At 44.2% G+C, this 144,179-nt stretch overlaps 1 protein-coding gene across 4 annotated transcripts; it reads left to right on the top strand.

Annotated features, from left to right (window-relative positions):
* Positions 1–39,397: 39,397 nt before the first annotated feature.
* Positions 39,398–133,285, top strand: ca8 (carbonic anhydrase VIII). Of its 4 annotated transcripts, none has more exons than XM_068030892.1 (10): positions 39,398–39,520; positions 40,778–40,997; positions 41,532–41,723; positions 49,179–49,303; positions 58,226–58,321; positions 72,008–72,070; positions 91,386–91,434; positions 91,549–91,661; positions 96,105–96,268; positions 130,370–133,284. In XM_068030892.1, exons 2-9 carry the CDS (start codon positions 40,922–40,924, stop codon positions 96,237–96,239), a joined length of 849 nt encoding a protein of 282 aa, XP_067886993.1. In that variant the 5' UTR covers positions 39,398–39,520; positions 40,778–40,921; the 3' UTR covers positions 96,240–96,268; positions 130,370–133,284. The 4 variants fall into 4 exon arrangements, with proteins under 4 accessions (XP_067886993.1, XP_067886992.1, XP_067886995.1 ...); XM_068030891.1 differs by lacking the exon at positions 39,398–39,520 and adding an exon at positions 39,908–39,970; XM_068030894.1 differs by lacking the exon at positions 39,398–39,520 and adding an exon at positions 39,908–39,970 and having other exon boundaries at positions 132,396–133,281.
* The last annotated feature ends 10,894 nt before the right edge of the window (positions 133,286–144,179 follow it).

Here is a 144,179-nt window from a genome sequence, read left to right as displayed (position 1 = left end):
GTTATATAAATATAAGTTTTTGTTGTTTTTATTGTTTATTGTACAGTGTTATTCCGGCATGAAATGCCCCACCAAAATCACTGAATTTAGAATTTAGAACATTACAGCGCAGTACAGGCCCTTCGGCCCTCGATGTTGCGCCGCCCTGTGAAACCATCTGACCTACACTATTCCATTTTCATCCATGTGTCTATCCAATGTCCACTTAAATGCCCTTAAAGTTGGCGAATCTACTACTGCTGCAGGCACGGCGTTCCACGCCCTTACTACTCTCTGAGTAAAGAAACTACCTCTCACATCTGTCCGATATCTATCACCCCTCAACTTGAAGCTATGTCCCCTCGTGTTTGCCATCACCATCCGAGGAAAAAGACGCTCACTATCCACCCTATCTAACCCTCTGATTATCTTATATGTCTCTATTAAGTCACCTCTCCTCCTCCTTCTCTCCAACGAAAACAACCTCAAGTCCCTCAGCCTTTCCTCGTAAGACCTTCCCTCCATACCAGGCAACATCCTAGTAAATCTCCTCTGCACCCTTTCCATAGCTTCCACATCCTTCCTATAATGCGGTGACCAGAACTGCACGCAATACTCCAGGTGCGGTCTCACCAGAGTTTTGTACAGCTGCAGCATGACCTCGTGGCTCCGAAACTCGACCCCCCTACTAATAAAAGCTAACACACCATATGCCTTCTTAACAGCCCTATTAACCTGGTTAGCAACCTTCAGGGATTTATGCACCTGGACACCAAGATCTCTCTGTTCATCTACAGTACCAAGAATCCTCCCATTAGCCCAGTACTCTGCATTCCTGTTACTCCTTCCAAAGTGAATCACCTCACACTTTTCCGCATTAAACTCCATTTGCCATCTCTCAGCCCAGCTCTGCAGCCTATCTATGTCTCTCTGTACCCGACAACATCCTTCGGCACTATCCACAACTCCACCGACCTTAGTGTCATCTGCAAATTTACTAACCCACCCTTCTACACCCTCTTCCAGGTCATTTATAAAAATGACAAACAGCAGTGGCCCCAAAACAGATCCTTGCGGTACACCACTAGTAACTAAACTCCAGGATGAACATTTGCCATCAACCACCACCCTCTGTCTTCTTTCAGCTAGCCAATTTCTGATCCAAAGCTCTAAATCACCTTCAACCCCATACTTGCGTATTTTCTGCAATAGCCTACCGTGGGGAACCTTATCAAACGCCTTACTGAAATCCATATACACCACATCCACTGCTTTACCCTCATCCACCTGTTTGGTCACCTTCTCGAAAAACTCAATAAGGTTTGTGAGGCACGACCTACCCGTCACAAAACCGTGCTGACTATCTCTAATGTACTTATTCTTTTCAAGATGATTATAAATCCTGTCTCTGATAACCTTTTCCAACTTTTTACCCACAACCGAAGTAAGGCTCACAGGTCTATAATTACCAGGGCTGTCTCTACTCCCCTTCTTGAACAAGGGGACAACATTTGCAATCCTCCAGTCTTCCGGCACTATTCCTGTCGACAATGACGACATAAAGATCAAGGACAAAGGCTCTGCAATCTCCTCCCTAGCTTCCCAGAGAATCCTAGGATAAATCCCATCTGGCCCAGGGGACTTATCTATTTTCACACTTTCCAAAATTGCTAACACCTCCTCCTTGTGAACCTCAATCCCATCTAGCCTCGTAGCCTGAATCTCAGTATTCTCAACAACATTTTCTTTCTCTACTGTAAATACTGACGCAAAATATTCATTTAACACTTCCCCTATCTCCTCTGATTCCACACACAACTTCCCACTACTATCCTTGATTGGCCCTAATCTAACTCTAGTCATTCTTTTATTCCTGATATACCTATAGAAAGCCTTAGGGTTTTCCCTGATCCGATCCACCAATGACTTCTCGTGTCCTCTCCTTGCTCTTCTTAGCTCTCCCTTTAGATCCTTCCTGGCTAGCTTGTAGCTCTCAAGCGCCCTAACTGAGCCTTCACGTCTCATCCTAACATAAGCCTTCTTCTTCCTCTTGACAAGCGCTTCAACTTCTTTAGTAAACCACGGCTCCCTCGCACGACAACTTCCTCCCTGCCTCACAGGTACATACTTATCAAGGACACGCAGTAGCTGCTCCTTGAATAAGCTCCACATTTCGATTGTTCCCATCCCCTGCAGTTTCCTTCCCCATCCTACGCATCCTAAATCTTGCCTAATCGCATCATAATTTCCTTTCCCCCAGTTATAATTCTTGCCCTGCGGTATATACCTGTCCCTGCCCATCGCTAAGGTAAACCTAACCGAATTGTGATCACTATCACCAAAGTGCTCACCTACATCTAAATCTAACACCTGGCCGGGTTCATTTCCCAGTACCAAATCCAATGTGGCATCGCCCCTGGTTGGCCTGTCTACATACTGTGTCAGAAAACCCTCCTGCACACACTGGACAAAAACTGACCCATCTAAAGTACTCGAACTATAGTATTTCCAGTCGATATTTGGAAAGTTAAAGTCCCCCATAACAACTACCCTGTTACTCTCGCCCCTGTCGAGAATCATCTTCGCTATCCTTTCCTCTACATCTCTGGAACTATTTGGAGGTCTATAAAAGACTCCCAACAGGGTAACCTCACCTCTCCTGTTTCTAACCTCAGCCCATACTACCTCAGTAGCCGAGTCCTCAAACGTCCTTTCTGTCGCTGTAATACTCTCCTTGATTAACAATGCCACACCCCCCCCTCTTTTACCATCTTCTCTGTTCTTACTGAAACATCTAAATCCCGGAATCTGCAACATCCATTCCTGCCCCTGCTCTACCCATGTCTCCGAAATGGCCACTACATCGAGATCCCAGGTACCAACCCATGCTGCAAGCTCACCCACCTTATTCCGGATGCTCCTGGCGTTGAAATAGACACACTTTAAACCAGGTTCTTGCTTGCCAGTGCCCTCTTGCGTCCTTGTAACCATATCCCTGACCTCACTACTCTCAACATCCTGTACACTGGCACTACAATTTAGGTTCCCATTCCCCTGCTGAATTAGTTTAAACCCCCCGAAGAGCACTAGCAAACCTCCCCCCCAGGATATTGGTACCCCTCTGGTTCAGGTGAAGACCATCCTGTTTGTAGAGGTCCCACCTACCCCAGAAAGAGCCCCAATTATCCAGGAAACCAAAACCCTCCCTCCTGCACCATCCCTGCAGCCACGTGTTCAACTCCTCTCTCTCCCTATTCCTCGCTTCGCTATCACGTGGCACGGGCAACAACCCAGAGATAACAACTCTGTTTGTTCTCGCTCTAAGCTTCCACCCTAGCTCCCTAAATTTCTGTCTTAAATCCCCATCTCTCTTCCTACCTATGTCGTTGGTGCCTATGTGGACCACGACTTGGGGCTGCTCCCCCTCCCCATTAAGGATCCCAAAAACACGATCCGAGACATCACGAACCCTGGCACCTGGGAGGCAACATACCAACCGTGAGTCTCTCTCGTTCCCACAGAACCTCCTATCTGTTCCCCTAACTATGGAGTCCCCAATGACTAATGTTCTGCTCCTCTTCCCCCTTCCCTTCTGAGCAACAGGGACAGACTCTGTGCCAGATATCTGTACCCCATAGGTGCAGAATCCACAACAGCTTTTAATAAGGAAGTAAATAAATATTTGAAAAAGGGAAATGTAAAAGGGTATGGGGAAAGTACAGAGGAATGATACATAGTGGATAGTTCTTTGAGACCCAGCATATGTGCGATAGGCTAACTATCTTCCTTCTGAGATGTAATATTCTACAATTCAATAACTATGCAAACAATTTACACAGTTAGTATCTTGTAATAGGAGCTCTATTGGAAGAGCTCTATTGGAAAAAAGAGCTGAACTCAAGAGGTGAGGTGAGAGTGACTGCCCTTGACATCAAGGCAGCATTTGATAGAGTATGACATCAAGAAGCCCTCGCAAAACTTTGTAGACCTCTATCATGTCGCCCCTCCACCTCCGTCGTTCCAGTGAAAACAATCCAATCAATCAATCAATTGTCCTGTTGCAACAGCCAATGTAATGGCTCATCGCCGACAGCTCGGTTGGGCAGGAGCTTGCCGACTTGGTTTACTATACCTATGAATCGCTGGGGCTCCGAGGGGCTGGAAACTCCTTGATTGCTCGTGTCTCTGTGGATAAACTCTGACACCAGATCCATACACAATATGTCCAAGGAACTTGACAGTAGGCTATGAGAATTCACATCTGTTGTTGAATGTAAGTCCCGCTTCCTCTTGGCATCACAGCACAGCTCGCTCTCCAGTGTCATGTTCTGTCTGAGTGGATCCATGGATCAGGACATCATCCATGTGACATTGACTCCATCCAGTCCTTCTAGGATGCTTGACATTGTCCTCTGCAAGATTTCTGGTGCTGATGTGATGCCAAAGGGTAGTCTGTTGAAGCAAAACCTCCCAAATGGAGTAATGAAGGTTGTGAACAACTTAGAATCTTCATCGAGGGGTAGTTGCCAAAAACCACTATTTGCATCTAGCTTCATGAAGATTGAACCCTTTCCCAGTTTAGCTGAGCTCTTGTCCACAGATGACATCGGATGAACTTTGCATTCAACTGGTTTGTTCAGCTGAGTAAGATCAATGCAAATTCTTGTAGATCCATTGGATTTTGGCACTGGGACCATCCCTGATCACCAGCTTGTAGACTCTGCCACAGGTGAAATAACTCCTTACTTCAAGATAGAGTCAATTTCCTTCTTTACTTTTGGCAAGAGTGGACCAAGAATTTTTCTGGTTGTAAGCAGGTACATTGGTTTCGTTTCTGGACGTAGAGTTATGTGGTATGCTGTCTTCAGCTTTCCTAGTCCTACAAACAGCCGTGGGAATTCAGCTCTAAATTTTTTAGGCTGATCTTCTTGGTATTCCAGTTCCTCTACTCTGCAAATCAGATGCAAATTGTTACAGGCCTTCCTGCTCAAAAGTGAGCGACTCTGTTTCTGAATCACATATAAAGGCCGGAATTTTACGTCACCCCAGCGATCTGGATGGTGGCAGGGGGTGGCGTAAAATTGAGCGGGAGGCTCTGGGAGGCCAGTGGGAAAGGGGGGGGGGGGGGCGGTGCGAGAAAAGGGCTACCCGCCCCAGGCCAATCAAGGCCCTTAAGTGGCCATTTAAAGGCCTTCGCCCGCCCTCACAGGGATTTTACCCATGGAAATCAGGCATCCGGGAGACGTGAAAGGTCGCCCAGTGAAAGCTGGCGGCCTCTCACCGCCCAGCGGGTGGGCCCTGACAAACGGGCACAGGGTGCCCGATGGAGGGCCACCCCCCCCTTCCCCAACCACCCCCAGGACCCAAGACACCCCCTTTCCCCCAAATGCCTACCCTTGCATCGCCGGGATGAGACCAATCTCCCTGGCGAGGCAAACCAAACTTACATGCACTTCTGGTTCCATGTCCTCGGCTCCGTTGCAGTCCCAGCAGTGGTCACTGCTCCCGATGGTGCTACTGGGACTAAGAGCTGCCGGCCCGATGATTGGTCGGCAGCTCAATAAGGCGGGACGTCTTCCCTCAAGCGGGTGAAAGTGCCGCCTCGGACCAATTAAAGCCCGGGGACCCGTAAAATGCAAGACGGATCCTTGGGCCGGGTGGAAGCGGGTTCACCACTGACTTTTACGTCGATGGCCAGCTCCTGTCTGCTTGTTGTAAAATCCAGCCAATGTTTCTGTGATTTATTTTTCTGGATTTTGGAGGCTTTCCTTCTGTTCTCCCATGACTCTGAGTTCTATCCCTCCTTGTCTGTATAGTTTTTTGCATGATGGTTGAAGAAAGCTTCTCTCTAACCACAGTTCAGCATCAGAAAGAACTGAAACTGCTGCACCAGCGTCTAGCTTATAGTGCGTCTTGTTTCCAATTACTAGCACGCCAGCAGCTTAGTTCCTGAAGATCTCCAAAGAAAGGCACCTCAATATCATGGAAATCATTTACTTCATGGATTTTTCAACCTTTCAAAGGTTTCCCTTTGTGCTTATTCTGTACAGGCTTCTTGCTGCAGCACACAGCTTGGAAGTGGCCCATCTTTCCGCATAAATGGCACAGTTTTTCCAACTGTGTTTTTCTCTGCCACACCAATTACATTTAACTTGGGCTGCTGTTGGATGCTCTTCCTGTCTCACCTGCTTTCTTCTGACAGCTTTCCCTTTTTTCTATTTGACATACTCTACTGAGTCAGTTGCTTTTGAGATGGGGCTTTCTCTGTTGCTGCGAAACACACATCGATTCTGTTTCCTGACCAGCTTGTCTACTCAGTTAGATTGTCTTTTCTAAGGTTAGATCATCCCTTGACTACAAGTGGTCAGACAAGGCATCATCCAACACTCCCATGACACTTCTGTCTCTGATCAGTTCATTTTTCAAGCTGTCATACTGCAAGTCTATTCAGGGCATTTATGAATGCATCAACACTTTCCCCTTAACATTGGGTACGTTTGTTAAATTTAGCCCGCTCAACAACGATATTCTTTTTCATATTAAAGTTTGTATCAAGTGCTTTGATTACGTCATCGTACATCTCGTCATCGATATCCTGCGTGATGAGGATATCATCCATACAGTCACCCATCGCATATAACAGCATACTGACTTGCTCACTGCTTGCCTTTGTTGAAATTTATGAAAAGGTTTTTTTTAAAAGGATTGTTGTATTCGTTTTTAGAGATGTTGTTTCTGTTGCAAGACAGTGCCATTAAGTCTGGGGTGAGACCTGGAGAAGCCAATAAGCTTAGAAAAAATGTACCAATCGTTATAAGGTTAGGAAGGGCAAGCTGCACAGAATTTATACTTTGGCACTTAGGCTCTGAAGAAAAAATACAAAAAAGCCAGGTCACGAAAAGGGACAGAGACAGAGACGCAGCAAGAACCATAGACGAAAACTCACAGAGGAAGAAGCCAGAGTAGAAGAAGACGTCAGAGAAGGACCAAAGACAACATCACCTATGTCCAGGCAACTTCAAGGAGCAAGGATTGAAAATGGCTTGTCAGCTATTGCCTATTGTTAAATATTTTGTTTAAACATTTATTCTGTTGACTTGTTGCACCAAAACCATTGTCTGTTGCCCTTTTTGTCTTATCCAAGAACTCAGTCATCCGATAAACCATCAAATGACTAAATGCACTCAGTGTTTAAGTTTTGTCTTTTGATTACAGCTGTAATTTAACATTTGTGCACTTCAACTGCTGTGTTCACTTATTTGTTGATTTCTGAACTGTGTTTAATTTGGTTTTCGCTATTTAACTGTGATTTGTATTTTTCTGCATCACAATAAAATTTGAAATGAACATTGCAGTCAAGATTGCTTTTAGCTTCACTGCATGACCACAGCACACACCACATAGGTAATTTTTACTTGCTTGTGGTATTTATATGAACAATTTTCGCTAGTTAGTACTCTGGTCTCAAATGTAACTAGTTGAGCCAGAAACCAGTCTAACTGTAAGCAATGTAATTTTCAACTGGAACACATACAAATGGTCAGTTGGAAACAGTACAACTGGTACAGTTGTCCCATTTTCCATGGTCAACTGATACTTCACCTGAAAATTGCATTTGGATTTCATTGACTGCCACACCTGCCTCCAAACTTGGACAACAGTTTGTTGATGCTCCAGGCTGACTCCACCCTACCTATGCCAATTTTATCCCACAATGGGAACTCTGACTTTAACCCTGAACTCGCTCCTATTGTCTCCTCTCTGTTCTCCATTTACTACCAAGATATATGTATCCTGATATCCTATGTAACCAGGCCTATGTAACTTGAACTTTCCCAATGTCTATTTGTCTGTGGGTTATGGCTGCTGCCCTGGTCCCAAACCCATCACTTTAATTTCCACTTTTTTTTAAACTTCTTTTCATTCTCCAGTCATCATGCCTCCTTTCATTTCTCCCCTCTGGAACACTCTGCCCTCCAAAATGCCTACTCTAACCCTTCAGTTGTTCTCGATCTTCCAACTCTCCTGCCACCATTCCATGCTTGACTCCCTCTTGTAAAATCCTACAGCTTCCCTCTGTGCCTCACTTTGCATGCTCTGAAGGGCTCATCGAGGCACTTGTCACTGCCTTCTTAAGAGGAACAATCGGGAATGCCCCATTCTACTCTCTGCCGACCTTCCTGCACAGCCAGCTCACTGGGGGCTAATCTTGCCAATCCCTCCCTGTCCAACTCACATCTCCCACTGCTGACCCTGCGGACTCTGCCAGTGGACCAGCTCTCACCATCCCTTTCCACATCTCCCTCCAGAATGTTTGTTCACTTTTGAACAAGGCTGTTGCTATCCATGGGCTCATTGTTGATGATTGCATTAACATCATGGCCTTGACAGAAATCTAGCTGAAGGTTGATAACCCTCTCATCAGAAAACAAAGCCTTGATCCCACCATCCTTGCATTTCCAATCTCTCTTTCCTTTCCAAAATGTGTTGTCACCTCCCAAATCCATGCCCATCTTTCCTGGAACTCAATGACTGAATTCCTCCAATCAGATTTCTGCCCCTGCAGCAGTCTCGAAATGGCTCTTATCAAAGTTAAAAATGACATTCTATGTGACTGTAACAAAGGTAAATTATCCCTGCTTCTTAACATGTCTGCAGTCTTTGACACCATTGAACACACCATTCTCTTCCAACGCCTCTCCACCATCTTCCAGCTGGGTGGGACTGCACTCATCTGGTTCTCTGCTTATCTATCCAGCTGTAGCCAGAGAATTCGCGGCAATGGCTTCTCTTCCCACTCCAGCACTACTAGCTCTGGTGACCCCAAGGATTTATCCTTGGTCCCTCCTATTTCTCATCTACATGCTGCCCTTGGGGACATCATCCAAAAAACAGTGTCATTTTCCACATGTATGCAATAACAATAACAAATCCCTCCATGGTCTCATCACTCCCTTTCTGTATAATTTCCTCCAATCCTACAACCCTTGGAGATATCTGCACCTCTCAATTTCTGGACCTTTGAGTATCCCCAATTTTAATGGTGCCTTCAGCTACCAAGGCCCTAAGCTCTGGAATTCCCCCCCTAAACCTCTCCACCTCTCTTCCTCTCTTTCCTTCTTTAAGATGCTCCTTAAAACCTACCTCTTTGACCAAGCATTGGTCATCTGCCCTAATATCGCCTTATGTGGCTCAGTGTCAAATTTTGTTTGCTAACACTTCTGCACCTTGGGCCATTTTACTATGTCAAAGGTACTATATAATTACAAGTTGTTATTGTTGATTTAACTTTCCATTGACTTCAATAGGCAGGCTGTAAAATTAGCAGCCAATCTGATCCTGTCAGTTTGCTGCCGGATGGGTGAGGTTAACAATAAATCTGTTTTGTCTGCCATTATATAAACTTTCCTGTGCTGTCTGATGGAAGATACAGGATAAATTGATGAAGTATTAGCTGCAAAATAGTAATAGATTAATGTTCTTTACATCAGCTGCAAAAAATTTTCACATCAGCTTAATTAAAAGTATTTTTTAAACAAATGTAAAATGGGCTGTTTCAGTCCCCTTAAAATAGGACTTGAAGCTTTTCCCTATTATGCCTGTTTCAGACATCAGAAACATAGGTCAGGAAATTTCTTGGAGCTGCTTCCACTCCCCTGTTGTTACTTTGCCAGGAATGTGGCAGAAACACTGAGGCATTTCCCAGAAAGGCCTTGGATTTCAGCACAAGCTAATGGAAATTTTATTCTGGCATGTTTGCAACAAGAAGTCGGTGGAACCACAGGCTGCCTAATTTCCCAGATCCCAGGCCAATAAGTTCCACTGGTGGTAGCTAACTCCTATTCAGAAAATCTATCCTGGTGTAGTATACACACAGTATTCTGATAATGAGTGCGCTGTCCAGAGAGGTTTGGATTATGGACAAGTTTGAAGACTGATTCCAGGGAGTGGCAATAATGTTAGGGCATTCTGCCATAGTTGCTGTCTTTATAGCATTGGTTGTGCTGCCAGAGCTTTGGGAGCTGCCCAGTGGAATGAAACATACTGATTGGTATGCAAACTATATGGGGAATGTTGTTGATGTCTCAACCAACTTGTGCAATGGGCCAAGAGATGAAACCAAATTTAACGATAAAGGGAGATGGGAACAGTGCAGGTACATGGGATTACATTTAGTGCTCACGTGAAGGATAAACACTAATACTAAGTCCATTCAGTCTGCAAACATGACCCCGAACTTCTGGTCACCTGTCATTTTAATTCTCCGCTCTATTCCCGTAGAATCATAGAATGGTTACATCACAGAAGGAGGCCATTTGGCCTGTTGAGTCTGTGCCGACTCTCTGCAAGAGCCATTTCCTCATAGCCCTGGAAATATTTTCTTTTCAGGTGCTCATCCAATTCATTTCTGAAAGCCACTGTTGAATCTGCCTTCACCACATGATTTTGAACATCTCTATCAAATTTCCTCTCAACCTTAACACAAAAGAAAAATACTGCAGTTACTGGAAGACTGAAATAAAAAAAAGAAAGTGCTGGAAATACTCAGCAGGTCTGGCAGCATCTGTGGATGCTCATCAGATCTGGTTCTGGGGAATGAGGTGACTCAAGTGGATCAAATGTCCAAAGGGGAATATTTAGGAAACAGTGATCATAGGGTTTAGATTAGCTATGGAAAAGGGCAAAGAGCAATCCAGAGTAAAAATACTTAATTGGAGGAGGGCCAATTTCAGTGGAATGAAAACAGATCTGGTCCAGGTAAACTGTAATCAAATATAAGACAAAGTGCTGGTAATACACAACAGGTCTGGCAGCATCTGTGGCGAGAGAAACAGAGTTAATTTTTCAGGTTTGTGACCTTTCATCAGAACTGAAAAAGGTTAGAAATGGAATAGGTTTTAAGCAAGTGAAAGTGGGGAGGAGGGGGCAGAAGAACAAAAGGGAAGGTCTGTGATTGAGCGGAGGGCAGGAGAGATTAAATGGCAAAGATGTCATGGAATAAAAGGCAAAGGGAGTAGTAACAGCCATAATAAAAGACAAAACATTTATCCAGAGAGAGTGTTAATGGCAGAATAATGAATAGCTCTGTCCAAAAACAAAAACGTGAAAAACAAGTTTAAAACTGGCACATGGTAAAAAACAATAAATTGGCAGTCATGGTCTGAAGTTGAACTCAATGTTGAATCCAGAGGGCTGTAGAGTGCCTAATCGGAAGATAAGGTGCTATTCCTCAGGCTTGTGTTGAGCTTCACTGGAACACTGCAGCAGGCCAAGGACAGAAATGTGGACGTGCGAGCAGGGTGGTGAATTAAAATGGCAAGCAACCAGAGTCATGCTTGGGGTCATGCTTGTGGACTGAGCGGAAGTGTTCTGCAAAATGGTCACCCAATCTGCATTTGGTCTCTCCAGTGTAGAGGAAACTGCATTTTGAGAGGTGAATACAGCATACTAAGTTGAAAGAAGTACAAGTAAATCGCTGTATCACCTGGTAGGAGTGTTTGGGACCTTGGATGGTGAGGAGAGAGGAGGTAAAAGGGCAGCTATTACACCTCCTGCAATTGCATGGGAAGGTACTGTGGGAAGGGAATGAGGTGTCGGGGGTGATGGAAAAGTGGATCAGGGTGTCGGGAATGGAAAGGCCTCTTCAGAATGCTGACAGGGGAGGGGAAGGGAAGATGTGTTTGGTAGTGGTATCATGCTGGAGGTGGCGGAATGGCGGAGGATTATCCTTTGGACGTGGAGGTTGGTGGGGTGGAAAGTGAGGACAAGGGGAACCCTGTCGCAGTTCTGGGAGGGAGGGGAAGGGGTAAGGCCAAAAGTGCAGGAAATTGGTTGGACATGGTCGAGGGCCCTGTCAAATACAGTGGAATCAAAGCTCAGCAGGCAAAACTGTAACGGAACAGTGGGCTGCCTTTAAAGAGGAGATGGTTCAGGTACAGTCGAGGTTGTTAATACAAGTGAGAACCAGGCTGAATATAGCAAGTTCAGAGGGGAAGTGAGAAAGGAAATAATAGAGACAAAGTCAGAGTATGAGGAGATACTGGCAGTTCACATAAAAGTGAATCCAAAATATTCTGTTGGTATATAAATAGTAAGGAGGGACCAAAAAGAGAATCTATGCATGGAGGAAAAGGGCATGGTTGAGGTACTAAATGAATACTTTGCATCTGTCTTTGCCAAGGAAGAAGATGCTGCCAAAGTCATATTGGAAGAGGAGGTAGTTGAGACACAGGATGGGCTAAAAATTGATAAAGAGTAGGTAAAGAAAAGGATGGCTGTACATAAAGCTGATTAATGACCAGGACTGGCTGGGTTGCCTCTGAGGATACTGAGGGAAGTAAGGGTGCAAATTGCAGAGCCACTGGCCATAATATTCCAATCCTTCTTAGATACTGGGGTAATGCCAGACACTGGAGAATTGCGAATGATTCAAAAATCTTGTTCAAAAAACAGTGTCAGGATAAACCACGCAACTACAGGCTAGTCAATTTAACCTCAGTGGTGGGAAAGCTTTTAGGAGCGATAATCTGGGGCAAAATTAACAGTAACTTGGTCAAGGGTAGATTAATTATGGAAAGACAGCACAGATTTGTTAAAGGTAAATTGCGTTTAACTAACTTGATTGAGTATTGTGGTTGATGGGGTGTACATGGACATTCAAAAGACATTTGATAAAATGCCACATAATAGGCTTGCCAGCAAAGTTGAAGCCCATGGAATAAAAGGGATAGTGGCAGCATGGATACAAAATAGGCTGAGTTCCAGGAAACAGACAGTAGTGGTAAACGATTGTTTTTCAGGCTACAGTGAGGTTCCCCAGGATCATAACTAATACCACTGCTTTTCTTGATATATATTAATGACTTAGACTTGGGTGTACAGCGCACAATTTCAAAATCTGCCGATGACACGAAACTTGGAAGTATTGTGAACTGTGAGGAGGATAGTGAGAAACTACAAGAGGATATAGACAGGCTGGTGGAATGGGCAGACCTGTGGCAGATGAAATTTAATGCAGAGAAGTGTGAAGCGATACATTTTGGTAAGAATAGCAAGGAGAGGCAATATAAAATAAAGGGTACAATTCTAAAGAGGGTGCAGAAATGCTTTCAGCAATGCCTCCTTCCTCATTGGGCCAGAAACATACTGATCAAGAAAATTCTCCTGGACACACTGCAGAAACTCGTCCCCCTTTCTGTCCTTTATGCTTTTTTTTTCTCTGGCACCCTTCTGTCTCAAAAAACAATAGTTTGCACGGTAGTGGTTAACTCTGTGTTGAACATTGGCTGATGTGCCTCAGGAGCCCCACTCATGCTAGTAGTCTGCGCTGCACTTTTAATTTTTTTTATTTAGAGATACAGCACTGAAACAGGCCCTTCGGCCCACCGAGTCTGTGCCGACCAGCAACCACCCATTTATACTAACAGTACTACAGTAATCCCATATTCCCTACCACCTACCTACACTAGGGGCAATTTACAATGGCCAATTTACCTATCACCTGCAAGTCTTTGGCTGTGGGAGGAAACCGGAGCACCCGGCGAAAACCCACGCAGTCACAGGGAGAACTTGCAAACTCCACACAGGCAGTACCCAGAATTGAACCTGGGTCCCTGGAACTGTGAGGCTGCGGTGCTAACCACTGCGCCACTGTGCCGCCCGCAGCTGATGATGGCAATCGGCTTAAAAGATACAGGATTCATTGGCCTCTGTTTTCTCTGGGCCCTCTTCTCAGCCAGCTGAGGTTTCCTTTTCTCCTCACCGCTTTTGATGATCCTTCAAACAGTCAGCCTCCAGAGGTCCCAGCTGTCGCCAGCTGTTTCCCAATTGTCTGTGTCAACGTCCATCATTTTCATATCTCGTTTGCAGGTGTTCTTGTAGTGGAGGTATGGCCATCCAGCAGATTGTAACCAGTGGCCAGTTCACTATACTAAAGGTCTTTAGGGATACGGTCATCATCCATCTGATGAACTTGGCCGAGCCATCGCAGACATCATTAGCTTAGTAATGAGTGTATGCTGATGGAATTAGCATGCTCCAAGACCTCTGAGTTGGTGTCTTATTCTGCCAAGAGATGCTGAGGATACATCTGAGACAGCAAAGGTAGAAACTGTTCAGTCTTGTCTTCTGCCTAGCCTAAGTTGTCCAGGTCTCATTACTGTAGGGGAGTGCACTGAGGATCCTGGCTTGCTAGACTCGCAGTTTGATGTTCTCCGTCAGGTTGCTGTTGTTACACATTTTCTAACTTAATTTGGGCACAACAGCTGCAGCTTTTGCAATGTGTGTGTTGATTTCAATATCAACTGACAGTTTGCTGTTGATTGTGTAGCCTAGATATGTGAAGCTATCAACAAGCTCCAGCATTTCATTATTAATGCTGATTGATGGTAGTGTGGCAACATCCTGGACTGTGACATTCATCTTTCTGATGAAGGTCAAACTGAACTCTTTACAGGCATGAGAAAGTCTGTCCATTTGCTGCTGAAGGTGTTCCTTGGTATGGAATGCTAGTGTAACATCATCAGCATATAGCAACTCTCTGATGAGGACTTGGTGCACTTTTGTCTTCGATCTCAGGCGGGAAAGACTGAACAGCTTTCCATTGGTTCTGGTGTGTAAGTCGACAGCCTCTAGATGAACTGAAGGAATATGACAGCAGCAAAGAGAAGAATATGGCGCCAGAACGCAACCCTGTTTGACCCCACTGTGGTTTCAATGTTGCCCCGTCATAGCAGACATTACCCTTCAGGTTGTCATGGAAGGAGGAGATCACATGGAGCAGCTTTGGTATGCAGAAAATTTTCTTCAGCGGCTTAAATAGATAGCCTCTGCTCACATGTTTGTAAGATTTAGGTTCGGGAGTCACAGATACTCAAAGAAAGGGGTCGAGCTCATAATGTGATTTTAAAATAGTTTATTAAGAAGCAACAGTTTAAATATAAAACAAAAAATGCTGGAAATACTCAGCAGGTCTGGCAGCATCTGTGGAGAGAGAAGCAGAGTTAACGTTTCAGGTCAGTGACCTTTCATCAGACCGCTTCTGTCAGTTCCCCCCCTACGTCTATTACGGCAGTTGCGAGCGTAATGGCCCAAGCAGTTGCAGTTAAAACAACGCACTGTGACATTCCTTATCAGCACGGGGTTTCTAGGCAGTCCAGATTCCTGGCTGGGCAAGTGGCCTTCGACAGCTGCTACCTTAGCTTTCATGGATTCTCGAGGGAGGTTACCACAGACCTGTCCCCAGACCATACCGGCATGGAGAATCAAACCATCGCAGGTCACTGTTTTAGTGTTATAAAGGTCCAACCCACTACGAACTGCCTGTTGGTAGATGGAGTCCTTTCAGGAAAAGGCTCTTAAAATTTGGGGTATCATAATATGTATCAACATCGTCCTCCTGGTCATCCGCCTCTCAAGTCTTATGTCATGGAGTCTCTCTGCAAACACACCTGGACTTTTGGAAGGAGTATGTTTGATGTTAACTGGAACTTCATGGAAATCAATGTTCTCTTCCCTTAGGGCCCCACGTGGGTCAGCCTCTTTATCCTTGAGTGAGTCTTTGGTCATAGTGTCCCAGTTCATCTTTTGTTTTAACTCAAGGGAGCATGCAGCTAAGAGGTTCTGTTTAATATTATTGCTCTCTATCTCTGGGTGTGAGGTCTTAAAAATTACCCATTTTGGCATAAGGAGGAGAGGGTCGGTGCTCATATCTACTGTAATCCCTAACTTTCCCTCAGGGCCCTAACCTCACCGGGGGAAAGGAGCCTATGTGCAGTTCTGACCTCTTCTCTGACCTTGATGGATGGTCCTTCGTTGTCCCTTTCTCCTCCCTCTGTCTTGGCCCTGGCTCAAGTAACCACACACAATGGCATTTTCCTGTCTGTCTTGTGTGGGAGAGGTGGAGCAGAGGGGGTGAGGTTCTCAACTATATTGTCCCAACATGGGCCAGGATCACCTGCTCTGGTTTTGGGGTCTGCTAATATCTTCGAGGTTGGTCATGTTTCCACAATCATGTTTATGGGTTGTGAATACACAGCCTCTGGTATCAACAGTGCAGACTACCAGTCTCCCACTACCGTCATATTGGAGAGGGGAAACTACCTCTCCGTGGGAGGCCTGCTGGAGTCACAGGGGGTCTGGAGTTATTTGCCCAGGTACCTGATGTACTGCAGCAACTGGCCAAGCTCTGTTACTAATTCGTATAGCCTCTATTGCTGCCTCCATTCTCTCTAGCCACTGATTGAAAGGGTCGGGACTCATCAATGCTGGAGGTGGAGGAGGGAAACAAGGCTCACTATTTCTGTCAGATCCCCCCCTACGTCTATTTCGTTTTTGGGGACAGTAGCCACCACTGCCTGCTGTTGGCCAATTTGTGCCTGGAGTTGACGGATTTTAGTTAAACATGGGGCATGGCATGCTTCAGGGGAGGCGACAATTTGTTGCCGAACTAACTCCCTCAGAGCCCCCCTTGCATCTTTTAACTCCTCACATAGTCTGGCATTCTCAGTTTGTAATTCAATGTTTTGTTCCAGTATTTTCTCTATATGCTTCCTGTTCTCGGCGTAACTGACTGTGAAAGACAGAGATATTTTCTTGCCAACCATTGCTTTCTTTTTGCAACTTATCTACTCATTCCCTTAACTCCTTGTACTTTCTATTTAGTTGTAAGGCACACACGTGTGCACCGTAGGCCAACTTATTCTGGACCTTCTTCAACTCCACCTTGCCTTTCTGGACTTCTTTAGAAAGCCTATCAAAGATACATTCGTAATCCCCATTGCATTCTTCTACAATCCCCCGTATATCTCTTACTCCCAGTGCCCTGTCTTCTCCATCTCTATTAGTTGCCCTCTAGCATATGCCTATGCCATTGTAACTTTCGGTTTCACTTAAGAACTTAAGAACAATTCCACGTGTGTTTAACTACAACTTAAGACTGTTGCTTCGCAATCTTCCAGCTAATGATACCTCGACCATTGTGTATCTCATTTCTGACGCTGATTTGTAAGATTTCGGTTTGGGCACAGATAGCCAAAGGAGGGGGTCAAGCTCATATTGTGATTTAAAATAGTTTATGTATATTAAGTAGCAGTTTAAATATGATACTGTATAAGCTAATTAGACAGAAAAGACATACAACCTGTAACAGATTTAACAGATTACCAATCCCAGATCATACACTGGGGCAGAAGGTGTTAGCAGTCTCCCAAACGGATGAGGCAGGTGAGGTGTTGGTGCTCTCTTCGGTCCTCGGGGTCCTCAGTCTGCTTGAGCTAACGGAAGTGTTAGGCCAGAGCCAGCATGGATCCAGCTTGAGAAGCTCTTTTCCATCCGAAGAAGATCCAACATTTTTCTCCTCAGTACCTGTTTATATACTTTATTTCTGGTGGCTGGTGAGTGTACCATGTCAATCATATTCAAGGTAATCCCTCCCATTTCCGTCCAGAGAACATGGTGTCATCACGTGGCTCATCACATGCTAGGACATTCTGTTTAATCTTTACTCTTGAGATCCCACCTTATCAGCTTTAGGACTGTCTTGTTTCAGAGGCTGTGCACGAATCATGACCTTGGCAGAGATAACAGCTCTATACTGCCCTGGCTGCCTGCCATAGGATTTGTCCTTAACAGAGTGAGAGAGAGAATAGCTTCCTTCCAGGCAATCACAATACTATGTCTATTAATTCCATTAGAATTCTATATTATTGAGAAGTATCATTTTCCATCCTCAACCAGAAGTGCCGAGTGGATGATCCAACTCGGCCTCCTCCTGAGGTCCCAGCATCACAGATGATATTCTTCACCCAATCCGATTCACTCCACATGATATCAAGAAATGGCTGAAGCCATTGGATACTGCAAAGGCTATGGGCCCTGACAACATTCCGGCAAAGGTACTGAAGACTTGTTCTCCAGAACTAGCTGCGTCCCTAGGCAAGCTGTTCCAGTACAACTACAACACTGGCATCTGCCCAGCAATGTGGAAAGTGCCCAGCTATGTCCTGTGCACAAAGAGCAGGACAAATCCGACCTGGCCAATTACCGCCCCATCAGTCTACTCCCGATCATCAGCAAAGTGATGGAAAGGGTTGTCGACAGTGCTATCAAGCGGCACTTGCTCAGCAATAACCTGCTTACTGTCGCTCAGTTTGGGTTCTGCCAGGGTCATTCAGCTCCTGATCTCATTACAGCCTTGGTCCAAACATGGACAAAAGAGCTGAACTCAAGAGGTGAGGTGAGAGTGACTGCCCTTGACATCAAGGCAGCATTTGACTGAGTATGGCATCAAGGAGCCCTGGCAAAACTGGAGTCAATGGGAATCAGGGGGATAACTCTCCGCTGGTTGGAGTCATACCTAGCACAAAGGAAGATGGTTGTGGTTGTTGGAGGTCAATCAACTCAGTCCTAGGACCTTACTGCAGTAGTTCCTCAGGGTAGTGTCCTAGGCCCAACCATCTTCAGCTGCTTCCTCACTGACCTTCCCTCCATCATGAGGTCAGAAGTGGGGATGTTCGCTGACGATTGCACAATGTTCAGCACCATTCACGACTCCTCAGATACTGAAGCAGCCCATGTCCACATGCAACAAACCTAGACAACATCCAGGCTTGGTTTGATAAGTGGCAAGTAACATTTGTGCCACACAAGTGCCAGCAATGACTATCTCAAACAAGAGAGAATCTAATCATCTTCCCTTGATGTTCAATGGTATTATCATCGCTGAATCCTCCACTATCAACAGCCTGGGGGGGTCACCATTGACCAGAAACTGAACTAGACCAGCCACAAAATTGCTGTGGCTACAAGAGCAGGTCAGAGGTTGGGAATTCTGCAGCGGGTAACTCACCTCCTGACTCCTGAATGTCAGTCCACCATCAAAAGGCACAAGTCAGGAGTGTGATGGAATACTCTCCACTTACGTGGATGGGTGCAGCTCCAACAACATTCAAGAAGGTCAACACGAATCAGGACAAAGCAGCCCGCTTGATTGGCACCTCATCCACCACCTTCAGCATTCGCTCCCTCCACCACCGACGCACGGTGGTAGCAGTGTGTACCATCTACAAGATGCACTGCAGCTACTCAAGGCTTCTTCGACAGCACCTTACAAACCCACGACCTCTACCACATAGAAGGACAAGGGCAGCAGGTGCATGGAAACGCCACCACCTGCTAGTTCCCCTCCAAGCCACACACCATCATGCTTAAAACCTATTACATTCCTATTCATTGCCAGTTCTGATGAAAGGTCACAGACCTGAAATGTTAACTCTGCTTCTCTGTCCACAGATGCTGCCGAACCTGCTGAGTATTTCTAGCACTTTCTGTTTTTATTTCCCATTTCTTACATGATTGACCGCCTTGGTGAGGTCGATGAAGGTACTATAGATTGATCTCCTTTGTTCACGACATTTCTCTTGCAGCTGCTGGACTGAGAAGATCATGTCGATTGTGGATCTTCTGGTCTTCTGGTTCTGAAATCACACTGGGATTTGAAATAGATGCATTCAGCCAAGATTTGCAGGCTGACAAGGGCAACTCAGGCAAATACATTTCCCATGATGCATAGCAGCCTCAGTAGTTGTTGCAATCGCTGTGGTCGCCCTTGTTCTTGTACAAGGTCACAATACTTGCATCGCGCATATCCTGAGGCACTGCTCCCACCCTCCAGAAGAGACAGAGACGCTCGTGCATATGCTGCAGGAGTGCCAGTTTCCCGTGCTTGTTGAATTCAGGCGGTATAGCATCATCACCTGGAGCTTTGCCAATGGCAAGCGAGTCAACAGCTTTGCTAAGCTCCTCCAATTTGGGTTTGGACTCTAACTCTTCCATAGCAGGCAGGCTCTCAATGGTGTCTCGAGCTTCCTCGGTGATTTTCCTGGAGTACAACTCAAGGTAGCGTTGCACCCATCTCTCCATCTGTTTATTGCAGTTAGTGATGACCCCCCATCACCCCCCACCTTCTTTTCAATGGAGCTGTTTTCTTTGCTGATTGACCTGTAGCCTTTTTAATCCAGTTATACATGCCCCTAGCGTTCCCTGTGTCAGAGGACATCTGGATATCCTGGCAAAGTTATAACGAGTAGTCATTGGCACTGTGCCTCGTGTTAATCTGTTAATTGTCTATCACTTGTTTGATTATATGCAGGTGGAGGGTGTTAATTGGGATCTTACTTGAGTACTTACAAGCAGACACTTACTCAGACTGGTGGAGGTTTTTGAGTGAGGAGATACTTGTTTGTAATCCTTTAAGTCTGTACAATAAATGTGAAACTGAGTAAAGATAGGCTCCAGCATCATCTTCCACAACAAGCTTTCTGCAATTTAGCACCTAGTAGTCTATTGGACTTTACTCTGAACAGCTCTTAGTGTATTCAAAGTCTTCTCGCCTGGATTTCTCTTGTAATTAATCAGCACGGATCGCACAGTGGCAGATTTCATTACAGTGATTTTAGCTTCGAACTAGCCAGCGTTTTTCCATTCTTCCTTCCCATATATTGAGACTGCAGTATTAATGGTGTTTTGAAGTATGCTCCATTTTGCTTCTGTACTCTGTGTGTGAATGACGGAGAGCACCTGCTCAATGGAGTTGAGGAACTATGGTTCTTAACTGCTAAGGTAGTATGACTGACAATGATATGAGGACGGCCTTTCTGTTTTGAATGAAAAAACTCCAAGGGTTGCATCCTGACCCTGGTGCACACCAAAGAGTGGTCTATGTCACTATGGTAATTACATGTGTTGAGGATGCTGTTGAGAGAGTCACGACTGTGGATGATCTACTAGTGTCAATGTTCTAATCTTGGGGTCCCCCCTTATCAATAATCTATTGCTTTTGAACTTCCCTGTAATTTTCCTGCAAATTTGTTGCTCTATGTCTTTCCCACTAGTAAGTGGCCGAGAGAATACACCCAGTAGTGTAATGGTGCCTCTATTGTTTCTTAACTCTAACCAAATGGATTCTGTCATTTACCGCTCTGGGTTTGTTCTGAAAAAGCTTTAGTTACACAAAGCAGAAAAAGTCAACTAGTTTTTGTCCATTTTCATTGAGCTTTCCCATGTCGTGATGTCCAAGGCAGGTGGGTCATGCCTCATGGCCCACACCCATTCTTGCGTGGAAATCCCCAGTAGGTAAAGATGTCCTGTTTTAGGGATTCTGCTGATAGCTGTGTCAAGCTCCTTGTAGAACAGGTTTTTCGTCTCTGTAGTGGAGCACAGTGTTGGAGAAGAGATACTCATGAGGTTAACTGGCCCTGTTTGAGTTGGGAGGTGGATAGAGAGAACACATTCTGAACCATTTGTGGGTGGGGTTCTATCATCGAGAGCAGCGAGTTCCTTATAGTGAAGTCTACATCCTGCTCATGCATTTCCTCTGAACACTTCTCCTGCCAAATGAATGTGTAATGTTTTTCTTCCAGTGATCACTCTCAGCTAGTCTTGTTTTTTGTAGGGAAACTATGTCAGTGTTCAACCTATCAAGTTTCATGCCAATCACAGCTGTCTTGCAGGCATTGTTGACCAGCTGCAAGTCATCTCTCACCCCCATGCACATGGTCCTGATGTTCCAGCCTGCCAATCGAAGAGCTGGTATCTTTTTTCTCTTTGCTGGTTTTGTTTGTTTTCCTGGTGTGATGGATTTGGTCCATTTGTTGAGCAAAGACTCTAAGCTCAAAACATCTATCGAAGCAGGTGGACCATGGCGGGTCAGCACCGTGCTCGTCGGGGACTGCCTGGCTTAGGGTGGGCAGTGGCTGACCAATGGGACGTGATGGTCCCTCCCATCAGAGACAGCCCATAGCGCCTGTTCTCTACGCCAATCAAGTTGGACTTACCACTTGCAACTTCTGTCTCTGAACTCTCTGCAGTGAAACTAGAGTGTCCTCTCCAGAGCGCAAGCCTGGGCAAAATTCATGGAGACCCTGGGCTGCCCAAATGTCAGGGTCTCCCTCTCGACCTGCCCAGTTGGGTCCAAAGGAATGCAGAGCACTACGCTTGGCAGTGGCATAGTTGCAGGAGTTGCCGGAAAGATGACTTATTTAGGTATCAAACCACCTTTGTGCTCCACTCCAGATTTTTTGTCGGGGTTTATTCCCTTAGCCTTCATCTCTCCCGAGGTATCCATAATGCAGTGGGGCTATTTGCCCATAGCTAGGAGTTTGGTTCATGAGCACCAGGGTATGTCCACATGCCAGTCTGCATGTCTGGGGGCTTCCTCCGAGTTCCTCTGAAGCTTTAGCCTGGGACTGTGGAGGACCCAGTTTCCATGTGTCGCCACGGGAAGGCACAGCAGAGGACTTGTCGATCCAAATGCGTAAGTTTCTTCCTGTCTGTCAGTACACTATTATCCTGGTCTATATAGGGATAAAGTCTCCCCTTATCAATACTCTAATGCTTTTGAGCCTCCCTGTAATTTTCCTGCAAATTTGCTCCTCTATGTCTTTCCCACTCGTAAATGGCCTAGAGAATACAACTAGTAGTGTAATGGTGCCTCGATTGTTTCTTGACTCTAACCAAATAGAGTCTGTCATTTATCCCTTCAGTGCATTCTCTCTCTCCAGTCACTCTGACCTGCACTGTTCCAATGAAGTTCAATGTAAGTTCAAGGAACAGCACCTCATCTTTCAATTAGTCATTTTGCACCCTTCCTGACTCGATAAGTTCAACAATTTCAGATCATAACCTCTGTCCCCATTTTTTCATACAGCAGCTATTGGTGATGATTCCGTGATTCCCATTTACACCTCCTCCGAGCCATATTTTGTTTCTTTACTCAACAGATTACCTGCTCCTTGTCTCTCACACCATCATATCTTTTGTCATTTAATGTCACCTGCCTTCTACTCTTTCCTTTTGGTCTTTCCCATTCTCCCAGTACTTATTTTAAAACTGTTACATTCCTAACTTTTTCCAGTTCTGATGAAAGGTCATTAATCTGAAATGTTGACTGGGATTTTATGAGATGTTTCTGATGGCAAACTGTGGAGAAAATTTAACCACTCTCGAGTCCACGGGATTAAAGCAAATAAAGGCTTTATTTCAAGCATATGCAAGGGAAAAGATTCTGGTTCACCCAAAGAGCTTCTTGGTGTTACAGAATTTGCAGTACACATTTAAAGGATACAATAGCCATTACTCATTTGATTACACTACCCCGACACATTCCAGGTCTACAACTTGGTTAACACACTGGATTGTATTGCCCCACAAACATCCTCCCATCATCCCCTCCCTAAACCTTGAAGCTGCCAGTTCCCAATAATTAGTGCATTCTGTCCCGTTTCCAGTCTCACCCTTATCTCAACGATTCGTGAAACAAGAACAGCATGTTTACACAGATTGTAGAAGCAATTAGATACTGAGTAGTACAAATCCCAAAATAATGGTCAAGTATCCCATCATCCTGTGGGTCCCTCACAACAACTGTGTTTCGTGTTTTCCTCTAAGGTTATTAATGCATTCTAATGCTAAATAATCTACTAATATTACTATGGTCCCACTTCATGCAGAATTTCTGTTTCTGTCCTCTTACCCCTTTAACATGCAATTTTATATGCAAATTAAAGGTGCGGCAACAGGCACAGAAGACATGTGCAATCATGCGGTGGGGACGGACTTACATTGGTGGAACACACCGTCACTCCGTGAAGCACCATGAGCCGCACGTCAATAAATCATTCTGTGTTGCAAGCCACAAGGATCAGTAGCCTTCGGAAACATATGCTGATTGCAGCCACAGAATAAGTTTACTATAATTTGGATTTGGTTTACCTTCATTTTTAATTTGCACCCAAGCACCACCTCCCCCTCATAATTTTTTTTTCTTGTGACTGTTCCCTCTGCCAGCCAGTACCCTGATTTTACCCCTAGGAGCCCGACATTGACAGCATTCATCCCTCCCGTCAGGCCCCTCACGACCATCTGTTTACTGTCATGCACACATCAACCCACCACCCCCTGCAACTGCCCACAGCCAGCTTCAGCATCAATAACAATCACTACACACCCTGAATGCTGTCCTCCTCCCTCGTCAGCTCCTCCACCCACCCTGTTCTGCTCTCCTCCCTCCCCTGCTCTTCCATGTATCCAATAATTCCACCCTGTGTCCTGTCCTGGTACCCTCCCCTGCTCCTCCATGAACCCCCCACCCTAGATGCCTTCCCTGCCTTTGCCGGAGAAGATTCACCCTTGCTGGTGCCGAGCCTGGAGCTAACCATCCATTCCAATGTTGGCATTCCTTGTGCCGATGAATTCAAGACTTGAAATGACTGACCTCAGACACAACTGCACAAAGCCGACTGCTGCACGCCTCATTTAAACGAAGGTGAACCGGGTGGCACGGGAATACCGTTCGCTGCTAACTTAATCTGGCAGGTTGGACTTAATTTGAACTAAGTGTAGTCAATGGGTATTCATGGTATAAAAATGCATGCAAAGCTGTAATCTGCCACTGTGCGGGGGAACCCCGGACTGCCACAAACACACCAACCTAATTGCGATAAAAATCCACCATCGGAAATCTGCAAAAACAACTCCCCCCTAATTAAATCACTCCACACACCACCAAAGCAGCTCTTGCAGGGCCCATAAAATCCCCCCCCCCCCACTCCCCCATTAACTCTGTTTCTCTCTCCACAGCCGCTGCCAGACCTGCTGAGTATTTCTAGCATTTTCTGTTTTTAGAACAAAATCCTTTTGATCAATAATTGTGTTGCTATTATTTGAAGGTGCTGGTTAAGGACTACTCTGTGTCAGGAGGGAATAGAATCAGATAACAAATAGAACAAGGCTATTCAATCATGCAAATCACTATTTTACATAAAACTGAAATTTTCAAGCAATACTTCAGAAGTTCGGATAGATCAGAAGGCAGACCCTTGTTCAGGGTCTCCAAGAGCATCACCATGTGTTGCATGCTCCATTACTGCAGAAGGTGTGCCAACACAAAAGGAGGACAGTAAAAATGAGGAAGGAGCTTCAGAAACATTAATGCAGCCTGTAAGACTGGTGTGTGAGGCAACAATACAAGATATATTTATCCATGTGCCTGAATTATCAACAAATAAATAAATGATGGGCACGCATTTTTTCACAGAACTGTTGCCTGCTTAACGTATACAACACAGTCATATGATATTAACCACTACAAACAGCCAGAGTGCTTTTAAAAAGTTAAGACAAAATAGTCAAAAAATTTTATTTGTCATGAGAATGGAATGCCAAAATCAAGAGTTATTTGAACATGTAAGCACAGCCTTAAGAATATCTATTTGGAGAGTTATCTCATCATAGAGTCATAGTGTCATAGAGTCATTACAGCACAGAAGGAGCAAGTCGTCCCATTGAGTCCATGCCAGCTCTCTGTAGAGCAATCCAATCATTCCTCTTCCCCTGCTCTATACCTGTAGCCCTGCAAGTTTATTTTGCTCAAGTGCCCATCCAATTTCCTTTTAAATCATGCATTGTCTCGGCTACCACCACCCTTGTAGGCAGCAAGTTCCAGGTCATTACCACTCGCTGTATAAAAAATTTCTTCTTCGCATACCAAAACCTTAAATCTGTGCCCCCAAGTCCTTATACCATCAGCTAATAGGAACAACATTTCTTTGTTTACCTTATCTAAACCCGTTATAATCTTGTACACCTCTATCAAATCTCCCCTCAACCTCCTTTGTTACAAGGAGAAAAACCCCAGCTTCTCCAACCTAACCTTGTGGCTAAAATCCCTCATCCCTGGAACCATTCTGATAAATCTCCTCTGCACCCACTCAAGAACCCTCACATCTTTCCTAAAGTGTGGTGGCCAGAACTGGATACAATACTCTAGTTTGTGGCCTAACCAGAGCTTTGTAAAGATTCAGCATAATATTTGTATCCCATGCCTCTATTTATGAAGCCCAAGATCCTATATGTTTTGCTAACTACGCTCTCAATATGTCCTGCCACCTTCAAAGATCTATGCACGTGAACCCCCAGGTCCCTCTGTCCCTGCACACTCTTTAGAACTGTGCCACTAATTATATATTGCCTCACACTGTCCCTTCTGCCAAAATGCATCACCTCACACTTCCCTGTATTAAATTCCATCTTCCACTTGTCTGTCCATTCTGCTGGCCTATATATGTCCTGTTGCAGTCGATTTTTATTCATTCAAAGGATGTGGGCGTCATTGGCTAGGCCAGCATTTATTGCCCATCCCTAATTGCCCTTGAGAAGGTGGTGGTGAGCTGCCTTTTTGAACCGCTGCAGTCCATGTGAGGTAGGTACACCCACAGTGCTGTTAGGGAGTTCCAGGATTTTCGTATCATCCTCACTGTTTGCTATACTCCAAGTTTGGTATCATTGACAAATTTTGAAATTTTATTCTGTATTCCAATATATAACTTATCTATACATATTTAAAAAGCAGTAGTCCCAGTACTGGTCCTTGAGGAACACCATTGTCTAGGATCCTCCAGTCTGAAAAAAACTATTTACCGCAACTTGCTGTTTTCTGTCCTTCAGTTATTTTTTTTATCCAAACTGACACTGACCCTCCTATTCCACGAGCTCAATTGTGTTAACCAGTCTTTTTCATGGTACTTTGATGAACGCTTTCTTAAAATCCATTTAGACAACATCCACCACATTCCCTTCATTGAGCTTCTCTGTTACTTCATCAAAAAATTCAATTAGATTACCCAAGCATGATCTGCCTTTTACAAATCTGTGCTGGCTATCCTTAATTAACTCAAACCTCTCTCAGTGCCTGTTGATTTTTTTCCTGATTGTTGTTTCTAAAATCTTACTCACCACTGATGTTAAACTGACCAGCCCGTACTTGCTATGATGTCCTTGTACCCTTTCTTGAATAAGGGTGTCACATTTGCCACTCTCCAATCCTTTGGTGTCTCCCCCATATCCAGGGAAGATTGTAAGATCATGGTAAGCCCTTCCTTTATCTCCACCTGCAGTTCCTTTAGTAACCTGGAATGGAAGCCATCTGGATCAGGTGACTTATCCACTCTAAACATAGCCAGCCTTTCCAGTACCTCTTTCCTATCAAATTTCATCCCATCCATTATCTCTACCACCTCCACTTCTACCAATATTTTGTCTGCATCCTCTTCCTTAGTAAGCACCAAAAAGTATTCTAGCTTTGCCCTAGGGCTCTAAGCATATATTACCCTCTTTGTCCCTAAAAGGACCCACCCCACCTCTTACTACCTGCTTACTATTTACATGCCAGTAGAAGATTTTTGGGTTCCCTTTATGTTAACTGCCATTTTATTCTCATATTCTCTCTTTGCCAGTCTTATCTTTGTCTTCACTTTCCCTCTCAACTTATTGCATTTGGCCTGGTTCTCACTTGAAGAATTCACCTGATGTGCATCAGCACCCTCTGTTTTTGTTTCATCATATTCTCTATCTTTCTTCATCCAAGGAGCACTGACTTCAGTTCCCCTACCTTGGAATGTCCCTAGTTTGAACCTGAAATATCTGCTCCTTAAAGATCACCCATTGTTCCATTATAGTTTTTCCTGTCAGACTTTGATTCCATTTTACCCTGGCTAAATCTTCTCTCATCCCATTGAAGTTAGCCCTCTACCAATTTAGAAGTTCTACTTTAAATTGTTCCTTTCTCTTCTCCATTACTAATCTAAACCTTATGATACAATGATCACTCTTACCCAAGTGTTCCCAACCACCCCCAAGACCCAACATGCCCCCCCCCCTTCCCACCCTTGCCTCACCAGGGCCCGACCGATTACCCCCGGCGAGGTAACCAAAACTTACCTGGACTCCCGGCTCCATGTCTTCCTCTGTGGTCGGCTGGGCTGCAGTCCCAGCAGTGGCCACTGCTCCCGGTGGCACTGCTGGGACTAAGAGCTGCCGGCCCACTGATTGGCCGGCAGCTCAATGAAGCGGGAATTCCTCCCTCAAGTGGGTGGAAGTCCCGCCTCGAAACAATTAAAGCCTGGGGACCAGTAAAATGCAGGTCGGATCCCCAGGCGAGGCAGAAACGAGTGCGCCACCGACTTTTCAGTCGGTGGCCGGTTTCCGTCCACCCAACATGAAATTCTGTCCTCTGTCTCTCTCTCCCTCTCGCTGACTCCCCGCTGCTGCTTTTACCTGTTGGTCTCCAGCACTGTTTCTCCACAGGCTCTCTCTCTCTCTCTCTCTCTCTCCTGCTGACTCTTCCAGGCTCACTGTCTCTCTCTCTCTCCCACTGACTCCCCGCTGCTGCTTTTATATGTGGATCTCTGGCACTGCTTTTCCTTAGGCTCTCTCTCTCAGTCGTCTGAGTAGAACTGAAGGCAATATTCCAGCCAACTCCTCCAGAAGGTTATAATATCTGATAACTCTCCCAAAACTACTGCAGAGTGTGTACATCAGCAACTAAGGCTGTGAGACCTAACCTTGAATTTATTAACACGATTATAAAAATAAATTGTAATTTTATACAGAGCATTCTTCAACCTATTCTGGCCTACAGTTCTGTCATAATGCTTATGATATCTTTATGGTGAAGATCATGGACATAGTATAACACATTATAAAAGGAGGGCACTAATACTGCACAATGGTGTATCTATGTTTGAGAAAGTAGGCAGAAGATCTGCCAAAATCACTCTTGAGCTGACTGCTAGGACTTTTCCAATAGCATCCCAAGGAGGATGCTTCCTATGATTTTCTAGGAAAATGCCTGACCTTCATAGCTAGAAGAAATGACAGGAACTTGGGATGAATTGAACTGGCATACTGTCCAACATTTATTTTATTTTGGAGCTGAATCTTTTTACTGACATTAACAAAAAAAATTGATTTGCTACTCATATTGACTGAATGTTAATCAGCATATTCATGTTTTGCTGAACAACTCAACCTACCCGTTCTTCATTAAACATTGTTGTAGTTGTCTTCTTTACTGGGGTCGGCCTATTGGAGAGACCTGTAAGATCACCTTGAAGAAGCATGCCTCATGTTTCTGTAAAATAAACTTATACATAGAGCTTTTTGTGTATTTGCACATTTTCACAACTAATGCCTCAGATTAGATTTATTTTATTCATTTCATGGGATGTGGGCATCACTGGCAAGGCCAGCATTTGTTGCACATCCCTAATTGCCCTTGAGACGGTGATGGTGAGCTGCCTTCTCTATTTGCATCTGTGTATCCTGTATGCATGCTAGTGTGGGGCGTGGCGTGTATCCGTAGATGTTAACCGAATTAGAGTTTAAGTTTAAGTTTTAATAAATTTCACTTTTCTTCTTTAAACCTAAGAAAGCCTGTTTGTGCTCATTTCTTTGCCTTATAATTGGAAAGTGGTGAACAAGGATTCAACAAAGGGGAGCTCAAAACACAGTGTGTTTCAAAATAAAACCCTATTACAGTAAAACCAGGTGAAGGCTGAAAGGGACCCCGAGACACCTTTCTCACCTAGTGGTAACATAATTCAAACACACAACTTGCAATTTTATAGCAGCTTTTACACAGAAACAAAGCTTGAATTATAATTATAGCATAGTCAGGATCACAGTTGGAAATAAGACTAACAATATGTTTTTAGGTTAATTGAGATGAGAGATGTTAATTCTAAAAAGAGAACATTTTTGATTTTGGATAACTAGAAATCAATTTTTATCTGCTAACTCACTGCTGGTCATTCCCTTTCTGCCCATTGCATGCAAATGCCAGTGAAAGGCAAAGTCTAGCCTTCACTCCTATCTGCCTTATTACCAGCTGGTGGAAGATGATGATAGTCTTGGGGTGGGGATGGTAACGGCACAAAATTACACAAATAGAAGGATAGGACCAAGTAGTGGTCCGTTCTTCTTTTATGCAGGCCCAAAAAACTTAGCTTTTTAGAATTATTTTGGTGGGGCCTGAAAACAAATTCCCACCTTTCCTTTGCATCTGGCTGTTAAACTTGCCTCTTTTTTTCAAGTGGTAGAGTGGTGGTCTCGCTGTAGCATCATAAACAATTTCCTGCCTTTCAGCTTTAGGTTCCCAAAAGTTGGCTGGGTCCTGCTGGGTGCAAACTCTGCAACCACAATCATCCCTGACCAAGGTGAATGGGTCAGGAGTGTGGTGGGGTTCTGCACTTAAAAAAGCTGTAATTATCACCTGTGTTTTGATGCTAGATGGAATGGTTATATTTTCTTACAGCTGTGTTTGTGTATGGGAGAGAGAGATACCCATGCAACACCAAATTCAATTATTCACAGAGATCCCTTAGCAGTCAGGCCCATTCCCTGCCTTTCTGTTCATTGTTAACAGACACCAGGGGAAGAATTTTCACCCCATATGTGGCCGAGTATGGAGATGGGTGGGCATGAAAATTCTGGTTTGTCAGCACCATGCTGTTCCTGGGCCATTTTCCTGGAGGCGTGATCAGAATCGGAAAGGCAAGCAGCAAGTAGCCATTTAAGGTGAGTTAATGGCCAATTAAGGCCAAGTGTCAGAAGCCAACTGGAGTTCTCCAGTTGACCCTCCCACGGTGTGGGGAACAGGCCAGCTGCCTGAAGACAGCCTCCTGGTGGCAGATTGGGGAGTCAGGGCTCCAAGCAGGCTTTGAAGCCCTACCTGCCTATGTAGCTACAGCTGCAGCTGCAGGCTGCTCCATGATGGTTGTCTAGCAGCTGTGACCATTTTTAATTAAAAGTTTTGAAAGTAGCTGAGGAGGTACCCTTTCTGTCTCTTGCCTGAAACAGCAGGCTGCATCTTCTTCTGACCTGAAGGGCCTCCTATTGGCCCTCCAGCTTTGATAGCCCACCTACTTCCCTTAATTGGATGGCAAGCACACCCTCTAACACTAATTGGCCAGTTCAGGGAAAATCACTGCTGGGTGACTATTCCCCACACAGTGCGGGGTCAGGACCCCCATCTGACCCCAATGTCAGGATCCTGACCCAAAACCCAAAATCCTACCCCAGGAATCTACTAGTGAGCCAACCTTATATTCCACCCCTAGATGTGCCTAACCTCATGTTTGCCTTCCAATGTACTGCCAAGTCCCAGGTCACTCTATCCCAGTGATACCTAAATAAAGGCCTCACCCTTGTTGCCAAACTGCAGCAGTCGAACTGCAAGACTGTTAGATATCAGTTTTTCGAAAGCAATTTTGCTAAAACCCAGGACCATTCCCCAGTGTACTGTAAAGGATGGTAATGTTATTTTAATTGAAATTTGTGGTTGAGACTTGTGAGGCTATTCCAATCCAGGAGCATTGATAGTTTAAATGAAATACAGGAAGTTATGCTGTATACAGGTGTACAGAAAACTGACCAAATCTGACCAGCAAGCATTGTGAAGGCCAGAAGGGCCTTTATGAGCTAATGTAACTTGTTAACAGGTGCAATCTGTTTTCATTAAAGACTAAGAAAGTATCACGGGCAGGTAAGAGATGATAGGAATGGTTTTCCCTTTTCACCCACCTCTTGACTGACCGAAGATGGCATTGAAAAAAAATATTTTTTTAACCCCTGCATGCTTTACTCATCAAGAGCAAACAAATGACAGGTTTTCTCATAAGCTTAAAAAGAAAGATAAATGTTTATTATGCAACACCCCCAGTATACACAACACCACCCACTCTCACGCTCATGTAGATATACAAGAAAAGATAGAGATTATAAAGATGACATGCGTTAGGTTTGATGATTTTAAAGAGTTCTCTGTTAAACCTGCTTTTCCCTGGGGTGAAGACTCGAAACTATGCAGGCCTGTAATTTTTTTCCTTATTCACTGAAAAACTTTAGATAGGTAAATTGGCCATTATAAAAATTGCCCCTAGTGTAGGTAGGTGGTAGGAGAATTGAGGGAAGGTGGGGATGTGAGAGGGAAAATGGGATTAATGTAGGATGAGTATAAATGGGTGTTTGATGGTCGGCACGGACTCGGTGGGCCGAAGGGCCTGTTTCGGTGCTGTATCTCTCTATGACTCTATGACTCTAAAAGACTTGGGAGGTTCAGAAAGACTGATGCACTGTTGCAAACTGCTCTTGTTATATTCCAGCAAAAGGTCAGCGGTGAAGTGCTGATACGATTTCTCACGTAGGGAGTTCAAGGCCAAAACTTCAGTCGCTGCCTACATGTGGTTCAAAGCTGGAAATCTTCAGCAGGGTCCTTTCTCTTTGATGGCATAGATGGATCTCCTTTGCTTGCCCAGAATATACCTTTATTAAAACTCCTTACCATAAACCTAGGCTGGAATTTTACACCCCTGAAAGAACGGGAAGATGGTGGGGGAAGTGGGGGGGGGGGGCTACGTAAAATGGAGCGGGAGGCTCAGGGGGCACTTTATGTAGCGCGGTGACGGTGAAAAACGACCTGCCAGCCACAGGCCAATCAAGGCCCTTCAGTGGCCACTTCACGTCCACTTAAGGGCCTCTGTCTGCCGCCACGAGGATTTTACCCATGACTGGACTGGTAGCTCAGGCCTGAGAGATGCCACTTGACAAAAGCAGATGGCTCTCTGATGGCCTGGGGGGAGGGGGGGCCCTCATGATCGGGCATCCTGTGCCTGACAGAAGGCCACCCCCGCTGCCCCAACCACCCCCATCAAACAACACACCCCCCGACCCCCAATTGACCACCTTTGCCTTGCCGGGGCCCGACCGGACACCCCTGGAGAGGCATCAAAAACTTACCTTGGTTCTGGGGCTCCCTGACATCTTCTTGGTGAATCTGGGTTGCAGTCCCAGCAGTGGCCACCGCGCCTGGTGGTGCTGCTGGGACAGAGAGCTGCCGGCCCGCGGGACATCCTGCCTCAATGAGGTGTAAGTTCCGCTTCAGGCCAATTATAGGCTTGGGGACCGCAAAATGCAGATGGGATCCCCAGGCCAGGTGGAGGTGGGTTTGCCACCGACTTTTCGGTCGGTAGACGGCTCCCATCCGTCGAAGGTAAAATTCCGGCCCTATTTTCTGTCATATGAGCATGGTTTCTCTTTCTATTGTCCTCATAAATGGTTTCTGATGGCAAGGCCATTGTGAGACAATGGAGTCCAGGTATCATTAATCCTCATCTCACCTTGATAAAGTAAGGCTTTTTACACCGATTTTTTGGAATTTATGTTTTGAGTCCAAAAGTCAACGACAGTATTGTCAACACAATCAGTTGGAGAAAAGCAGCCATTACCACAGAAAGAGTTATTTGCATTTTAATGATTTCTCAGGGATGTGTCCAGAAAGGTCATATGTATTTTAATTACTTCTCCTAGACTTTTCCAGGCAAGAAAATTAGCTCAGGGTTTTTGTGGTTCTATGTGTATTGGCAGGAAAGGAAAGATCACCTGACCTCTTACTCCATTCTGTTTACAAGAAATGTGCCTGTTTCAGGTTTACTTCAGAAGTTCATTTTATCGTTCATAAGTTTGGATTGTGTGGGCGTGACAAAAGTCACCAGTGAAAATGTTTAGCAAAAAGCAGAAAAGTTGTAACAGTCGAGTTGAAACCAATAAACAGGCATACTTCAAAGCTATGGTTTGCTTTGATGCTGAGTTAGAACTTTGGAGAAACTTCATGTATGCAAAAATGTGAAGCTATGGCGTCTGAAAACATGAAAATAAAAGACTGATCATGTTTTAAAAATCATAATTTAGCTGGCCTTAGTGGTCCAGAGTGTTTTGAAAAGCTGTGAGAGAGTGACATAAACTAATGCTGATTGATGATATCAGAGTTTGACTTCTTTTGAAATACAAAGCAACTAGAAATTCTCCAAGCAACAGCTTGTAAGAAGTCAGTAATCTAGAACAAAGAACAAAGAACAAAGAAAATTACAGCACAGGAACAGGCCCTTCGGCCCTCCAAGCCTGCGCCGATCCAGATCCTCTACCTAAACATGTCGCCTATTTTCTAAGGGTCTGTATCTCTTTGCTTCCTGCCCATTCATGTATCTGTCTAGATACATCTTAAAAGACGCTATCGTGCCCGCGTCTACCACCTCCGCTGGCAACGCGTTCCAGGCACCCACCACCCTCTGCGTAAAGAACTTTCCACGCATACCCCCCCTAAACTTTTCCCCTCTCACTTTGAACTCGTGACCCCTAGGAATTGAATCCCCCACTCTGGGAAAAAGCTTCTTGCTATCCACCCTGTCTATACCTCTCATGATTTTGTACACCTCAATCAGGTCCCCCCTCAACCTCCGTCTTTCTAATGAAAATAATCCTAATCTGCTCAACCTCTCTTCATAGCTAGCGCCCTCCATACCAGGCAACATCCTGGTGAACCTCCTCTGCACCCTCTCCAAAGCATCCACATCCTTTTGGTAATGTGGCGACCAGAACTGCACGCAGTATTCCAAATGTGGCCGAACCAAAGTCTTATACAACTGTAACATGACCTGCCAACCCTTGTACTCAATACCCCGTCCGATGAAGGAAAGCATGCCGTATGCCTTCTTGACCACTCTATTGACCTGCGTTGCCACCTTCAGGGAACAATGGACCTGAACACCCAAATCTCTCTGGACATCAATTTTCCCCAGGACTTTTCCATTTACTGTATAATTCACTCTTGAAGTGGATCTTCCAAAATGCATCACCTCGCATTTACCCTGATTGAACTCCATCTGCCATTTCTCTGCCCAACTCTCCAATCTATTTATATTCTGCTGTATTCTCTGACAGTCCCCTTCACTATCTGCTACTCCACCAATCTTAGTGTCGTCTGCAAACTTGCTAATCAGACCACCTATACTTTCCTCCAAATCATTTATGTATATCACAAACAACAGTGGTCCCAGCACGGATCCCTGTGGAACACCACTGGTCACACGTCTCCATTTTGAGAAACTCCCTTCCACTGCTACTCTCTGTCTCCTGTTGCCCAGCCAGTTCTTTATCCATCTAGCTAGTACACCCTGGACCCCATGCGACTTCACTTTCTCCATCAGCCTACCATGGGGAACCTTATCAAACGCCTTACTGAAGTCCATGTATATGACATCTACAGCCCTTCCCTCATCAATCAACTTGGTCACTTCCTCAAAGAATTCTATTAACTTGGTAAGACATGACCTTCCCTGCATAAAACCATGTTGCCTATCACTGATAAGCCCATGTTCTTCCAAATGGGAATAGATCCTATCCCTCAGTATCTTCTCCAGCAGTTTCCCTACCACTGACGTCAGGCTCACCGGTCGATAATTACCTGGATTTTCCCTGCTACCCTTCTTAAACAAGGGGACAACATTAGCAATTCTCCAGTCCTCCGGGACCTCACCCGTGTTTAAGGATGCTGCAAAGATATCTGTTAAGGCCCCAGCTATTTCCTCTCTCGCTTCCCTCAGTAACCTGGGATAGATCCCATCCGGACCTGGGGACTTGTCCACCTTAATGCCTTTTGGAATATCCAACACTTCCTCCCTCCTTATGCCGACTTGACCTAGAGTAATCAAACATCTGTCCCTAACCTCAACATCCGTCATGTCCCTCTCCTCGGTGAATACCGATGCAAAGTACTCGTTTAGAATCTCACCCATTTTCTCTGACTCCACGCATAACTTTGCTCCTTTGTCCTTGAGTGGGCCAATCCTTTCTCTAGTTACCCTCTTGCTCCTTATATATGAATAAAAGGCTTTGGGATTTTCCTTAACCCTGTTTGCTAAAGATATTTCATGACCCCTTTTAGCCCTCTTAATTCCTCGTTTCAGATTGGTCCTACATTCCCGATATTCTTTCAAAGCTTCGTCTTTCTTCAGTCGCCTAGACCTTATGTATGCTTCCTTTTTCCTCTTAGCTAGTCTCACAATTTCACCTGTCATCCATGGTTCCCTAATCTTGCCATTTCTATCCCTCATTTTCACAGGAACATGTCTCTCCTGCACGCTAATCAACCTCTCTTTAAAAGCCTCCCACATATCAAATGTGGATTTACCTTCAAACAGCTGCTCCCAATCTACATTCCTCAGCTCCTGCTGAATTTTGGTATAGTTGGCCTTCCCCCAATTTAGCACTCTTCCTTTGGGACCACTCTCGTCTTTGTCCATGAGTATTCTAAAACTTACGGAATTGTGATCAGTATTCCCAAAGTAGTCCCTTACTGAAACTTCAACCACCTGGCCGGGCTCATTCCCCAACACCAGGTCCAGTACGGCCCCTTCCTGAGTTGGACTATTTACATACTGCTCTAGAAAACCCTCCTGGATGCTCCTTACAAATTCTGCTCCATCTAGACCTCTAACACTAAGTGAATCCCAGTCAATGTTGGGAAAATTAAAATCTCCTATCACCACCACCCTGTTGCTCCTACATCTTTCCATAATCTGTTTACATATTTGTACCTCTATCTCACACTCGCTATTGGGAGGCCTGTAGTACAGCCCCAACATTGTTACCGCACCCTTCCTATTTCTGAGTTCTGCCCATATTGCCTCACTGCTCGAGTCCTCCATAGTGCCCTCCTTCAGCACAGCTGTGATATCCTCTTTGACCAGTACTGCAACTCCTCCACCCCTTTTACCTCCCTCTCTATCCCGCCGGAAGCATCGATATCCTGGGATATTTAGTTGCCAATCATGCCCTTCCCTCAACCAAGTCTCAGTAATAGCAATAACAGCAATCTAAGGGACTCTGATTGTTTAATTGTCGTGTGGTTTGAAAATGTGCTGTCACGAAAACATACTCTGCTGAATGCTGATCTTTTTTAATCCACCAGCTGGAAACCCGAAGAAAATTTTTACAAAAGAAAAATAAACAGATAAAAGGTGACTTTGCTAACAGCTAAGGTGGCCACCATTATTTACATCACTATACCCTCCATTCCAATGCATCGAGGTGGAGACAGGTTGTCTGCCAAGACACCTCAAGAACAATGATGTGGGGAATCAAAGTGAACTACCTAACATGCTCCCATTGGCAAGATATTAAGGCAATCATTTGGGACATTAAACTGATGGAGATGAACCACTCAAACCTAATCACTTGAACAGTGAGGCCCTGGTTGAGAGAAGGGAATTCCTAGACATGAACTAATTAAGTTGCAAGAGGGAATACAAAGAACAAAGAACAAAGAACAGTACAGCACAGGAACAGGTCATTCAGCCCTCCAAGCCTGCGCCAATCTTGATGCCTGCCGAAACTAACACCTTCTGCACTTCCAGGGCCCATATCCCTCTATTCTCTTCCTATTCATATATTTGTCAAGATGTCTCTTAAACGTCGCTATCGTATCTGCTTCCACCACCTCCCCTGGCAGCAAGTTCCAGGCACTCACCACCCTCTGTGTAAAAAAATACACACTGATAGTCATCATGTTGAATCACTGGGTGACAGTCATGTGACAGGACCACCTTCTGTGTGTTTAAGCTGGTGTTTTCTCTGCAGCAACTGAGACAAGCAGCTATATACTGACAGGAGAAGACCCAAGTGGGGTCCCTCCTCCCTCTCACTCTCTCCAGTCCACCTTACAATCTTCAAACCCTGCCTGCTGGCCATAACCACACAGGCCTATTGCTGCTGCAGACAGAGACCCCATGAAGGAAATCATCTGCATCTCTGTCTCCAGGAGAACCACCAAATCAGTGGGCCCATCTGAAACCAACGGCCTCAGGAGCACCGAACTCAACCTGAAGCCAGCCGAGTCACCAAACTTCACAGACTGAATACACCTTTTATTGCTCTGGACTCTAATCTGACCAGCCTATCCTTCCCCACTCTGTAACCTATTTGTGTGTTTGTGAACCTCTAATGTGTGTGTGTGTATGTGTGTCTGAAAGTTGGAGTGTAGTTTATTATTTTACTTAGATTGGTTTAAGTACAATAAAGCTAACCTCTTTCTTTGTTAAACTCAAGAAAACCAGTCCAATTGGTTCTTTTATGATCATAGCACGTAAATAGTTAAACACTCACTGAATTGGCAAATGTAGCTACTTTAAAAAAGAAATAAACCAGTTGTGGTCAAATAAGGAGAGGGACAAGAGGGAAGTCCTTTGACCCCCTCCTCACCTGATCATAACAGTGTGTATGACCAGGAAAGGAAGCTGCTATTGTGTTTACTGATAAAGATCTTGAACGCATCTGCAACATCCATCAGAGATGATGAAATTACTAATGTAAACATATGCTGATCATCAAGGCAGTTTGCACAAAGAATTAGATGCCTCATTGGACATCTTAGCTTAAGGTGGATTTTGAGAGGACAGTATGATCTTGTCAATGAAACATTCTGCCCACCTTGGGAAAAAAAGGGATATAATCGTTGTAAATAGTGATTCAGTGATTAAGTCAGGTAGTTTGGTCAGCTCCTGAAGAGAGTGATCGGCAGGGAGGTGACTGCTCACTGGGTGATCATGTATGTATGATTCTTTGTAATGTATTTGTAATTAAGGGTGTATTGTTAATGGATGAATTGCTAACAGATGTTTTGTATTGTTAACTAGTATTCCTACTGAACCTAGTAAAATCATTAGTGTTTAATTTGAGCTTTGAGTTTTGTCTCCTTATTTCTCATAATTCTCGTGTTCGAACTGTGGATTAACCGGTCGAGGGTAAAAAGCTACAGTAACCAAAGCCCAGGTTCATCCAGCAGACTGCTGCCAAGTGTAACTATGTGCCATTCCCTTCCCCAGTATTGCTAAACACAATAAATCTAACTCCAATTGATGTGCTTTACATGCCATTTTTGTTGAGCATTTTCAGCTTATAAATCCTTAGCACCGCAGCCTCACAGCTCCAGCGACCCGGGTTCAGTTCTGGGTACTGCCTGTGTGGAGTTTGCAAGTTCTCCCTGTGACCGCGTGGGTTTCCTCCGGGTGCTCCGGTTTCCTCCCGCATGCTAAAGACTTGCGGGTTGATAGGTAAATTGGCCATTGTAAAAAATTGTCCCTAGTGTAGGTAGGTGGTAGGAGAATTGAGGGAAGGTGGGGATGTGAGAGGGAAAATGGGATTAATGTAGGATTAGTATAAATGGGGGGTTGATGGTCGGCGCGGACTCGGTGGGCCGAAGGGCCTGTTTCGGTGCTGTATGACTCTATGACTCTAAATGGCAAGGGAGAAAAAATAAATTCATAGCTGAAAGTATACAATAAGATAAAGGGCACTCATTAGCAGTTTTCACAGAATAATGGACATAGTTATGGAATTCAACCCCCAAAGCAGTGGGAAAGTGACAGATTATACAACAAAAGAATTTAATTTCTTCAATTTCTGCCAGAGCTTTTCCCTGTTGTCATCCTTTGATTACTGTGAGCAATGCCACAGAAGATCATATAAACAAAATCCCTTTTTGTGGAAGCAGCTGTTATGGTGGATGAAATTGAGAAATGTGTGTCTGTGACAGAGAAGGTTCTGCTAGTTGATGTTCTAATGGTTAAATACACGTCACTTGGCTTGCTAGTGGTGAAATAATTTATGGATGACACCTTAGGCAGTACAGCCAGGTTCCACACCCCTTACACTTCGGCTTCCACTTAAGTGTAGAAGTCAGTGTGTATGTTAATAGAGGCTTTTTGATCAGAAGGGCTATGTGTTTGCAGACCATCTGTACAGGTGCACAAACAAAACAATACACCTTGCCATCATGCTCTCTCTCCCAGTCTGGGTAGTTGGACTTGAATTGGTAAGTAGGATAGTTCCAATGAATTTCATGATATTCTGGCACACTTGGATTCTGGGAACTCTTTTGGCTCCAGTTGTTGGAAGCAGCAATGCTTGTGTGGAACCACCTACTGACGTGGGTTGTGTACAATGTAGTTAAATTAGAAAGGCATTTACCTGCTCAGCGCTGTAACTTTCAGAGTTTATGATGCTGTGAAAATTCAAAGAATCATAGCATAACAGCGGATGAAGGCATAACAACTGTGATATATTTGCTATTTTATTGAATGCTAATTTATAGTTTATGGAAAAAATCCCACTAAGTACGTTACAAGTACTTGTCAGGTGTGTTTGTTTTACAATATAACTTTTAAAAACACCGGGAGACGTATACTTAGGTTGTGGTTGCCAGACTTCCTGCTGTGGGCCTGAACTATCGAACGCTTTGCAGCATGAAGGAAGTCTTCTGAAGGTAAGACGGGGGTGAATGGCTTCAAGTGCCGTTCTAAAATTGGACAATTTTTTTCTGTAATTGGATTCGAAATCCTCAAAAGATTCAATAATATTTCTTCCTTAATGATCCACAATGCTGAATTACAACATTTTATGCTGGGCACGAGATTTATACTGGAGGGAGACTGATACTAAATTTTGTTTGCATCGTTGCCGATAATCTCCAGGCAAAAATGTTTACATTCAGTTGCATACCCGGCAAATTTACTACTGCAATCCTAATCTGTCAAATAAATGGGCCATTCTGATCGTAATTCAGTGCACCATTTGTTTCAGGCCAGTAGCCTGAAATCTGTTCAGTGACACCATTGCTGTAACACTAATATCGCCCTAACAACTCTCAAGATTGCACCCATTAACCTGTTGGAAGAGCTAACACACCTGACAAGTTTGTGTGGTTGCACGGATCCTCCTACTTTGAGTGAAATCGGTGAAAAGAAGTGGTTTAAAAAAAACTGCTGCGCCTGCTTTTACGTTTCTTAATGGTATCAGGTGAATGCAGTTTCAAAATATTAAAACGCTTTTCTATTAAATTGCACAATACTTAAAACGTTTCTAGAGTTGTATCAGTGCAATCAGCTGCAGATATTGTTAGAACAGAAATTGGAAGCGTGACATTTCTACTTCTCCAAGGTGACAGATAATGCGTGGCACTGTTTGTTTTGCATTGAGTCTGATTGCAGTTTCCGCTGAGTTGGTTATTTGTGTAGTTTTGTTTAAAATCAAGATTGGACGTCCATTTATGAAACCATAATGTTTTGGCTAGGGCGCAACGCGGAACCTCACAGCAACCTGCAAAGTGCAGCTTGGAGGTTGGCGCTGGTTTCCTGCGCGTGCCTGTCAATCAGTAAAGGAACCGCACGCGATCAGCCGGCAGCTCGAGCCTGCTTCTCAGCCGCCAGCGTTCTAAATGGCAGACAGCACTTTCATTGACGAAACCCACCCTTACGGCTACAAGGAAGGTTTGGAATGGGGTTATGAAGAAGGTGAGCTTTTGAGGAACTTTTTTTAAATGTGCAAATGAAACATGGTATTTTGGTATAAATGTTCATTTTTGAAAGAAGCCGTATAAAATTAAACTTCCCATAAACTTGGAATTTTGTTTTATTCTTGGGGTTGTTTGTTTGGCAAGGAATGTATTACAAACAGATATGCTTGTCCTTAAAAGTATTAATTCGCTTTTGGCAGACAGTGCCTTCACGTTGATGATGGGTATACTGTAAACTCCGTTTGAGAAGTTTGGGTTATTTTCCTGATTTTAAGTCACCTAAGTCCAAAACTAGCTGTAAAGCTCAACTAATGTAACACATATTTGTATTTCTTTTATAATATGGCAACTTGTGAGCAGTCCAGTTCTTCTAACAGGTAACCTGCCCCAAATTCAAATGTTTTTGCAGGTTGAATTTTGAATCTAATTCTAATCTTGCCATGTTTAAAATCCTTGAAAGTAAGATTTGTTGTATAATGTATCGTGTTTAGCTGAAAACAGACACACAAACAATTTAATTGTTGTATTTTAGGAGTGGAATGGGGACTGTTGTTTCCTGAAGCTAATGGAGAATATCAATCTCCTATAAATTTGAACTCCAGGGAGGCGAAGTATGACCCTTCACTATTGGAAGTACGTTTATCACCAAATTATGTTGTTTGTCGGGATTCTGAAGTAATTAATGATGGCCATACCATTCAAATACTGCTGAAGTCCAAATCTGGTATGTAAAACAAATGTGTAAGTTGTTTAATATGTGCAGTGGATTGTGAAATGTTTGCTTTTGCATTTATGCATCTCATTCTAATGCATTGTTTATTTCTGGAACAATTGTCATAATGTGTGGTAGATAAAGCTGCCTGTGTGGATTGAATAAATCAGCACAGTTTATAGTACTGGCTTTCAGCAGAAGCCTCAGCTGAATATTGTATGGCACACAACATAAACAGAAGCTACTGTCTGTGTGCTATTTTCAGGCAGGTCATGAGCGCATTTACTATGTTGTCATAAAAGAACACACAGGAATGTTTATGGGACATTATTTCCTAATTTTGTATGATGGGGATCTCACACAGATAATACAGTAGATTATTGGTATGGCTTCTGGAGAGAGTGATAAATTTAGATTTGAATTGAAGTTGTGGAGTTGAAGCCCAAGATTATCCATGATTGTGTTGAATGGCAGGGCAGGTTCGATGGGCCGTGTGGTCTACTCCTGTCCCTATTTCTTATGTTCTGGTGTGTCTAGATCTAGTTTTATTCTAGAATTGATTTGAATGGGAACAGGTTTGAATCTTATGCTAAAGCTGTCCTTTTGTAAGGTAGCACTGACTCAGCATATAATTTATCATTTTCAGTAAATTGAATATTAGTTTTCAGAACTGATTTTAACTAGGAATTTTTTTTTTTTGAGATTTAGGTTCATGTAGTGCATTCTGTGGTTTTACAGTATCAGTTATGTAGTTACACGTATACAGAAAAAATAAACAAGATCTATAAACCAATAGTAAGCTCCTCCTGAAGGGAAACTGATAATAAATAGAAAAACCTGTGGCTGTTGCTCAGGTCCAAGACAAAAACTGAATCAAAGATTTTCAGTGTTAATTGAACCCTTGCAACTTTAACAATATATACACATCAGACAGAATTGATGGGGTAATTTTACAAACTGACTCCTAGACTGGAGCCTCACTCACTTGGAGCATAGTTCTGAGGTCAGTCCTCCTGTTTTTTTTTGTTCTTGCTAAAATTAGTGATGGGGAAAATCCGAAGTGTGTGAATTAGGCACACTAGCCTCTGCAGAAGATTATTCAATTAATGCTTTGTGCCTTCAACTATTTAAGATTACCCCTTATATTGTCAAAGCTTTTTGAGTTCCTCAGCAGTACTAGTTGCTATTTTTGTTAATCGTATTCATTTTTAGCTGTTGGGTGGTAGAGTTCACAAGCAGGTAGGTTTGCAACATCACTTCACCAGTTTTTATGTAATGACGAGAAGAAATATAAAAGTAAGGGTGTAGTAGTTACCAGTCTAAAGAAATAGGCCTGGAAATTTCCCACAAGCAGATGCATCACAGGAACTGTGACAAGTTTGGACTTCCACCTGCCAGTTTGCCCTGGAGCTGACTTCATCCAAATTCCTGAGACAGCATCATTAGCGTAAAAGGGCTAGTGCCCACATTACAGTCCTTCCTGTGTACCCATCCTACAAAGAATCTGAAATTTATTGTAGCTCTATATGGAGGGGTGGGTGGGTAGGTGGGGGAGCCAGAGGATGGGTTGGGCTGGTCTGGCCTGAAATAATTTTCTGTTCTGAAGTCATCATTGGTGTATTTGCCATTTTCTTAATGGTGGTTGATCTCTCTGAGAGACTGCTATTGGGAAATGACATTGTGGACACTACTTATGCCTGTTGTATGGCAAGCATGCTTGCATCATGCAGACATATTGTATGTCAGTTGGATGTTGGGTGAAACTGATGGTTTTCTTCTTTTAAGGTGCACGATCCCTTTGATTTTTCCCCTCCCTCTTAACAGTGACATCTGTATTGATGCCAGAAAGGGGTGGAAACCTAGTAGGATAGGGTTCTGCTATTAACCTCCCTATCACTCAAGTTACATGATTTCCGTGCTAACAATTTTTTCTTCCAACTTTCTATCTTCCCCATCTCTTCCAGAGTCACTTCTTCAAAATACTCAATTTATATTGTACCCAATTATACGTAACACTTGCTTCCAGTGACGATCACTGAATAACAAATGAGTGGAAACCCTACATCATGTTTGGATGTCCAGTACGATTCCTTTGAGCCTTAACAATGACCCCTTCAAAACCTCGACACCTTAAGCTGATTCTGCTTGTACTTTTTGTTTGTTGGTTTGTCTTGTTTTTAATTTTAAAGGACCTGCAATTTTGAAAGGACTGTCTCTCCTATGTTTCCTCACTGGTGAATAAATCCAAACCATAACACCAGGATCTGCTGCTATCAGCAACCTGAAATATAAGCAAATTAAGTAGGAACATGTACTTAAATTTTATGTAACCCCTGAGGCTTTATAGTACATGCCTATGTGACACACAGACAAACTAACCCAGTGGAATTGAGGCCAATATTATTCTTCTGCTGTCTACATAATATCAGCTAATTCAACACTAGTCAGGGATAGGATCTGGGACCTTCTTGCTACTATTGTTTACCAATTCACTGATCCATGGGTGAGTAATATTTGATTTCAATCAACATGTTGAAAGTGCCTCTACTCGTATTAACTTTGATGACTTGGATTAATTGTCAGCTTTTTGCAAAACAAAAGAGTCCAAAATAGCAAAAAGCTAGAAAATCCACTTAAATCACAGCAGTTGGTGGTTGTTCATTGAGCAGCAGAAGCAAGTCTAGAAAGAAAGAAAACTTGCATTACATAGCACTTTGCAAACATGTAAACATATAAAAATGAAGGATCAGAAAAGTCCAGCTGTTGTCATTGTCATGGTGCAATTTATGGACACTATGCTCCTAACCACCCCACACCTCACCTCCCTACACTAACCAGCCATGTAAACTTCTGAGGGCAGCAAAATATTCCCCAAAGAAGTGGGCCACTTAAGGGGAAAAAAAGCCTTGTCTTTGGGAAATTACATTCTGACCCCAATCAAACAAATTCTAGGACACCAGGATGGCACCCAAAGCCTACCTACCTTCAATATGGAATTCTGTCGGCGACATGGATAAACTTGTTCATTTTACTGTTGAATGTTTGTAGTGAATTTACATTTACTGCACAAACTGGCAATTTGTTCTATAGATTGACTACTGTCTGAAAAGAGAAGTACCTCCTAACAATTAACCTGATTCTATGCTTTTGACTTATACTTGTGTTCCATGGTCCTCCTTATTCTAACTCAAATTTCTAATCCACATGAACGGAATCTAATCATTCTTGCATTATTTTAAAAACATCATACAAATCTCCTTGATGTCTATGTTTAATGTAAAGACCCCCAGTGTGGTAACTTAAGGCCTGTTAACTAGGTATTAGTCATAGAGTCATACGGCATAGAAACAGGCCCTTTGGCCCATTGTGTCCGTGCCAGCCATCAAGCACCTAACTATTCTAATCCCACTTTCCAGCACTTGGCCTGTAGCCTTGTATGCTATGGTGTTTCAAGTGCTCATCTAAATACTGAATAAATGTTGAGGGTTCCTGCCTCTACCACCTCTTCAGGCAGTGTGTTCCAGTTTCCAACCACCCTCTGGGTGAAAAACTTTTTCCTCAAATCCCCTCGAAACCTCCTGCCCCTTACCTTAAATCTATGCCCCCTGGTTATTGACCCCTCTGCTAAGGGAAAAAGTTTCTTCCTATCTACCCTATCAATGCCCCTCATAATTTTGTATACCTCAGTCATGTTACCCCTCAGCCTTCTCTGCTCTAAGGAAAACAACCCTAGCCTTTTCAGTCTCTCTTTATAGCTGACATTATTCTTGTAACTGTCCTCTGAACCTTTCTTGGGGCCACTATAATAGCCTACCATGTGAGGGGTGTAAAACTGGACACTATTCTAAATAAAGCCTAATACCAAAGATGGTATTGTGTTTTTTGTTCTGTATTTAATTATTCTGGCAATACATCGGAATATATTGTCATGCTAAGGCCACACCTGCCAAGAATGGGGCACATTGATTTTTAGTTGTTGCTGGAGTGAGTTGTTAAACAGAGAAGCTGTGGCTGGAAAAAAACTTTTACATACTAACAGATATCGAAGATGAAGAAGCGCATTCCAGGGCCTGCTAAGGAGGATACGATCCAGAAGGGCCAGGACTGGTTAGACCAGCTGGTCACATGACTAACTGGCCATTCTAGGGTTTTTTTTTGAACTGGCCGCAGAGAGTTTGAACTCAAAGACTGCTCCTGGACTGAGACGATCTCTCCCAAGACAGAACGGTTTCCTACAGTTAACAAGGTTAAAGATGAATACTGGGCCCCAACGAAAAGCAAGATCTACCTACAATCAAGGACTTTACAGTGAGCTCAATGAACCATAACAAAAACGTTTTCACTTTATTTTTCTTTTTTTTTTGTCTCTATTTGCCTGTGTATCACGTATGCATGCTAGCGTGGGCGTGTCGTGTATCCGTAGGCGTCAACCGAATTAGAATTTAAATTTAATACATTTCAACCTTTATTTTAAACCTAAGAAAACCTGTTTGTGCTGGTTTCTTTGCCTATAATTGGAAAGCGGTGAACAAGGATTCACCAAAGGGGGAGCTAAAAACAATGTGTTTAAAATTAAACCCTGTTATGGTAAGACCAGGTGAATGCTGAAAGGGAACACTAGACCTCTTTCTCACCGGGTTGTAACAATATATACTTACGATTAATTTCATAATGCTAGTTATGAACCTTCAATTTATGTACTACAACACAAGGGCCAGGATTCTATCTGGATGATGGGGATCTCAGCCTTTGGCAAAAGTGCTGCCGTGAATCGCACGTCACCCCTGTTCTGGGAGGCCCGTTGAAACTAGTGCCACTTAGGCACTTAACTGGACGGTGGTGGGCCTTTCATGGGATTAAGGATTCAGGCGACAGAAGTATCACCCTCTGAGAACTGCCGGCCAGCCAGAGGCCGGCAGCTCTTTAACTGAGCAGCACCACCACGGAGGTGGTGGCTGCTGCCGGTGGAGCACCCACCCGAGGCCCATGAGCGACGCTGGATATAGGTCAGGGCGAGAGGGGTCTCGCGGGGTGAGGGGTGGCCGTCAGCAAGGGCAGTGGTGTGGCTGTCAGCTCCACCCCCACCCCCAGATGCTGGGTCCCTCATTGAGGCACTAAATGCCTCTTAACGAGGGATCCCCAACCAGAGCTGGCAAGCAACCTGCAAAGCATTAACTGCCCACTTAAAGGCCTCAATTGGCAGCGGGGTGGGTCCCCAGCCACCATCCCGCCCGATTATGTGCTCTCCCTGCTGGGGAGAGCATTAAATTCCCCCCGACCCCGCTCCTGCTAAATTCAAGAAAGCTTGATCTGGAAGGATAATGCTGGAGCCTATATTTACTCAGTTTCACATTTATTGTGCTTAATAAAAGGATTACAGACATGTAGCTCCTCACTCAAACCCTCCACCAGTCTCAGTGAGTATCTGTTTGTAAGTACTCAAAACCCCAATTAACATTCTACACCTGCATATAGTCAAACCATTGACACCCAATTAACATTAACACCCCAGGTCGTTCTCCTGCTCAATAGCTTTGAGCACTCAACTTTGCATGGCGTACACATGCTTGATGTTGGCCTGACCCATGTGGATAACGTTATATATTAAGTGACACTTGCAATACCCAGGCCAGTTTCCCTCATCACATCTACATCCAGATAAAATCTATTTTTCTCATCTAGGGTCCTAACTCCCACACAAATCATCTTATATTCTACAATAATTTCCCAGATGCCTTCATTCAGATCAGAACAGTAGCCCTAACATTAATCCCCTACACTAGTAAATGGTCCCAAGCAGAACCACTATCATTAATAACTTTTTTATTTGAGAACGTAACAATTCCTTCTTAAACCCAAAATCTCCCTGCTAATCTCAGGACAGAATCTTATTAACTACACTATTCTGTTACATCTTGTCAGGATGTTTCAAAGCACTTTACAATTCATTACTTTGTATAGTGATCACCATTGCTTTGGAGACAAACGTGGCAGTCATAGCAAGATCTCAAAACAGTATTACACTTTTTGGTATTATTAGTTGATAGATTACTGTTGGTTAGGATGTTTGTCCTGCTTTTCCTTGTATAGTGCTGTGGTTTCTTTGATTTTCACCTGAGCAGGCATATAGTGCCTTGGTTTAATGACCAATTCGAAAGAGGCACTTCTGACAATGCAGGGCTTCCTGAAGGAGCATATAAAACATATAGGATCCTGAGGGGACTTGACAGGGTGGGTGCTGAAAGGATGTTTCCCCTTGTGGGAGAGACTAAAACTAGTGGACACAGTTTAAAAATAAGGGGTCACCCATTTAAGACAGATGAGGGAGAAATATTTTCTGAGGTTTGAGAGTCTTTGGAACTCTCTTCCCAGAGAGTGGTGGAGACAGGGTCATTGAATATTTTTAAGGCGGAGCTAGATAAATTCTTGACTAACAGGTATGGAGTTTGCAAGTTCTCCCTGTGACCGCATGGGTTTCCGCTGGGTGCTCCGGTTTCCTCCCACAGCCAAAGACTTGCAGGTTGATAAGTAAATTGGCCATTGTAAATTGCCCCTAATGTAGGTAGGTGGTGGGGATGTGGTCGGGAATATGGGATTGATGTAGGATTAGTATAAATGGGTGGTTGTTGGTCGGCACAGACTCGGTGGGCCGAAGGGCCTGTTTCAGTGCTGTATCTCTCTATGACTCTAAAAGGATATCTGGGTAGGCCAGAAATTGGAGTTGTGGCCCCAATCAGATCAGCCATGATCTTATTAAATGGTGGAGCAGGCACAAAGGGGCCGAATGGCCTACTCCTCCTACTTCGTATCATGTACTTTGGGTTTAGTTGGCCGTGCTATCCAAGACCCCATCAGAAGAAGATTAATTGTGGGAAGGGGCAGATAAATCATGTTGGTATTTTCCCAGTGGTACAAAAATAATTTGCCTATTATCCAGGTTCAATTATCCCACAAGAATTCTCTTCTTTTGACACACCATATGTAGATTTTTTTAAAAAAAAGAGGAAACATCCATTCAATTGGGACATGATACACCAAAAGATCATTTGTTCTGGCTTTTCTAATCTTCTATATACTTAATGAGAAAAGTGGTGTATACTTTACAGATTTATAATCTGTACTTAATTACTTGGTCTACTTTTGTCACATTTTGATTTTAAAGCACTTAATTAATGCACTATTTTTAAACTCTATTTAATGCTGATGATTGCAGAGGCTTAATTTTTCTCTATTATAGCTTTGTTTCTAGGCCACTTTATGACCTGAAAAAGGCAGCAGCTTTGAGTGTTTTTGTGTCCCTTCTATTGCTTTTAATGTAGGCAGTTCAAATGAATGATCCTGAAGTATTTCAACATTTATTACCAAGGATGGTTGCATTGTAAATGAAAGAAGGCAGCAGTGACTTTGGACAATTTAAATTTTACATTACTTTTTATAGCAAAATAAAATTATTTTGATCTATTGCAGTTTTAACTGGTGGTCCATTGCTTGGAAATCATGAATATGAATTGCATGAAGTTCGATTTCACTGGGGTAAAGAGAATCAGCGTGGCTCTGAACATACTGTTAATTTTAAAGCATTTCCCATGGAGGTAAGTGCCATCCAAACATAGATTTATTCATTTATTTAGAGATACAGCACTGAAACAGGCCCTTTGGCCCACCGAGTCTGTGCCGACCAACAACCACCCATTTTATACTAATCCTACATCAACCCCATATTCCCTACCACATCCCCACCGCCTACCTACACTAGGGGCAATTTACAATGGCCAATTTACCGATCAACCTGCAAGTCTTTGGCTGTGGGAGGAAACTGGAGCACCCAGCGGAAACCCACGAGGTCACAGGGAGAACTTGCAAACTCTGTACAGGCAGTACCCAGAACTGGGCCCGGGTTGCTGGAGCTGTGAGGCTGCGGTGCTAACCACTGCGCCGCCCCTAAGAATATTAGCCTGGATTTATTAGTCCAGTGATATTACCACTACACCACCATCTAGTGTAATGCATGAAGTTTGAGCATACCTTTTGGAAATTGTATTTTTTTTAATTAGCTGATTTTAAAAAAAAACAAGTCTCAGAAAATATCTTGATGCATTGCCTCATGTCAGTAATCTCTTATTTTTGGTTGTGACGAGTGTTGAGCACTCATTTCTCAGCTGCTGGTCAGGAATTAGGTGCTGAATCCTGGGTAGCTTTGTAGAATGCAGTAACTTTTTCTTATTGGATGGCCTCTTCCTCTCTCTCTCCTCAAAAAATGTTCTTAGATTCTTGGGCACTAGTTCATTACTTTAGCCTGCTTATCCATTGGACTCTTTTTTTGCCTGTACTTTCACTTGCTGTGGGTTAGGTGGTAGGACATGGTTGGAGGGGAAGGGGAGGTCTCTAAAGAGGTCCTTATACTCAGTATCACAACTTGAAAAGCCAGAAGATTTAATCATGTTTTCTTTTCAAATGCACATAGATTTTTTTTTGTCAAAACCAGAGAGCAAAGAACAAATTACATTACTAACTGACTTTGACTGTGCAGCCTTGAATTTGTACTTGTTTTATCTGACAGCTGGAAGTACTGATTTGTTCTGGAGTGGCCCCATGGAGCACTAAAAAGGTCACTTTCACTCTTACTTTCAAAGTGTCAGTCACTTAATTAGGTTTCCTTTTAAACAGGGCCATCTGCTCACTGGAACATCTCAATTAAACTTTTTTAATTGGGGCTAATGAGTAGTGTAGCTGGAATATCTGAATCAGGTGATAAGCTCCCTGTGTTTGTGAAACTCACTGAAATAAGTTGTAAATTTTGTGAATTAACCTAATGAATGGTGATGGTAGTCTTGCTTGTCCTGCCACTCTGGGCCAATCTATTTGATGCAGGCTCAGACTTTGGTACAATTGTATGTACCAACTAAAGCTCTTGCTTGAAAATGTGGAAAGGTGCCTGAGTGACTGGATTGTGGAATACTCCATTCTTTGGTGGTGGCTTAGTTGCTGGCAGCAGAAAGGTGCAGAATGTAAGGTGACAGAGAGAATCTGGTGGCAGAGAAGTGGTTTCAGTGAGTAGCTGCAGGGCCTGTGGAAGAATCACTGAAAATGGCATCTTGTCTTCCCATTGCACTGAATGCAAGTATTGACGACCATGAAAAAAACTTTCCCTCTGTTGTTGCTCTTGTCTCTTGTGGCACAACACCTGGCTAGGACATACTTCATCAATGCAGCATGAAAAACTGCTGCTCTATTTTTATGAAGGCAGACTGACCTCAGATCTGGAATCTACCTAAAAGCAATTTACAATATGTTGATTCAACTTTTCAAAGAGCCTGCTTACTTTTTATTTGTTTTTGTGGGATGTCGGTGGCACTGGTTAGGCCAGCATTTATTGCACATCCCTAATTGCCCTTGAACTGAGTGGATTGTTGGGCATTTAAGATTCAACCACATTGCTGTGGGCCAGACCAGGCAAGGACAGCAGATTTCCTTCCCTGAAGGGCATTAGTGAGCCAGATGGCTTTTTACAACCATCAACAATGCTTTCATGGTCATCATTAGACTAGCTTTTAATTCCAGATTTGTATTGCATTAAAATTTCACCATCTGCTGTGGTTGCACCCGAATCCATGTGCCCAGAGCATTAGCCTGAGCTTTGGCTTACTAGTCCAGTGACATTATCACTACGCCACCACCTTTCCCCAAACAAGACTGAAGATTACAAGAGTAGCAATAAATAGACCATAAGAAATTCTAATAGTATTTTGATTTTTATAAATTGGGGCATAAAGTACAAGAGGGCGGCACAGTGGCGCAGTGGTTAGCACCGCAGCCTCACAGCTCCAGGGACCCAGGTTCAATTCTGGGTACTGCCTGTGCGGAGTTTGCAAGTTCTCCCTGTGACTGCGTGGGTTTTCACCGGGTGCTCCGGTTTCCTCCCACCACCAAAGACTTGCAGATGATAGATAAATTGGCCATTGTAAATTGCCCCTAGTTGGTGGTAGGGAATATGGGATTACTGAAGGGTTAGTATAAATGGGTGGTTGTTGGTCAGCACAGACTCGGTGGGCCGAAGGGCCTGTTTCAGTGCTGTATCTCTATTTAAAAAAAAAAGCATTGAGGTAATGCCAATTTTTTCTTCGTCAGTGATTAGACCACAGTTGGAGAACTGTGTGAAATTCTGGGTGCTCCAATGGGGAAAAGATATGAAAGCCATAGTGAGAAAGTGTAAGTTCATGAGCCCATGGATGAGTACTTGTAATTATAAGGTGAGACTTCAGATAAGTGGACTATTTCCATTGGAGCAGAGAAGGCTATAAGAAGTGATATAACTAATGTTTTTACAATTCTGAAGAGATTTGATAGTGCTGTCGTGCTCACAGGAAGCCCAGTGATGGAAATACAAAGTAAACCGAAGAGTTATAAAAAATCGAACAATTTTAAAAGGCTGATACACTTGCTTTCAAGATGGAGGACAGTCACATGACACACCACCTCCTACACTGAAATATCTGCTAGAACTGCAACTCATTAACCCCATCTGCATTGAAATTAAACAGCTCATCACACATGGATGTGAGCTATCCACAAAGTAAGCTAAAACAGAAGCATTAGCAGATGCTCCATGTCGAGCTACAACCACTACAATAAAATATGAACATCCCTTATCTTATCAAAATGGGTTGTGATCAGAAGCCATTGTACAGCCCCTCAGGAACCGAAATCCTAAAGTCACATGGGCGAAACTAACACTTTATGAACTTACCTTTTAAAGATCACCTTTTTGGAGAACAAAGGCAGTCATCAAGATATCTGAACATCAGTCTGGGATCTCCAGCCATGGAGAGAACATAGAAAGCCATCTTGAATTCCAGCCCTAAGCTGAGAGAGATAGAGAGATCAATTCCAGCTAAGATAGTTGAACCCTGCTGAAACGAGATGGCAACCAACTGCAGCACAGAAATAAGAGTGCCTTTTGAACAACAACTCTACCTGTGAAAATTGAAGTAAGAACTACCAACATTGTCTTCAAACTGAAGTGTTGACTGCCAGGAGACTTCAGCAACCCAGCAAGGGCAAGGCAACCAGCAGACTGGTCTGCAACATTAAAATTTACCTTCCAAGATTATCCCACAGATTTTAGCTGAAAGCAGCACTTTTTTACACCCTGATTTCTTGCTACCCTTTACCTTCAAACTATCTTTTTTTGAGTGTGTATGAGAGAGTGAATCCATGCATGGGTGGTGTTGCGAACATTTCAGGAGATTATTCTTCAATAAATATTTAATTTTCTGTTCTAAACTCATGAGAAAACCTGTCACTGTCTCTTTATTTGGTCAACAAAACATGGGCTGAAACACTAATTTAAACAAAACCCAACCTGTGGTCATTTGGGAGCTGACCGGTGGAAACCAGCCACACCATTTCTCACATGTCTGTAACAGGGTAATAGTTATTTATTTGTGTTGGAAAGTGAGAAGAAAGGTCATCAATTTAAATTTGTCATCAAGAGTGAGGATAGGAATTTGGAGTTAATTAAGAGAGTTGTTGAAGCATGAAATACTTTGCCACCAGGAATAGTTCAGGCAGAGACCACAATATCTTTGAAAGGAAAAGTATATAAACATATGGGAAGAGAGATCAGAAAAAGCAGCTATTGACTCGTGGCCAAAACCATTAAAAGATAGTGGAGAAATTGGCTATACAAATCCTTCAGTGCGAAAGAAGGAGGGCATAGCTGGGATGAGTATAAGAAAACTTAAACACTTCAAAAGGGTTAACAGAGGGTTAAAGTGAAAAGTGGAAAAAGGTATCGAAGCTGAGTCTAAGCCTAACAATTTTTAAAAAAACTTAGTGCCACAACAGCAAGAGGAAAAATCAGAAGAGCTGAAACCCACAACAAAAGGCTTGAAACTGAAAATGAGCACAAAATATGAATGGCTACTTCCTCTAAATATTCACAAAGGAAGACGTGAGCAACATGACCTTTCTAAAAACAGATACCCCGAGTATCATCAAGGACATGTCTATAAATGTGACCGACAGATAGAAAATGAAAGGGTGGTTTCTCTTTTCAGCTCTCAAATGACCATGGTGTTAACCAATAACGTGTTTTTATTAGAATTATGTTATAAACCCTTAAGCGTTTTAATGATCAATAAACAGACAAATGACTGGTTTTCTCATAAGTTTAAAGAAAGATTAATGCTTATTAAATAAAAAATCTGAAAATTTGCAACTTCACCAATGGCCAGAATTTTACGTTGGGGCAAAGGCCTGGAAGCCACGCCTTATTTTGCCCCGGGCTGGACTTGCGCTTCTCTGAGCCAGGAAGTTCTGCCTCCAAGAGTTGCTTGCCAATCAGCGGACCGGCAGCTCCTCAGTCCCAGCAGTGCCACTGGAGCAGTGGCCACTGGGAATGCACCCAGCCAGCAGAGGATTGTGGAAGTCAGTCTCCATAAAGGTGAGGGTCGTTTAGGAGAGCGGAGGGAGGTGCTGCTGGGGGGTCCCTCTATAGGGCACAGGATGTCTGATTTAGGAGGGCCAATCACCCCCCCCCACCCCCGGGACTCGCAAGGAGGCCACCCCGGTAAATCCTGGCAGCCTCCACAGGTGCTCAAGTTCCCGGCTGCCACTGGTAAAATACTGGTAGTGGGAGGAGGACCTTAAGTGACGATTAATTGGCCACTTGGCCTGGGGTGGGTGGGCAGCCTGTCACTTCCCCCGCTGCTCGTAAAATTGCAGTTGGGAGTGGGAAGGTGACGAGAATGGCCCCCCCCCCCCCCCCCCCCCACAGCCTGCTCCCACAGGGGGTGTAAAATTGTGGCCATTGTTAGACAATGTTGTTTGAATGTTGCTCATCTTCTTAAAGTGATGTTTGTTCACGCCTATTATCCAGAGTTTGGGCTTGGAGGTGCTGTGTCTGCAAAGGTCATTGTTAGTCCAACTGGTTGAAAAGGCAGTCATTAACGTGGTTGGGGCCATTAGCATTTCTAATGTTTCTTCAAGGCTGGTTCAGAAATGATGGTTTCAGTCTCCAGCAATCACTATACATATTTGCAGTACCGGAGAGGTCACCTGACCTCTTGCACACTTTTGCCTGGTAGCAAAAGTGTGTCCTTTTTTTTAAGAAGGTTAATTCATTAGTTCATTTTTTTAATAGTTCATAATTGCTCATTGCATGAGTGTGGCATAAGTGAAATGAAAGTTTTAGACAGGCTAAATAGAATCAAAATAAATAAATTCCCAAGGATAGATGGTACTTATTCGCATGCTGAGTGACTAGGAAGGAGGTCTGTGAAATGCTAACACTAGGAGGGAGTCACTGTTATCTGTGACATTCCAGTAGATAGGAAAGTGACAAATATGATGCCCATATCCAAAAGGGTAATAAAATAGACAAGGGCAACGACAGTCCCATTAGACTTACTCTATTCCATATAAAATACTGGAATTAATTATCAAGAGTAAACTTGAGAATTATCTCTCCCAGAACCTAGTTAACAGCAGTCCGTATGGATTCAGAAGGGGAAGATCCTGACTGACCACCTGCAACTTCTTTGAGAAACTGGTAATCCAAGCCCCATAATGTGATGTACCTCAAGTTCTATGTTTGTGCTAAGAACACAAGACCTCTTCCACCACAATAAGCCCAAAAGATTTCAGAAGGCAGGTAGGAGTCAATCACATTGATGTGGACCGGAGTTACATATAGGCGAGGCAGCGGTATGGCAGTTTTTTTTTAAGAGAATGCAAAATGTGAAAAAGTCTTCCGTTACCATGAGATGCAGTCAAACCGATGTCTCAGTAGTTAGACTATAATGGAGTTGATAAGTGGATGAACCACGATGTTCCCATCGCCTACCATCCACTGTTGCACTTTTACCAGCTGTGGGGGAGGTAAACAGCCCGATCACGCTGGGCCAATTAAGGCCCTTAAGTGGCCAATTAATTGCCACTTGAGGGCCTCCTCCTGCTGCCACTTAGGGTGGGGAATGGGGACCCTCCTAATCAGGCACCCTGTGCCCCACCTAGGGCCCCCCCTGTGGCATAAGCCGCCCGCACTGGAACAACTCCCGACCCAGACAATTGTCCTCGACAAAGTCCCACACGCTTACCTCTATTCTAGGGCCTCTTGCATCTTGCTGGTTCTGGCTGGGTGCAGTCTCAGCAGTAGCCACCTCTCCCAGTGGCACTACTGGGACTGAAGAGCAGCTAGCCCACTGATTGGCCAGCAACTCTTGGAGGCGGGACTTCCTGCCTCAGGTATGTCCTGTACACAAAAAGCAGGACAAGTCCAATCCGGCTAATTACCGCCACATCAGTCTACTCTCAATCATCAGTAAAGTGATGGAAGGTGACATCAACAGTGCCATCAAGCAGCACTTGCTTAGCAATAACCTGCTCAGTGACTCTCAGTTTGGGTTCCGCCAGGGCCACTCAGCTCCTGACCTCATTACAGCCTTGGTTCAAACATGGACAAAAGAGCTGAACTCAAGAAGTGAGGTGAGAGTGACTGCCCTTGACATCAAGACAGCATTTGATGGAGTATGGCATCAAGGAGCCCTAGCAAAACTGAAGTCAATGGGAATCAGGGGAAAACTCTCTGCTGGTTGGAGTCATACTGAGCACAAAGAAAGAAGTTGTGGTTGTTGGAGGTCAATCTTCTCAGCTCCAGGACGTCACTGCAGGAGCTCCTCAGGGTAGTGTTCTAGGCCCAACCATCTTCAGCTGTTTCATCAATGACCTTCCTTCAATCATACGGTCAGAAATGGGGATGTTCGCTGATGATTGCACAGTGTTCAGCACCATTTGCGACAACTCAGATACTGAAGCAGTCAGTGTAGAAATGCAGCAAAAACCTGGACAATATCCAGGCTTGGGCTGATAAGTGGCAAGTAACATTCGCGCCACACAAGTGCCAGGCAATGACCATCTCCATCAAGAGAGAATATAACCATCTCCCCTTAACATTCAACGGCATTACCATTGCTGAATCCCCCACTATCAAGATCCTAGGGGTTACCATTGACCAGAAACTGAACTGGAGTAGCCATATAAATACCATGGCTACAAGAGCAGGTCAGAGGCTAGGAATCCTGTGGCGAGTAACTCACCTCCTGACTCCCTAATGCCTATCCACCATCTACAAGGCGCAAGTCAGGAGTGTGATGGAATACTCTTGCCTGCTTGATTGGCACCCCATCCACAAACATTCACTCTCCACTACCGACGCACAGTGGCAGCAGTGTGTGCCATCTCCAAGATGCAATGCACCAAGGCCCTTAAACTGCACCTTTCAAACCTGTGACCTCTACCACCAGGAAGGACAAGGGCAGCAAATGCATGGGAACACCACTATCTGCAAGTTCCCCTCCCAGTCACACACCATCCTGACTTGGAACCATAGTGCTGTTCCTTCGTTGTCACTGGGTCAAATTCCTGGAACTCCCTTCCTAACAGCACTGTGGGTGTACCTACCTCAAATGGACTTCAGCGGTTCAAGAAGGCAGCTCACTACCACCTTCTCAAGGGCAATTAGGGATGGGCAATAAATGCTGGCATAGCCAGCGACGCCTACATCCCATGAATGAAGGAAAGAAAAAAAAGAATGGAAGGCCTGGGCCACGCAAAATTGCTGCGTGGCTTCCATGCCCGATAGAGGTGGGCTCGTCCCCAAGTTTTTTGCCAGTGGGCGGGGCCTCCATTACAAGGTAAAATTCCGGCCCATGGATTTCATGGGTCTTCATGTGTGCAAGGCTCAGTATGAAAGAACACTTGCATTTGAAGGATGGGGGTGTAAATGACTTATGCCACTTCATAGATACTAACACTAAGCTCTTAAAACACTTGAACACAGTGAGTGGGAGCTAGTTGACATGTTTAGTGCATTGTATTTGGAAGTTGTGGCTGACTTTCCTTGTATTTCCTTACATGGTAGTGTCATTATACAACTTCTGGCATTAAATTGTCTTAACTGGGGTCATCGGGTTGACACTGGTTGTCTTGGCCACATCCTTCCACTGCACTTTTGATGGCCTTTATTGCTTGGTTTTAAATAGGGTCTGCACACATTGCCTTACATGGGCCTGCATCATTTCCATTGTTGCCTTTGAAAATGTGGGGGCTCTGTACAATGTAGCAGACCTCTTTCTTTATCGAAAGAATCTAACTGCTACTTTCAACTAAATAATTGATGGCTGATTATTTGAGCTGCTGCAGCGTGTCACCTTCTGCCACTGATTTTAGTGAGGTCAGCACCAGTGTGCTTGGGAGGCAGAAGTCTGACTGCTGCATTCTGGCAGCAAGTGTGACGGAAGAAACTCTGGGCGATTGGGTTTTATAGTTCTGCATAGATTTTTAAAATTCAAATGCAAGATTGAAGGATATGATTTTTTTTGGAATCATCAATATTTTTGAAAAGGCTTTATTATAAGTAAGTTATTGGACATTTCAGGTTCAAACAGCAAACCATCATTGAACTGGTCTGTTTTTTTTATTTTTTTTCCCTAATATTTGTAATTTTTTTTTAGCTCCATCTTATCCATTGGAACTCTACTTTGTTCAAGAGTATTGATGAAGCTTTGGGGAAGAAAAATGGGATAGCAATCATTGCTTTGTTTGTCCAGGCAAGTATTTAATTATAGACAAGCATGTTATTTACCCTCACCTGGTAGAGTGGTGAGCTGTATTAGAGAGCAGATTGCTTAGCTGCTCTTGTTTTACCTTCTTGCAGCCACATACAAAATGACATAATTGAAGACTCGTAGCAGATCATCTGACTACAGCTTCAGCTGGAAAACACTGCATAATGTGGGGAGTCTAAGAAGTAGAGAAAACATCAATTGAAAAATGTTTGTGGTGGGGGGTGGTGAAATTTGGGAAGATACATTAGTCTCGCATGACAGTTGTGTAATCGCCAAGTGTGAAATAGTGATGTGTCATAATTTCATGGAACTATAGGGAAAAGCTCCCATGCAAATGTGCACACATTGGCCCCTTTAAGTTAGCATGGGCTGAATTTTACGCCGCCCCAGTGGGTCGGATGGTGGCATGGGGGCGGCGTTAAATTGAGTGTGAGGCTTCAGGAGGCATACCCGCCTTGCTCCCGCGTCCGGTCAACTTTACGGTGATCGGGCGGCGGGGTGGGGCGGAAACGGCCCCCCCCTGCCTGAGGCCAATCATGGCCCTTAATTGGCTACTTAACGCCCACTTAAGATCCCGCACCCGCCTCTACGGTTACTTTAACCATGGCAAGCGGGCGTGCTGGGCCCGATTTGAGGGCCGCCCCACCCCCCTCCCGCCCAAAAACAACCACTCCAGTCTCACCAGGGAAGGACAGATCTGCCTTGCGAGGCATGCCCAATTTACGTTCCCTCATGGATCCATCTGGTCCGCTGGGCTGCAGTACCAACAGTGGCTACGGCTCCTGGTGATGCTGCTGGGACTAAGAGCCGCCAGCCTGCTGATTGACTGGCAGCTCACTGAGGCGGGACCTCCTCCCTCTGGCGGGTGGAAGTCCCGCCTCAGGACAATTAAAGCCGGGGACCTGTAAAATGTGGGACGGATCCCGGACTAGGCGGAAGCGGGTTCGCCACCGACTTTTACGTCTCACTCCCGTGCACTCCCCAAAAAAAAAAGCGCGTATGTTGCTGAGGAGGCTAGAATTGGAGGAGTACCGATAACTTGAAGGGTGGTAGGAGTGGAGCAGTTTACAGATATAGAGATGAAGGAGGCCATGGATGGATTTGAAAATGTTAAATCATTTAAAATATTTGCACAGTGGACTGCCAGAGTTTATTTTTATTTTTAACGGCTCACCTTTGCATCAGCTACTTTTGTATTATAGCAGGTGTCCATGCTTACTGGTGTTCATTTAGTTTTGCCAGGTAGCTTCAGTAGAATGGACTGTTAATTTTCTTTCCATTCTATAGTGCACTTTTTTCATTGTGCCAAAGAAGACACCACAATTATCTCAAAATTGTTGCACAGAACTAACATGATTAATGCAATATAAGATTTGGATACCTTGTAAAGCTGGTTTAAAGCCATATTTCACTCCTACAGAGTAGTGAAAAAATGTAAACAATGAGCAGAATAGTAACAGACTTCAGGAGAATATAGACATTGGGGATACAAGCAGACATATGGCATGAAATTTAGCACAAAAACGAAGTGCTACATTTTGGTAGAAAGAATGAGAAGAAGTGATATGGATTAAATGGTATAATATTAAAGAGGGTGCAAAAACAGAGACCCCTAGAGGTGTACATACACAAGTCATTGAAGGTGGCAGGAGAAGTTGAGAAGACTTTTTTAAAAACATAGGATCCTTGACTTTATAAATACAGGCATAGAGTTTAAAAAAAAACAAGCAAGTTATGCTAAACCTTTATAAAACTCTGGTTCGGCCTCAGCTGGAATATTCTGGCCAAGGATGTCAAGGCCTTAGAGAGTGTGCAGAAGAGATTTACTAGAATGATACCAGGGCTGAGGGACTTCAGTTATGTGGAAAGACAAGAGAAGTTGGGGCTGTTCTCCTTTAAAGCAGAGAAGGTTAAGGAAAGATTTGGCATTTCTTCAAAATCGTGAAGGGTTTTCATAGAGTAAATAAGGGAATAATGTTTCCAGCGGCAGATGGTTTAGTAATCAGTGTACAGATTTTAGGTGAGTGACAAAGAACCAGAGAGGACCATGAGGAAGAATCTTTTTACATAGTGAGTTGTTGTGATGCACTGCCTGAAAGGATGGTGGAAGCAGATTCAATAGCAACTTTCAAAAAGGAATTGAGCAAATATTTGAAGGGCTAAGGGAGGGAAGCAGGGATTCTACTTGTGCTGATTCCATGCTGTAGTAATCTCAAAATAATTTTCAAACAGCTTTACTAATTAAAAGCTTTAACAAATGCACTAGATGGCTCTTTTTCTGGCCCACTGCCTTGGATCTGAACCTGTAGAGCTGCGGCAATTCATTGGAAGGGAAAAATCACTAGGAAAATTGTTTTGTTTGCTTTCATTCACTAGCTAGCGACTGAATCAGACTTCCATTCCTAGATACCTGCAGAATGCTTGCTCAACCTCTTAATCAGGGCCTGGTGTGTGGCTTAAGGACATCTTGCAGATCTAAATAAAAAGTAATCGAATTGTCGTCTTTGCATTTTACAAAGAAGCAAGCCATGTAACTTAACAATACTGGCCTGGAGATATTGAAAAGGGAGAAGATGCATCTCGTGGATTAATGCCATTCCTTCCTGAAATAGCTTCTCTATTAGTGGACAAATGACAGGTCTTATTGGACGTTTCAGGATTCTTTCTCTAAGATTTACACAGACGAGTCAAGAATGAGAAGTGGAAGCTTGTTTTACAAGTTCAAGCAAATACAATGGGAAGGTACCTTTTTTTGTTTTTGACAAATAGCTCCTGTTCAATATTTAAGGTCAGTAGTTTAGATTGAAAAATTTTTAAGTTTCAGGTATGTGGCCTTAGCTTGACTGGATATATGAATCAAGGAATTGGGCCATTCCAGCGCCACATGGAAATATCAGACACAAATTATTTTTAAGCTATATAAAACAACAATTGTAATTATAATTGAGTGAACTTGAACTAGATCATTGGGATTTCAAATAATGTTGGCTCAGTAACTCGGTTCCCTCACAAGGAATGGACAAAAAATGGTGAAGGGTTCTCCGGTCACTTTCAGCTCCTAATGACCAGAACAATAGTGACATTGGCATAGGCATAGTAGCAGATGTGTGGTACAGAAAATCCTAAAGAGAGTAAAGAAAGAGATATAGATAATTGACTACTTATCTTTTTTTTGTGTCTCCAGCTCGGGCTGGGATTAAAATTTCCGTATTGGTGACTGTAGAGATCCAAAGTGTAATAGTTTCTGTTCTCGGTTATTTGGTATTGAATTGACATTCTCAAAATGATAGTGAGGGAAGTGGAAATGTGCAGTATGATGTTGACGAATTTTATAACTGGGACACAACGGAGGGGACTCTACTGTGTTCAATGCTGACAGTGGATGTAAGAAATGCTAAGTGCTCTATTCAGTGGCACGGACATCCTTAGCTAGGTGAACATTGAAACATTACTTGTTCGTTTTAAAACAAAGTTTAGAACATATCTATCTTTATAATACCTTAAAGAGCTTGCACCTTCACACATTTCCTGCATACAAACCTTTATTACTTGTTATATTTTGTCTCACTTTGTCAACTTTCTCAGTTATAAATTCCTGTGTTTACGCTTACCATAGAAACTGTCTACATTGTTAGGAGTGCTCCTTTTTTTGTTAAATTTTGAAGATTTGTGGTTTAAAACTGAAAAGGAGTCCATGGATTTTTTTTTTACACCAAGGGTCACTGAGAGGTTTGGACTGTAAACAGTTACTGGAAGTCACCTGTCTTCAAATAATTACCCAGCAGGGCTTGTTGAATTGGGCAAGATGTCTACAGAGAAGTGACGGGTCAAGATTTATAGGGGTCACCAGGGTGTGACAGTTTATGGTTTTGCTTTGGGAAGTGGGTTGGGATATGGACAATGGTTTGACAAGACAGTTGGAGAAAACATGCCAAGAGAGCAAAACCCAACCTCCGTCTGTTCCAGCTCTTTGAAAAAACATGCTAGTTATCCATCTCTTGAGAAGCTGAGAAGCAAATGTAAGACCCTGACACTGCATTTTCCCTGGAAAGCCTGTCCAAGCTGATCTTCAATGTCGCCTCACAAGAACTGTTCTAGGAAGATCCCAGTGACCGCCATCTATACGTAGTTGGGACACCAAACCAAAAAGGACTTCTGACATCTTTTCATATTTCATTTTTCTTCACAAATTAGCAATTTTTTTGGCCAATTTTTTTTTTGTACTAGATCTCTAAAGAGTAAATGTTTTTTTGGTTAGTGTGTGTGTGTGTTTGTGTGTGTGTGTTAAAAAAGGAACTTTTTATATTTCGATCTGTGTTTATGCTTTGCTTCATTACTGGTTAAGACTTGTTTTATAATCTGATTTTGTGTTTATTAAAGAAACTTGGCTTGTTTGTTTTATTCTGGTCTATGATTGTATCGGTAAGTGGTAAAATGTTAAATATATGTTACCTGTGGAGAAGTGGAACGAGAATAAATGGTGCACTGCTTCCACCTCGGTCATAACATATAATTGGGGGCTTGTCCAGGATATCCAACACCACCAACGTGCAATTGTCAGTGGGTAATAATAATTGAAAAGCGGAAAAGGAAAAAAACTGCTTTCTTGTGCAGTAGATTAAAGTTTACTCTACCGGAATGTCTTTTATCATTTGCTGTGACCTTTCTGTGGAAGGAGGATGTATCTGAGTGATTTTAAAACACTTAACCCCAAGGTTAAACTAAAGGATTTGGCAGAACTGTTGTTGTTGGAGTTAAAACCAGGTGCTAAGAAAGCAGACATAATTGAAGTAATAGCACACCATTTGAAATTGGAAGAAGAAAGCAAACCAGAGGGTAGTGCAGTTGAATTAGCTAAAGTTCAGTTATAGATGAAACAGCTTGAGCAGGGAAAAGAATTGACAATGGAAAAAATTGAGCAGAAACAGGAAATGGAAAAACTTAAGCTTGAACAGAAAAAGGATGTAAAAGAATTGAAAAACTTGAGCTTGAAAGAGCATTGACAACGAAGAAGCTTGACTTTGAAAAAGGGAAAAAGAGTTAACATTTCAGAGATTGAGTAGGAAGGGAATTCAACGTTAAAAAGATGGAACTAGGACAAAGGGGCGGTCTTGACTCCAGTGAAAGATCTGGCTCCAGCCCAGGACCCGGTGGAGAGCTGTTTAAATTTGTGCAAGCCCTCCCTAAGTTTGTGGAAAGGGGCGTAGAGGCATTTCTCTTTTCTTTTGAAAAGATAGCCAGACAGATGAAGTGTTTGAAGGAAAGCTGGACACTGCTTATGCAAAGCAGGTTGATGGGCAGAGCTCATGAAGTTTATGCCATGCTTTCTGAGGATGCTTCTGCTGATTGAGATGACAAAAAAGGCCATTCTCACTGTGTATGAGTTAGTCCCAGAGGCCTACAGACAGAAATTTTGGAACCTCCAGAGACTGGGTAGACATATAGAATTTGAGAGGGTAAAGCGAATTAATTTTGATGGTTGGATATGGGCACTAAAGGTAGAGGCCACTTACGAGAATCTTAGGAAATTAATTGACACCACAGTCGGATAGCCGAATATCTGAAACTTTCTTTGGGGATTTGGATAACCCGAAGGAAATATTCAATAAATCTTCTCTGATCAAGGCCTAGCAAGCCAATCCAGAGTTAAATAAAGTGGCACAAGCAGCTCTAACAGAAGATGAGGCAAAAGGAGTTCCAGAAGGCTACTATATTAAAGATGGGATTTTGATGAGGAAGTGGAGACCTCCTCACAGGCCTGCAGATAGTGGTGCTGCCAAAGTATCATAGGGAACTATTAAGGATAGCCCATGAAATTCCTATAGCAGGACGTGTGGGGATCTGGAAGACCCAATCACGTATAAATTGACATTTTTACTGGCCAGGACTTTTCATGGACATGGTGCAGTTTTATAAAATGTGCTGTATGTGCCAGATTGTGGAAAAACAGCAACCTGCCATAAAACCGGCACCTCTAATTCCCATACGAGTTTTTGGGGAACTATTTAGTACAGTGTTGGTAGCCTGTGTAGGACCCTTGCTGAAAACAAAAGCGGGACACCAATATATACTCATTATCGTGGATATGGCTACTCTGTTCCCAGAGGCCATTCCCTTAAGAACAATTTCGGCTAAGGTAGTGGTAGAGAAGTTGACCCAGTTCTTGACTAGATGTGGATTACCGAGTGAGATTCAGTAAGATCAAGGTCCCAATTCTATGTCTAAAATTTTTCAGCAAGTTATGGGTAATTTGGGAATAACACATTTAAAGTCCTCAGCATACCACCCACAGACACTCGGAGCTTTCGAAAGGTACCATCAGATCCTCAAAATGATGATCAGGGCATACTGTCATGAATATCCCAATGGATTCACCTAATGAGTCTACCCGTTTAAGTCCTTTTGAATTAGTTTTTGGACATAAGATAACAGTTTCTCTAAAACTAATCAAAGAAAGGTTTTCAGAACAGAGGGATGAATCTTCTATGCTAGATTATGTATTGATGTTACGGGAACGGCTCTTGTGAACCTGCAAAGTTGCTCAGGAACACCTTTAAAGCTTCCTGAACAACTGTGAAGAAATGGGCAGACAAGCATGCCAAGACCTGAACATTTCAACCAGGGGATGAGGTGTTAGTATTACTGCCAGTGATCTATATAAAGTGGTCAAAAGAATTGGCCAGGTAAATGATTTGATTGGCATCCCAGATCGCCAGAAAAAGAATCGGCTATGTCATATCAATATGTTGAAACAATATTATCGCCGTGTGGTGGATAAGCAAGCACAGGTATGTCAGGTAGTAAGGACAGTGAAGGATGAAAGGGATAGTGAGGATGAGGTAGGAGGAGGCCTGGACAATTCTTAGCTTGAACCTTCTACTATCCAGTTAGCCAATACTGAATTGTTTTTATTGGACATTATGCTTTCATATTTAGATGCAGAACAATGAGAAGACCTACCAAGGCTACTCAAGCATTTAAAAGTCTGTAGGGATAAGCCTGGTTGTACAACCTTAGCCGCACATGAGCTGGATGTAGGTGAATCCTTGCCTATAAAACAGCATCTTAACTGCTTAAGTCCAGAGAAACAGGCCCAGGTAAATGCAGGAATCCAACACAATGTTGGAAAACCACCTAATTGAACCTAGTCAAAGTAGCTGGAGTTCCCCAGTGGTGTTAGTGCTTAAACCTGACAGCTCAACTAGACTCTGAACAGACTACAGAATAGTTAATGAAGTAACAAAGAGACTCCTACCCAATTCCTCGCTTTTAAGACTGTATTGACAGAGTGGGCAGTGCCATGTTTCTTACAAAAATAGATTCGTCAAAGGGATACTGGCAAGTTCCTTTAACACCCCGAGCTAAAGAAATATCTGCCTTTGTCACACCAGACTGTCTTTTCCAATACCGAGTGATGCCATTTGGGCTGAAAAAAAATGCCCCAGCCGCTTTTCAACGACCAATGTTCCTAATTGCGTGGTTTGCCTTGATGATGTGCTGGTATACAGTGACACTTGAAAGGACCACTTGGAACAACTAGAAGCTCTGTTTAGAAAATTACAGTTGGCTGATTTGGTATTAAACTTTGCCAAAAATTCAAAAAGTAGAATGCTAGACTATTCCGATGGGGTTTACTATTGTAGCCCTATCACTTATAGATTATCCAAATTGCGGGAAAAAATAATGCAATTGCAGATGCTTTATCTAGAATCTAACATTGCTTTGAGTTATCTGAATGCTAAGATTGTATAAAGCAAAATTGCATTAACTACAGATAAAGAATGAATGAGCATGAGAGTGTAAATGCCTTAAAATTTTTTCATCTTCTGTTTTTCCATACTTGGTAATGATATGCATATAAAATGGTGTTTCATTCCTCCAAGGGTGGAGGTGGTACAAGTTCCATTTTTTTGTTTAATTTTGAAGATTTGTGGTTTAAAACTGAAAAGGAGTCCATGTCTTATTTTACAAGGGTTGCTGAGAGGTCTGAAGTGTAAACAGTTACTGGAAGGCACCTGTCTTCAAATAATTACCCAGCAGGGGTTGTTTTTGACATGGAGAAGATGTTTGCAGAGAAATGACGGGTTACGATTTGTAGGGGTCACGAGGCTTGACTCATGTGATGCTGTTTATGGTTTTGCTTTGGACAGTGAGTTGGGATATGGACAATGTTTAGAAAGACAGTTTGAGCAAACCTGCCAAGGAAGCTAAACCCCACCTCAGTCTGTTCCAACGTTTTGAAAAAGCCTGCTAGTTGAGAAGAAGTGTAAGAAACTGCCTGAAAACCCTGATACTGCAATTTCCCTGGAAAGCCTGTCCAAGCTGATCTTCGATGTTGCCTGATAAGAACTGTTCTAGGAAGGTCCCAGCGACCGCGTCTAAACGTATTTGGGATGCCAAACCGAAAAGGACTTCAGACATCTTTTTCATATCCTCTTTATCTTCAAGAATAAGCAAGTATTTTGGACAATGTATTTTTTTTTGTACTAGATGTCTGAAGAGTCAGTCCCTTTATTTTTCCAGTTGTTGTGTCTCTGTGTCTCTGTGTCCATCCGTTTGTATGCTTCGCTTCATTACTGGTTAAGACCTGTTTTATAATAAACTGATAATTGTGTCATTTATTAAAGAACCCTGGTTGCTGTGTGTGTGTGTGTGTGTGTGTGTATATATATATATATATATATATATATATATATATATATATATATATATATATATATATAAAAAATAGGATTTATGTAGGTCTTATCAGCAAATTGGAACAAATGTAAATATCTGTTGTGACCTGTGGAGAAGTGGAACTAGAATAAACAATGCACTTCCTCCCGCCTTGGTTGTAACAAGATAGACAATCACCTGAAATTAATTATGCCTTCCTGTCAGTAGTGATGCTTTTTTTCCATAAACTCCTGTGCTGGAACTGCAAGATGAGAGCTGGCCCTCCGGTTAACTCATCCCCTTGGCTTTTCTTGCCACCTGGCCTGCTCATCCTGATTGAGGTGTACAAAATTATGAGAGGCATTGATAGGTTAGATAGGAAGAAACTTTTTTCCTTAGTGGAGAGTTCAATAATCAGAGGGCATAGATTTAAGGTAAGGGGCAAGAGGTTTAGAGGGGACTTGAGGAAAAAATTTTTCACCCAGAAGGTGGTTGGAATCTGGAACGCACTGCCTGAAGGGGCGGTAGAGGCAGGAACTCTCGCAATATTTAAGAAGTATTTAGATGAGCACTTGAAACGGCATAGCGTGCGAGGCTTTGGGCCAAGTGCTGAAAAATGGGATCGGAATAGTTAGGTGCTTGATGGCTGGCACAGACACGATGGGCTGAAGGGTCTGTTTCTGTGCTCTATGACTCTCTGGCCAGAATTGTACACCGCCCCAGTGGGTCGGATGGTGGCTTGGGGGCGGCATAAAATTGAGCGGCAGGCTCTGGGAGACCTACCCGCCCTGAATCCGTCTCCGAACAAGTTTACGGAGGTCCCGTGGGGGGTGGGAAATGGCCTGCCCGCCCGAGGCCAAATCAAGGTCCTTAAGTGGCCCCTAAATGGCCACTTAAGGGCCCTCGCCCACCTCTACTGGTATTTTACCTGTGGCAAGCGGGTGTGCTGGGGACGTGAAAGACCACCAAGCGATAGCTGCCAGCCTTTCCGTGCCCCGGTGGGGGGGCATGGCAGTCGCTGATTGACCGGCAGCTCATGGAGGCGGGACCTCTGCCCTCCAGTGGGTGGAAGTCCCGCCTTGGGCCAATTAAAGCCTGGGAATTGGTAAAATACGGGTCGGATCCCCAGGCTGGGCGGAAGCGGGTTCGTCACCGACACTTGCGTCAGAGTCCGGCTCCGTCCGCCCACTGTAAAATTCCGGCTTATGACTTTATGATCTATGCTTGGTGAATTCTCTAGTGCAGTTCTGCCATTGCATTTGGGATGCTGATTTCTATGTCCAGCTGTTGGCCTATTTTCATACAGGACAGAGATACAGGCTGGAATTTTACAGTGGATGGACGGGAGCTGGACTCCGATGTGAAAGTCGGTGGCGAGTCCGCTTCCGCCTAGCCCGGGGATCCATCCCGTATTTTACGGGTCCCCGGTCTTTTATTGACCCGAGGCGGGACTTCCACCCACTGGAGGGCAGAGGTCCCGCCTCCATGAGCTGCCGGTCAATCAGCGGGCCGGTAGCTCTTAGTCCCAGCAACACCACCGGGAGCGGTGGCCACTGCTGGGACTGCAGCCCAGCCGACGCCATGGATCAAGGAGGGAAGGTAAGTAGGGGCATGCCTCACCAGGGGGATCGGTCCTTCTCTGGTGAGGCTGGAGTGGTCATTTGGGGGGAGGGGAGTGTCTTGGGACCTGGGGGTGAGTTGGGAGATGGGGGTGGCCCTCAAACGGGCACCCTGTGCCCGACTGCCATGCCCCCCCCACCGGGGCACAGAAAGGCTGGCAGCTATCGCTTGGTGGTCTTTCACATCCCCAGCACACCCGCTTGCCACAGGTAAAATACCAGTAGAGGTGGGCGAGGGCCCTTAAGTGGCCATTTAGGGGCCACTTAAGGACCTTGATTTGGCCTCGGGCGGGCAGGCCATTTCCCACTCCCTGCCCGATGCCGTAAACCTGTCCAGAGGCGGAAGTGGGGCGGGTGTGCTTCCCGGAGTCTACCGCTCAATTTTACGCCGCCACCATCCAACCCGCTGGGGTGGTGTAAAATTCTGGCCACAATCTTTCAGCATAAAAAGGTGACTTCTGTGCAACATTAATGAAAGTTCCAAAACTCGTTGGATATATGCTGAAGTTCACCACTGACATGGGGTTCTCATACATGACGTCGATACTCTGCAGTTATCCATGGAGTGTGTGGTCATGGTGCTAGGCAGGAGGTGTTTTGCTGTCAAGGTTTTTGCCAGCAGGTCTGTCTGGTACTAGTGTCTGAATAGTCTGATTGACCTTTTTTTAAAAAAAAAGTCAGTGGTATAAGGGTTAGGTTGGATTAATGGGTGCTGTGGGTAAAGGGTTTCAAACCTCATCATGTGAGAGTCATAGTGTACATGATGAAAGGAATAAGCACCAAGTGTGGCCAAAGGGAGAAATGGTTATGAGGGTAGTAATAGTTTTTGAAGGTGAGTGTAAGTAGAAAGGAGGTAGAATGAAGATTCCTCTGGTCACTTATGATTACCCATAGGAAGTGGAAAAGAGAAGCGTTGAATATGCAGAAGCAAAGGCGGAGTCTTGTAGGGCTATGCATAAAGGATGAGAGATGTAAAGGGGAGTCTTGCATTAGTACACTCCTGGTGCAATAGTTACATTACTTTCTGTTCTTCAGCTATATCTGGGTGAAGATGCTGCTCACATTCACAAGCTGTGCCACCTCTTGCCATATCTGTTCACCAACCTAAAAGGGCTGCATTTTAATTCAGCGGCAGGTGGAAAATTTTAAGGCCCACACACACTGGGCATGCGTCGTGGAGCCACCGTGATTCCATGGCCTGGGCAGCCACCACCCCCCTCCCAAATTTCAGACCCTTTGTCCTTTACCCGTTCCCATCACCCCCAACCAATCGGAGAAGTTTGACCGTGCTCTTGCCCCCCCCACCCCGCACTGAGAAAATTTCCTCCCCACCCCACAGGAGTCGAGCCTCGTTTGCCTGAACAGGGATTCGAAAGCACGGCATTGCCGGCCGCCAGAATGAAGTTTGGAACCTGCTCTCGGAATCGCTGCGCACAGCATGTTAATGAAAAGTCACTACCCATTTGCATATTTTAATGTGGGTCCCATCAGCGAGTGGGGTGGGGTCCGCCAATAGGCCTCGCTGTCGCCACAGTGATCAGTACCGTCCCTGACTACGTCGGGGTCGATGGCGGGCCTCATCCGTTGCAATCCCACCACCATCGGACAGCCTTTAAAATCAAGCCCAAAGTGTATGCTTATTCTCCTGAATCATGTACTTGCATGGAACACTAAATGTTTTGAGCTCCACAATGATTGTCAGTTAGTCCAGAGCTACTTCAGATGTTGTTCAGATTCTGAGTCAATCCTGCTCACAAGCAGGCTCCACCATTAAATTTTCCATGATTTTTTTTTTTTAAAGTTGCTTGCCACAAACACACTCATTTTCTCATGGTCAGACCTCTGAATAGCGCTGTTGTAGTTTTGCTCCACAAATCCAACGCGCCCCCCGCCCCCCAACCAACATTTACTTGGAGAAATCTAAAGTTGCAGGAATTTACACAGCCCTTCATCTGTTCCCTGTGTCGATCAGTATAATTCATGTGGGAGTGGTCAGAAGAGGCAGGGGTGTGTTCTATCCGTAGGGCCAACTCTAAAAATGTACTTTTGCTATAAAAGAAGCTGAAAACAGACACATGATTCAAATTCCTATTCTACTGAATTGGATCCCCATTTCCATACTGTTAGGAAAGTGCTTCCTTTTTAAATTATTTTTCTGAGGACTTGTGTTAAAACTAAAAAGATTCCATGGATGTGTTTTTTTTTGCCAAGTTCACTGAAAGGATACTTGAGTTGTTGTTTGAAAGCCACCTGTGTTGGAAATCATGTGCTTTGGGCTCAGTAAACAACAGAATCCTTGGTGACCTGGAGAAAAATAGTTACATCGAAACTACATCAAGGTTTATGGAGGTCAGGAGGTCGACTTTCTTGGGTTTGGATATTGTTTTCAGCGCAGTTGAGGCGTGAACCGTTAGTAGCCGGTTAGTGTTTCCTGCCAAGGAACAAGAAACCATCCAGCTCACCACCTTCTCTACCTCTTTGAAGAAATCCTGCCAAGATCTGGTGTGGGAGAGCTAAAATCCCTGGTGTTGCATAGTTCCTGAGAAGCTGGAAAAGAATTCTGCGATTCGAGTGTGTGCTGGCAGAAAGCCTACTAGAATAATTCTTGGCTTCTGAAACAATCGCAGTGACCGTCTCTGTACACACAGAAGCCAGACCAAAAAAAGGGACAACTGACATCCTTCCATATCTTTTCTTTTTTCCATCAAGAACTAGCAAGCATTTGGCCAAAGTACTGTTTTTTGTCTTTTTTTGTAACAGACCTCTGCAGAGTGAACTTCTATATTTTTTTCCAGTGTGTGAGTGAAATTGGGGAATTTAGAAAGGGAATGTTCATATTTCAATCTGTGTGTTAATGCTTTGCTTCGTTACTGGTTAAGTCTTGTTTCATAATAAACTGATAATTTTGTTGTTTAATAAACGTACCTGGTTGGTGTATTTTATTCTGGGATGCAAATAATAGGGTTGGCTGCATCGGTAACCGGGCAAACATTTAAATATATGTTATGACCTGTGGAGAAGTGGAACTAGAAAAGAAGTTCACTCCTCCCACCTTGGTCATAACAATACTCTTTTTTGATCATTCTTGAGATATAATATAAATGTTTTACATTTTAAAAAAGATCTGTGCAGCAGCTTCAAAATACGTATTTTTGTTCACTGACCTACTGTTCTGCAGCACTGATATAGGATGACTTACTGTAGATGCAAGTTCCAGACATGATTCAGGGTCGTTGTGTAACATGTTCAAATATTGCTAACCAAACCAATATTTAAGTATAACGCTACCCATTTGTTGCTAGGTGAATGGTTAAGTTTTTATTGCTACTTATTTTCACACACTGGTTGACAAAATGGTAAATCTAAATAAAGACCTATTTTTGTCTGCCAGATAGGAAAGGAGCATTTGGGTCTAAAGGCCGTGACTGAAATCCTTCAGGAAATCCAGTACAAGGTAAGCTATAAATCATTTTCCCTGTAGAATAAACCAAAATACTTGGCTCTGTTATAATAACGCAACATCCTTGTGTAAATAAAATAAAGGAAGTGAACACAGCCAATTGACTTTACATGTTTGTATTCAGAGAGAAGAGGAAAGCACCATTTGGTGTAAAAATAATATAAAAGAGATTGGCACGCAAATGCTTCTTTTAAGTGCAGCTCACGTGATTTTACGTCAGAAGGCTTATCACACACGTGCAACATAGACCACTCCCCACCTCCCCTGCCACCCCAGTGACAGAGAAGGAGTATTTCAGTTGTTCACATTGCTTAAGTGACTGTCTTGGATGCTAATGTACGTAATAGTAAGCTCTCTTGTTCAGTGGTCTGCATCCGCACAGATTAGTAGACAAGATGTGGCAGAATCTGTTGCAAGCTTATTTCACAATTCCATTGTCAGCAGTGGTTCAGTTGTTCGCACTTCAGCTCTGAGTCACAAGGTTCTGGGTTCAAGTGCCACTCCAAGACTTGAGCACAAAAATCAAGGCTGACACGTGAGTGCAGTACTGAGGGAGTGCTGCGATGTCAGAGGCACCATCTTTCAAATGAGACGTGAAACCGAGACCCCATTATCCCTCTCAGGTTTTTAAAAATTCATTCATGGGATGTGGGCATCACTGGCTATGCCAGCATTTATTGCCCATCCCTAATTGCCCTTGAGAAGGTGGTGGTGAGCTGCCTTCTTGAACCGCTGCAGTCCATGTGAGGTAGGTACACCCACAGTGCTGTTAGGAAGGGAGTTCCAGGATTTTGACCCAGCAACAGTGAAGGAATGGCGATATAGTTCCAAGTCAGGATGGTGTGTGACTTGGACGGGAACTTGCAGGTGGTGATGTTCCCATGCATCTGCTGCTCTTATCCTTCTAGTTGTTAGAGGTCACGGGTTTGGAAGGTGCTGTCTAAGGAGCCTTGGTGCGTTGCTGCAATGCATCTTGTAGATGGTACACACTGCTGCCACTGTACGTCGGTGGTGGAGGAAGTGAATGTTTGTGCAAGGTGTGCCAATCAAGCGGGCTGCTTTGTTCTGGATGGTGTCGAGCTTCTTGAATGTTGTTGGAGTTGCACACATCCAGGCAAGTGGAGAGTATTCCATCACACTCCTGACTTGTGCCTTGTAGATGGTGGACAGGCTTTGGGGAGTCAGGAGGTGAGTGACTCGCCTCAGGATTCCTAGCCTCTGACTTGCTCTTGTAGCCACGGTATTTATATGGCTACTCCAGTTCAGTTTCTGGTCAATGGTAGCTCCTAAGATGTTGATAGTGGGGGATTCAGTGATGGTAATGCCATTGAATGTCAAGGGGAGATGGTTAGATTCTCTTTTGTTGGAGATGGTCATTGCCTGGCACTTGTGTGGCGCAAATGTTACTTGCCGCTCATCAGCCCAAGACTGGATATTGTCCAGGTTTTGCTGCATTTCTACACGGACTGCTTTGATATTTGAGAAGTCGCGAATGGTGCTGAACATTGTGCAATCATCAGCGAACATCCCCACTTCTGACCTAATGATAGAAGGAAGGTCATTGATGAAGCAGCTGAAGATGGTTGGGCCTAGGACACTACCCTGAGGAACTCCTGCAATGATGTCCTGGAGCTCAGATGTTTGACGTGCAACAACCACAGCAATCTTCCTTTGCGCTAGGTATGACTCCAACCAGCAGAGAGTTTTCCCTCTGATTCCCATTGACTCCAGTTTTGCTAGGGCTCCTTGATGCCATACTCCGACAAATGCTGCCTTGATGTCAAGGGCAGTCACTCTCACCTCACCTCTTGAGTTCAGCTCTTTTTTCCATTTTGAACCAAGGCTGTAATGAAGTCAGGAGCTGGGTGGCCCTGGCAGAACCCAAACTGAGCATCACTGAGCAGGTTAATGCTAAGCAAGTGTTGCTTGATGGCACTGTTGATGACACCTTCCATCACTTTACTGATGATTGAGAGTAGACTGATGGGGCGGTAATTGGCTGGGTTGGACTTGTCCTGCTTTTTGTGTACAGGACATACCTGGGCAATTTTCCACATTGCAGGGTAGATGCCAGTGTTGTAGCTATACTGGAACAGCTTGGCTAGGGGTGCGGCAAGTTCTGGAGCACAAGTCTTCAGTACTATGGCCGGAAAATTGTCAGGACCCATAGCCTTTGCAGTATCCAGTGCCTTCAGTCGTTTCTTGATATCATGCGGAGTGAATCGAATTGGCTGAAGTCTGGCATCTGTAATGCTGGGGAATTCAGGAGGGGGCCGAGATGGATCATCAACTCGGCACTTCTGGCTGAAGATTGTTGCAAATGCTTCAGCCTTATCTTTCGCACTGATGTGCTGGGCTCCCCCATCATTGAGGATGGGGATATTTATGGAGCCGCCACCTCCAGTTAGTTGTCTAATTGTCCACCACCATTCACGACTGGATGTGCCAGGACTGCAGAGCTTAGATCTGATCCGTTGGTTATGTGATCGCTTAGCTCTGTCCAACTGCTTATGCAGTTTGGCATGCAAGTAGTCCTGGGTTGTAGCTTCACCAGGTTGACACCTCATTTTGAGGTATGCCTGGTGCTGCTCCTGGCATGCCCTCCTGCACTCTTCATTGAACCAGGTTTGATCTCCTGGCTTGGTGGTAATGGTAGAGTGGGGGATATGCCAGGCCATGAGGTTACAGATTGTGATTGAGTACAATTCTGCTGCTGATGGCCCACAGTGCCTCATGTATGCCCAGTTTTGCATTGCTGGATCTGTTCAAAATCTATCCCATTTAGCACGGTGATAGTGCCACACAACACGATGGACGGCGGGACTTCGTCTCCACAAGGACTGCGCGGTGGTCACTCCTACCAATCCAGTCATGGACAGAAGCATCTGTGGCAGGCAGATTGGTGAGGACAAGGTCAAGTATGTTTTTCCCTCGTGTTGGTTTCCCCACCACCTGCCGCAGACCCAGTCTAGCAGTCTATGTCCTTTAGTACTCGGCCAGCTCGGTCAGTAGTGGTGCTACTGAGCCACCCTTGGTGATGGTCATTGAAGTCCCCCACCCAGAGTACATTTCATGCCCTTGCCACCCTCAGTGCTTCCTCCAAGTGATGCTCAACATGGAGGAGTACTGATTCATCAGCTGAGGGAGGGCGGTAGGTGGTAATCAGTAGGAGGTTACCTTGCCCATGTTTGACCTGATGCCATGAGACTTCGTGGGGTCTGGAGTCAATGTTGAGGACTCCTGGGGCAACTCCCTCCCTACTGTAGACCACTGTCCTGCCACCTCTGCTGGGTCTGTCCTGCCGGGGGGACAGGACATACCCAGGGATAGTGATTGCAGTGTCTGGGACATTGTCGTTAAGGTATGATTCCGTGAGTATGACTATGTCAGGCTGTTGCTTGACTAGTCTGTGGGACAGCTCTCCCAACTTTGGCACAAGCCCCCAGATATTAGTAAGGAGGACTTTGCAGGGTCGACAGGGCTGGGTTTGCCGTTGTCGTTTCCGGTGCCTAGGTCGATGCCGGGTGGTCTGTCCAGTTTCATTCCTTTTTATTGACTTTGTAGCAGTTATGTACAACTGAGTGGCTTGCTAGGCCATTTCAGAGGGCATGTAAGAGTTAACCACATTGCTGTGGGTCTGGAGTCACATGTAGGCCTGACCAGGTAAGGACAGCAGATTTCCTTCCCTAAAGGACATTAGTGAACCAGATGGGTTTTTACAACAATCGACAATGGTTTCATGGCCATCATTGGACTAGCTTTTAATTCCAGATTTATTAATTAAATTCAAATTCCACCTTCTGCTGTGGTGGGATTCGAACCCATGTCTCCAGGTGCCATAAAAGATCTCATGGCACTATTTCAAAGAGTTATTCCTGGTTTCCTGACCAATATTTATCCCTCAATCAACATCACAACTATATGCAAATTATCTGGTCATTATCATGTTGCTGTTGTGGGAGCTTGCTGTGTGCAAATTGACTGCCACTTTTCCTACATTACAACAGTGAAAATGCTTCAGAAGTACTTCATTGGCTGTCTAGTGCCTTGCGTTGCCTGGTGGTTGTAGAAATTGCTAGAAAATGTGAGCCTTTTTTCTTAAATTTATTTAACACCTTTCATAATTTGAGGACATCCCAAAGCGCATTGCAGCCAATGAAGTAATTTTGAACTGCAGTTACTGTTGTAAATTGGCAAGTCCAGTAAACAGCTATGTGGTCATGACCAGATAATCCCATTTTTGATTTTAATGTTGGTTGAGGAATAAATGTTAGCCAGCACACTGAGGAAAAATCCCCAGCTCTTCTTTAAAAGAGTGCCATAAGATCTTCAAGAGTTGTATAAGGTAGCAATAGTCTCCTAGAAGGCATCTCCAATTTTGTCTTCAAATAAACTGTGTACAGAAAGTTGCTGTAAAATAAAAGTATTGCAGTCGTTGCATTGGAAGCAAGTATCAAACTGATTGTGCTGTTGAATAACCACTTAGATAGAGATGTGGAAACTTTATTTGGCTCAGGAATGCCATGGTATTGTGTATAAGGATCTGGATTGCCACATAAATGCAACAAATAGGAGTTACTGGACAGTAGGGATTCCAACAAACCAGAAGAATTATGCTGCTTGTCATTCTATTGTTGCTTTCCAGTGTGGAAATGGTTGAGGTATCTACCTGGTAAACAAAACATCAGTGAATCTATGGCAGGAAGTTTACGTTGGGCTGGAGGCCCCACCCACCAATCAAAAAAGTTGGGGGCGAGCCCGCCTTTGCTGGGCTTGGAAGCCACGCTATGATTTTATGTAGCCCAGGCCCTTAATTGGTCTTGGGTGGGACTTCTGCCTCTCTGAGGCAGGAAGTCCCGCCTCCATGAGCTGGCATCCAATCAGCGAGCCGGCTGCTCTCAGTCCCAGCAGCGCCACCGGGAGTGGTGGCCACTGCTGAGACTGCACTCAGCCAGAAGAGCAAGAGGGACACCAGCCCCCAAATGAAGGTAAGTGCATGGGGCCTCGCTAGGGACAGTCGGCCAGGCTGCGAGGCAAGGTGGTGGGGAATGTAGAGCGGTGAGGGTGGGTTGTGCCGTAGCGGGGCTCTTGTGGGGCACAGGGTACCTGAACAGGAGGCTGTCAGGTTTTATTGGGTGGCCCCTTGGGGATCCTGAGCTGCCTGCTTGCTGCTAGTAATATACCAGTGGTGGCGAGAAGAGGCCCTTAAGTGGCAGTTAATTGGCCACTTAATAGTCTTAATTGGCCTGGGGCGGGCTGGCCATTTCTCGCCGCCACTGCTCGTGAAATCGCAGCAGGGGCAGGAAGGTGATGGAAATGGCACCCTCCCCCAACCTCCCACTCAATTTTATGTCTCCCCTCCTTTTCCCCCCACCTCCAGCCCATTCCTGTGGGGGGTGTAAAATTCCAGTCTATATATTGCAGATTGCCTGATATTGTTCCCTGTGCTAGTTTAGAAGGAGGTGTAGAAGTTAGGGATTGTTATGACCTGGCAAAGCCGTCCCTCTGATTGAGATTGCCTGCAGGTTGGCTTGCAATGGATGCCCAGCTGTCACTTGCTTCCTGATGAGTCTTGGGCTGATAAACTGGTTTTCTTCTGGCAGTCTTGGGCAGCTGCACCTGGGAATGTAAACACAGTTCAGTGGCTAAGGATAGGTGGGGGCATTTTGTCCCTGATGTATACCTTTGTGTTTAATCTCTGTCCTCCACAACATTGAGATATTGGAGCACTGAATGCATTTTCAGTTTGGATTGCAGCAATCACAATTCCACCAGTTCAGTTTTAAATATGAACATAATGACATGACAATAACAGATGAGAAAAGACCCTCTGATCCATCCAGCCTGTCCCATGCAAATGCGTCACACAATATATATACTTCTCCCCCAAAAGCCATGAATTCTTCTGAGAGAAGCAAGTAAATAGATAAATACCCAGCCATTTAGGGACAAAAATGGGAAAAAGAAATTCTCCAGCAACAGGTCCAGAAAGGCCAGAGAATTTAATATCAGTTTTATATGGAAGAATAGGGTGCAAAGTGGTCTAAGACCAACTGGGAATTAATACATTATGCAAACCCAGTGGGATACTGGCAGAATTTATTTTCCCAATTTTACATCCTTATTTGAATGACGTTGAAGAGAATAACCCTGCTGGTAGAACCTGGCCCCATTGAACATTTAATCATAGAAAATGTCACAACAAAACTTTTACCTTTGTCTCCACAAATGCACACTTTCCAGCAGTGTTATTGGGTAGCAATTAGGCTAATTTTCCATCCACCTTTTTTCTCTAGCCCTGTGATCAATCATCTTTTGTAGTGTGAGAAAAAATGAAGTAAATGCAAATGACAATAACTTATAACATGTAACATCCCTAATTAGACAATCATAAGCAATTCCAACTGGAAGAGTGTATGTGTGTGTGTCTGTCTGTTGATGTCAGGTGAGGATAGGGATAGGGGCTTGGTAATGATGCCACTGCAGTCAAATATCTTACTGACACTATGGGCACCAGCTAATAGAAGTAGAAAAGATGAATAAGGTGCATAAAGGAGTGAGTGTTGGAAAGTACTAGAGAAGGAAGTACTACCATAATGGATGAGAGCAGGCTAAGAAGGACTACAAGGAATATAAAGGTTGGCATCGTTCCATCTACGAAAGATGATGGACACGCAGCAAACAACCCATTTTGCTGATGGCTGTGAAGGCCAATCCTTGAGAAGCAGGTTCTGCCACAAGTGTCACACGTGAAGCTGCCAAGTGACTGAGTTGTTTTCGGTGTTGGCGCCTGTTGCTGAGCTACAGTAGCCACTGGTCGTCATGGCAATGCCTGCCATTTCCCTCTTTCACCAGCTAGTGACTCCCAGGTGCAATAGTCGACATTTAGGGCTTTCATATCACACTTGCAAGCATCCTCGACGCAGAGCTTTGGGCGCTGCACTGATCGTCCGGCCCCAGCTACCTCACCAGACAGAAGGTCCTCGGCTGTGCAGCTGTCTTCATCCTGCAGATCTGTCTAATCCACCAAAGCCACCTCTGTTTGATTAGTGCCAACACACTTGGGAGCTGTGCCTTTGCGAGGACTGCTGCATTTGTCATTTTGTCCTGCCAGGATATACCTATAATGCGCCGCAGACAGCGAAGATGGAAATTATTGAGCTGCTTTTCCTGGTAGCTCTAAGTCACCCATGTTTCACAGCCATACAGAAAGGTGCTCAGAATACAGGCCTTATAAACCATCAGCTTGGTCCTAAGGGTCAGCTTTGTGTTATCCCATGTGCGTTTTGCGAGTCGGCTGAAGTGCTTTCCCTCTGCATGTATCAAGCTCTGCATCAAGGAACAGATTGTCACCGTGGTTCCAAGGTAGCAGAATTTGCTAACCATTTCTAGTGGGGTGTTATCAGGGGTTGAGATGCAATGACTTGTCCCATGACCATGGTTTTCTTGATGTTTATAGTCGAGGAGAACACGTGACAGCCACAGGAGAGACTGTCCTTGAGTCTTTGTAGCTGAGTTTCTGAGTGAGCGACTAGCGCAGCATCATCAGCACAGAGGGGTTCTCTGATCAGGACACGATGTGTTTTTGTCTTCACTTTCAGCCTTGATAGATTGTAGAGCTTGCTGTCTGACCTACTGTGCAAGTAGACTCCTTCCAGTTCTGCAGGGAAGGCAAAGGTCAGGAGCATGGAGAAGATGATGCCAAACACAGTGGGGGCTAGGACACGACCGTGTTTGACTCCATTCTTCACTCCAAAACTGTCGGAAATGGAGCCATCAAACTGTACAGCGCAGTGCATGTTGTCATGGAAGGAGTCCATGAGACTGAGGAGCTTCAGTGGACAGCCAATTACAAATAGAAAGACCAATTTACAATGCATGTACGTAAACACATAAAATGTGAATAAGGTTGGTGAGCTACAAGTACAAATGGCTATGTTGGAATATGATGTGGCAATAACAGAACTGTGGCTTAAAAATGATGAGGGCTGGGTGCTTCGCATTCAAGGATACAAAGTATTCAGAAAAAATAGGGAAGGGAAAAAGGGAGGTGGGTTGGCAGTACCGATTTAGGGAAAGCATTGTCGTGTTGTAAAGAGAATGCCCTTGAAGGGGCAAAGACAGAATCTATTTGGTTAGAGTTGAGAAGCAAAAATGATATGATTACGCTATTGGGGTGGGGGTATTCTATAGGCCTCCAAATAGTGAATAATGTAGGAGCAAATCTGCAGGGAAATCAGTTGTGAAAAATCCATGGAGTGGTAGCATTGGGGAACTTTAGATTAGATTAGAGATACAGCACTGAAACAGGCCCTTCGGCCCACCGAGTCTGTGCCGAACACCCATTTATACTAATCCTACACTAATCCCATATTCCCAACAAACATCCCCACCTGTCCCTATATTTCCCTACCACCTACCTATACTGGTGACAATTTATAATGGCCAATTTACCTGTCAACCTGCAAGTCTTTTGGCTTGTGGGAGGAAACCGGAGCACCCGGAGAAAACCCACGCAGACACAGGGAGAACTTGCAAACTCCACACAGGCAGTACCCGGAATCGAACCCGGGTCCCTGGAGCTGTGAGGCTGCGGTGCTAACCACTGCGCCACTGTGCCGCCCTAATTTACACAAATATCAATTGGGATAATGTTAGAGTAAAGGGAAAGAAGGGGGAGGAATTTCTGAAATATATTCAGGAGAACTTCCTTGACCAGTTTGTTCTTAGTCCACTAGAAAGGAGGTATTGCTGGATCTGGCACTGGGGAATGAGATGGCCAAGTATCTGTGAGGGAACACATAGGTAAGAGTGATCATTGTATCATTAGGTTTAGATTAGTAATGGAGAACCATAGAAAAATTAAGGCACAGAAAGAGGCCATTCAGCTCATCGTGTCTGCCCTGTCTAGGGGAAACAGGTCCTTCCTGTCTACTCTTTTGGGCCCTCATAATTTTGTACACCTCAATTAAGTCACCCATCCTTCTCTGTTCTAAGGAAAACAACCCTAGCCAATCCAGTCCTATAGCTGCAATTTTCAAGCACTGGCAACATTCTTGTAAAGCTCCTCTGTACTCTCTTCAGAGCAATTATGTCTTTCCTATAATGTGACCAGACCTGTACGTACTCCAGCTGTGGCCTAACCAGCATTTTATACAGTTCCAGCATTACATCCCTGCTTTTTTTATTCCGTACGTCGGCCACGAAAGGAAAGCATTCCATATGCCTTCTTCGCCACTTTATCTACCTGTCCTGCCACCTTCAGGGACCTGTGGACATGCACTCCAAGGTGTCTCACTTCCTCTACCTCTCTCAGTATCTTCCTGTTTATTGTGTATTCCCTTGCTTTGTTTGCCCTCCCCAAATGCATTACCTCCCACTTCTTTAGATTGAATTCCATTTGCCACTTTTTGCCCACTGAATCAAACCATTGATATCTTTGTAGAGTCTACAGCAATGCTCTTCACTATCAACTACATGGCCAATTTTTGTGTCATCTGCAAATTTCCCAACCATGCCTCCCACATTTAAGTCCAAATCATTAATATAAACCACAAACAGCAAGGGAGCCAATACTGAGCCCTGTGGAACGCCACTGGAAACGGCCTTCCATTCGCAAAAACAGCTGTTGACCCTTTCTTTCCTGTCATTTGAGCCAATTTTGGATCCAACTTGCCACATTCCCTGTATCCCATGGGCTTTTTCTTTTCTGACCAGTGCTCCATGTGGGACCTATTCAAATGCCTTACTAAAATCCACATAGACAACATCCACTGCACTACCCTCAGTAATCCTCCTTGTTCCTTTTCAAAAAATTCAATTAAATTAGTAAGACGCAACCTTCCCTTAACAAATCTATGCTGACTATCCCTGATTAATCCGTGCTTTTCTAAGTGACAGTTTGTCCTACCTCAGATAATTTGCCCACCACAGAGGTCAGACTGACTAGCCTATAATTATTTGGCCTATCCCTCGCACCCTTTTTAAACAATGGTACAACGTTCACAGACCTACAGTTGTCTGGTACTTCACCTGTATCTAGTGAGGATTTGAAGATGATCCTCAGAGCATCTGCTATTTACTCCCTGGCTTCCTTTCAACAGCTTGGGATACAATCCATCCAGCCTTGGTGATTTATCCACTTTCAAGGATGTCAGACCCACAATACGTCCCCTCTCATTATGCTTATCGTATCTAATATTTCATACTCCTCTTTAACTGCAATGTCGGCATCATGCCTATCCTTTGTGAAGACATCATGCCTCTCCTTTGTGAAGTCAGAGACAGAAGTACTCCTTAAGAACCCTGCCCACATCTTCTACATCCACGCATAAGTTATCTTGTACATCTCTGATAGGCCCTACCCTTTCCTTAGTTATCCTTATGCTCTTAATGTACTGAAAAAACATCTTTGTGTTTTCCTTGATTTTACCTGCTAATATTTTTACATGGTTAGTATGCAGGTAGAACACGTAATTAGGAAAGCTAATAGAATGTTATCGTTTATCGCGAGGGGAATTGAATACAAAAGTAGGGAGGTTATGCTTCAGCTATATAGGGCATTGATGAGACCACATTTTAAAAAAAATTCATTCACGGGATGTGGGCGTCGCTGGCCAGGCCAGCATTTATTGCCCATCCCTAATTGGCCTTGAGAAGGTGGTGGTGAGCTGCCTTCTTGAACCGCTGCAGTCCATGTGGGGTAGGTACACCCACAGTGCTGTTAGGAAGGGAGTTCCAGGATTTTGACTCAGCGACAGTGAAGGAACGGCGATATAGTTCCAAGTCAGGATGGTGTATGACTTGGAGGGGAACCTACAGGTGGTGGTGTTCCCATGTATTTGCTGCCCTTGTCCTTCTAGTTGGTAGAGGTCGCGGGTTTGGAAGGTGCTGTCGAAGGAGCCTTGGTGCATTGCTGCAGTGCATTTTGTAGATGGTACACACTGCTGCCACTGTGCGTCGGTGGTGGAGGGAGTGAATGTTTGTAGATGGGGTGCCAATCAAGTGGGCTGCTTTGTCCTGGATGATGTTGAGCTTCTTGAGTGTTGTTGGAGCTGCACCCATCCAGGCAATTGGAGACTATTCCATCACACTCCTGACTTGTGCCTTGTAGATTGTGGACAGGCTTTGGGGAGTCAGGAGGTGAGTTACTCTCCTCAGGATTCCTAGCCTCTGACCTGCTCTTGTAGCCATGGTATTTATATGGCTACTCCAGTTCAATTTTCGGTCAATGGTAGCCCCTAGGATGTTATTAGTGGGGGATTCAGCGATGGTAATGCCATTGAATGTCAAGGGGAGATGGTGAGATTCTCTTTTGTTGGAGATGGTCATTGCCTGGCACTTGTGTGGCGCGAATGTTACTTGCCACTTATCAGCCCAAGCCTGGATATTGTCCACGTCTTGCTGCATTTCTACACAGACTGCTTCAGTATCTGAGGAGTTGCGAATCGTGCTGAACATTGTGCAATCATCAGCGAACATCCCCACTTCTGACCTTATGATTGAAGGAAGGTCATTGATGAAGCAGCTGAAGATGGTTGGGCCTAGGACACTACCCTGAGGTACTCCTGCAGTGATGTCCTGGAACTCAGATGATTGACCTCCAACAACCACAACCATCTTCCTTTGCGCTAGGTATGACTCCAGCCAGCGGAGGGTTTTCCCCCTGATTCCCATTGACCTCAGTTTTGCTAGGGCTCCTTGATGCCATACTCGGTCAAATGTTGCCTTGATGTCAAGGGCAGTCACTCTCACCTCACCTCTTGAGTTCAGCTCTTTTGTCCATGTTTGAACCAAGGCTGTAATGAGGTCAGGAGCTGAGTGGCCCTGGCAGAACCCAAACTGAGCATCACTGAGCAGGTTGTTGCTAAGCATGTGCCGCTTGATGGCACTGTTGATGACACCTTCCATCACTTTACTGATGATTGAGAGTAGGCTAATAGGGCGGTAGTTGGCTGGGTTGGATTTGTCCTGCTTTTTGTGTACAGGACATACCTGGGCAATTTTCCACATTGCAGGGTAGATGCCAGTGTTGTAGCTGTACTGGAACAGCTTGGCTAGGGCCGCGGCAAGTTCTGGAGCACAGGTCTTCAGTAGTATTGCTGGAATATTGTCAGGGCCCATGGCTTTTGCAGTATCCAGTGCCTTCAGTCGTTTCTTGATATCACGTGGTGTGAATCGAATTGGCTGAAGTTTTGCATCTGTGATGCTGGGGACTTCAGGAGGAGGCCGAGATGGATCATCAACTCGGCACTTCTGGCTGAAGATTGTTGCAAATGCTTCAGCCTTATCTTTCGCATTGATGTGCTAGGCTCCCCCATCATTGAGGATGGGGATATTTGTGGAGCCACCTCCCCTAGTTAGTTGTTTAATTGTCCACCACCATTCACGGCAGGATGTGGCAGGACTGCAGAGCTTCGATCTGATCCGTTGGTTATGGGATCGCTTAGCTCTGTCTATCGCATGCTGCTTATGCAGTTTGGCATGCAAGTAGTCCTGGGTTGTAGCTTCACCAGGTTGACACCTCATTTTGAGGTATGCCTTGTGCTGCTCCTGGCATGCCCTCCTGCACTCTTCATTGAACCAGGGTTGGTCTCCTGGCTTGATGGTAATGGTAGAGTGGGGGATATGCTGGGCCATGAGGTTACAGATTGTGGTTGAGTACAATTCTGCTGCTGATGGCCCACAGCGCCTCATGTATGCCCAGTTTTGCATTGCTAGATCCGTTCGAAATCTATCCCATTCAGCACGGTGATAGTGCCACACAACACGATGAACGGTATCCTCAATGTGAAGGCGGGACTTCGTCTCCACAAGGACTGTGCGGTGGTCACTTCTACCAATACTGTCATGGACAGATGCATCTGCGGCAGGTAGATTGGTGAGGACGAGGTCGAGTATGTTCTTCCCTCATGTTGGTTCCCCCACCACCTGCCGCAGACCCAGTCTAACAGCCATGTTCTTTAGGACTCGGCCAGCTCGGTCAGTAGTGGTGCTACCGAGCCACTCATGGTGATGGACATTGAAGTCCCCCACCCAGAGTACATTTTGTGCCCTTGCCACCCTCAGTGCTTCCTCCAAGTGGTGTTCAACATGGAGGAGTACTGAGTCATCAGCTGAGGGAGGGCGGTAGGTGGTAATCAGTAGGAGGTTACCTTGCCCATATTTGACCTGATGCCATGAGACTTCATGAGGTCCGGAGTCGATGTTGAGGGCTCCCAGGGCAACTCCCTCCCTACTGTATACCACTCTGCCACCAGCTCTGCTGGGTATGTCCTGCCGGTGGGACAGGACGTACCCGGGGATGGTGATGGCAGTGTCTGGGACATTGTAAGGTATGATTCCGTGAGTATGACTATGTCAGGCTGTTGCTTGACTAGTCTGTGGGACAGCTCTCCCAACTTTGGCACAAGCCCCCAGATGTTAGTAAGGAGGACTTTGCAGGGTCGACAGGGCTGAGTTTGCCATTGTCGTTTCCGGTGCCTAGGTCGATGCCGGGTGGTCCGTCCGGTTTCATTCCTTTTTATAGACTTTGTAGCAGTTAGGTACAACTGAGTGGCTTGCTAGGCCATTTCAGAGGGCATGTAAGAGTTAACCACATTGCTGTGGGTCTGGAGTCACATGTAGGCCAGACCAGGTAAGGACAGCAGATTTCCTTCCCCAAAGGACATTAGTGAACCGGATGGGTTTTTACAACAATCAACAATGGTTTCATGACCATCATTAGACTAATTTTTAATTCCAGATTTTTATTAAGTTCAAATTCCACCTTCTGCTGTGGTGGGATTCGAACCCATGTCCCCAGAGGAATACCCTGGGTCTCTGGGTTATTAGTCCAGTGATAATCTGCAGTACTGTGTACAGTACTGGTCTCCTTATTTAAGGAAGGATATAAATGCATTGGAGGCAGTACAGAGAAGGTTTACTAGACTAATACCTGGAATGGGCAGGCTGTCTTTTGAAGTAAGATTGACAGGCTAGGCTTGTATCTGTTGGAATTTAGAAGAGTAAGAGGCGATTAGATTGAAACATATAAGATCCTGAGGGGTCTTGACAGGGTGGATGTGGAAAGGATGTTTCCTCTTGTGGGAGAATCTAGAAATAGGGGTCACTGTTTAAAAATAAGGGGTCGCCCATTTAAGACGGAGATGAGGAGAAATTATTTCTCAGAGTCGTGAGTGTTTGGAATTCTTTTCCTCCAAAAGGTGGATCGAAGCAGAGTCTTTGAATATTTTTAAGGCAGAGGTGGATAGATTCTTGATAAGCAAGGGGGTTAAAGGTTATCGGGGTAGGTGGAAATGTGGAGTGATCAGTTCCGCCATGAACTTATTGAATGGCGGAGCAGGCTTGAAGGGCCGAGTGGCCTATTTCTCCTAATTTTTCGTATGTTCCTCTCTTTGCTTTGCTAATTTCCTTTTTACTGCACCCCTGCACTTCCTATACTCCTTTAGGCTTTCTAAAGTATTAAGTTTTTTTTGTAACTCTCATAAGCTTTCTGTTTCTGCTTTATCTTGCCTTGTGTGCTTCGAGATAACCAGGGGCTCTGGATTTGGCAGTACCACCCTTTTTCTTTGAGGGGACATGCCTACACTGTGCCTATTGAATCTCACTTTGGAATGCCTCCCACTGGTTTGCCATTGATTTTTCTTCAGATAGTTGTATGCTGTCCACTTTTTCCAGATCCACCCCTCAGCTTCATAAAATTTTCCTTCCCCCAATTTAGAACTTTTACTCCTGTCTATCTTTGTCCTTTTCCATAATAATGCGAAATCTAACTATTATGGACACGATCTCCAAAATGGTCACCCACTGCTACTTCATCCACTTGCCTCGCCTCATTTTCTAAGACTAAATCTAGAATTGCCCCCCCTCTTGTTGGGCTTACTACGTGCTGGTTAAAAAAGTTCTCTTAAATGCAGTTCAAGAATTTTGTGCCATCCGTGCCCTTCACACTGTTTGTATCCCAGTTGATAGTAGGGTAATTGAAATCCCCAACTATTACTGTCCTATTGTTTTTGCACTCAGAAATTTGCCTTCATATTTATTCTCCTATCTCCCTCTCACTATTTGGGGGTCTAGTAGTGTAGCTGCCCCTTTTTTTTAAATTTCTGAGCTCAACCCATATGGCCTCATTTGATGATTCATTTAGCATATCATCCCTCCTCACGGCTGTAATTGATTTTTTTCACCAAAATTGCTACACCCTGTCCTTTTTTATCCCCCCCCTCTATCCTGCCTGAAAACTCTCTATCCAGGGATGGGGGTTGTTGAGCTGCCATTTTGGCTCCTCTTTCAACCATGTTTCCATTATAGCAATGATATCATGCAATTATGTGTCTATCTGTGCCTTCAGCTCATCAGCTTTATTTGCTTTACTCCTTGCATTTAAATAAATATCTTTTAACACTGCCAAATTCCTGTGATGCACACTTTTTAACCTTTGCTTCTTCTGTCTTTCAGAGTCACTCGCTAATTTTCTGCCTCCCGTTCCCTGCTCTGAATTTGTCCTCAGGTTGCCGTTCCCCTGCCAATCTAGTTTAAACCATCCCCAACAGCACTAGCAAACCTTCCTGTTCAGGTGTAGACCGTCTGGCTTGTTCAGGTCCCATCTTCCCCAGAACTGGTCCTAATGCCCCAGAAATCTGAAGCCTTTCCTCCTGCACCTTCTTTCGAGCCACGCATTCATCTCGTGTAGTCTCCTCCTATTTCTATACTCACTGGAACATGGCCTTGGGAGTAGTAGGGAGGCAACATACATTCCTGGAATCACGTCTGCGACCACAGAAACACCTGTCTGTTCCCCTAAATATAGCATCCCCTACCACTATTGCTCTCCTGTCTTATCTCTTCCCTCCCTGCACAGCTGAGCCACCCATGGTGCTCTTGTCATGATTCTCACTACACTCCCCAAAGGAACTTTCTCTCCCATTGATACTCAGAACTGAAGGTTAGAAAGTGGGATGACTCCTGCATTTCCTGCCTTGTCCACCTTGTCTGTCTGGCAGCCACCCAGCCCCTCCCAGTCCCCCTCTGCCTGTGCTCTCTTAAGCTGTGGGGTGACCACCTCCTGAAATGTGCTATCCACGTGTCTGTCGCGAATGCACCTCAGTGACACTAGCTGCTCCTCAAGTTTTTGCATTTGGTGGCACTTTCTGCACATGTTGCTGTCCAGGACATGGGTAGGGTCCTGGAGTGGCACAGGATGTGCATTCAATGGGTTTGAGCAGCCCTGCCATGCCTCAAATTATTTATGTACTGCACTAAAATTGGAAGTTAAATAAACACAATAAAATGGTTATAAATAGAACGAACAAATGAATAACCGCCTACTGAGTACTGGTATTTTAGCTTCTACTTAGACTTAAATGTTAGAGAAAAAATAAAAATCAGCAGAAATAAGAAAATACCCATCAGATACTCACCGACTAGCTGCCTGTGCCTCGCCGCAAGCTCTCCCTTCTCACGCTGTTTGTTGCTCCACAGTCTCACCCAGCCAGTCACCTACCTGCTTCCCTGTGTTGTCACACTTACCAAAACTAATCTACCTTACCTCTATTGATATACCCTACCAATACTAAAATGTTACCAGTAGTTGTAAGAACCTCTGGAGAAGAGCAAGGAAAATTCTAAAGTAGAACTTATAAATTGGGGAAAAAAGCTAACTTCAATGGAATGAGAGGGATCTAGCCAGAGTAAATGCAACCAAGAACTGATAGAAAAAAACAGTAACGGTATAATGGGTGATCTTTCTTTAAGGAGGAGATGTTTCAGGTGCAGGCTAGATACATTCCAACAAGGGCGAAAGGGAAAGGAACCAAAGCCAGAGCTTCTTAGATGATGAGGGAGATAGAGAATATACTGAAACAAAAAGAGGGTGTATGATGCATGTCAGGTGAGTTCTTCACTTCCCCTCTCAACTTATTGCATTTGGTCTTTCTTGCTTGAAGAGGAAAATAAGACTGGCAAAGAGAGAATATGAGAATAGAATGGCAGTTAACATAAAAGGGAACCTAAAAATCTTCTACCGGCAAGTAAACAGTAAGGGGGTAGTAAGAAGTGGGTTGGGGCCTACTGGGGACAAAGAGAGTGATGTATCCTTAGAGCTGCAGGGGTGGGCTAGAATACGTAGAGTACTTTGTAGCAGTGTTTAGTAAGGAAAAGGATGCTGACAAAATATCAGAGCATCGCCACTTCTAGGTAAGATAGAGTAGTCAGGAAGGACCTGTTTCCCCTACCGGAGAGGTCAATTACCAGGGGGCACAGATTTAAGGTGATTGGTAGAAGGATTAGGGGGGACATGAGGAAAACCTTTTTCACCCAGAGCATGGTGGGTGTCTGGAATTCACTGCCAGGAACGGTGGTGGAGGCAGAAACCCTCAATTCTTTTCAAAGGTACCTGGACATGCACCTGAAGTGCTGTAACCTGCAAGACATGTGGACCAGGTGCTGGAAGGTGTGATTAGATTGGGCGGCTAGTTTTTTTCATCCGGCACGCACACGACTGGCTGGCTTCCTTCTGTGCCATAATTTTTCTATGGTAACGGATGGGGTGAAAATTGAGTGACAGGATGTACTGGAAAGGCTATCTGCGCTTAGCGTGGATAAGTCTGGATAGCTTGCATCCCAGATTGCTCAAGGAAATGCAAGTGGAGCTAGCGAGAGGGCTTGCCCTAATCTCTTAATTTTCCCTAGATACTGGAGAGGTGCCAGAGGGTTGGAGAGTGGCAAATGTGATACCCTTTTTCAAAAAGAATGAAGGACATTCCCAGTAACTACAGGCTGGTTAGTTCAATATCAGTGGTGGGTAAGGTTTTAAAAATAATAATCAAGGAAAAAAATCAACAGGCACTTGGAGAGGTTTGAGTTAAGTAAGGATAGCCAGCATGAATTTGTAAAAGGCGGATTCAGCTTGACTAATCTAATTGAATTTTTTTTGATGAAGTAACAAAGAAGGTTGATGAAGGGAAAGCAATCAATGTTGTCTATATTGATTTTAAGGACGTGTTTCTCAAAGTACCACATAAAAGGCTAGTTACCAAAATTGAAACTCATGGGATAGGAGGGTCAGTGTCAGCTTGGATAAAAAATTAGCTGAAGGACAGAAAACAGCGAGTTCTGGTTAAATGACTTGTATTTTGGAATATTGAGTAAAATTTCAATATTTGCCGATGATACCAGACTTGGAGAGGTGGCAGTTAGTGAGGACTGCAACAGGACGTAGGCTAGCAGAATGGGCAGACAAGTGGCAGATGGAATTTAATACAGCGAAGTGCGAGGTGATGCTTTTTCGCTGGAGGGTTAGGGTAGTTAGCAAAGCATATGGAGTCTTCTGGCTTCATAAATAGAGGTATTGAGTATAAAAACAGGGAAGTTCTGCTGAACCTTTATAAGGTTCTGGTTAGACTGCAACTCGAGTATTGCTTCCAGTTCTGGTAACCACACTTTAGGAAGGATATGAGGGTTCTTGAGAAGGTGCACAGGAGCTTTACCAGACTGGTTCCAGGGATGAGGAATTTTAGCTGCAAGGTTAGATTGGAGAAGCTGGGATTGTTCTCCTTGGAGCAAAGGAGATTGAGGGAAGATTTGATAGAGGTACAAGATTATGACGGGATTAGAGAAGGTAGATAAAGAAAGGCCATTCCCATTAGTTGATAGTACCAGGACTAGGATTTTGGGCAAGAGACACGGGGAATGTGAGGAAGAACATTTTTACGCAGCGAGTGGTAATGACCTGGAACTCGCTACCAATAAAGGCGGTGGACCAGAGTTGATGAATAATTTCAACAGGTAATTAGATGGGCACTTGACAGAAATAAATTTGAAGGGCTACGGGGTTAGAGTGGGGGAATGGGACTGATTGGATTACTCTACAGAGTGCTAGCATGGACTCGATGGGTTGAATGACCACCTTCAGTGCTGTAATGGCTCTAAGACTCTGACACACTTGTTTGTCAGATCACACATGAAGAATGACCATACTGTACCCCAGTGTGGAATTGACATCTTCAGAAGAGAGAAGGTGTGAAAGCTATTTGAAAAAATACATTGGTTATCAGAATAGGGCAAAAAATATGAAAATAAATTATATTTTTCAGTGTGTTGTTGAGTGAGGAAAATGCATATGAAATTATTTGGATTAACTTCACAATATTTGGAACATTGTCTATGCCAATTTTGGTGCCTTGAGAAGAATAGGTCAAAGTTGTGACATAATACATAACCATTTATAATTCACTTCACTTGACTGTACCTTGTAACTATTCTTCATGGATGTGAATATTTTTGTTTTAATTTTTTTGTTCCTGTTCAGGGAAAATTGAAAACCATACCATGTTTCAATCCTAATACCCTACTTCCTGGTAAGTATTTTCTCCTTGATGACATTCACAGTATCGTTAAAGGTAATAAATAATTCAATGGGACAATTTGTACCTCCTTTTAAAATTTTTTTTCTAATTCTTTCAATGCTTTAGATCCGCTGCTTCGAGATTACTGGGTATATGAAGGCTCTCTGACCATTCCTCCGTGCTGTGAAAAAGTGACCTGGATATTATTCCGATACCCTTTAACAATCTCTCAGTTGCAGGTACTTCATAAAACTTGCCTTTATAGACTTATATGAGAAACTTGGAAAATCACTTTTCTAGATTTTATTTGCCTTTTAAGTAAAGATGACAGCCTTTGAAGTCATAGAAGCAACAGAATCTTTAGCAAAGGTCAAAGATGAAATGATAGTTGGCTTTTATCACTTTTTTTCTAAATAGATCAACAGAAGTCAGGTAACAGGGATCAATCAATAAGAGAATAAACGGCCACACTTATCTTCCAATTTGGTTCAGCTGTTAAATGTCACCGTTTTGAAATTGTTGTGCAGTGATGTTTGATTAAAAAGAAAAATTGTGTAGCTTAAACTTGTTAAACACCAAATTAGATATGAGCTAAAAATAGCATTAGGTCCATTATGATTGTGCTAATTTTACCAAGGTTAATTTGACTATTAATTAAATATAGGTTACCTAATATTATGTAAATGTAAACAGTTCATCTTGTAAAATTTATCCAGATTAGAAAAAAAGAAATAAAAACAAGAAATGCTGGAAATACCCAGCAGGTCTGGCAGCATCTATGGAGAGAGAAGCAGAGTTAAAGTTTCAGGTCACATTGGTTACTGACCTGAAACATTAACTCTGCTTCTCTCTTCACAGATGCTGCCAGACCTGCTGAGCATTTCCAGCACTTCTTGTTTTTATTTCAGATTCCCACCATCTGCAGTATTTTGCTTTTATTTTAGAAAGAAACAACTTGCATTCATATAGTGCCTTTCACAACCTCAGGATATCGCAAATGTTTTGCAGTCAATGAAATACTTTGTAATATAGGGAACACTGCAACCAATTCTGCAAATTGTGGACGGAAGTTAGTGGGCACCCAGGAGACGGGCTTGGAGGTCAGGGAGCCTATAGAGTCACGACTGAGGGCGGAGGTCTCATCAGCTTCCGTCGCACAACTATTAAGTCGGGCAGGAAAGGCCGAAGGCGGCCTCCCCTCCCATAGGCCAATTGAGGCCTTAAGTGGCCAATCACTAGCCACTTCAGGGCCTTTTCCCACTGCCACTGAAACTAAACCAACGAATGTGGGTGGGGTGCGGGGGCCCTCCTCTACACGGGAAGGTCACCCAGTAAAACAAAATGGCCTTCCTGCAGGCTTGGGGGAGGGGTGGGGGGTCTCCTCCTTTGACAATCTGTGACCCATGGAGGGCCCCCTGGCAAAAAATCCACCCTCTTTTTCCCCCCCCCCCTCTGCGGGGTCTGTCGGACTGGCCTCGGCGACCCAGCCTCACTTAGCTGGGCCTGGTGCTCCAGTGTTGGACCTGGTCCCAGGCCTCGTGTAGTACTGGCATTGGCCACTGCTCACAGTGGCGCTGCTGGCCCTTTAATTGGCCGCAGCTCTTGGAGGCGGACTCCCCATCCCCATCCAGTTAATTGCCCGAGTGCCATTGAATTGCGCCGGGGCGGGGGGTGGGGTGGCTCCGAAGGGCGGAGACAGGATTCCCATTGCCTTTTCGGCCTATCATCAGGACCCCGCAAGCGGCACTAAATTCAGCCCAGTTTTGTCCCATAAACAGCAAGGAGATAATGAACAGATAATATGTAATAATGTTGGTTGAGTAATAAATATTGTCCAGGACACCAGTGGGTAACTTTTTCTTGCTGTTTTTTGAATAGTGCCATGGATTGTTTACGTTCACTGGAGAGGTTTTAAAAAATTTTTTAATAATCAGTGTTTATGACTTGCATTAAAGACATGACAATGAGGTGTTCTGAAATCTGGCAGAAGGAAGAACTTAAATTTATGTCACTGGAGTTTCTCATTAACCTAGTGTGCATCAATGAATTCGCCATTAGAATTGTGAACGTTTACATCAATGAATTTGCCAACAGAGCCATAAATGTTTACAACAGAGAAGGAGGCTATTTGGTCCTTCGTATCGATATCAACTTTTTGCTAGTGCAGTCCAAAATTAATTCCATTTGCCCTGTTCTCTTCTCATTTCCCCCTTCCATTACATCACAGCACTTCAGAAGATGGATAATATTTTAAATCCAATGTCAACTAATAAATGTTTTGATGAGTTGCATTCACTCTTGGTTTAAAACATCTTTTAACTTAATTGATTTATTTCTGATCAAAAGCAAGTCATGCTCTTCCTGTAGCTGGTCCTATTCAAAGAGGTACTTTAGCAGTAATCTAGATATCTTGCCCATGCTGTGACCTCCATTTCAAGTATGATGTTTTAAAACTGCTGCTTGGACTAAGCAAACATAAGGAGGTGAGTTACTCGCTGCAGAATTCCTCGCCTCTGACCTGCTCCTGCAGCCACAGTATTTATATAACTAGTCCAGTTCAGTTTCTGGTCAATGGTAACCCCAGGAAGTTGATGGTGAAGGTTGGGGGTGGGGGGTGGTGGCGTTCAGTGATGGTAATGCCATTGAATGTCAAGGGGAGATGACTAGATTCTGTCATGTTGGAGATGGTCATTGCCTGGCACTTGTGTGGTATGAACGTTACTTGCCACCTTTCAGCACAAATTTGAGTGCTGTCCAGGTCATGCTGCATGTGGGCGAAGACTGCTTCAGTATCTGAGGAATCACGAATGGTGTTGTACATTGTGCAATCATCAGTGAACATCCTCACTTCTGATATAAAAGCAAAATACTGCAGATGCTGGAAATCTGAAATTAAAAACAAGAAATGCTGGAACCACTCAGCAGGTCTGGCAGCATCTGTGGAAAGAAAAGCAGAGTTAACGTTTTGGGCCAGTGACCCTTCTTTGGAACTTCTGACCTTATTTATTAAACTTAAACTCTAATTGGGTTGATGGCTACGGATATAGAATGCGCCCAGGCTAGCAGGCATACACGATACACAGATGCAAATAGAGACAGAAAAGAGCAGAAGAAAAATGAAGTGGAAAGGTTTCAGGCAATATCTGAAGAGTTGTTGTTATGGTTCTTCAAGCTCCCTGTAGAATCCTTGATTGTAGGTAGTTCTTGCTTTTCGTTGGGGCCCAGTATTCTTCTTAAATCTTGTTCACTGTAAGAGACTTTTCTCTGTTGGGGTTCATGTGTCGTCGGGGGTTTTTGGCGTTCCGTGAGAAAGAGATGCGAACATACAGCCAGGAGAGGCTGTGGCAAACCAGCCAGGAGAGATCTTCAGTCCAGGAGCATTCTGTTTTCTGCCCGAACTGTTTGCACAAATTCAAAAAACTCAGGTTGCCCAGCAGGTTAGTCATGTGACTAAATGGTTTGACCATGTCCGTTTGTGTATTTGTCCATCTTAGCAGTCAACCTGGAATGCGAGCTCCCCCCCTTCAACGTCTGGTGATCAAAAGTCCATTGTGGGTTGAATGTGTCAGGGAATGTTCCTTTATCCTTTCCAAGCACTGTCTGTTAATATGCAGATGTCTTTCCAGCCAAGGATCCATTGTGGGTTGAATGAGTCAGGGAATGGCTGCTTTGTCCTACCAGACACACTGTTAATATGCAAATGTCATTCCAGCCAAGATCTGGTAATTATTTAAAGCAAGTCCTTTCTTCACTTCAGTATCCTCAGATAGTGAAGCAGTCCATGTGGAAATGCAGCAAGACCTGGACAATATCCAGTCTTGGGCTGATGAGTGGCAAGTAACATTTGCGCCACACAAGTGCCCGGCAATGACCATCTCCAGCAAGAGAGAATCTAACCATCACCCCTTGACTTTCAATGGCATTGCCATCGCTGAATCCCCCACTATGAACATCCTAGAGGCTACCATTAACCAGAAATTGAACTAGAGTAGCCATATAAACACTGTGGCTACAAGAGCAGGTCAGAGGCTAGGAATCCTGAGGAGAGTAACTCACCTCCTGACTCCCCAAAGCCTGTCCACCATCAACAAGGCACAAGTCAGGAGTGTGATGGAATACTCTCCAACTGCCTGGATGGGTGCAGCTCCAACAACACTCAAGAAGCTTGACACCATCCAGGAAAAAGCTGCCCACTTGATTGGCACACCATCTACAAACATTCACTCCCTCCACCACCGACGGACAGCGGCAGCAGTGTTATCCATCCACAAGATGCACTGCAGCAGCACACTGAGGCTTCTTCGACAGCACCTTCCAAACCTGCGACCTCTACTACCTGGGCATGGGCAGCAGATGCATGGGAACACTACCACCTGTAAGGTCCCCTCCAAGCCACACACCATTCTGACTTGGAACTATGTTGCCGGTCCTTCACTGTCTCTGGGTCAAAATTCTGGAACTTCCTTCCGAACAGCACTGTAGGTGTACCTACCTCACATGCACTGCAGCAGTTCAAGAAGGCAGCCCACCACCACCTTTCCGAGGATGATTACGGTTGGGCAACGAATGCTGGCCTTGCCAGTGATGTTCACATCCCATGAACAGATAAAAAGTATAAAATAATCTAGTAATTTATAAAATTGCATTCTCATATCAATTAATGTTATTATTCACCTTTTTAGATTGAAGAGTTTAGAAGGGTACGGTCCCACATAAAAGGAGCAGAACTACCTGAAGGATGTGATGGGATTTTAGGAGACAACTTTAGGCCAACTCAGCCTCTCAGTGATCGAATTATCAGAGCTGCATTCCAATAAGAAACAGTAATGAATGGAATCAATTTCAGGTAATTGTAAAACAATGTTTCTATCTGTTCTCCAAACAAATAAAATTTGTGATCATAAAGATATGTCTAGTGGCAGGCTGCCAGGCTATTTGGTTTATTGAAGTTTTTGAAAACCTTTTCACTTCTAAACATGTTTGCAGTTTGCATACACAAATGTGATTGTCTTTAAATTGAGCAACAATTCATTGCATTCCAGGATCATAACCCTAGCTTCTTTTCTCTACTGCAAATTGACTTCTGAAACCCCCTCCCCTGTTTCCTCCACCCTCACCTCCAACAATAATGCAAGATTTCTTGGACTACTTTGTCAGTAAACCCATGACCACCTGATTAGCTCCCTCTGTTGCTTCCCTCCATTTCACTGGCCTGCCAGGCCTTACTACTTCTAAACTACCCCCAGCCCTGGTCAGAACCTGCATCTTTGTCTAGTTTCTCTTTTATCTCTCCTCATGCTCTCTCCGAGCTCATCCTGTCCATGAGAACCACCACCTGCTCCCTCGACCCTATTCCCTACTGACCCCCTAACTTCCCTTTCTGGTCCCAATATTGCTGATATTGTTAACCGTTCTTTCTCCTTTAAATCTTCTGTCAGCACTCCTCTCCTGGAACAAAAAACAACCCTTGACCCCAACATCCTTGCAAATTGCCACCCATCTCCAATCTCGCTTTCCTCTTCCAAGTCCTGGAATATGTCATTGCCTCCCAAATCTGTGCCCACCTTTCCCAGAATTCTGTTTGAGTCCCTCCAGTCAGGTTTTGTCCCCTGCCATAATACTGAAACTGCTTTAATTAAAGTCACAAATGGCATCCTATATGACTGTGACAAAGGTAACCTATTCCTCCTCATCCTTCCTGATCTGTCTGCAGCCTTTCACAGTTGACCACACAATTCTTCTCCGATGCGCCTCCACTGCTGTCTGGCTAGATAGGATTGCACTCACCTGGTTCCATTCTTATCTAATTGCTGCCAGAGTATCACTTGCACTGGCTTCTCTTCTCACTCCTGCACCATTACCTCTGGTGATTCCAAGGATCTTTCCTTGATTGCCTTGTATTTCCCATCTCCATGATAGTTTTCACATGTATGCTGACAACACCCAGCTCTACTTTACAACCACCTTTTTCGACCCCTCTTCTGTTGCCAAATTATCTGATTGCTTGTCCGACATCCAGCACTGGATGAGCAGAAATTTTTTCCAACCCAACATTGGGAAGATGGAAATCATTGTCTTTGGTTCCAGTTTCAAACTCTATATTCCCCAGCTACCAACTCCATCCCTCTCCCTGGCAACAGTCAGAGACTGACCCAGACTGTTCGCAACCTTGGTGTCCTATTTGACCCTCAGATGAGCTTCTGACCACATATCTGTGACAATACTAAAACCGCCTTTATCCACAATGGTAACATCGCCTGAATCTGTCCTGTCTCAGCTCATCTGCTGCTAAAATTCTCATCCGTGCCTTTGTTACCTCTAAACTTGACTATTCGATTGCACTCCTGGCCTGCCTCCCACGTTCTACCCTCCATAAACTTGAGATCTTTCAAAACTCTGCTGTCCGTGTCCTTACTTGTGTCAAGTCCTGTTCCCTTTTCACCCCTGTGTTCGTTGGCTTACATTGGATCCTCGTCAAGCAACGCTTCGATTTTAAAATTCTGATCCTTGTTTTCAAATCCCTCCATGGCTTTGCCTCTCCTTATCTCTGTAATCTCCTCTAGCCCCACCACTTAATTGCCACTTAAGGGCCTCTTCCCACTCCTTCTGGTATTTCATTCAATGTGGAAGGGCATTGGAGAACCTGAGGAGGCCACCTAGTAATACAGGCTGTGGGGTGGGGGTGGCCTCCTGATCGTGCATCCTTTTCCCCCTGGAGGGACCCCCAGCAGCACTGGCCACCCCTGCAAAAACAAACCCTCCCTCCCCCCAACCTTGCGCTCTGATTTTTCCACCTGTTGCACCCCACTTAACTTTTTTGGAGGCCGATGTCCATGGTCCTCTTCTTGCTGGGTGCAGTCCCAGCACTTGGCACTACTGCCAGTGGCATTGTTGGGACTGATGAACTGCTGGCTGTCTGGCTGGCAGTTCTTGGAGACAGGACTTTCTGCTTCAGAGGGGTGGAAGCCCCGACTGAAGCCAGTTAGGAGCCTGACTGATGCAAACTAGCAGCTTGGCTTTCAGGCCTGGCGGACGTTGGCTCGCCCCCCGGCTTTCCAGTCGATGGATGGGGCCACTGCCTCTGTGTTAAATTCGGGCCATTGTTTTTGTTTCTTAGCCTGCATCTACTGAAATAGGTAGGTTCAGTTCTGAGGAAATGTTATCCAAGTTTAGAAGGCAGTACATTCATAATCACTTTTTCTACTTTATTAGTAATGAATGGAAATCCCAATTACTTTAGTTTTCCACTAGGGGAGTTTGTTGTATAGATTTTTGTTACATTATGGTGCCAACTGGCAACATGGTTAATCAGGACTTAACTGCAATAATAATTTTACAGATGTAAAGAAAAAAAATTGTAATTGTTAGAAATCTGAAAGAAAGAATGGCATATAAATTTAGCGTATGAGAATCAAAGTATTTGTGTAAGTAACCTTAGGGTGTTAAAAGCAGAAAGAAAGAATAAACTGCAATGCAAGTTTAGAAATTTTAGTACATTATCATGTGTATTTTGCTTTGAAATTTGTGATTCAATTACAGTCACTCCACTTCAAAGTAATCTATTGTACTTAAAACACTTTAATGTTTTTGGGAACCTTGCACTATATTATTTTGAATTAATTCTTGAGATATGGAAATTGCTAGCTAGAAGGAACAATAATATTTGTCCAAATCAGGATGGTGTGAAATTTGAAGGGAATTTGGAGGTGGTGGTGTTCCCGCGCAACACCTGCCTTTGTCCTTCTCGTTGTTTGTGATCGTGGGTTTGAGGATGCTATATAATGCAATTCTTTATATTTTTTGGTTTGTTCTAGACTCTCCTGTATTTCTAATAATGCATTTAAACATGCTAGACCTTTAGATTTTTGATTTCCCACGAGGAAGAATGAAACATTGGAGCATCCAGTTAGTTTAGATGCCACCAGCAAGCAGCAGGTGTCTAGTGGGCACCCCACTGCAGCTCGCCACTTGTATGAGGGTGGGAAATGGTCAGATTCTTAAACACAGTGGATCTAGGGGTGGCAATACACATGGGATGACGTTTTGGCATGGGCTCCTTCTGTGCTATCCTATTCCATAATTCTGTTAATTTGATGTGGAGAACATGCTGGCCTCTGTACTGAGCTAGCTGATCATTAAAGTGGGGTGCGGGGAGTGGTGCATGGATAGGTTTGCAGTGATCCAAAGTTTTTTGTGTCTTCCTCGTTCCAACCCTACCAAACCATAACATTACACATTGAGCAGCCTGCAGTGTTCCCTTTCAGGACCTTGATGCACGTCATAGGACCCCGATTTGCATATTACAAGTGGCCTCCTGCCTGAAACAGACAAGATCTCCAGCCGCCCATTGCTGAAGATGGCAGTGGCTAGGGTCCCAGCATAAATGGGGGGAGCGGAGGGGGGGGAAAGTGGTGTAAGACCATTTTTGCGCTAACCCTGTCCCACTTATGCTGGTTGGAGTGAGTTAAAATTGAAAGTGGGAGTGCAGGTATAAAAGGCCATGAAAAGGAAAATGGAACTCTGGGTTTTATGTATTAACTTAAAAAAATTTAATTGGTACAAGATACTAATTTGACCACTGTTGGGAGTATTATATCCAGTTCTGGGCACCCATTATAGAAAGGGTACTGGAGCAATGAAAAGCATACAGTGAAATTGACTAACCTATTAGGAATCAGTGGCTTTAGCTATGAAGAAAGGCTTGAAAAAATTTTCATTGGAATGGAGAAGATTAATGGGCATGGAAAAAGATAAAATAAATATCTCCAGCTGAAGAGTTAGTTCTGGCACCAACATATTGTGCTGTAATTTCTATGATGCAAAGATGGTAGTAGAAGTATTGGTTCATATTTTTGTTCTTTTGCTTATATGCCTGCAGATGTGTACTTGAATTCACAAACAATATGACTGATGGAGGAGTTTATCTAAACATTTGTATTTAAAACAGAATTTTCATTCGTCCATGTCCCTCTGAAACATAAAATGAGTTATATTTGAAGATTGTGAACCCATTCCTTTTCACAAAGGGAGCATGTATATGAATAACTTAGGAATGCAGAGGTTGGTCTACTTTTAGACAAATTACAGAAATCCCACTGTTTCCTTACCGGTGGGAGTGGGGCAGATATTTAAAGAGACAGTAACGCCCCTTGATCAGCATGTTTATAGTTAAAGGTTTCAAATCCCCTCATGCCTTGCCCCTCCCTATCTCTGCAATCTCCTCCAGTCCCAAAATCCTCCTCCTGTAATTCTGGCCTCTTGAGCATCCCCAATTATAATCACTCCACCACTGGTAGCCATGCCTTCAGTTGCCTTGACCCTAAGCTCTAGGATTTCTTCCCTACCTCTCTGGCTCTCGACCTCGCTTTCCTCCTTTTAAGACACTCCTCAAAACTTAACTCTGTAAACAAGCTTTTGGTCATCTGATCAATATCTCCTTTGTGACTTGATATTATACTTTGTTTTATATTGCTCCTGTGAAGTGCCTTGGGACGTTTTATTACTTTAAAGGTGCTATATGAATATAAGTTGTTGTTTTGTCACCGACTAGAATGGTCCAATGGAGGTGCAGCTGCTCCACCTGGTGTTGGGACAACCAAAAGGCAAGTATAATAGTAAGTATAGACACAGCTTTTCTCGTTAAAATAACTGCTGTAGCACCTAGCTGTGTGAGGATTCCACCAGGTGTTTCATCCTTCTGCTCCTGCCTGGACCTTGAGCTACTCTCACTGGATGGTGAACCTATTTGTTCAAAACCATTACCTTCCCTGGATCGACCCTGAGTCTGAATATCAGCATCCCACACTGCTGAAAGCCAACTTTTATCCATGAATGGCTTTTTGTTTGAATGCTATAAAATTTTTCTTTCCCCTCCTCCCTCGTCCCTCATAAGAACATAGGAAATAGGAGGTGGAGTAGGCCATTTGTCTCTTTGAACCAGCTTTGCCAATCTGTAGGATCATGGCCTACCTTCCCGCTGTATCCCCAAATCCCTTAATTCCCTTAGTAGCCAAAGATCTATTGATCTCCGTCTTGAATATACTCAACGACTGAGCATCCACAGCTTTCTGGGGTAGAGAATTCCAAAGATTCACAACCCTTTGAGTGAAGAAATTTCTCCTCTTAATCCTAAATTGCCAATTTCTTATTCTAAGACTATGACCCCGTCTTCTGGATTCCCTAGCTAGGGGAAACATTTTCTCAGCAACTACCTTTTTAAGAATTTTATATGTTGCAATTAGATCAACACTCATTCTTCTAAACTCTAGGGAATGTCAGCCTAGTCTATTATATCTGTTCTCATAGAACAATTCTCTCATCCCAGGAGCCAGTCTAGTGAACCTTCATTGCACTCACTGTAAGGTAAGTATATCCTTCCTGGGGTAAGGAGACCAAAACTGCACATACTCCGGCTTTGGTTTCATCAATGCCCTGTATGATTTGTCGTAAAACTTCTTTACTTTTATACACCAATCTCTTTGTACCAAAAGCTTATGCACCATTTGCCTTCCTAATTCCTTGCTGTACCTGCATTTTAACTTTCTGTCAATCATTCACAAGGACATCCAGATCCCTCTGAATGCAAATATTTCCCAGTCTCCCACTATTCAAAAAAAAAAGCAAAGTGACTCCTGAAAATGCAGCAGCCGACTGATGTCATCAGAGTGCTCCAAGATGCGCAAATGGTCACCTGCGCTCAGACGCTGCACATGTGCAGCCTACGTCTTGCCTTGCCAGGACTAACAAGTGCATGCGCAGAACAATGCTCTCCCTCGTAAGCCACTCACTCAAGGCCGCTCGCTCCTTGCTTCCACCCCCCCCCCCCATGCTCTCCCGCTCTCCCCCACTCTCCGCGCCCCCCCCCCTCCAACCCATCCTTTCAGACGCTAGCTCTAGGCCGCGGGCCGCTTCCCTCCCCATGGCCATTCGCTCCACCGAGGAAGCAAAGCAAGGGGTGATGGGGTGATGCAGGAGTGAGTGGCCGAGAGGAGGGAAGCAGTGTGGCCTAGAGCTAGCATCTGGAGGGATGGGGGAGGGTAGTGTGGGAGGGGGTTATGTGGAGTGAGCGGCTGGAGAGCAGGATGACACTGAAACCTCACAGAATTACGGAGGGTGTGCAGCACTGTCAGAGGTGCTGTCCTTCTGATGAGACTTTAAACAGCATAGTGTTCTCTGTGTATCTCCGTGTGTGCTGCCATGAGTTGATGTTTTTCTGTGATAAATTGAGCACCGCCATCTTTAATCCTGGCACCAGCCTGAACGTCACTGACAGTGATGTTTGTGTTTGAGGATGCATTTGTGCATGTGCTAATGTGGCGCCACCTAGTGGTTTTTGTCAACAAACGCAGCCTCAAAAAAAACTGTGGATAATTGCACACTTCACTACATTGTATTCCATCTGCTATGTTCTTGCCCACTCACCCAACCTGCCTGTATCCCCCTGCAGCTTCTTTGCATCCTCCTCACCACTTACTTTCCCACCAATGTTTGTATTGTCAGAAAACTTGGATAAATTGCACTCAGCCTCTTCATCTAAGTCATTAATATAGATTGTAAATTGTTACGACCGAGGTGGGAGAAGTGCACTGTCTTTCTCTAGTTACACTTCTGAACGGGTCACAACATATATTTAAATGTTTTACCCAGCTACCAATATGGCTAATTATATACCTTATCAATTTTAGTTTCAGAATAAATCTACTAACCAGCTTTCTTTAATAAACAACAAAATTATTAATTTATTATAAAACAAGACTTAATCAATAAAGATGCAAAGCTGATAAACACAGGCTGAAGCATGAAAGTTCCCTTCTAAATTATACTCACTCACTCACTCATCTTAAAGAAAAAATAAAGAAGTTTTTTTCTGCTGCGATCTCTTTACAAAAAAAGCAAAAAAAACTTTGGCCAAATACTTGTTAATTCTTGAAGGATAAAGGATAAGATATGGAATGATTTCAGCTGTTCCTTTTAGTCTGGCGTCCCGATACATGTAGACGGCTGTCACTGGGATCTTTTTGCAGCAGTTCTCTTCATGTGATATCGAGGATTAGTCTGGCAGGCGTTCCAGGAGAATCACTATCAGGGGTTTCAGCTATCCTTAAAAAAAAAATGGAAGCACTTTCATAACAAAATGGCTGAGGTTCAAGTACTGATGCTTGCGGTTACCCTGCTAGTTACAGTCTGCCACCTTGAAACTATCCCATTTTATCCTACTTTCTGTTTTCTGGTCATTAACCAATCCTCAAGCCATGCTAATATATTATCCCCAATCCCATGAGTCCTAATTTTGTGTAGCAACCTCTTGTGTGACCCTTTATTGACAGCTTTTTGAAAATCCAAATGCACTATGTCCACTGGTTTCCACCCCCCCCCCCCAACCCTTATCTATATTACTAGTTATATCCTCAAAAAACTCTAACAGGTTTGTCAAACACTATTTCCCTTTCATAAATCCATGTTGACTCTGCTTAATTGTATTATGATTTTCTAAGTGCCTGATTACCAAGTCTCTAGTAATTAGATTCTAGCATTTTGTCTACTATGGTTATTGGGCTAATTGGCCTATCATTCCCCATTTTCTGTTTTCCTCTTTTCTTAAATGCTGTTGTGTGCTGCTTTCCAATCTTTAGGAGGTGTTCTAGAACTAGTGAATTCTGGAAGATCAAAACCAATGCATCCACTGTGTCTGCAGCTTCCTCTTTTAAAGAGGCCCAGGGGATTTGTTGGAGCATTGCCGTGAGTAACTCGCCTTCTGACTCCCCAAAGCCTGTCCTCCAACTACAAGGCACAGTTCAGGAGCGTGATGGAGTACTGCACTTGCCTGGATAAGTGCAGCTTGAACAGCACTCAAGAAGCTTAACACCATCCAGGACAAAGCAGGCCACTTGATTGGCACCTCATCCACCATCTTCAACATTCACTACCTCCACCACTGGTGCACAGTGGCAGCAGTGTGTACCATCTACAAGATGCACTGCAGCAACTCGCCAAGACTACTTCTTCCAAACCTGTGACCTTTGCCACCTCGAAGAACAAAGGCAGCAGGCACATGGGAATAACAGCTCATGCAAGTTCCGCTCCAAACCACATAGCTCCTTCGCTGTTGCTGCTTCAAAATCCTGGATCTCCCTGCCAAACAGCGCTGTGCGTGTACTTACACCACGTTGACAGCAATGCTTCAAGAATGTAGCTCACCACCACCTTCTCGAGGGCAATTGGGGGTGGGTAACAAATGCTGTCCTTCCAGCGATGCACACATCCCATGAAAGAATTAAAAAAAAGTAGTGCCATTAATTTATTCAGTACTATTTATTTACTTATACTGATTTCTTTAAGTTCCTCATTCTCGCTAGATCTTTGGTTCCCCCTTATTTCTGGAATGTTTTGTATCTTCTACTATGAAGACAGATACAAAGAGCTGAATTTTACGCCGCCCCAGCGGGTTGGATGGTGGCATGGGGGCGGCATAAAATTGAGCGGGAGGCTCCGGGAGGCCTACCCGCCCGCTCCGGTCAACTCCCTGCCCACTTGAGGCCGATCAAGGTCTATAAGTGGCCACTTAACGGCCCTCGCCTGCCTCCATGGGTATTTTACCCGTGGCAAGCGGGCGTGCTGGGCACATGAAAGGCCGCCAGCGATAGCTGCCGGCCTTACCACTGCCAGGGGGGTGGGGGGCCATGGCAGTCGGGCACAGGGTGCTCGATTGAGGGCTGCCCCCTCCCCCCAAATGACCACTGCAGCTTCACCAGGGAAGGACCGGTCTGCCTGGTGAGGCATGCCCAACTTACCTTTGCTGTTGGCTCCATCTGGTCAGCTGGGCTGCAGTCCCAGCAGTGGCCACCGCCCCCGGTGACGCTGCTGGCCCGCTGATTGGCTGGCAGCTCAGTGAGGCGGGACTTGTGCTCTCAAGCGTGTGGAAGTCCCGCCTTGGAACAATTAAAGCCCGGGGACCCGTAAAATGTAGGACAGATCCCCGGGCTAGGTGGAAGTGGACTTTTATGTTGGTGGCGAATTCCCATCCGCCTAAGGTAAAATCCAGCCCAAAGTATTTATTTAATGTCTCTGCTTCTAAAGGGCCCATGTTTACTGTAATCATGGGTGACTTTAATCTACATATAGATTGGTCAAACCAAATTAGCAATAATACTGTGGAGGAGGATTTCCTGGAGGATATACGTGACAGTTTTTTAGACCAATACGTTGAACCAACCGGAGGACAGGCTATCCTAGACTGGGTATTGTGCAATGAGAAAGGATTAATTAACTATCTTGTTGTATGGGTTCCCTTGGGGAGAAGCGACCATAACATGATAGAATTCTTCATTAAAATGGAGAGTGAAGTAGTTGAATCCGAAACTGGGGTCCTGAATCTAAATAAAGGAAACTACGAAGGTAAGAGGCACGAGTTGGCTATGGTAGATTGGGGAACTTTACTAAAAGGGTTGACGGTGGATAGGCAATGGATAATATTTAAAGAATGTGTGCATGAATTACAACAATTATTCATTCCTCTCTGGCACAAAAATAAAACCAGAAAGGTGGCTCAACCGTGGCTTACAAAAGAAATTAGGGATAGTATTAGATTCAAAGAGGAGGCATATAAATTTGCCAGAAAAAGCAGCAAGTCTGAGGATTTGGAGCAGTTTTGAATATAGCAAAGGAGGACAAAGAGGTTAATTAAGCAGGGGATAATAGAGTATGAGAGTAAACTTGCGGGGAACATAAACACTTCTATAAATATGTGAAGACAAATGTAGGTCCCTTACATTCAGAAACTGGGGAAAAATGGGGAACAAAGAAATGGCAGAACAATTAAACGCATACCTTGGTTCTGTCTTCACAAAGGAGAACACAAATAACCTCCCAGAAATGTTAGGGAACCAAAGGTCTAATGAGAGGGAGGAACTGAAGGAAATCAGTATTAATAAAAAAAAAAAGTGCTAGGGAAATTAATGGGATTAAAGGCTGATAAATCCCCAGGGCCTGATAATCTACATCCCAGAGTACTAAAGGAAGTGGCCCTGGAAATAGCGGATGCATTGGTGGTCATCTTCCAAAATTCTATAGACTCTGGACCAGTTCCTACAGATTGGAGGGTGACAAATGTAACACCACTATCTAAAAAAAGGAGGGAGAGAAAAACAGGGAATTACAGCCATACATCAGTAGTGGGGAAAATGCTAGAGTCTATTATAAAGGATGTGATAGCAGAACCCCGAGAAAGCATAAACGGGATTGGGCAAAGTCAGCATAGGTTTATGAAAGGGAAGTCATGCTTAAAAAATCTACTGCAGTTTTTTGAGGATGTAGCTAGTAGAATAGATAAGGGAGAACCAGTGAATGTGGTGTATTTGGATTTTCAGAAGGCTTTTGATAAGGTCCCTCATAAGAGGTTAGTGTGCAAAATTAAAGCACATGGGATCGAGGGTAATATACTGGCATGGATTGAGAATTGGTTGACAGACAGGAAACAGAGGGTAGGAATAAATGGGTCTTTTTTCAGGTGACCGGCAGTGACTAGTGGGGTACCGCAGGGATCCGTGCTTGGGCCCCAGTATTCACAATATATATTAATGACTAGGGCGAGGGAACTAAATGTAACATTTCCAAGTTTGCAGACGACACAAAACTGGGGGGGGGGAATGTGAGCTGTGAGGAGGATGCAAAGAGGCTGCAGTGTGATTTGGACAAGTTGGGTGACTGGGCAAATGCAGTATAATGTGGATAAATTTGAGGTTATCCACTTTGGTTGTAAAAACAGAAGGGCAGATTATTATCTGAATGGTGATAGATTGGGAAAGGGGGAGGTGCAACGAGACCTGGGTGTCCTTGTACACCAGTTGCTGAAAGCAAGCATTCAGGTGCAGCAAGCAATTAGGAAGGTGAATGGAATGTTGGCTTTCATTGCAAGAGGCTTTGAGTGCAGCAGCAAGGATGTCTTACTGCAGTTATACAGGGCCTTGGTGAGACCACATCTGGAGTATTGTGTGCAGTTTGGGTCTCCTTATCTGAGGAAGGATGTTCTTGCCCTGGAGGGAGCGCAAAGAAGATTTACTAGACTGATTCCTGGGCTGGCAGGATTGACGTATGAGGAGAGATTGGGTCGACTGGACCTGTATCCACTAGAGTTTAGAAGAATGAGAGGGGATCTCATAGAAACCTAGAAAATTCTCACAGGACTTGTCAGGCTTGATGCAAGAAGGATGTTCCTGATAGCTGGGGTATCCAGAACCAGGGGTCACAGTCTCAGGATGCGGGGTATGCCATTTAGAACCGAGATGAGGAGAAATTTCTTCACTCAGAGGGTGGTGAACCTGTCGAATTCTCTACCGCAGAAGGCAGTGGAGGCCAAGTCATTAAATATATTCAAGAAGGAGATAGATATATTTCTTAATGCCAAAGGCATCAAGGGATATGGGGAGAAAGCGGGAACAGGGTACTGAATTAGACGATCAGCCATGATCTTTTTTGAATGGCGGAGCAGGGTCGAATGGCCCATTCCTGCTCCTATTTTCTATGTTTCTACTTCCAATAATCTTTTCCTATTTGCATACCTTTGGAAAGGTTTATTTTCTGCTTTTATGTCTGTTACTAGTCTATTCTCATTCTCTTTCCTTATCAATTTCTTGGTCCTCCTTGAATTTTAAAGTCCACCCAATCCTCAGGTTTATCACTCTTTTTGGTAATATTATAAACCTGTTCCTTTTTTCTAATGCTATCTTTAACTCCTCTTGTTATCCACAGTTGGACCACTTTTTCTGTATGGTTTTTGTGCCTTTAAGGAATGTATGTTTTTTTGCAAATTATGCATTCTTTAAATGCTAGCCATTGCTTGTCTACTGTCATACCTTTTAATGAAGTTTCTCAATCTACCTTAGCCAACTGGCCCCTTATGTCTATTGCTTTGTTTAGGTTTAAGACTCTAGTTTCATTCTTAACTCAATCACTTTCAAACTCAATATAAAATTCTGTCATATTATGGTCACTCATCACAAGAGACCCCTTTACTGTAGGATTATTAAATAACCCCTTTTAATTGCATGATACTAGATTCAAAATGGCCTGTCCCCCTAGTTGGTTCCTTGAATACTGATCTGGAAAACTACCTTGTATACATTCCGTGAGCTCTTCCTCTACACTATTAAAGCAAATTTGGTTTACCCAGTCTATATGAAGATTAAAATTTCCAATGATTACTGTAGAACCCTTATTACATGTAACTCTGATTTCATGATTTGTACTCTGCCTTAGACTACAACTACTGTTGGGGCGCCTATAAACAACATCCACCGATGTTTTCTGCCGCTTGATGTTTCTTAGCTCCACCCATAATGGTTCTACTTCTTGAAATTCTGAGCTAAGATCCTTTTCTTTTGACAGTCTTTATCCCATTCCGTTTTTAATCTGGGCTGCCTCACCCTCTTTTCCATTTTGCCTATCTCTACTACAAGTTACGTATCCTGGAATATTTATTTCCTAACCTTGATCGCTTTGCTACATTTCCGTAATGGCTATTTGATCAAACTTATTAACTTCTATTTCTGTTTTTCAGTCATCTAATCTGTTGCGAATACTTCTTGCACTCAGTTATAGTGCCTTTAGCTTTGAATTTTTTCTAATTTTCTCTGATGTCACCTTAGTCATTAATGTCCTGTTATCTTTGTTACAATCTGTCCCTTCTTGACCCACTCTGTTTATTTTTACCTAAAACTCTGGTCTGCTCTAAAGCCTTGATGTTTCTTTTGCTGCTTTTGAATTAGTCTTTTCCTGTATCCTCCCCAACTCCCCTTCCCCCACCTATTTGTTTAAAGCCCTGTCAACTACCCTAGTTATTCAGTTCACCTGGACACTGGTCCCGTTCCAATTTAAGTGGAGTCATCCCAGCGAAATAGCTCCGCTTTTACCCTGTACTGGCTCTGGCAGACAACACCACCTTCGTAACTCCCAACTCTAAAGTTCTACTTAACCAGTTTGACTGCCTCCTGAAATAAAGTGTCACGGAAATATTCCCACTCCCCGATATACCACAATATCTGCAACTTGGACTCCAACTCAAGAACTCTGAGCTGAAGTTCTTTGAGTTGTCCGGGATCACAGTGCTCTCCACAAACTCCTACATGCTGCAATTGCAGCACATCACTTGCCTTGCAATGTCCATCTGTCTGTATTTATTTAACTGATTCAATTAAAATATTAACTGATTAACAAATTATTTTTGTTTAAGTTTGTTAATAAATTGGTTTATGTAGTTTAAGTTAGTAATTTAGTGAAGTAATAGCAAGTTTTCGATTCTTAGTTTACAATGGTTAGCACTGCAGCCTCACAGCTCCAGCGACCCGGGTTCAATTCTGTGTACTGCCTGTGTGGATTTTGCAAGTTCTCCCTGTGTCTGCGTGGGTTTCCTCCGGGTGCTCCGGTTTCCTCCCACATGCCAAAGACTTGCAGGTTGATAGGTAAATTGGCCATTAGCAATTGCCCCTAGTGTAGGTAGGTGGTAGGGAAGTATAGGGACAGGTGGGGATGTGGCAGGGATATGGAATTAGTGTAGGATTAGTATAAATGGGTGGTTGATGGTCGGCACAGACTCGGTGGGCCGAAGGGCCTGTTTCAGTGCTGTATCTCTAAATTAAACTAATCACCTACCTGCTGTCCTGTGATAGCACTCCTTCACTTTGATATTTGAATGTATGGCTGCCGGCGCTCTCGCTGTCTATTACTGTCGCCTTTTCCCGCGTCCCCACTCCTCTTCCCCCTCTCGCCACCGCCTCCCGCCTTGATCCCTCTGCCTCCAGGACTGCAGCGGTTCAAGAAGGCGACTCACCACCACCTTCTCAAGGTCAATTAGGGATGGGCAATAAATGCTGGCCTAGCCAGCGATGCCCAGATCCCATGAATGAATAAAAAAGAACGACATGTGTGAAAGAGCAAACCTCGGGGACTTTTGATACTTGGGACTGGATTTTAACCTGGAGGTGAGTTCTCTGTGAGGGAAGGTGCTGTTGTGAGGTGGGAAACCCAGAAGAACGAGTTTCCCAAATGCCTTGCAGAATTTAACTGCAGTGTGACTTTAAGTGGTGTTCCTGCTTACAGGCAGCCTGATTGACAGACAGGAGGCCCTTCAGGTGGGAAGCCTGCTTCATCGGATTGAAGCCCAAGAGAACAGGAAGGTGTATTGTGGGCATGAGAGACATTGCTGTGAAGGGGTTGGGGGGCACCAATACTCAATACCTTTGGGTGGGGAGGGGGGGGGGTGCGGGGCAGGCGGTGGCTTATGGTGGTGGTGGGGGTATGGGTGTTTAACTGAGTATCCTTTTTGCTCCTCCTGGTCCATAAGCAGTGCTGTAAAGGCACTTACCTGATGGATTCAGCCCTTCTCGCCTCCTTTAAGCTGCCGAGTTTCTCGAGACCTGGCTGTCTGTAGTTAAAACTAGAATTAATGTTAAAATGAAGACTGGCAACCTTGTTATAATATTTAAATGATCAACCTGCATCCCATGATTGGATTGGTCATGCAGCCCTCGTCCGACCTCTTCTCAAACTGGAAGTAGGAGAGTTTGAGACGAATTGGGTTTCTGTCTCGGATGTCTTGCACTTTAACCTCTGACACAACCCCAACTCACTTGTTTGAGAGAGAAAATATAGCCCTTCATGTCCAAACTGCAAGATGGAAAAAGAACGGGTCTCACTCATTAGAAACTCATCTATTCAGAAGTTCATCCAGCGTTTCTGTCTGGACAAGGAAACCTAGGAATAGCTTGACAGCAATGGCAGTCTAAAAGAAACATTTTAAAATGTTTTACTCCAGCACGGTAACTGTGATTTTTTTTTTAAACTCTTAAAATACTGTGAATGTTAAAAATCTGAGTTGTCCAAAGATAGACCTTCTACTGTCTTTTATCCATACGCCAACATGTGATATGCTGTACATAGCTGAGATGTTAAACCGATTTTCATTAGGCTGCGCACCACTTACGAAGTTTTGACCTTCCAATGGAGGTCAGTCCATTACTTTTTGTCAAGGATGTTTCTGTCATACAAACATAATGGTGAATATACATGGCAGTAGAGCAGCACAGACTCCCAAAGCACTAGATGAGTAAAGTCAGAAGTTACCAGGGCACAATTTTGCCTGCATGAATATTGCTTTTCATCGCCAAATTGTTTATTTCCACTGAAATAATTTAATCTGTTTGTTCCCATATGCCTTTAGCGGTGAAAATAGAAGAAAACATTGGATAAGGGCAGCCCAATTTTATTAAGTAACATTTATATCGAGATTCGGATGCAACTGACTGGAACTGGAGCCATGTAACAGCACTGGTGTAAAATCAATCAGTGTTTAAATTATGGCTTTGCATGTGAAATAGATTTTATTTGAAATTCATAATTTTAATAGAAGGATTGCACCTGAGCAGAGCTGGGAACAATGTCCTCGCTTTGCTGGTACTATTGGAGAGGGTTTAAACTAACTTGGCAGGAGTGTGGGAAGCAGGAGATAATGGGGAGGAATACTAAGGTGCAGAGAGAATTGGGAGAGACAGATTGCACTAGAGCAAGAAATAGTAAGGTGGGGTCAGAATAAGAGGGAATGTAATAAGGTCTAAATTAAGTTTACTATGCATGTATGTGATTGCATGGAGTATGATAAATAAGGTTGGTGAACTGCAGGAGCAGATGGCCACGTGGGAATATGATGCCATGGCAATAACGGAGACCTGGCTCCAGAAAGGGCAGGCGTGGGTACTAAATATTCTTGGATACAAGGTGTTCAGGAAAGATAGGGAAGGAAAGAAAGGATGAGGGGTAGCAGTATTGATTAAGGAGAACATTACAGTGCTGGAGAGAGAGGATGTCCTTTAGAGATCAAGGACAGAATCTATTTGGTTAGAGGTACCATTACATTGCTGCATGTATTCCATAGGCCACCAACTAGTGGGAAAGTTGTAGAGGAACAGATTTGCAAGGAAATTAGAGAGATGCAAGAATTTTTAAAAACTTTTTTTCATAGGATGTGTGTCGCTGGCAAGGCCTGCATTAGTTGCCCATCCCTAATTGCCCTTGAGAGGGTGGTGATGGTGAACTACCTTCTTGAACTGTTGCAGTCCATCTGGTGCGGGTATACCCACAGTGCTGTTAGGAAGGGAGTTGCAGGATTTTGATACAGCAACAAAATATATATTTCCAAGTCAGGATGGTGTGTGACTTGGAGGGGAACTTGCAGATGGTGCTGTTCCCATGCATCTTTTGCCCTTGACTTTCAAGGTTGAAGAGGTCGCGGGTTTGGAAAGCGCTGTCAAAGAAAGAGCGGTGAGTTGCTGCAGTGCATCTTGTATATGGTACACACAGCTGCCACTGTGCATCGGTGGTGGAGGGAGTGAATGATTAAGGTGATGGCTGGGGTGCCAATCAAGTGGGCTGCTTTATCCTGGATGGCGTTGAGCTTCTTGAGTGTTGTTGGAGCCACACTCATCCAGGAAAGTGGAGAGTATTCCATCACACTCCTGACTTGTGCCTTGTAGATGGTGGACAGGCTTTGGGAATTCAGGAATAAAAACAAGAAATGCTGGAAATACTCAGCAGGTCTGGCAGCACCTGTGGAGAGAGAAGCAGAGTTAATGTTTCAGGTCAGTGACCCTTCTTCAGAACTGGCAAATATTTGAAATGTAAAAGGTTATAAGCACGTAAAGTGGGGGTGGGGCAGTCTCAGAATAAGGGGAAGGCCACTTAAGACTGTGATGAGGAATTTCTTTACACTCAGGGTGGTGAATCTGTGAAATTCTGTACCCCAGAAGGCTGTGGAAGCTCAATCATTGAGCACGTTGAAGACAGAAATGGATAGATTTCTGGATACTGATGACATCAAGGGATATGGGGATATTGGGGGAAAATGTTGCAGAGATAGATGATCAGCCATGCTCTGTTGGAATGGCGGAGCAGGCTCATTGGGCTGAATGGCCTACGCCTGCTCCTATTTCCTATGATCCTTTGAGACTGGTAGCTAATACAAAAGGGAATTCAAAAGTCTTCTATAGGCATATAACTAGTAAAAGGGTGGTAAAAGGAGTAGCCGATTAGGTACCTAAAGGCTGATTTATGCAAAGAGGCAGGGGGTTCTAGTCTTAACCAAGGAAGAAGATGCTGCCCAAATCATAGTGAAAGAGGAGGTAGTTGAGACACTCTATGGGCTAATAATTGATAAAAGAGGAGGGATCAGATAGGCTGACTGTACTTTAATTTGCTAAGTCACCAGAACTGGATGAGATGCATCCAAGGATACCAAGGGAAGTAAGGGTGGAAGTTGCAGAGGCACTGGCCATAATGCTTCAAACCTCCTTAGATACAGGGATGGTGCCAGAGGACTGGAGAATTGCAAATGTTACACCCTTGCTTAAAAAAAAGTGTAAGGATGATCCCAGCAACTACAGGCCAGTCAGTTTAACCTCGGTGCTGGGAAAGCTTTTAGAAATGATTTTGTCTCTAATTAACAGTCACTTGGACAAATGTTGATTAATTAAGAAAAGCCAGCACGAATTTGTTAAGGAAAAATCACGTTTAACTAACTTGCTTGAGTTCTTGATGAAGTAATGGAGAGGGTTGATGAGGGTAATGCAGTTGATATGATGTTCATGGACTTCCAAAAGGCATTTGATAAAGTGCCACATAACAGGCTTTTAGGCAAAGTCAGAGCCCATGGAATAAAAGGGACAGTAGCAGCATGGATATGAAATTGGTTGAGTGATAGCAAACAAAAAGTAGGGATGAACAATTGTTTTTTGGACTGGAGGAATGTATACAGTGGGGTTCCCAAGGATCAGTGTTAGGACCCCTGCTTTTCCTGATGTTTATTAATGACCTAGACTTGGGTGTTCAGGGCACAATTTCAAAATTTGTGGATGACGGAAAACTTGGAAGTATTGTGAACTGAGAAGGATAGTGATAAACTTCAACAGGACATAGACATGCTGGTGAAATGGGCGGACATATGGTAGATGAAATTTAATGCAGAGAAGTATGAAGTGATTCATTTTGGTAGGAAGAACGAGGAGAGGCAACATAAAATAAAGGGTACAATTGCAAAGGAGGTGCACGAGCAGTGGGACCTAGGTGTCTTCTTTGGCCTCCTTATCTCGAGAGACAATGGGTAAGCGCCTGGAGGTGGTCAGTGGTGTGTGGAGCAGCGCCTGGAGTGGCTATAAAGGCCAATTCTAGAGTGACAGGCTCTTCCACAGGTGCTGCAGAAAAATTTGATTGTCGGGGCTGTTACACAGTTGGCTCTCCCCTTGCGCCTCTGTCTTTTTTCCTGCCAACTGCTAAGTCTCTTCGACTCGCCACACTTTAGCCCCGCCTTTATGGCTGCCCGCCAGCTCTGGCGAACGCTGGCAACTAACTCCCATGACTTGTGATCAATGTCACAGGATTTCATGTCGCGTTTGCAGACGTCTTTAAAGCGGAGACATGGACGGCCGGTGGGTCTGATACCAGTGGCGAGCTCGCTGTACAATGTGTCTTTGGGGATCCTGCCATCTTCCATGCGTCTCACATACGGCAGGATCCCCAAAGATCTAGGTGTATATGTGCATAAATCATTGAAGGGTGCAGGGCAGGTTGAGAAAACGGTTAACAAAATATACAGGATCCTGGGCTTTATAAGTAGGGGCATAGAGTACAAAAGCAAGGAAGTTATGATAAACCTGTCTAAAATACTGGTTTGGCCTCAACTGAAATATTGAGTTGAATTTTACCAGCCCTCCGACGTTGGGGGCCGTGGCAGGGGGGCCTGGAAAATTTTTCCGGGCGAGTCCCGCCTCGACCCCCGGTGCTGAGAAGGCTCCATCGTATTTTACTGGCGGTGGTGAGGTCTCGGTGCGGTCCACCGTCCCCCCACCCTCCCCGCCGCATAGCAGCAGAGCCTTCATTTGCCTAATAAAATTAATTCAAAAACATGTTAATTAATTTACTTGGACAGAGCAGCCGTCCAATATCGATATTTCGACTGGTGGCCAGATGTCCTGCATCTTTGGATCCCCAATTGAGGATTCAAGGCGAGACACTGGTGGGGAGGGGGGAGGAGTTTAAGTTTCAGGTCAGTGGGGGGCGCGGGGAGCGGAGAAAACAAATTCCATTGGCTGAGACGATGGTGGGAAGGGGTTGAAAGGCAAAGATCATAAAGTTTGGTGGCAAAAATGGTTTCGGCGGGGGGTGTAAGAGAGAGAAATAAATTTGTTTAATTGGGGGGGGGGTGGTGAAAAAGGGGCTTTGATGTGGTACTTTACTATTTTTATTTAAATTAAAGGCAATGTTCCTTTTAAAAATTAAAATTGCCAGTAAGGGCTTGCGCGGTGGTAACGGAAGCTGTTGCCAGGGACGGAGTAGCCAACCCCTCTACATCATTGGGGGTGGCCTCTCCGCCCCTTTCATTTAAATGAGCCCCGTGCAAAATATTGTGGGCAATCCACGTGGGCAGACTGCCAAGTTCAGAGCGCGCCACTGCAATTTGTGGCGTGCTCATAAAATTCAGCCCATTGTCTCCAGTTCTGGGCACCACAATTTAGGAACCGTGTTAAGGCAATGGAGAGGGTGCAGAAAAGGTTTACGAGAATGGTTCCAGGGATGAGAAACTTCGGTTACATGGATAGATTGGAGAACATTAGAATTAGGAGCAGGAGTAGGCCATTTGCCCCCTCGAGCCTGCTGTGCCATTCAAAAAGATTATGGCTGATCTGATTGTAACCTCAACTCCACATTCCCGCCTACTCCCAATAACCTTTCACTCTCTTGTTTATCAAGAATCTATCTACCTCTGCCTTAAAGATGTTTAAAGACTCTACTTCCACCACCTTTTGAGGAAGAGTTCCAAAGACTCACCACCCTCTGAGAAATAATTTATCCATCTCTTTCTTTAATGGGCGGCCCCTTATTCTTAAACAGTGACCCCCTAGTTCTAGATTCCCCCACAAGAGGAAACATCCTTTCCACATCCAGCCTGTCTAGACCCCTCCAGGATCTTGTATGTTTCAATCAGGTCGTCTTACTCTTGTAAATTCCAGCGGATATAAGCCCTGCTTGTCCAACCTTTCCTCATAAGACAACCCACCCATTCCAAGTATTAGTCTCGTAAACCTTCTCTGAACTGCTTCCAGTGCATTTACATCCTTCCTTAAATAAGGAGACCAATACTGTACACAGTACTTCAGATGTGGTCTCACCAATGCCCTGTATAACTGAAGCATAACCTCGCTACTTTTGTATTCAATTCCCCTTGCAATAAATGATAACATTCGATTAGCTTTCCTAATTACTTGCTGAACCTGCATACTAACCTTTTGCAATTCACGCAGTAGGACACCCAGATCCCTCTGTATCTCAGAGCTCTGCAATCTCTCACCATTTAGATAATATGCTTTTTTATTCTTCCTGCCAAAGTGGAAAATTTCACATTTTCCCACATTATACTCCATTTGCCAGATCTTTGCCCACTCACTTAACCTATCTGTATCCCTTTGTAGCCTCCTTATGTCCTCTTCACAACTTACTTTCCTACCTACCTTTGTGTCATCAGTAAATTTAGCAACCATACCTTTGGTACCTTCATCCAAGTCATTTATATAAATTATAAAAAGTTGAGGCCCCAGCACTGAACCCTGTAGCAGACGATTCATTGCATCTTGCCAACCAGAAAATGATCCATTTATGCCTACTGTCTGTTTTCTGTTAGCTAGCCAATCTTCTCTTCATGCCAATATGTTACGCCCTACACCATGAACTTTTATTTTCTGCAATAACCTTTGATGTGGCACCTTATCAAATGCCTTCTGGAAATCTAAGTATAGTACATTCACCGAGAAGCTGGGGCTGTTCTCCTTGGAGAAGAGAAGATTAAGAGGAGATTTGATAGAGGATCAAAATCATGAGGAGTCTGGACAGGGTAAATAGGGAGAAATGGTTCCCGTTAGCAGAAGGATCAAGAACCAGAAGGCACAGATTCAAGGTGATGTGCAAAGGAAGCAATACGACATAGGGAAAAACTTTTTTACGTAGTGAGTGGTTAGGATCTGGAATGCAGTGCCTGAGTGTGGTGGAGGCAGATTCAGTTGTAACTATCAAAAAAGAATTGGCCAATTATCTGAAGAAAGAAAATTTGCAGGGCTATGGGGAAAAGTGGGGGGGAGTGGGACTAGCTAAGTTGGTCTTGTGGAGAGCCGGCATGGACACAATGGGCTGAATGGCCTCCTATGCTGGAACCATTCTATGATTCTATGAATTATCAAAAAATTGTGTTCAGATCTTTGGAAACCCACAAAAGTTTCTTTTAATTGACCCACAAAAATAGCAGGGATGTTTTAATCCTCCCTCCCTGACTTGAAACAGATTAAAATAGTCTGTGTGACATATCCACTGACATTATCAACTTTAAGCAGGTGAGGACTTTCTCTAAATGTGCAGATCAAGGTATTTGGGCTGATACTGCGTTTTTAACTGTGGCCTGAGCAGGGAAGTGATGTCACTTTCCCGCCAAATGAAGACAGCTGTATTTATTTATTTTACTTGTGGAACCAGGAGTACTCTTATCAGGCCCCACAAAGAAAGTTTAGGCCTTTCCTGCCCTGGGCTATATCCCTTCCCTTTCATGAGACCATTAGGAATCATGCGAGTTGTGTTATTGCTGCCAGCTGGGGGCTCAAAATGTTGTTTCTGTCTGCCGGTCAGCTGACATTTCCCATGCATTTCGGTATGCTTATGAAGCCTAACAATTATAATCGCAAAGGCCTCACACAGCCAAGGGCAAAGGAGGAGGGTTTGCTGCTCACTTTGCAGCGCTTCATCCCAGCCCCCACCACCTCGCCAGTTCCATTCCCAGTTAAAATTGGGCTTTGTATCTCTCATCAATTTATCAGCTGTTATAGGTTTTTGGTACTTTAATCCATAATAGCTATCCTCAAGATCAACAAAGAATCTTACTACATCTAAACTCAATGGTGGTATGTTTAATTCTTCTTCTTTGGCCTCCTTGTCTCGAGAGACAATGGGTAAGTGCCTGGAGGTGATCAGTGGTTTGTGAAGCAGCGCCTGGAGTGGCTATAAAGGCCAATTCTAGAGTGGCAGACTCTTCCACAGGTGCTGCAGATAAAATTGGTTGTCAGGGCTGTTACGCAGTTGGCTCTCTCCTTGCGCTTCTGTCTTTTTTCCTGCCAACTGCTGAGTCTCTTCGACTCGCCACACTTTAGCCCCGCCTTTATGGCTGCCCGCCAGCTCTGGTGATCGCTGGCAACTGACTCCCATGACTTGTGATCAATGTCACAGGACTTCATGTCACGTTTGCAGACGTCTTTAAAGCGGAGACATGGGCGGCCGGTGGGTCTGATACCAGTGACAAGCTCGCTGTACAATGTGTCCTTGGGGATCCTGCCATCTTCCATGCGGCTCACATGGCCAAGCCATCTCAGGCGCCGCTGGCTTAGTAGGGTGTATATGCTGGGGATGTTGGCCGCCTCGAGGACTTCAGTGTTGGAGATACGGTCCTGCCACCTGATGCCAAGGACGTACGTTGTCCAGGCCTCGCTGCCGTAGAGCAAGGTACTGAGGACTAAAAGCAAAATACTGCGGCTGCTGGAAATCTGAAATAAAAACAAGAAATGCTGGAACCACTCAGCAGGTCTGGCAGCATCTGTGAAAAGAGAAGCAGAGTTAACGTTTCGGGGCAGTGACCCTTCTTCGGAACTGACAAATATTAGAAAAGTCACAGGTGTGACTGAGGAAGGTACTGAGGACACAGGCTTGATACACTTGGACTTTCGTGTTCTGTGTCAGTGCGCCATTTTCCCACACTCTCTTGGCCAGTCTGGACATAGCAATAGAAGCCTTTTCCATGCGCTTGTTGATTTCTGCATCGAGAGACAGGTTACTGGTGATAGTTGAGCCTAAATAGGTGAACTCTTGAACCACTTCCAGAGTGTGGTCACCGATATTTATGGATGGGTCATTTCTGACATCCTGTCCCATGATGTTCGTTTTCTTGAGGCTGATGGTTAGGTCAAATTCGGTGCAGGCAGCCACAAACCTGTCGATGAGTCTCTGCAGACACACTTCAGTGTGAGATGTTAATGCAGCATAGTCAGCAAAGAGGAGTTCCCTGATGAGGACTTTCTGTACTTTGGTCTTCGCTCTTAGACAGGCAAGGTTGAACAACCTGCCACCTGATCTTGTGTGGAGGAAAATTCCTTCTTCTGAAGACTTGAACGCATGAGAGAGCAGCAGGGTGAAGAAGATCCCAAACAGTGTAGGTGCGAGAACACAGCCCTGCTTCGTGCCACTCAGGATAGGAAAGGGGTCTGATGAGGCACCGCTATGCTGAATTGTGCCTTTCATATTGTCGTGGAATGAGGTGATGATAATTAGTAGCTTTGGTGGGCATCCAATCTTTTCTAGTAGTCTGAAGAGACCACGTCTGCTGACGAGGTCAAAGGCTTTGGTGAGATCAATGAAAGCAACGTAGAGGGGCATCTTTTGTTCACGGCATTTCTCCTGTAGCTGTCGAAGGGAGAGCAGCATGTTAATGGTGGATCTCTCTGCTCGAAAGCCACACTGTGCCTCAGGGTAGACACGCTCAGCCAGCTTCTGGAGCCTGTTTAAAGCGACTTGAGCGAAGACTTTCCCCACTATGCTGAGCAGGGAGATTTCACGGTAGTTGTTGCAGTCACCGCGGTCACCCTTGTTCTTATAGAGGGTGATGATATTGGCATCGCGCATGTCCTGTGGTACTGCTCCCTCGACCCAGCACAAGCAAAGCAGTTCGTACAGTGCTGAGAGTATAGCAGGCTTGGCACTCTTGATGATTTCAGGGGTAATGCCGTCCTTCCCAGGGGCTTTTCCACTGGCTAGAGAATCAATGGCATCACTGAGTTCCAATTTTGTTGGCTGTTCGTCCAGCTCATCCATGACTGGCAGAGAGTGGGCTGCATTGAGGGCAGTCTCAGTGACAACATTTTCCCTGGAGTACAGTTCTAGGTATGTTCCATCCAGCGGTCCATTTGCTTGCGTTGGTCAGTGATTATGTAGCATAAGTCTCTGAAGGATGGCGGCGATCGGGGGGGAGGAGCGGCCGCGTGGTTGGCTCAGCGCCCGGGTCCCGATCCCAGTGACGGTGCATTGTTGTGGGGGGGACGATGGTGGGAGCTGGTGAGGTGTTTTGTTGTCTGCACCTCCTCCCCTTGCATCCCTCTCTCCTACCCCCTGCAGCCCCCTTCCCAGCTCTCCCCACCCCCCCCCCCCCCCCCCCCCCCCGGCATTCACCTACCCCTGTGTAGGGGCCCTAACAACCCCACTGCCTTGTGGGCGTCTCAGGAGAAACCAAGGCTAAGGGAATAAACCCTAATACAAAATCCGGAGTGGAACCCGGAAGGCGGTCATGTGTCACCTTTGGCATGTTTCTGGCGGTTCCTGCAGCCATACCAGTGCCAAACGTCGTGCTCTGCACTCCTTTCGACCCCACCAGGAAGGCCGAGAGAGGCGTTTTGACGCTTGGGCAACTCTCAACCTCCGTACATCAGCCCAGGCATGCGCCATGGAGAGGTCACTCCATAGTCGCCTCACAGCGACCAAATCAACACGGAAGGCAGCAGTTACGTGTTATAAGTCCAGCTCAATTGGCGTAGCGATTGGGCGCCACGGGTTGCCTTTGTCGGTGGGAGAGGTCATCTCATCTCACTGGACAGCTACCGCCTGCCTCAAACCGGGCAGCCCCCGGTCAGTAAGGTTCTGTCCCGCCACGGTCCACCTGCTTCAATGGGTGCTTGGAGCTCAGTGTCATTGCCCGACAAGTGAACTGCAACACCGCACCAAACAGCACGACCAAAAAAGGAAAGAAGGTACCAGCCCTTCATTTTGTAAGTTGGAACGTCAGAAATATATGTCCTGGCCTGTCGGAAGACCATACGCAAATCAACGATTCTCGGGAGACCGCCATCATTAACAACGAGCTCAGTAGACTCAATGTGGACATTGCAGCACTCCAGGAGACATGCCTCCCTGCGAGCGGATCTCTAACAGAGCAAGACTACACCTTCTTCTGGCAGGGTAGGGATCCTGAAGAACCAAGACAGCATGGAGTGGGCTTCGCCATCAGAAACACTTTGCTCAGCATGATAGAGCCACCCTCAAATGACTCGGAACGCATACTGTCCATCCGTCTGTTCACCGCCTCTGGTCTAGTACACCTACTCAGCATCTATGCTCCAACACTCTGTTCCCCACCTGAAGCTAAAGACCAGTTCTACGAGGAACTCCATAATATCATTAGTAGCATCCCCAACACCGAACACCTGTTCCTGCTGGGGGACTTTAATGCCAGGGTTGGGGCTGACCATGTCTCATGGCCCTCCTGCCTTGGGCGCTATGGCACTGGTAGGTTGAGTGAGAATGGTCAGAGACTGCTTGAGTTATGTACCTGTCATAATCTCTGCATCACCAACTCATTCTTTCTCACTAAACCCTGTCACCAGGTTTCTTGGAGGCACCCAAGATCACGCCATTGGCACCAGCTGGACTTCATCCTCACAAGGCGAGCCTCTCTAAACAGCGTTCAAATCACACGCTGCTTCCACAGTGCGGACTGCGACACCGACCACTCCCTGGTGTGCAGCAAGGTTAGCCTCAAACCAAAGAAGCTGCGTCACTCCAAGCAGAAGGGCCGCCCGCGCATCAACACTAGCAGAATTTTTCATCCACAGTTGTTACATAAGTTTCTAAATTCACTTGAAAAAGCCCTTCAAAACACTCCCACAGGGGATGTAGAGACCAAGTGGGCCCACATCAGAGACGCCATCTTTGACTCAGCAATGACCACCTATGGCAAATGTGTGAAGAGGAATGCAGACTGGTTTCAATCTCACATTGAAGAGCTGCAACCTGTCATAGCCGTTAAGTTCATTGCACTGCTGAACTACAAGAAAGCCCCCAGCGAGTTAACATCCGTAGCACTTAAAGCAGCCAGAAGCACTGCACAAAGAACAGCCAGGCGCTGCGCAAATGACTACTGGCAACATCTATGCAGTCATATTCAGCTGGCCTCTGACACCGGAAATATCAGAGGAATGTATGATGGCATGAAGAGGGCTTTTGGGCCAACCATCATGAAGATTGCCCCCCTCAAATCTAAATCAGGGGACATAATCACTGACCAACGCAAGCAAATGGACCGCTGAGTGGAACACTACCTATGTTTAATGCTCACAACTAAAATAGTGCACATCATCGTGAATAACAAATGTGCATTTGAAAGTCAGTTGTTTTATTGGAAATATTACACAGTATATGTTCAATGGTCAAATAATTTTTACAAACAGCAAATCTGAAAATATCGGTATACCCACAAGATTGGTTCAAATGAAGGTATTCAAAGCATTGAAAAATTGTCTGCAGCAGTTCAGAGAAGGCCCAACACCATCTTTACAGGGTTACTAAGGATAGCCAAATATTTGGCCTTGCCAGCATTGCCTACATTGAGAACACATTAAAAGAAGCATCCAGTTGGATTCAATTTTTTAATACTTTGAATTAAGTTTTTAATTGAAGGTCTAAGCCACTTCCTGTACTACCAGAAAATTACCTTTTAAATACATCATCAGGAACTTTGTCAACTTGTACAGCCTTTAATAAACCACAATTCCCATTAAAAAAAAATCTTAATTCAAAGCATTCAAATATTAATTGTTTTAGTTTAGTTAAAAAATCCTAAATACTCAATGGTTTAGGAGAGACATTTTTGTTATTGATTTTTCAACAGTAATTGATGCACATTCCTACAAACAAATCCGTTCTCCATAAACAAGCTCTTTTATCTTCAAGAAAGGAGCACACTTGTTCCAATTGCATGTCCTAATGGGGGAAAAAGCATTGATTAAATGACAAAATTGCCTGAAATAAAGTTTTGAGAATTTAATTTCTGGCTTATTTTACAAAATTAAGAAACTCAATTCCCCCACAAGATGAGGGTCACGCCTTTTATACCCTTCAAGCTCTGCTGTTGCACAGATTGCATGCTGAGCACTTCTGCATGCTGGTCAGGCTAGGAAAGTGCAAATTGCATGCTGGTAAAGTTTCAAAATTGCTCTTAAGGCAAATATGCAGAATGTCCAATTGTTGTGAGTTTAAACAAAAAAATCCAACTGAATCACAGGTTCTTGAAACAGGCCAAGGTTTTCAGGTTAAAACTTTAACTAAGGTATGAAAAGTCACCTTCAAGTCACACATAATCCTGACTTGGATATATACTGACTTTCATCACTGTGTCAGTATCCTGGAATTTCCTTCCTTGTGATGGCAGCACTTCACACAAGGACTGTAGCAGTTCAAAGAAAAGGCCCAACACCACCTATTCACAGCAACTAATGATAGCCAAAAATGTAGCCTTGCCAGGATCGCCCACATTCCAAGAAAAAATATTTAAAAAGCATTTTGTTGTCTCCAATTTCAGTGACCTGAGGCACAGCTACAGGTTTGAAAGGTGCCTGCAGCTATGATGAAATTTAATCTTGACTTTTTGGTGGAAGGCCAAGTCTGTGGACTTTCCCTGGGCTATCCAAATGGCTGGCAAGGAAGAAAGCTATGGCAGCTACCTCTATGGGCACAATGCAACTTGGGTGGGCACATAGAACCATAGAAAGGTTACAGCACAGAAAGAGGCCATTTGTCTGCATAGACTTGCCGCCCATTCTAAGCTCAACTTCCAGGACTTGGTCCGTATCCTTGCAGGTTACAGCACTTCAGGTGCAGGTCCAGGTAACTTTTTAAATAAGTTGAGGGTTTCTGCCTCCATTGCCGATCCCGACAGCGAATCCCAGACACCCACCACCCTCTGGGTGAAAAAGGTTTTCCTCATGTCCCCTCTAATCCTTCTACCTGTCACCTTAAATCTGTGCCCCTGGTAATTGATCTCTCTGCTAGGGGAAACAGGTCCTTCCTGTCTACTCTATTGGGCCCCTCATAATTTTGTACGCCTCAATTAAGTCACCCCTCAACCTCCTCGGTTCTAAGGAAAACAAACCTAGCCGATCCAATCTTTCCTCATAGCTGCAAATTTCAAGTCTTGGCAACATTCTTGTAAATCTCCTTTGTACTGTCTCCAGAGCAATTGCGTTCCTCCTGTAATGTGACCAGAACTGTATGCAATACTCCAGCTATGGCCTAACCAGCGTTTAATACAGTTCCAGCATTACATCCCTGCTTTTATATTCTATACCTTGGCCAATAAAGGAAAGCATTCCATATGCCGCTGCCTTTACCTGTCCTGCCACCTTCAGGGACCTATGGATATGCACTTCAAGGTGTCTCACTTCCTCTTCTGTCAATATCCTTCTGTTTATTGTGTATTCCCTTGCTTTGTTTGTCCTCCCCAAATGCATTACCTCACATTTCTCTGTATTGAATTTTATTTGCCACTTTTCATGCCCACTCAACCAAACCACTGATATCATTCTGGAGTCTATAGCTATCCTCTTCACTACCAACTACATGGCCAATTTTTGTGTCATTTGCAAATTTCCCAATCATGCCTCCCGCACTTAAGTCTAAATCATTATATACAATAAACAGCAAGGGACCCAACACTGAGCCCTGTGGATTGCCACTGGAAACCGCTTTCCATTCACAAAAGCATCTGTCAACCATTACCCTTTGTTTCCTGTCACTGAGCCGATTTTGGATCCAACTCGCCACATTCCCTTGTGTCCCATAGGCTTTTACTTTCTGGCCAGTGTGCCATGTGGGACCTTGTCAAATGCCTTACTAAAATTCATGCAGACAACATCCACTGCACTAACCTATCTGTTACTGCCTCAAAAAAATTCAATTAAGTTGTTAAGATACGGCCTTCCCTTAACAAATCCATGCTGACTATCCCTGATTAATCTGTACCTTTCTAAGTGACAGTTTATCCTATCTCTCAGAATTGATTCTAATAATTTGTCCACCCCCAAGGTCAGACTGACGGGCCTGTAATTATTTGGCCTAATACTCGCACCCTTTTAAACAATGGTGCAACGTTCGCAGACCTCTAATCCTCTAGTACCTCACCCGTATCTAGTGAGGATTTGAAAATAGCATCTGCTATTTCGTCCCTGGCTTCCTTTAATTGCCTGGGATACAATCCATCTGGCCCTGGTGACGTATCCACTTTCGAGGATGTCAGACCCTGTAATACTTCCCCTCTCATTATGCTTATCATATCTAATATTGCACACTCCTCCTCTTTAACTACGATGTTTCCATCATCCCTCTCCTTTTTGAAGCCAGACAAAGTACTCATTAAGAACCCTGACCACATCTTTTGCATCTATGCGTACGTTACCTTATATATCTCTGACAGGCCCTACCCTTTCCTTAGTTATCCTTTTGCTCTTAATGTACTGATAAAACATCTATGGGTTTTCCTTGATTTTACCTACCAATATTTTTTCATCTCTTTGCTTTCCTAATTTCCTTTTTTACGTCGCCCCTGCTATACTCCTCTAGGCTTTCTAAAGTATTAAGTTTTTTGTGACTCTCAGGCTTTCTTTTTCTGCTTTCTCTTGCCCTATATGCTTCTAGATAACCAGGGGCCTCTAGATTTCGCAGTTCCACCCTTTTTTCTTTGTTGGGACATGTCTACACTGTGCCTGTAGAATCTCGCTTTTGAATGCCTCCCACTGGTTTGCCACTTTCCACTTTCGCCAGATTGTACAATTTACCTTCTCCAAATTTAGAACTTTTACTCCTGTTCTATCTTTGTCCTTTTCCATTAAGATGCTAAATCTAACTATTATGGTTACTATCTCCAAAATGGTCGCCCACTACTACTTCATCCACTTGCCCAGCTTCATTTCCTAAGACTAAATCTAGAATTGCACCTTTTCTCGTTGGGCTTGTTACGTGCTAGCTAAAAAAGTTCTCTTGAATGCAGTTCAAAAATTTTATGCCGTCTGTGCGCTTCACACTGTTTGTATCCCAGTTGATAGGGAAATTGAAATCCCCAACTATTATTGCCCTATTGTTTTTGTACTCCGAAATCTGCCTACATATTTGTTCTCGTAACTCCCTCTCACTATTTGGGGGTCGCTAGTAGTGTGGCCGTCCCTTTTATATTTCTGAGTTCAACCCATTAGGCCTCATTTGATGTTTTATTTAGCATATCATCCCTCCTCACAGCTATAATTGATTTTTTAACCAATAATGCTATACCCCTCCTTTTTAATCCCCCTCTCTATCCTGCCTGAAAACTCTATAGGCAAGGATGTTGAGCTGCCATTTTTTCCCTTTCAGTCAAGTTTCCATTATAACAATGATATGCTTCCATGTGTCTAACTTTGCCCTCAGCTCATCGGCTTAATTTGCTATACTCCTTGCATTTAAATAAATACCTTTTTTACGGTGCCAAATCCCTGTGCTGTACACTTTTTAACCTTTACTTCTTCTGTCTTTCAGAGTTACTCACCAATTTTCTGCCTCCTGTTCCCTGCTCTGAATTTGTCCTATCTGAAGTTGCCCTCACGTTCCCATCCCCCTGTGAATCTAGTTTAAACCATCCCCAACAGCACTAGCAAACCTTCCTTCAAGGATATTCTTCCCGGTCCTGTTCAGGTTACAACCGTCCGGCTTGTACAAATCCCACCTTACCCAGAACCGGTCCCAAGACCCCAGAAATCTGAAGCCCTCCCTCCTGCACCACCTCTCCAGCCTTGCGTTCATCTCGTGTATTCTCCTATTTCTATACTCACTGGAACATGGCCTTGGGTCCTGCTTGCGAATCCCTTACTTAACTCCCCCTTAACTTCCTTTATTGGCCGAGGTATCGAATTCAAAAGCAGGGATGTAATGCTGGAACTGTATAAAACACAGGTTAGGCCACAGTTGGAGTATTGCGTACAGTTCTGGTCACCACATTACATAAAGGATATAGTTGCTTTGGAGAGAGTACAGAGGAGATTTACAAGAATGTTGCCAGGGCTCGAAAGTTGCAGCTATGAGGAAAGATTGGTTAGGCTAGAGTTGTTTTCCTTAGAACAGAGGTGGCTGAGGGGTGACTTAATAGAGGTGTACAAAATTATGAGGGGCCTAGATAGACTAGACAGGAAGAATCTGTTTCCCCTAGTGGAGAGGTCAATTACCAGGGGGCATAGACTTAAGGTGATTGGTAGAAGGATTAGAGGGGACATGAGGGAAACCTGTTTCACCAGAGGGTCTGGAATTCACTGCCAGGAATTGTGGTGGAAGCAGAAACCCTCAATTCTTTTAAAAGGTACCTGGACCTGCACCTGAAGTATTGTAGCCATCAAGGCTGGAAAGTGGGATTAGATTAGGTGGCTAGTTTTTTTTGGCCGGCGCGGACACGATGGGCTGAATGGCCTCCTTCTGTGCTGTAATTTTCTATGGTTCCCCAAACTCAGCCTGCAGAACCTCATCCCTTTTTCTACCTATATCGTTAGTACCAATGTGCACCACGACCTCTGGCTGTGCACCCTCACCCTGCAGTGTGGTCTGTGGCTGCTCAGCAATATCCATGACCCGTGCACCAGGGAGGCAACATACCATCTGGAATCACAGCTGCGACCACAGAAATGCCTGTCTATTCCCCTAACTATAGAATACCCTACCACTATTGCTGTCCTGTCTTCTCCTCCCCTGCCCAGCTGAGCCACCCATGGTGCTCTGGTCATGACTTTCACTGCATTCTCCAGAGGAGCCCTCTCTTCCATCGGTACTCAAAACTGAAGACTGGTTAGAGAGTGGGATGTCCTCCTGGGTGTCCTGCACTACCAACCTTGCCCTCTTTGTCTGTTTGGCAGCCACTCAGCCCCCCTCTGCCCGCGCTTTCTTAAGCTGCGGGGTGACCACCTCCTGAAACATGCTATCCACATGTGTCTCATCCTTGCTTCGAGTTCCAAGATTCGGCACTTGAGTTTTTGCATTTGGTGGCACTTTCTGCACATGTTGTACAGGACATGGGCAGGATCCCCACATGGCACAGGATGTGCATTGGACAGGTGTGAGCTGCTATGCCTCAAGTTATTTATTTACTGCACTAAAATTGGAAGTTAAATAAACACAGTACAATGATTATAAATAGAAGGAACAAACAAGTAACCACCTACTGACTACTGGTATTTTAGCTTCTACTTAGAAGATAGACTTAAATGTTAGTTTATTTTATTTTTCTCTAAGAAAATATCCACCAGATACTCAACGACTAGCTCCCTGTGCCCCACCGCTCTCTCTCCTTTCTCACGTTATTTGTAGCTCCGAAGTCTCACCCAGCCAATCACCTACCTGCTTCCCTGTGATGTCACACCTCTTTTTCTTCCGAACGCCAGCAGTCTGGCGTCAGCAGCGGCAGCTAGCCCGGCTCCCCTCTTGCTGATTCCCAGTGAACACTCCCATTCGCTTGCGCTCTCTTTTTCAAATTAAATTGATTTTTTCTTAATGTATAGTTCCGCTCCTTACCGAACTTACTCACCAAACTCCTTTATTCACACTCTGTGCACTCAAGCGGCACTCAGTGCAGGAGAGGAGTAATTATTCTGTGTAGTTTGGTTACCCCATGGAAGAAGTTCTTTTCCGTATTGTGAAGTTGACTCATTGGGTAAATTCTTTTTCCTGCTCTGTCAGTCAAGAGCTACACTAGTAGGAAAAACAAATTAGAGATAACATTATAGCCTTCCATTCTCTGTTCTTCGTTCCCCACTGTGTGTGGAACCACTCCTCTTGTATATTTGGTTTATATCTTGGGTAAGTATTGCTTTTGCTTAAAAGTCACTTTTAACTTGATGTTCCAAACTTGTAACAAAGCCCCAGAAAAGTTATCCTGATGTCAAAAGGAAGCATTGTAGCATATCACCTTGGTAACAACTTGTTTACTATATTAAATGGACATCAGATTCACCTGAATATGCAGTTGCATGTACCATCCTTTTCCCAGTTGCTTCATGAAGCTACCTGGCTTATACTGTAATTTGCAAACTGCAGATTTAAAAAAAAAACTGTTTCAGTGCTCCTAAAGCTGCAATCCCTCGTTTTGCATTCCACCCTTTAGTTTCTTTGCTCCATAAGTCCCAGAAGAAAAAATTCCAACTAAAAAGAAAGTAAGTCTTGCATTTATATAGCACCTTTCACATCCTCAGGATCTCCCAAAGCACTTTACAGCCATGAAGTACTTTTGAAGTGTAGTCTCTGTTGTAACACAGGAAACGCAGTATCCAATTTACATACATGAAAGTAAAATGCATTTTTTTTTGTGATTGTGTGGAGAGGTAGTTGGTTCGGACCAGACTTTTTTTTTGAAGTTGTGCAGCGTCTGGGAGCAGGGTTCATAGGAAGGTTTTTTTTTCTGCTTGCCTTTAAATTGATCCAAAACTTAGATTAAAGATTTGAATCAATTCAGGGGGTTGATCATTTTTACCCTGAAACAAACACCACATTTGTCCAAATTTACAAATTATTTTGTTCAATGTCCTTTTGTGTAGAAAACGTGGTGTTGGCTTTATTGGTTTGAGTTGTTCTGATTTAAACCAAATAAATAACCTTATTTCTCACCCCTGATTGTTCTTACGTTCTTAAATCCAGAAAGATAGTTTGGAATTCGAATTGTTCTGAAGTAAGCGATAAAGTGATGCGGCCTCTTCAGTGCCAGCATTTTATTCATACATGATGGGAAGTGCTGATGCACCATGTGATGTATTACTCTGAAAGCTATAAGAAATATGTATTGTAACACAGTGATTGTTTCAAACCCAGTTGAGTACCATATAGATAAAATTATTATACTGAGTAATTTGTAAGACAAGAATTCGGTCGTAGACCCCAGTGATATATTAGAACTATTTTCTTGTTATTCCATCTGTCTGATCAGTTAAGTGAACAGGGTGAACCTTCTACTAAGGAATTTCTCAGGCATGAATGTCCCATTCTCTTTTAACAGGGTGAAGACAATGAGCCCACAGTATCCCACTGTATGAGAAATGGATCTTTCTGAAGCTGCTGCTCCTTCAAAATACAAAGCATGTTTTGTGTTGCCTTCTATAATTAATGCAGTCCTGAAAAGCAGCTGTGGCAGTTGGCTTGTTCTCATAGTCCTCTTAAATATTCCAGAAAAAGAGCTGATGCGCAAGAACAAGAGTTCATTTTAGGTGCCCCCATGCTTCACATAATTATTTTTGTAGACTATTTATGCATTTGTCTTTTGTAAATGGCTACTCATTAAACATTTCATTGGTCCAAAAATTCTGTCATATTTAACATAATTTAATAGTGATACGTATTTCTGAAGTTCTTTGAGTTTGAAATTTGGGAAGTGCTTTCTAGTTCTTTGCTGCTTGGAAAAGTGTGACTTTACATACTGTGGTTTAGCAGTATTAAAAGGGAAGAAGTTTGCTTGGACTAAACCAGTGTGACTTGAAGGTTATCTGCATCACTGAATAAAAACTGCATTGAATGCTAGTCCTTAGAAAAATTTCAGTAGCCAATTGGTTTACTCTGTTTACAAAGACAGCTGTTTAATTTGGCTATTTCGGAGGATGCTATATTTTAAAATGTTATTTCCTGATAAGCTTCATAAACTGCAGTTACTTTAAATTGAATGTCTACCTGGAAGGAAGAGATATATCCTGCATTTATTTTTTTACGAAAAGAGAGGGCATCTGCAATGAATAAGGTTGTGGTATGTGGATTTTGCTTCAGGTATAAGAAGCTAAAATCAGTTTGAACTGCATAGTTTGAAAAATCTTGTACATTAAACCAATCTGCTCCTGAATAATGCACTAATTTAGTCATTGCAAATATGCCCTGCTTTATGGTAAAGTTATCAATGTTCTTTCAATCAAATATTTTGAAGTAAATGTTGCTGAATTGTGTTACAGGGCTAATAAGCTAAATTTTCTCTATAATGCATAATTTCAATAAGCTTTGATTATTGTGTTTAACTGACAGTGAAACCTTGTTTAGTCTCAACTGAATGTACATTTGGGACACATGATACGTTCAGTGTGTACAATCATTTTTAATGTGACTGCATTCCAAATATGTTGGGGTGAGCAAACTTGATAAATGTGGAGAAAATTGAAACAAAATGCTTAACAAAATTTAAGGTAAATCTCTGAAACTTTTGCTGACTGTTCATAAACAACTCACAAAGCTACAACTCACAAAGCTATGTAAAGATTATCGTATCAATTCAGTTTTTTGTAAAGTGGTGAATTCAAACTTTTGAAAATGTAATGGGCCACAAAACAGACCATAATTGTTGTTTCTCCATTCTTTGCATTTCCTATTTTATGTTTCCTTTGAGTTCTACTTTATTTTTATTAGTTTTATTTATTTTTTTCTCCCTTTTTCTCGCCATTTGGCAAAGGCATAAGTTGTTAATCTTGCTGACAGAATGCTACCATCAGGAACTATGTGGGATGAATTGGTTCCAAACGACAAACCAAACCAAGTTAGTTGAAGTCCTGAGCAATTTTTATCTGAAGCAGTTAACTTGATCTGAAATTCTTATTTAAATTTAAACAAGGATTTCCAGATCATTATAATTACTCTTCGACATTTCCTATAAATTAGACAATAATCCATTTTCAGTATTATGAAAAAGCTTCAAGTTGAGTAATGCCTCAGAGTTGAATGGTACTGAAAATTACAGGCTAGTTGTTAAAAGGGATATTATATTCTAGTAAAATATCTGCATGATACCTCTTCCGTGTTTTAAATAGTGGAGGAGTGCATGATGCAACTTGTGAAACAATAGTAGTTAATCTTTAACTGATCATATCCACTGCTATAATTGTTAAAATTGAACTTTTAATAGGTTGTGTAGAGTACATATTCCAGTAGCTAACACATCTACATCTTGTTAATGTTTTTGGTATAGACTATTCCACAAACTGTCTGTTTCTTTAATAATGTCAGTATTTGAATATTTTCTTATTGGTTGCATTGATTTTCTATTCATGTAGAAAGATTGAAGATTTTCAAAGGCAACATTTAAAATATTTGGAGGATCTGCAGATGGATTGCGGTACCCTGTTTCTTTGAATAATTAATGGAATTTCTGGGAGTTTGCTTAGTTCCTCATCACAAGTGTTCTGTCTGAGTACAGAACTACAGACAGCAACATTAAGTAAACTAATGGCCTTACTGAAGGCATTGATCAACTCAACTATATGATGCATTTGATTTTTATTAAAGAAAGCTGGGTTTACCGTATGACGGCTGAAGTCAGAATCATATTTTCATTGTTGAGTCTAAGTAACTTTAAGCAAAGCTTTTTGGGTTTATATTCTTAGCATTGCATATAGAGAAAATAATGTTTGTGTCTTTATCTCTAGAATTGATGTCTTTGAGTACTGTATAGTGAAAATGTTTATAATGTAATAAGATATACAGTGAAGACAATATCCAAAGCTAACCATTGGGAATATTTTCAGAACTGTAAAATAATAATTGTCCTTGGTGTGAACACATTAAACATTTCCTGTCTCTAGAATCCATGACTGGGAATCTTTCCTTGCCTAACTTAAATTCTGCCTAAAGTCCTGTGCTATAATTGAGTTCTTGGCAGACTATTTTTGTGTGCAACTTAAGTTAATGTTAAATGTAATCTGTAGTGCACACTCAGTCAGACAATCCAGTTTTAACTAACTTATATCTTGTAACCTACATATTGAATAACATATTTGCGTGAATGTATGGTGGCAGTTCAAATTATAAAATGAGATTTTAACTAGCTTTGATACACTTTATAAAAACTGGTTTGTTCTCCACATTAATAAAACAATTATAATATAGTTTCTTTATTATTTGTGGATGTTAAACTTGCTGTGAATATATAATTTATATTTTACATCTTCAATAAAACTCAACACAGTACTTGCATTGCAATAACTTTCTTCTCAGTAATATTTTGTTGTTTTTATTATTAGTAGCTATGGCCAGATCACAGGAGACATGCATCTGATTTTCACCATGGTTGTGTTTAGTTAGATATATGCAAGGGAGTAGATAACTTGGTATCAGTACAAAAAAGAACCTTGACACAGCTTGCACCAGTTACATGATCCATGTCATGCACTTCTGCTTTGTTGTTGATACTTCCAACATGTTCTGCAAGTTACATACCTTGTGTAGTGGGAGGATCGTGCTGTCTCCTTGTCAGCTGCTGTGAACTGATGAGTAAGCATATCCTTGGAATTTGGAGCAGTTTCTACTTCATCAGACATTCTCCTCAGGGTGCGCAGGAAGTCCCTTTGGGGACTGGAGCAGTGTCTTTGGTGGGCTCAGGAGTGGATCCAGAGAGCCACAAGCAGCAGACAGAAGCACGAGCAGGAGGGAAAAGAGCCAGAGGGAGTGGTCTGAGGTCTGCATCAGGTACTGGGGAACAGTACCGGTAAGGGGGAATTGGGGTGTGTATCCAGTTACCAAGGGCCACAGAGGACTATCTAGGAAGCACGGATGCCCCAGAGATCGAGAACCCCTGAGATGCGGAAAAGACCTTTGGTAATCTTTGGCTCACGGGTTCCAGTGGAACTAGCAACAGGAGGACCACGAGTGCACCTGCTCTCAACCTTGTTCTTGCGGTGCTTCAAGTATAGTATTGAAGTCTAAAACTCCCTTGCGACGAGTAGGGATCAGCGGTCAAGAGAGAAAAATTCAGGATCACAAACCTGCACTCCTGAAGCGAGGCATTCCTGTGTCCTATTGTTTAACAAACAAGTATGCAATACTGCTGATTTGAAACAGATTTTAAGCTCTGAAAGGTTCTGCTTTGGTGTGGCAAGCAATGGTTGTCTAATATGTAATGAGCTTGTTTCTTTAAGACAGGTTTACTCTAGATAATCAACAGTGTGGCAGCTGACATGCACATGTAATGTATGGGGAAGTGTCACATTTTGAAAGTGCCCATCACTTTTTAAGAAAAGCAAAAAGGTCATTGTTACCTGATTAATGTCTACACGTGAAGAATCAGAAAATAACAAAAAATAAATCTACCAGTAAACAACTAGCAAACTGGAGACTGGAAGCCACAAAATTACTCAACATTTTCAAAATGACTACTGTTGTCATCTTGGTAATCTAATGTTATACTAAAATAACATTTTGAACATAAACCCATAAATACAAATTCCCTACAAAAGCATGAATTACCTTTTCAGTGTTTGTAATTTCAGAAACACTTCTCTCTGGTGACTTGATACCCTGAGTAGGGCTGGGACTCAAATTCTGTTACATAGAAACATAAAAAATAGGAGCAGGATTAGGCCATTCGGTCCTTCGAGCCTGCTCCACCATTCGTTATTATAATGATTGATCATCCAATGCAGTAGTCTGTTCCTGTTTTCGCCCCATACCCTTTGATCCCTTAAGACCTAAGAGCTATATCTAACTCCTTCTTGAAAGCATACAATGTTTTGGCTTCAACTGCTTTCTGTGGTAGCCGATTCCGCAGGCTCACCGCTCACTATGTGAAGAAATTTCTCCTCATCTCAGTCCTGAAAGGTTTACCCGGTATCCTTAGACTATGACCCCTGGTTCTGGACTCCCCCACCATTGGGAACATCCTGCATCTACCCTGTGAAGTCCTGTTAGAATTTTATAGGTTTCTATGAGATTTCCCCTCACTCTTCTGAAGTCCAGCGAATATAATCCTAACCGACTCAATCTCTCCTCATACGTCAGTCCTGCCATCCCAGAAATCAGACTGGTAAACCTTCGCTGCGCTCCCTCGATAGCAAGAACATCCTTCCTCAGATAAGAAGACTAAAACTGCACACAATATTCCAGGTGTGGCCTCACCAAGGCCCTGTATAATTGCAGCAAGACATCCCTGCTCCTGTACTCAAATCCTCTTGCTATGAAGGCCAACATACCATTTGCCTTTTTTACCGCCTGTTGGACCTGCATGCTTACCTTCAGCGACTGATGTACAAGAACACCCAGGTCTCGCTGCATATTCCCCTCTCTCAGTTTATAGCCATTCAGATAATAATCTGCCTACCTGTTTTTGCTACCAAAGAGGATAAGCTCACATTTATCCACATTATACTGCATCTGCCATGCATTAGCCCACTCACTCAACTTTCCCAAATCACCCTGAAGCCTCTCTGCATCCTCCTCACAACTCACCCTCCCACCCAGTTTTGTGTCATCTGCAAATTTGGAGATGTTACATTTAGTTCCCTCATCTAAATCATTAATATATATTGTGAATAGCTGGGGTCATAGCACCGATCCCTGCGGTACTCCACTAGTCACTGCCTGCCATTCGGAAAAAGACCCATTTATCCCGACTCTTTGTTTTCTGTCCGCCAACCAATTTTCTATCCATCGCAATACAGTACCCCCAATCCCATGCACTTTAATTTTACATGCTAATCTCTTATGTGGGATTTTGTTGAAAGCCTTCTGAAAGTCCAAATAAACCACATCCACTGGCTCCCCCTCATCAACTCTACTAGTTACATCCTCGAAGAATTCTAGTAGATTTGTCAAGCATAATTTCCCTTTCATAAATCCATGCTGACTCTGCCAGATTCTACCACTGTTCTCTAAGTGCTCTGCTACAACATCTTTGATAATGGACTCTAGAATTGTCCCCACTACCGACGTCAGGCTGACTGGTCTATAATTCCCTGTTTTCTCTCTACCTCCCTTTTTAAATAGCAGGTTTACATTAGCTACCCTCCAATCTGTAGGAACTGTTCCAGAGTCTATAGAATCTTGGAAGATGACCACCAATGCATCCACTATTTCTAGGGCCACTTTCTTAAGTACTCTGGGATGCATACCATCAAGCCCTGGGGATTTATCGGCCTTCAATCCGATCAATTTCCCCAACACCATTTCTCTACTAATACCAATTTCTTTCAGTTCCTCTCTCTCACTAAGCCCTGTGTTCCCCAACATTTCTGGTATGATATTTGTGTCCTCCTTTGTGAAGACAGAACCAAAGTATACATTTAGTTGGTCAGCCATTTCTTTATTCCCCATAATAAATTCCCCTGTCTTTTGTGTTCAATTTGTCTTCAATCTTTTTCTCTTCACATACCTATAAAAACTTTTCCAGTCAGTTTTTATGTTCCCTGCAAGCTTGCTCTTGTACTCTATTTTCCCCTTCTTAATCAATCCCTTGGTCCTCCTTTGCTGAATTCTAAACTGCTCCTAATTCTCAGGTCTGATTTTCCTGGCAAATTTATATGCCTCTTCCTTGGATCTAATGCTATCTCTAATTTCCTTTGTAAGTCATGTTTCCTGAACTTAAAATGATTCTTCTGCTGATATGGAAGGTCAGTAAGCTACAAATCCTTGAATGTATAAGTGTTACTTTGATGAACCACAACTCCCAGATTTCAGTGTAAAGCTGCCAGCAACAGGAAGTAGTGTCATGCTGTGTGAATGTCGATAATATACTTTTTTTTTTAAATGGTGTTTTAATGATATATCCCAATTTTCTGATTCGACAGACCACATTGAAGGGCTGGAAGAGGTTACAAAGATTATAAGGGGTGAGACCATGAAGTGATTTCAACATGAAGATGAATCAGCAAGGTCAAGGATGAGCAGGACTTGGGGCTGAATTTTATCCAGCTAGTAGGAGTGGGAGTGGAGTCATGGGGGTGCTGAAAATTTGGAGTGGATGCGTTTGCCCTAAAATGTGATGTCTGTTCTGGATTTTGTCAGTGATGGGAAAGCTCCAAGGAGGGATTGCCACCACGACGTGGCGGAACTGTAATTAAAATTGCTGAACGGCTAGTTAGGATACACTTGCATTGAATTAGACACATTTTTGTGGGGGGTTTAAATTTAGTCAACAGCACACGGGGAACACGTGACTTCAGATCCCTGGTTGTTTAAAGGTGGCAGCATCGAGGCAAGGCCGCAGTGACGCCGCGTGAAGGCAGTCATGGGAAGCGGGGAGCGGGGGCCTGCAGTGCTGGGCGCTCTGCATAGGTGGGCTCACTCTTGGGTGCAAGGGTCAGGTGGGCTCATACTTTGGTGCAAGTGTCAGTTGGGTTCACAGGTGCAAGGGATGGGTGGGTTCAGTCATGGGTGCAAGGGTCGGGTGGGCTTAGTCTCGGGTGCAAGAGTCAGTTGGGTTCACGGGTGCAAGGGTCAGGTGGGCTCACTCTCGGATGCAAGAACACAAAACAGAGGAGAAGGCATAGACTGTATGGCCCATCGAGCCTGCTCCACCATTCAGTACGATCATGGCTGATTTTCGGCTTCAATTCCACTTTCCCACCTGCTCGCCATATCCCTTGATTCTCTGATAGACCAAAAATCTATCTATCCCAGCCTTAAATGTATTCAACGATGGAGCATCCACAAGCCTCTGGGGTAGAGAATTCCAAAGATTCACAACCCTTTGACTGAAGCAATTTCTCCTCATCTCAGTGCAAAATGATCGGCCCCTTATCCTGAGAATGACCTCATGTTTTAGATTCCCGACCAGCAGAAACAATCTCTGTATCTACCCTATCCAGCCCCTTCAGAATCCTGTTTGTTTCAATGAGATCACCTCTCATTCTTCTAACAGAGAGTGTAGGCCCAATTTATTCAGCCTCTCATCGTAGGACAACCCCTCATCCCAGGGACCAATTTATTGAATCTTCGCTGTACCGGCTCCAATCCAAGTATATCCTTTCTTAAATGTGGAGACCAAAACAGCACACAATACTCCAGATGTGGTCTCACCAGAACCCTGTACAACTGTAGCAAGACTTCTTTATTCCTGTATTCCAATCCCCTTGCAATAATGGTCAACATGCCATTTGCCTTCCTAATTGCTTGCTGTACCTGCATGTTAACTTTCTGCATTCCTTCTGCAAGCACACCCAAGTCTCTTTGAGCATCAACACTTACAAGTTTCACAACTTTTATAAAATATTCTGCTTTTCTATTCTTACGACTAAACTGAATAACTTTACACTTCCCTACATTATACTCTATCTCCCATCTTGTGCTCACTCACTTAACCTGTATACATCTCTTTGCAGCCTCTCTTTGTCCTCTCCACAGCTTACGGGAGCAGGGGTCAGGTGGGCTCACTCTTGGGTGCAAGGGTCGGGTGGGTTTACTCTCGGGTGCAATGGCTGGGCGGGTGCAGTCTTGGGCAAGGCTAGGATGGGCGCGCTCTCGTGTGCTGGGCTCTCTGCAACGGTGGACAGTGAGGGGCATTAGCACCTATTCAGAAGGGAGTAACAACGGGAAGGTCTCAAGGTAATTTCAGCTCTGCAAGGACAGTGCACAGGAGTGGTCAAAATCAGCTGGCATTGGTCTCATACATGCCATTTTTGTGGACCCTGTGATGCGTGTTGTGCTTCCTCTTTCTTGATGCAAACACACCAATTACACAGACAAGATTGGCGAGTCTAAAAGGTGGGTTCTTTTATTAAAAATACTAACTTATATACAGCAATAGTGAAAAGGTAGGGTAACGTCTTGTTTCTGTAGCTGTTTCCAACAACTGCCTAGAGACCACATTGGTCTGTACATCATATCCTCTCTGGTGATGGACAGCCATTTTAGGTATGCCCCTTAAAGTAATACCACAACACCACGCAGCAATGGTTCAGGGAGAGGGTGGGCCAGGATGCAGCTGGGTCTGCCTGTGAAGCTCCAATAGGAGAACTGTAGCAGCTGGCCATGCCAAGAAGGGTCTATCCGTGCTGAAGAATGTGCCATACTCACCTTATCTAACACCAAATGTTCAAGTGGCAGCAAAGACTGCGGCTCTCCAGGGAGGCCGGCTTATGGGCCGAGCTGAGACCCATGGGCTTCGGTGGCGACCCAATGCCCATGGCCCTGAAGATCATCGTGGCACACAACTTCTATGCCTCTGGGTCTTTTCAGGGATCCACTGGGGACACATGTGGGTTTCCCAGGCTACAGCCTACCACTGCATCAAGGAGGTGACCAATCCCCTGTTCAAGAGGGCCAGCGACTATCTGCGGTACCAGACCCTGACAGTCAGGCAGAGGGGGCCATCAGCTTCAGAGCCATTGTTGGATTCCCCCAAATGCAAGGTGTCATCACAGCATGCATATAGCCATCCACACTCCCACGGAGCAGCAAGTGGCCTTCATCAACAGGAAGGGCTTCCATTCCATCAACATACAACTGGTCTGTGACCACCAGAAGTGCATCTGCAGGTGTGTGCTCATTTCCCAGGAAGCAGCCATAATGCCTACATACTTTAACAGTCCCAGGTGCCATAGCTCTTCAGGTCCCCTGCTCACCTTTGGGGATGGCTTCTCAGTGACGAAGGCTACGCATTAAAGATATAGCTATTGACACCTGTGAGGGACCTTCGCACTGCAGCAGATGAGAGGTACAACACCTGCCATGGGTCCACCTGAGCAACTACCGAGCAGGCCACTGGGCTGCTAAAGATGAGATTCCGCTGCCTTGATCGATCCAGTGGAGCCTGCAGTATGTCCCGGTGAGGGTCTCGAGTAATGTGGTGGTCTGCTGTGTTCTGCACAATCTAGCACTACAGGAGGGGAGGCCTTGCATGAAGAGGACATGATTGATCGCCTGTCCTCATCCAACATGGTGGAGGCTAACAAGCAGACACCACTGGATTTTGGTTCCCTTGCATGAGAGGCCAGGGCCATTGAGAGACGTGCAAGGGAGGCACAACACAATCTCATATATACCTGTTTCCTACCACCATGATGACCTCTCAAAGTAAACGCAATAAAGACTCCCCTCACTGTATTCTGCCTGTTGCCTCCTTCCTATTTCAGTCCACGGCCGAGCACCTAGCTTCACCTTGCGCTCTGACACATCTGAGATGCTGAGCAAACGCAGCCTGTGGTTATGCCACAATTAATATATCATGAAGCCCCATCAGCCTCAAGAAAACGAACGTCATGGGGCAGGACGTCAGAAATGCTCCATCCATCAATATTGGCGACCACGCTCTGGAAGTGGTTCAAGAGTTCACCTACCTAGGCTCAACTGTCACCAGTAACCTGTCTCTAGATGCAGAAATCAACAAGCGCATGGGTAAGGCTTCCACTGCTATGTCCAGACTGGCCAAGAGAGTGTGGGAAAATGGCGCACTGACACGGAACACAAAAGTCCGAGTGTATCAGGCCTGTGTCCTCAGTACCTTGCTCTACGGCAGCGAGGCCTGGACAACGTATGCCAGCCAAGAGCGACGTCTCAATTCATTCCATCTTCGCTGCCTTCGGAGAATACTTGGCATCAGGTGGCAGGACTATATCTCCAACACAGAAGTCCTTGAAGCGGCCAACACCCCCAGCTTATACACACTACTGAGTCAGCGGCGCTTGAGATGGCTTGGCCATGTGAGCCGCATGGAAGATGGCAGGATCCCCAAAGACACATTGTACAGCGAGCTCGCCACTGGTATCAGACCCACCGGCCGTCCATGTCTCCGCTATAAAGACGTCTGCAAACGCGACATGAAATCGTGTGACATTGATCACAACTCATGGGAGTCAGTTGCCAGCATTCGCCAGAGCTGGCGGGCAGCCATAAAGACAGGGCTAAATTGTGGCGAGTCGAAGAGACTTAGTAGTTGGCAGGAAAAAAGACAGAGGCGCAAGGGGAGAGCCAACTGTGCAACAGCCCCGACAAACAAATTTCTCTGCAGCACCTGTGGAAGAGCCTGTCACTCCAGAATTGGCCTTTATAGCCACTCCAGGCGCTGCTTCACAAACCACTGACCACCTCCAGGCGCATATCCATTGTCTCTCGAGATAAGGAGGCCCAAAGAAATATATCATGAAGCCCCAAGTGTGTTTAGGTGCACTTTTAATGTTTCAGTGTGCTTCTACACAGTGTGAACCCTGTGCTGGCAGCTGTGTTGGAGGCAGGCTGCTGATTGGTCTTCCCCTTAGCTTGGCTGGACATCCTCTGGCTGCCTGAGGCCTGGAGGGCCCTGGCTGGCTGAGCAATTCCTGCATGGGTGTAGGAGCTTCCGCAGTCATCGTTGCAACTCGAGCTGGGGTCACTGGTGGACGGGTTGAGGAGCTGCTGTCCACAATCTGAGCGCAACGAGGGGAGCCCCAGATGTGGAGGTCAGCCTCTCCTCCTCCCTTTCAAGGCTCACTTGACCTCGACCATTACCCTTTGTTTCCTGTCACTGAGCAAATTTTGGATCCAAATCGCCACATTCCCCTGTATCCCATGGGCTTTTACTTATCTGACCAGTCTGCCATGTGTCAAATGCCTTACGAAAATCCATGTAGACAACATCCACGGCACTACCCTCATCAATCCTCCCTGTTATTTCCTCAAAAAAGTCAAATAAGTTAGTAAGACATGACCTTCCCTTAACAAATCTAGGCTGACTAGCCCTGATTAATCTATGCCTTTCTAAGTTTTAGATTATCCTATCTCTCAGAATTGGTTCTAATAATTTGCCTGCCACCAAGGTCAGACTGTTCGGCCTATAATTATTTGGCCTATCCCTTGCACCCTTTTTAAGCAATGGTATAACGTTCGCAGACCTCCAAGCCTCTGGTACCTCGCCTGCGTCTAGTGAGGATTTGAAGATGATTCTCAGAGCATCCGCTATTTCCTCCCTGTCCTCCTTTAACAACGTGTGATACAATCCATCCGGCCCTTGTGATTTATCCACTTTCAAGGATGTCAGACCCTTTAGTATTTCCTCTCTCATTATGCTTATATCTAATATTTCACACTCCTCCTCTTTAACTGCAATGTCGGCATAATCCCTCTCCTTTGTGACTCTCAGGCTTTCTTTTTCTGTTTTATCTTACTCTGCATGCTTCTAGATAACCAGGGGGCTCTAGATTTGGCAGTTCCACCCTTTTTCTTTGCGGGGACATGTCTACACTGTGCCCGTAGAATGTCGCTTTGGAATGCCTCTCACTGGTTTGCCACTGATTTTCCCTCAAGTAGCTGTATCCAGTCCACTTTCGCCAGATCACCTCTCAGCTTCGTAAAATTTACCTTCCCCCAATTTAGAACTTTTACTCCTGTTTTATCTTTATCCTTTTCCATAATCATGTTAATTCTAACTGTATTATGGTCACTATCTCCAAAATGGTCACCCACTGCTACTTCATCCACTTGTTCAGCTCCATTTCCTAAGACTAAATCTAGAATTGTGCCCCCTCTTGTTGGGCTTGTTACGTGCTGGCTAAAAAAGTTCTCTTGAATGCAGTTCAAGAATTTTGTGTCCTCTGTGCTTTTCACGCTGTATCCCAGTTGATATTAGGGTAGTTGAAATCCCCAACTGTTATTGCCCTATTGTTTTTGCACTCAGAAATTTGCCTGCATATTTGTTCTTCTATCTCCCTTTCACTATTTGGGGGTCTGTAGTAATGTGGCAGCCCCTTTTTTATTTTTGGGCTCAACCCATATGACCTCATTTGATGATTCATTGAGCATATCATCCCTCCTCACAGTTGTAATTGATACTTTAACCAATAATGCTACATTCCCCCCCCCCCCCTCCGCCCCTCACCCTTGCTGGAGATGGTGATTGCCTGGCACTTGTGTGGCGGGAATGTAACTTGCCACTTATCAGCCCAAGCCTGAATGTTGTCCAGGTCTTGCTGTATCTGGATACGGACTGCTTCAGTATCTGAGGAGTCATGAATGGTGCTGAACATTGTACAATCATCAGCGAAAATCCCCACTTTTGACCTTATGATGGAGGGAAAGTCATTGATGAAGCAGCTGAAGATGGTTGGGCCTACGACACTATCATGAGAAACTCCTGCAGTGATGACCCGGGACTGAGATGATTGACCTCCAACAACCACAGCCATCCTCCTTTGTGCGAGCTATGACTCCTACTACTGGAAGGTTTTTCCCCTGATTCCCATTCACTTCAGTTTTGCTCGGACTCCTTGATCCCATACTCGGTCAAATGTTGTCATGGTGTCAAGGGCAGTCACTCTCACCTCACCTCATGCCAACCATGCATGATGTGGATCTCCAGAAGTGTGGTAGAGGACACATGAACACAATGTCTCCTCAAACTCTTGTGCGGACACTCCAGTCTCACTATCCGCAATTGCACAGCCGCCCTGGGTCCCCGCTAATTTAGAGCTGCCTGCTCTTCCGATGTCAGAGACTACGCATCAGGGATCCCACCGCCAGTCCTTGATGTCTCCCTGGTGTTATGGGCCTGTTTCCCCTGCAAGCGGAAGGAGGGACACAGTTAGTCTTTGCACAATGACCAACAGAACACTTCTGCTAGCGGCAGCCCATCGTCCCGATGGGGTATCTCAAATGGCTCCTCCCGTCTGCTCTAGGGACGTAATGGGGGTAAGCCGTGAAAGAAGGCAGCCTGTCGCCGAGATGCAGCCATGCATCTACCAGGATGTGGTGATGACTCACTTCTTTGCCACCTCCTTTGTGGTCACTTCCTTCCATTTGTCGCGCACCCTCCCACATAGCCACATGCAAACCCCAAAGAGGAGAGTGGTATGGAGGACTCACCTTGATGAACTGAAGGAGGTCATTGCCCCTCTTGCGACACTGGACCCAGTTCCAGGGGTGGGGGGATGTGGTCGTTGACCCATAGCTGCTGATCTCCTTTGCGATCTCCAACTGGGTTTGCTTGGTGAGGTGGGAGGATCTCTTCTTGCCATCCCTTGGAAAAAGGACCTCCCACCTTTCTCCTGCATCCTGGAGGAGAATCTCCAGGGAGGCATCGCTAAGCTGTGGGGCCACCCAGTGTCTTTCCTCGGACATGGTCCCAGCTGGCTCCCGCTCCGTACGGTCTGTCCGCAGTC

The sequence above is a fragment of the Heterodontus francisci genome, chromosome 5 (assembly GCF_036365525.1).
Source record: "Heterodontus francisci isolate sHetFra1 chromosome 5, sHetFra1.hap1, whole genome shotgun sequence".
NCBI lineage: Eukaryota > Metazoa > Chordata > Chondrichthyes > Heterodontiformes > Heterodontidae > Heterodontus > Heterodontus francisci.
This window is presented reverse-complemented; position numbering and strand designations above follow the sequence as displayed.

Coding starts and splice junctions, on each gene's coding strand:
- ca8 (XM_068030892.1), top strand. CDS start 40,922: ATGGCAGACAGCACTTTCATTGACGAAACCCACCCTTACGGCTACAAG. Junction 58,322..72,007: donor TCATTGCTTTGTTTGTCCAG/GCAAGTATTTAA, acceptor TTTGTCTGCCAG/ATAGGAAAGGAGCATTTGGG. Junction 91,662..96,104: donor TAACAATCTCTCAGTTGCAG/GTACTTCATAAA, acceptor TCACCTTTTTAG/ATTGAAGAGTTTAGAAGGGT.